General features: G+C 40.5%; 1 protein-coding gene across 8 annotated transcripts; it reads right to left on the bottom strand.

Moving 5' to 3' along the window:
• Positions 1–29,410: 29,410 nt before the first annotated feature.
• On the bottom strand, positions 29,411–143,434 carry EPB41L2 (erythrocyte membrane protein band 4.1 like 2). 8 transcript variants are annotated; one of them, XM_063124687.1, is made up of 24 exons: positions 118,579–118,637; positions 108,537–108,961; positions 106,846–107,049; positions 89,597–89,701; positions 81,138–81,180; positions 72,528–72,603; positions 70,319–70,537; positions 68,988–69,075; positions 65,162–65,314; positions 63,251–63,348; positions 56,875–57,047; positions 55,005–55,165; positions 52,753–53,394; positions 50,320–50,352; positions 50,060–50,122; positions 47,659–47,805; positions 43,813–43,980; positions 42,134–42,187; positions 41,391–41,933; positions 40,337–40,459; positions 37,294–37,386; positions 36,097–36,177; positions 33,470–33,575; positions 29,411–30,615 (listed from the first exon to the last, which is right to left on the bottom strand). In XM_063124687.1, exons 2-23 carry the CDS (start codon positions 108,945–108,947, stop codon positions 33,471–33,473), a joined length of 3,783 nt encoding a protein of 1,260 aa, XP_062980757.1. In that variant the 5' UTR covers positions 108,948–108,961; positions 118,579–118,637; the 3' UTR covers positions 29,411–30,615; position 33,470. The 8 variants fall into 8 exon arrangements, with proteins under 8 accessions (XP_062980757.1, XP_062980750.1, XP_062980753.1 ...); XM_063124680.1 differs by lacking the exons at positions 43,813–43,980; positions 50,320–50,352; positions 52,753–53,394; positions 118,579–118,637 and adding an exon at positions 143,417–143,434 and having other exon boundaries at positions 108,519–108,961; XM_063124683.1 differs by lacking the exons at positions 43,813–43,980; positions 50,320–50,352; positions 52,753–53,394 and having other exon boundaries at positions 41,454–41,933; positions 108,519–108,961; positions 118,579–118,625.
• Positions 143,435–144,179: the final 745 nt, after the last annotated feature.

The following is a 144,179-nucleotide window of genomic DNA, read 5'->3' as shown; positions in this document are numbered from 1 at the left end:
GACAGATGCATACAAACATACACAGTGAGAACTGTAGAGTGTTATCTTGGAAGACGGCCTGATCCTAACCATCGTTCCTCTATCTTTGCATGCTGGAAATAACATAAAAGAAGAGCAAGACAAGCTATAATTGCAGCTCCCTAGAAATAGATGGTATCAATTCCAGTCACAGCTTAGGTAAGAGAGATTCAACAAAGGCCATCTTAGATGGCCCCATACATTGTGTCAGCAGGGTCAGGCTGCAGGTCAGCAAGTGCTGGACTTGTGGATCTAGCTGGCCATGCAAGCAGGCCAGAAGTAGATGAGTGGTCCAAAATTGACCAGGTGTGAGTCCCAGCACTGCAAACCAGACCAGAGGTATGTCAAAGTCAGGCAGACATTCAGGCAAATGAAGATCAGAGGGTCCTCATCAAAGGCAGGCAGAAGTCAAGATCTAATTGGCCATCAGGAAAAGGGAACGGGCTAGGCAGAGTCCTTGCATTACGGATGAGTTGCTCAGTCTGAGAGCATGTTCTGAGGCCAGGGCTCTATGTGGCTTGGTGAATCAGGATTGGCTTTTAGGGTCAACCAAGAATGGTCAGGCTTCTGAGTGACCACACTATTAAAAGTCAGTTCGATAGGTGTTTACTCAGAAGTCTCTCTCTGTTCAATAGGGTTTATTCAAAGGTAAGCATGCATCAGATTTTAGTATGACTTGGATGTAAATGCAGTTGAAATCAATGGGAGTTAATCTTGAGTAAGAAACCAGCAGATCTCCATTTTATGAACTGGAGATATACAACTTTGCATTATCAAAGTAATGGAAAACAGATCCTTTACAAATGCAAACAGGTGGAATTCCGCATTGTTGGAGTATCAGGGAAATGGTTGAAGGGGAAGGAATTAAAAAATTCCTAAAAAAAAAAATCAAGGGATGAACCAATCTGATTCAAACTTGGCATGCCAAAATCTCTACTTAAGAGCTCTCACGGTCCCAAGTTTCATCTCTTTATCTTTAAGCATGAGGGAGCTGCAGGCAAGGAGGGTGGGGTTGGAGCCCTGAAAAGTCCATTCATTCCAACATTCCACATGGAGTGCTGGAGGAGAACCGCCCCACCCTCCCCTTTCGTCAGCAAGGCTCCATTCAAAGCACACTTCCCCAACAAAGGAAAAAGTGTGAAGACAGTGCTACAAGGGGGTTTAAATCTGTTTGGTAAAATAATATGCAAAACAGAGGAAAGGAGGCAAAATGGGTGCAGGACAGGGACGACATCATGTGAGTCCCGCTCTGCAATACCAGATACCAGGCATGGCGAGAGTGTGTTAAACCGCTGGTGTGATGCAGCTCTATGTCATCCCAAAACACTGGTGAAAGATCATATGTTTGAAAGCTCTGCCATAGGAAAATGTCCCTGCACACAGAAAAGTAGCACCACCTCCTCTCTAAACAGCTAACTTTTTATGAACATGGAATTGTCAGGGTTTTTAAAGGCCGTTTACCCATATGACATTAGCAAAATGTTGCATATGCTAAAGGGAAACATTAAACAAGGTCATTTGACAAGCAGGAAAGGGGATGTCTCATGATAAGTTAGCCCATGCTATGTCCCCTGTGTATTAGGAATCCTAGAAATAATACACTGATACTTTCACATTCTGGCACAACAAGGACCCTCATGAAACACAAGAGAATTGGATCAGGGCATGCATCACTCTTCCTGATAGGTAACTCTGGTGGTAGAATCATAGAATCATAGAATAGCAGAGTTGGAAGGGTCCTACAAGGCCATCTAGTCCAACCCCCTGCTCAACGCAGGAATCCACCCTAAAGCATCCCTGACAGATGGTTGTCCAGCTGCATCTTGAATGCCTCTAGGGTGGGAGAGCCCACAACCTCCCTAGGTAACTGATTCCACCGTCGCACTGCTCTAACAGTCAGGAAGTTTTTCCTGATGAAATGTAGGAAAATTTTTGCCAGCTGAAATGTAGCTGTACAAGGATCTTACACTTCAGCTGGCATTTCTTACATTTCAGCTGGAAAAAAAAGTTTTGCCAGCTGAAATGTAGCTGTACAAGGATCTTACACTCAGGGGAATCTTTTTAGTATTCCAAGGAGCTGAGAGAAATTAAGCAATTGGGATAACAACTAGAGTGCAAATGGTAAAATGTGGCCAAACACAAGACCCTATTTTAAGGTGTCCTCTGTCTTCCCATTGCATCTGCACAATGCTGACCAGCTGATGTGTTTTGAGTGGTGAGGTTCACACACACACACATCGATCCAGGTGGGCAATTGGTGTTACTCTCAGAGGCTTGCTGTGACCAGTTTCCATTATATTTTGCAGATAAAATTGCTTGCATCCGTGCCAACTTGGCTGAAATAGTTATTATAAAGTCCGAAATGGATGCAGCCAGGATACCGTCTGGCAGTGTTATTATGGATAGTTTTCAGCTTGTGTAGCTTGTGGATGAGCTGCTTGGAGCATTGAGGATTTCAACTGGAGGGAGGGGGAATGCACAAATCTATCCCAAATATAGTGTAGTGGAAATATTTAATCTTTAAAATCTAAATAAGTCATAAACCTTTGGCGCCCATCCTAGGACTGAATAATTTCAAGACCGCATTTTCAACAGAAAAAGAAATGAGAGAACACAGAGATGAGATGCAGAAGAACAAGCAACAGGAGGTCTGCCTTTGTTCCAGGATTAAATATTTTATCAAACTGGTCTCAGAGATTAAGACAAGAGAGAAAAAGAGAAAGAAGTGAGAGAAAGAGGAAGGAAGGAAGGAAAAGAAAAGGGAGAGTGAGATTATGGTAGAACTAAACCAATATTTATAGTTGTATTCTGGGCTCGTTTTAACCATATCATATTTTAATTGTTCCCATTCTGTTTCTGTAATGTCTCATTGTACCATCTCAAGATACAATTTGGGTAACACTTACACATTTCCTATGGAAGGTCAAGTACTATTTTTTGCTGCAGTAAACATAAAGTGTGAAAAGGAGATGCATCACCAAAGACGCAATGGATCCACGATGGCGGAGTAGCATCCAATCACAGCTTCTTGGCTGAAGTCCACACGTATCTGAGGCCACGCATCTCCTCTTCACATGCTTATACCCAAATCCACCTGTACATTTTTTCTCATGCAGCTGCTCTGAAATTCTTCCCAGTTGTTTCTCCACCACCTAGTTGAGGACCTGGGCCATACATATGTAACAGTTGCTTTCAGAAAACACACACAAAAAGATCAATGAAATAGCAAACGCAGAAGATTGACAGTAAGGAGCAAGAAATTCCCCTTAAGCTCTCATTAAGCCTCACCATATGTATCGCACTGGAAAGTACTGTGGCGCTTCTCAAAATAAAGAGTAGAACAGCAACTGAGAGGAAGTTTCAAAGCACTTCCCTTCCTCTCATTCAGCTCTTTAACCAACTGCTTTCGAAATACATTAAGGGTAACACCGCTGCACATTCACTTCACTTACAATTCCTAATTAACAGAGCAAATAAGAGATTAAAAATAGGCGCAAGCAATTGTAGAGAGGGTTATCGCAGGAAGAAAGGATTCTTTTTTCCTTGGGTTGAATTAGATGCTCTGTGCTGGCATGGCAACATTCTTGCGAACAGATTTCAGCAAGCTGAGTCCAAGAAACGCTCCTTGTTCCAGTTACAAACAGCAGAAGATTTCCCGTTAATATCAATGGGGCATGGAGTGCTCAGTGCTCTGATTCAAACTGCTTGTGGCTGTTAAAACCAATAGCTGTATTTAGGAACAACAACACCCATCAACAAATATGACTGTGCCCCCAAAAATATTCCCAGCCAGGCTGGATCTTATCCATACTGATTTGGAATGATAGGAACTGTAGTCCAAAACATCTGAAGGGCACCAAATTAGGGAAGGCTGATCTTCAGTATGTTTGCACATGAAACTAAACACAGGGAAGATCAAAGAGTGTCAACGTGGAATGAGCTCCCTAAGGAGGTTCGCTTGGCACCTACATTATATGCTTTTAGACGCCAGGTGAAGACCTTTTTATTCTCCCAACATTTTAACAATCTATAAATTTTAAATAACATGGTTTTAAATTTGTAATTTTGCATTGCTGCTGTTTTTATCTGGTTGAGCTTTTATATTGTATTTTATATTATGGTTTTATACTGTTGTTTTATACTTTGAATGGTTTTAATTTTTGTGAACCGCCCAGAGAGCTCCGGCTATTGGGCGGTATAGAAATGTAATAAATAAATAAATAAATAAATAAATAACGTCATATATGGAAATGTCCTGTGACCCAGTTGAATGGAAGAGAGACCATTTTCATATGGACATGATCTCAAGAATCAACCTGTTCATATGATATGTTCAGTGGCAGCCTCCCTCAGTCTGGTACCCTCCAGATGGGGTGGACTATAACTCCCATAATTTCCAGTGACCAAGCTGGCTAGGAATTATAGGAGCTTTAGTCCAACACATCTGGTGGACACCAGGATGGGGAAGATTGTTCTAATGGGTTAAGACCTCAAACCCTTCTTCCTGAAGTAACTTATGATTATAAGGAATTGGTGGGTTCTCATGATGCACCCAGAAGGCTATTGCAATTCTTGGATGGGTCATTAAACATTCAGGGGAGGTTTTGTAGACAACCTCTCATCTGGATTACTGCAATGTGTTATACATGGGGCTGCCTTTAAAAATGGTCCAGAAGCTTCAGCTACTCTAAAACAGGGCAGCAAGACTGTTAACAGGAAGTGGCCAACATGATCGTATTATGCTAGTACTTTTCCATCTGTACTTGGCTGCCAGTCCATTTCGAGGCCAAATTCAAAGTGCTGGTATTAACATTCAAAGTCCTAAATAGTTTGGGGACCAGGTGAACTGAAGGATCGTCTCTTCCCATATATATCTGCCTGATAACTGAATTTTACTGAAACAATAGGTAGGATTGAAACTGGTACCATCTGATTGGGGAATAACAGAACATTCTAAAGATTCCCATTGGTTAAAAGTTTATTCAGAGATGAGTTGACGGAATGTTGACTACCCCATAGCTGATTGGCTGGAGGGTTCTGAATATAAGTGAATATAAGAAGCTATGGAGAATCTGATTAGGGAGAGTCAGATAGAGGAGTCTGCCTGGAGAGTTGTGGTCATGAGAGCCTGAAGAAGACATCAGCCAGGGAAAATACCAGCTACTAGACCAGCAAGCTGAGCTGAGAGCACTGGAGGCAGAAGCTGAAGAAGATCTTCAAGAGGGGAGAGGAAGACTCCCAGAGCAGCCCTTGGAGGAAAGAACTGAAGCATGGGTGACAGCTGGTGGTGGGTGTCTGCAGCTTCTAGACCAGACTGAAGACTTTACCAGAAGCCTGGGGAGTCGAACCTGACCAGAAAGAAAACTGGTCAGGCATTCATATTAGGCCTGGGTGGAGCTTGATAGGGGAATTGGCTTAAGGTTGGTTAGGGCTAGGAACTGGGGTTCCTGGCACCTAATTGGTAGTAAGAGTACCTGTATAGAAATCGTTTTAAAAGTAGTGACAACATCCTTAAAATAATCACCTTCCTTGTTTCCTTTTAAATAAAAATACTGTATACTTCAATTACTTTTTTTAACAACTCTCACTTCTTTTGTCTCACACCCAATGGCCAATTACTTTAAGGGAAAAGGAGTGTGTTAAATAAAATTGTGGTTTAATGGTGGTAGCAGAAGGGAAGGGAGGGTTCACCCAGTGGTGAGGGGTGATCTTCCACTTTTGGGGATTGAGGAGTTTTGCCCTAATGCACAGGCCCCCTCCTCAAGACCCGGGTTCTTCACAGCTGCCTTTTCAGCCTTTCTTCCTTCCACCCTGCCTCTGTCACTTGAAGTATGCAGGCCACAAGCGGGCAGTCTAGAATTAAATTGTTTCAAGGCACACTTGGTTGCAGTCAGGGCAAGTGTATCAAAAAAGAACACCTGGAAATTTCTGGTATTTGCTTCAGAGCACTCAGGATCTTTGGAGCCTTTTAAATTTAGGGAAATGCTTACGATCTTCTTGCCTACAAGCAAGTCATCCGCATTACCACCCCATACTGGGAAATTATATGGATAGGATGGCTCTGAACCAAGTATGGTTTGAACTCGTTGTTAATGTCGGGATACGACTGGGATGGAGAAGGAAGAAAGCTGCGTGGCCTTTGGCAAAGCAAGCTTAGAGCATCTTGAACTCCTCGTTAGGAAGAACAAAAAGGAGAACACACCTCTCCAGGGTGTTGCAACTTAATTATCTCAGAAATGGCTATGCTGTGAGGCTTAATTTAGAAAGGTTCTTTGTAAAGCGTACAGAAACAGCGCACAAATACATTTTGCCGCTATTATATAGCACTTCGCTTTTGAAAGCACAACCAGAGCCATCAGAATGTTGCCCGATGCAGCTTTTCTTGTGTGATTGTAGCCTATTACCTGGGACCCCCTGAGTATAGCTTCCCTCTAATGATCCACTGACAGCATTGCCAATGCTGCTGAAAATCGCTGGGTAAAAGCCCCCAGCAAGCTGCAGTAACATATAATCCACTTAAAAAGGAATTCAAGAAAGAACGATGACAAACAAAAGGGAAGCTGTGTGAGGAAAGTCTGTAACAAACCACTAATAGCCCACTCCTGTGAATCCCTGCATCACTTACCAGTGGTTAGTTTATAAACAGAGGCTCAAGGTACAACCCTGACCAGAAGCCACACCCATAGACCTGGTTCGCACATAATGGCAGCAAATTGTGGGTTAACTCACCCATGATTTGCTGCAGTGTGTAAGCACAACAACAGAGAGGAGTCCGCACAATTAACAAGCACAAAACAGGAGGCCATTACACTGATAATATGAATATAGACTTGTGCAACTGGATAACTGAATTAGCTAAACATTTAATTTTTTATTGTCACAACACCTATAGTATATGTATGACCATAAATTGTTATAGAATTTTTTATACATGAAAAATTAAAGGTACTTATTTACTGTGAATATAATGCACAGATGACATATAATTGTCAAGCAACATGTTTGCTGTAAAAAAAACTGCACAAAGTGAGACATATTCTTGTAAAGCACACATTGCTGTTATAAAAACACTATACAGAGTGAAATGATTATTCCGGATTGTATTCAATCTAATTTCTTAGAGCCAAACTTCATCACATCTCTAAGAAATTTAAAAGTCCTAATGTAGGAAGGTACCATGTTTCAGAATACCTTATTTAAAGAGTTAAGCAAACCTTCAATAAGTTTTGCAGGAATGAGTAATTGTTCATTATCTATCACCTTAGTGCTTGTAGCTGTATCTGCAACGCTCAGCGAGAGGAAAGTGAGTAAGATTTGAAGCACCATACATGAACTAAACTTTCCTGCGCTTTGTGCAGTTTTTTACAGCAAACATGTTGCTTGACAATTATATATCATCTGTGCATTATATTCATAGTAAATAAGTACCTTTGATTTTTCATGTATAAAAAATTCTATAACAATTTATGGTCATACATGTACTATAAGTGTTGTGACAATAAAAAATTAAATGTTTAGCTAATTCAGTTATCCAGTTGCACAGTCTATATTCATATTTTCAATGTAATGGTCTCCTGTTTTGTGCTTGCTACAGTGTGTGCCAGGTGTATTCCTCAGACATTTTGAATATTCAGCCTCCAAAATGGGCCAATCAAGGGTTGTTGTGTGACACTGAAATCTATACACTATACGTTAAACATGGGTTAAAACAACTCACAGTTAACCTACAATTAGTACTTAGGTCAACAGTGGCTGAGTTCAGATGACACGGTAATCAACGGTTGTTTCCCATTCTGTTCCTATTACCCCCACCACCACAGTTGATTAGCGTGTCGTCCAAACTCAGTCTGTTTGTTGTCTAACCTACGATTAACCCATAGTGTCTGGGGCCGGATCTACACTAGTCTTATGACGTTCCTAGTGAACCTTTCTAACGTGGTTCTCTGAATCACGGGGCATACTAGCGTGACTTACGTTTAGCTGTAACGTTACTGCAGGGCACATTGTTAAATCCTTTCCGTTGTTCTGGGTTGCTCTGAACTGCTGGATTTGCTCCGCCCACTGCCTGCCTCATTCCTAGCCAGCAGTGCAGGGCAATAGTCATAAGCACACACAAACTCCCTCCCTCCCAAAACATCTTAACACAAGGCCTAGGGAGTTGCCTGAATGCATAGGAGCCAGCCACTTTGCTGAAGGGTTGGGTCTGGTCAGGGTTTGGGTGGGAGACCAAATTGAAAAGTTTTAGCAGCAGCCCTATTTAAGCCCCGCTGATAATGAGTTTTGGACTGGGAGCAAGAGACCCTTGTTAATTTTCCTGCACGGAGCTACAGCAATCCTTTGAGCGTTCCTCAGCTCTTTTGCAAAGAGGGGGGAAATGTTAAAAAAAAAAATCATAAAAAATCAACTGATGACCCAATTAGATTCAAATTTTAAGGCAGGATGCATGGGAGTACTTCACAATCAAAGCAGATTCTAAGGTGGAAAACTTCTGAGTCCTTTGCATGCAATTGTCAGTGATTGCACAGTATAAGGCTGGTTTGATTTATCTGCTGTAGCAGATAAGATAGCAAACGGGGCGAAGGAAGGAGAACAGGAAGTGGGCGGAGCAAACCCAGCAGCTCTGGGTTGGGAGAGGAAAATTACCGGTAGAACGAGGCACATGAATCTGTAGACGCGCTGGAACTAAGAAATAGAACCGGTAAGTAGAACTCATTTACAACGTTGGAGACCCAGGGTCACGTGACGCTGTGCATCACAGTAACCCATTCAAAACGTTAGAATAACACCAGTGTAGATTCCCACTGGGTGAGACATTATGCAGTACCCCCATTTGGCCCAATTGGTGACTGAATATTCCCAAAGGCTGTGGAACGTACTGGGAATGCGCCACTGCAAATCATGGGTTAATTAACCCACAATTTGCCAGTTACATGCAAACAGCTCCATTTTCTCATAAAGCCCTGCTCAAATCTATAGTACTCTGATTGGTTCCTTGGTGGAATATGCTCAGAGGCATTCCATTGCAATGTTGCATGTTCCAAGAAGGAATCCTAACTTGAAAAACAAATCCTACAACTACGGCATGATACAGATTAAGCTCTGTCATTAGCAAAGGCAATGGTTAAACATGGTAGGCCAGCCCTAATATTAGGCAGAATGAGACAGCTGATTTTCAGCATCACAAAAATGGCTGCAAATTTTTATTAATTCCAGCTATTATGACTGTATTGTTATTGCCGATATCAATGCAGTTGGAACTAGGTAGGAGAGATGGGGTAGCAGAGAGGAAGAATAACTCAGAGGGAAGGCTTGAGAGAACAGCTACCAAGGGGGTGTCTTTATGGTGCCGCTTTGGCCCTGCGTTCTCTTAAAACCCCGCAGCTTCAGGGTGGGGAAAGCTAATCCTCATAGCAAGAGGGAGTGTGGACTTTCCAGCAGACATTTACCTTCTCGGGCCCACCCACCCCTCCCTCTACCTGGCCTTCCTGCTCTTCCAGTGACCTATTAGTGGTTGTGATCCACCCCCGGAATGCCCCTGGCCCAAAGCCAGATCACCACCAACAGAGAGTGGGACGATGATGGTGACCTTGCGGCAAAGCAAAAAGGTGCGGGAAGTACCAGACTTTTTAAATCTGTAGCTTTGAGGAAAAGCCCTATGGTGGCTGTGAGTTGGCGGCTGCGTCATATAACCGACGCAACACCACAGAACGGCCATGATGGGGTAAATAGGGCATATAGACAGCCCCCTGTGAAGTGACTCAGCATTACAGATACAGAGCAGAAGGGTGTGAGAAGTTAGCAACATACTTGGTTAAATTAAGAACTTTATTTTACATAACTCCTGCCTGGTTCTTGAGTGGTTGCAAACACCACTTGAAACACTGCCAGGCTGGGAGAGAAATGCTTGTGGGATTTTTTTTGCATCAAATGCCAAAATAACATGGGTCATTTTGAGCATCTTCAGATGAGCCTTTTATAGCATGCTCATTAGTGGGCACGCACAGATTTTCACTGGTCCCTCTCACGACACCATCCACCTCCTGCACACCTCCTGATGGTTTCCTTTTCCTTCTGCGATATTTTTCATAATAAAATAGTCCAAACAAAATGCGACTCTTCTGAGTTATAACGAAATTGGTCGCTATTTCCTGCTGTGTACAGAGAAGTTTTGCTAGAAAGCACCCACTAGAGGGTGCTGTCCCACTACACTGAATGGGCCCTGTGGTTGCAGCTTGTTTCCCCTTTCTCTCCTGTGTGATTTTTCTCGGCGCTATGGGGGAAGAGCAGCAGGAAGCAAGAGTGATGGTAAGGAAACACGATTTCCCCCGTCTGATGATACCCTTGATGTATCCCCCCCTCACCTTTATTTATTTATTTATTACATGTTTATACCGCCCAATAGCTGAAGCTCTCTGGGCTGTTCACAAAAATTAAACCATGAAGAGCATAAAAACAATCAACAATCTAAAACACAAATACAAAATACAATATAAAAGCCCAACCAGGATAAAACCACACAGCAAAAATTGATATAGGTTAAAATATGCAATTAAGTTAAATTAGGGGTTAAATTACTGAGAAAATGAAAAGGTCTTCAGCTGTACCCCCCTTGATATATGTGTGTGTGTGTGTGTGATATTTCCTGTTCCACTTCAGGCAGCAAAATGTTTTGGGATGGCTCTAAAATTTGTACCTCTTCTGATAGACTGAAGCACTAGTACACTAGCAGGAAAAATGAGAAATAAACGAAGGATATGTACATTCATTGTCCCCTGCTGCCGTTGAAGCATTTACTCTCCATGAAATTCCTCAGATGATTTGCCTCTGTTAAGAAATCCCAAATGTATTTAACATGTCAGACATGTGGTTTATTGGCACCAATGGCAGCTTCTCTCCTAGCGGGAGTAGCAGCCATGGGAGAGAGACTAGCCAGGATGGGAGCTGTGATACGTGTGGGGGTTAAGCTGGTTTTTACATATAAAGCCTTACGTGGCTCAGGACCACAATACCAGACAGAACACCTCTGCTCACCTGAACATGCCCAGACATTACAAGCAACATCTGCCCCCCACTCCAAGTGCCAACTCCATGGGAGGCTCGGAGGGTAGTGACAAAGGAGAGGGCCTTTTCAGTGGAGCCCCGCAACTATGGAATGAGCTCCCCACTCAGGTCCACCTGGCACCAAAGCTGTCAACTTTTCAGTGACAGGTTAAGATCATCCAGTCATTTAATGGTATATGATGGGGGCATATATGCCAGCCATCTAAACAGATCTAGAATTCTATTGAAACTATTTTTAGCTGTCCAAATTGTTTTAAATTTTGAATATTTATATTTTTCTGCTGTATTTTATTATCTGAGGAATTGTTGTTAACCACCAGAGAGCTTTGGCAGTATAAAAATGAAATAAATAAATAAATAAATAAGCTCCCTCCCTATGTGCCATTGTCTCCATCCTGACCTTTCCCGACCCCACCTTTCTCCATTGTCTCCATCCTGACCTTTCCCCACCTCCATGGCTACCTTTTAAAAACAACATGCATATTCAGTGCAATCACACATGGCTACTAGGAGGAGGGCTTTCTCTGCTGTGGAATGAGCTCCCCAGAGAGGTCCGCCTGGGGCCTACACTGTACTCTTTTCGTCGCCAGCTGAAGATCGTTTTATTCTCTCAGTATTTTAACACTTAATTTCAACTTAAATTTAAATTTTACTGTTCTAACTCTGTATTTTAATCTTATATCAATTTTGCTGCGTGGTTTTATCCTGGTTGTGCTTTTTATACTGTATTTTGTATGTGTGTTTTTAACCTGTTGGTTGTTTTATTGTGGTTTTAATTTTTGTGAACCTCCCAGAGAGCTTCGGCTATTGGGCGGTATAAAAATGTAATAAATAAAATAAAATAATAAAATAATAATATATCATCTGGTTTGGTGCCTGCCTTCCCATGTCGAACATTCGTAAGGGCAATAAGTCTAAAGCAGTGGCAGCAGGAAGCGGCAGCTGTAATTCCAACCTGTTCCATTGTCAAATGAGTCATTTTCTGAACCTGTTTCTCACATTGCAGCTCAACTTTTCAATTTGACTGGACTTTTAACCCAATTAAGCTGGCAGGGCAGGGCAGAATCCCCATTTTCTTCAGCCGGCTTTGCACTTGGTCTCAGCTACTTTGCACTTGGTAAACAGCTCCATCAAGATATCCTTAACAAGTGCTAGAATTCTGAAACTCCAAAGCCCAGCACAAGCTGCATATGCTCGCACACAAAAACAAAGCAGGAAAGCAGGAACACTCCACTGAGATGAAAAGCTCCATCACACCTTGGAAGAAACACTGGCTAACACTAGCTACCACCGCTTCTCCATGGACACTCAGTTACTTCCTGTTTGAGAACAGGAAGTAAACAAGGTGCACGAGGGACATTCAGTCCCTCCTTGTGAAACGCTGCTTTTCCCACACACAGCAGGAGCAAATCTACACGTAGTACTGAAGGCGCTTGCGTGCGCCTCCAGTGCGCCATCAAAACGATGGTGTAGACGGCGAAAGAAGAGACGGAGGAAGAGACGGAGGAGGAGGAGGCTGGGGAACCGGCCGCGTCCTTGCCGCCGCTGCCGCTGCCGCAGCCTCCTCCCCGCCGGCCTCCTTCTTCCAGGGTAAGAGCCACCCGGGTCGGAGAGCTCGGCTTCCGCTTCCGCCGAGCTCTCCGTCCTGGGTGGCTCTTAGCCCGGCAGCAGGAGGCCGGCGGGGCAGGGACGAGGCGGAGGCGGCGGCAAGGACGCAGCCGGTTCCCCAGCCTCCTCCTCCTCCATCTCTTCCTCCGTCTCTTCTTTCGCCGTCTACACCATCGTTTTGATGGCGCACTGGAGGCGCACGCAAGCGTCTTCAGTACTACGTGTAGATTCCCTCCAGGAGAGAGCAGCAACTTTGGTTTTAAAAATATTTCGTAGTTTTTCTGGATTTTCTTGCAGCGCAAGGAAGACCAGAAGGGGCAGAAGAGGCGTAAGAGACAGACGACATCATGTGAGCTATCTCCGAGGAATCCATGAGTGCCCAGTAACAAGTGTGCAATAAAATGCTCGTCGGATGCAGCTTGAAGAGAACATTACTTCAGGCACCTAGGCAGAGAAGAGAGAAAGCAGTGCAGAAAAACATCTGAAGCAGCTAGGGAAAGACAGGGAGAAGCAAAAGACAACCTTTGTTCTGAAGAAAATGAGCAAGAATAAAAATCAAGTTTCTCCATCGTTTACCCACTGAAATACTGCAAGGCAATTTCAAACAGATTGATAGGCCAAGACCTGAAAACTAAACAGACACCTTATGGCTTAGGCAGACACCTCTGCTCTTGGCCAGATCTACACCAAGCAGGGTATAACACTTTGAAAACAGTTTGAAAACTGTATATAGAGTGTGTCCTGGGCCCCAACAGCTGTCACTATTGCTATAAACTGTTTTAAAGCAGTAGTGTAGCTCCTGCCCAAGTGTGTGTCAACAAAAGTCTATTAGTATCAGAACAAGTCAAAGGTGTCTCTTTTTTCGAATGAGAAGGGAATGAGTCATACAAAGTCAATCAACTTAGAAGAGCCTGAAGCTCCAGAGGCAGTAAGGGAAGAATAAAATGAGATGCCACAACTGACCTACACAGCAACACCAGACTAGCAGTTCCCATTTTGATCCCTTGTTGCATGATCTGTTGGCATTTGTACTTTCATTCAAAACCGGCGTCTGCATGGATATATTCCACTCCACCAGCCTTATTATAATGCATCTCGCTTTGAAGATGCTTGGTAGCGTGTCCAGTTTTAATTAAATTTTGATTACATTTGCCTGACTACTTAACAGTTTTCACACTGTGTGCACCACTTCGTGCTTAATTGACAGTCTTCTCTATCTCCCCACCACCACCACACCTTTTCTTGCTCTGGCAAGATAGATCAAAGGATGGGGGAGGAATCACATACAGGACACATTTGCAAACCACCACTGCACCAGTAGAGAAGTCCTATGGAGTTTTCACAGGGTGACATGAATAGCATCAACTTCATTATGAAACCTATGGGGTGTCTATGTGATGCCGCGTCGGTATCTGATTCCCTCAAACCCTGGTAGCATCGCTGCTGGGAGGCAGAAACAATAAAGTTAGATGGGAGGGGAGTGAGCAGGCTGTCTGGCCAGAAAAAAATGCAGTGACGAGGGCCACCCCCTGCCCTGCGTTCCTGCACTTATGCGATCTGCCCAGAGCTACACCCACTTGGAAAACCTGGACCAAGAAACACAGTCCCTGTTCAGAAGACATCTTAAACCATGGCTTTAACCATGGTTGTTAGGCCGGAAAGCCAGGCTGTGTTCAGAAGACACCTTAAACCACGGCTTTAACCATGGTGAATAAAGCAAAAGGCCTTATTCACCGTGGTGAAAGCCATGGTTTAAGGTGTCTTTTGAACAGGCCCACTCTGGTGACCTTGGAGCAAAGGAAAAAGTCAGGGTACATTGACACTTTAATAAGAGCAGTTTCAGGAGGGAAAGCCCATCAAGTTGGCAGCTGCATCATTTTATTTTATTTTATTTATTTGTTACACTTTTATACTGCCCATCAGCCGAAGCTCTCTGGGCAGTGTGCAATTAAAACGACGCAGCGCCACTGCGCAGCCACAACAGAGTAAATAGGGCATATAGACACACCACGCTAAACAAATTGGGCTGGTGCAGACAATACACCTGATTTGCTTGTTTTTACCTTGGAGGTACTTGCTGGTACGTTTACTTCTCATGAGCTATGCCCACAGAAGGTGTCATCCCCCCACCCCTGTGGAGCATGGTCTGATGCCTCATGAGTTGGAGGTCCCCAGGGAACAAGTCACTTCAGGGTATTCTGGGACTGGCCAGGAGAGCCTTGAGTACCAGGAGACATGGGGAACCTGGGCCCTCAGGGGAGAGGACTATTGGTTCATCCCACAAGAAGAGGGGAGTTCTGTTTCAGAGACAGAGGGAGAGTCTTCAAAAAAACACATTGAGAATCGTTGACAGCTTTTTTCCTGCTTTTTTCCTGAAATTGGCTTTGGTCCATCAGTGGCACACTAAGCTGAAAAAGCAGGCTATACCAAATGTCACATTGCACTCTAAAATCCTCCTTACTTGGAGAGGGCAGAGTCTTGCCAGTTCAAATGAACATCATCAGTGAGAGGCTTGGACTGTCTCTACATTAAGGGGTGGGGGAACACCCCCTTACCAAGCTTTCCTTTCTCAAGCCTTTCCATATTCATGATGGGCAACCTTGAGACATGACCATATGATTTGTAATTGAAAACGTCCCCTCTGGGCAATGTTCCACATAAAGCTCAATGAAACATCACCATCTAGTGGCAGAATTTATCCCATATTATTTTAGATATCAGATTATCTAAGTGGGAGAAGGGATTTCAGAGGAAAGGTGAGAACAACATCCTGGAGTTTGATGGTGTTATGCAATACACCTGCAAGCTGTGGAGAGGAGGAAGCGGGAAAATTTGCTTCTGCCAGCCACTGTTGAACTACATCTGGATCCAACCCCATGTTTAGGACAACTTTTGTACATCTGGGATTCAATATCCTTCTGGTAGAATTAAGAGTTTCTACTAGGGGTGTGCTCCGCTCCGCTCCACTTAGAATCGGAGAATCAGAAGCGAATTGGCCTGCTCCGCCTTGCCCAGAGGCGGAGTAGAAGCGGACCACGGACCCTTAGAAGCATGGCGAAGGGAAGCGGCCATAGGAGAAGCGCTTCTCTTTTCGCGGAGCGATCCCCCCGCCATTTTGGATAATTTCGCCCATAGGATTGCATTGCGGAAAAGATTAAGGCATAACTGTGTTGTTTTTAAAGCTATCTTTCTGAAATTTCTTGTGCTTAGAGAGTTGTGGCTGGGGGTAATTTTGAGCCTACTCTCAGCACTCTGCGTGGTGCGGTTCGCTTGCTATAATTTTTTTAAAAATCGGGTAAAAAAAGCGGGAGAGGTACCTTTTTGAATTGCTAAGAGGCAGATTCATGATCACATGATCCCAAAGTTGGAGGAGGGGATAGGCAAAACGGGATATTAGTAACTTGGGATACTGGGAAACTTCTCTTTCTTAGTCTGAACAGACTTTTCCCAGTGTTTTTTTAAACAGTAGCCCCACCAAATGCACAAACACAACCTGAAATCATATACTAAGCAAATAAATAACAGATAGGAAACATAGCACTGCTACCCACCCTAACCTTGGTGAACAACTGAATAGATGTGGTGCAAGGGGATAAGGTCCCCTAGGGCATGTGGACGTGCCTAGTGCACTTACACTGTCCTGCCCTTGGAGGGTCATCAGAGCCCTCCAAAGAGTAACCAGTGGAGACTAATGCCTATCATGAGTTGAAGTGACAGGTAGCTTCTTAAGACTGGTACTTACTTATGGCCAGTCAAAAATTGGCATATCCCCCTCCCCCTGGGCACGTCCACTTTCCTCTTACTGGTAAAAGACAGACATAGCCTTTAAAAAAAAAATCTTCTTGTTGTTTATTCAGCAACACTGCTGCTTTTAATTCCACCCCTCCTTTGTTTGTTTGTTTATTTATTTATTTATTTATTTATTTATTTATTCCATTTTATATTTACACCCTATAGCCCAAGCTCTCCTGGCTTTTCCTCTTCAGTGAAGTCAGACAGGCTTTCATTGTGGTTCAACTCCTTGTTGTTGTTGTTGTAGTTGTTTTTGCTATTAATATTAATTAGTACTGCTATTAACATTACTATTGTTGTTGTTGTTGTTTAATAATGCCTGTGATCACAATGCAGCCAATCAACTCTGAAGCAAGGATCACAAAGCTTTACTCTTATCCTCCTAGACTCCTAGTTATGGGATGCAAAAGAAAAGGCATCTCTCTGTGCTGCTCCCGCCTCACAGGGATGGTTTGCATTACTGGCTTTGAAACTATCCTTGGTTCACTTCCTTGTGCCCCCAGAAATGTCTGCTGCCTGCCTGCCTGCCCCCCGGGTGCTGCTGTGGTGGGGCATCTGCCGGGACTGACTCCCCCATACTAGATCTATGGCATATCTCTGCCTGGCTCTCTGCCCACCTGTCCTCCTCCTCTGTGACCGCCTCGCAGGGTTGGTTTGCAATGTGTTACTGCTGGCTTAGAAAGAAACAAGCCATCCTTGCCGCACTTCCTTGTGCCCCCAGAAATGTCTGCTGCCTGCCTGCCTTCCCTCCCTCCTCCCCTGCCCGCCTCGCAGGGATGGTTTGTGTGTGTCTTGCTTTGACTCAGGGGATAAGTCCTTCCTGCGCTCACTTAGACTTTTTGAAGTTCCAAAAAAAAATTTCAAGTGTGGAAGAAGATTCATATAGGTTTATCTACTCCCCAATTCATGGCATGTTGGGATTTCCTTTGAAATGGCCCCATTGAGCTGTCTGCAGCTTTAAATCCCTGAGATACTGGGGTGTCCGGTTTTCAAAAATTCCCCAAAAATCAGGGGAGGCTTGGATTGGCTTGAGTCTTGGCACGCATGTGTATACATGGATAAGCTATCATGGTGCCGAGTTTGAGGTTTCTAACATGAAAATTGAAGTAGTTCTAGCATGGGACTTGATTTGGGGTGAGTTAAAAGGTTAAAGCCCCACCAAAAATCAGGGGATGATGGGATTTGCTTGAAACTTGCCATGAATGTGGATCTATATGGCATCTGTGAGGGTGCCCACTTCAAAAAAATTTATCTGTCAAAATGTCAGAGCAAATCCCATGTTTGAAAATGGGGTGTCCAATTTTCAAAAATTCCCCAAAAATTAGGGGAGGCTTGGATTGGATTGAGTCTTGGCATGCATGTGTATACGTGGATTAGCTATCATGGTGCCAAGTTTGAGGTTTCTAACGTGAAAATTGATGGAGATATCGAAAGGGGTGTGAATTGGGGTTACAGGTGATGCGTTAGAGGTTAAAGCCCCGCCAAAAATCAGGGGATGATGGGATTTGCTTGAAACTTACCATAAATGTGGATCTATATGGCAGCTGTGAGGGTGCCTGCATCCAAGTTTTGATCTGTCAAAATGTCAGAGTAAATCCCATGTCTGAAAATGGGGTGTCCGATTTTCAAAAATTCCCCGAAAATCAGGGGATGCTTGGATTTGCTTTAGTCTTGGCATGCGTGTGTATACGTCCATGAGATGTCACGGTGCCAAACTTGAGGTTTCTAACTTTAACAGAAAAAAAGTTGTAGGGTTTTTTGGATTTCAATGCAAGCCTATGGGGGGAAGCGGAGCTCCGATCCGGATCCGGAGCTTCGCAGTGAATCGGAGCGAACTATAGGCAGAGCGGAGCGAAGCGGACCCAATCTGGAAGTTGCGGATCTGGAAGTGAAGCGGATCGGGGGGTCCGTGCACACCCCTAGTTTCTACTCAATGTAACACCACAAACCTGGACTGCATTCAGAGAGGAAATCCAGGCTATAATTTGGCATTCATTAATGCCAAGGTGACTGTGGAGAATTGTGGATGAAGTAGGATGAAGTTCAAAGTACAGCTTTGCTGTTAGGGTAAGAATTCCACTGAGCAGACAGATGGCTGAAGCTCATTAGGATGCAGAACTGTAGTACTAAGAGGTGAAGGAGTGGCAAATTAAATTAGCCTTCACAAAGAATGAATGGCAGCCATGACAAACACCAAGTGCCATTTTTATTTCATGTCACATTATACCCGCAATGGACAAGTGACAGAAAGAATTTGACTCACAGCAGCTAACAGGATGAGCCAAGTCCTGTCCACGCACAAACCACATTCTCATGTTGCTTTGCAGATATAGAAAGGAGTGGTGGTTACAGCATGAGCAGAGAAAAACACAGACCCCTGTGTGTTCATATCTACATTTGGAGAGCCTTATCCAGAGATTCCTCCCCAAGATTTTCTGCCTTGGGTTTTGGTACCCAAGGCAGAAAATCCAAATGCTATCCTTTTGTATGGTGATAAATCCAACAAAGTAAAGGAAATGTTACACCCCTTTGAAGGTACTCCAAAATTTGACACCTGAGATGGGCCACATCACAATTCACCCTGCCTAATGATAGGGCCAGCCCTGAACATAATCCTGTTTTCTTGAAGCACAGTAACTCACCATTTCTGAAGCATGACACAGAGTTATAAGTATCCGGTCAGTTCTCTCTGTGCACTCCGCTTCCTTCCTGGAACATAGGAGTGCAAACAACTCAGTGCAAGCCTGCCCTCAAATGACCCACCTAGCAAGCTGTGCTGGATGCTACGACTGCATGAAGAAACAGCCTCCCAGGCAGAGAATGGCTAGAAAGGCCCTGAGACAACCTTCGCCAGTACACCAAATCTCAGCAGACCACATGGCACATGCTCTAAGTCTAGACTGATTACCTGGTAATCTATATGGCACATGAGAAGGCCATATGGTTTACCAGGAATTTCAGGGTCAGCATGGGGAAGGTAGTCTACACAACTGGAGAATGTACATAGTACATAAGAGCACCAAGAGCCCTATTCCATAATATACTTGTCCTAAAAGTTAATCCAGCCCTGCTTTCTTAATGCCTTTCTGAAAGATGAAGGGCAGTAATTTATTTCAGCTACTACAAACTCTCATCAGATCAGGTTGGATAGAACTGACTAGTTACTGTCACTGGGTTACCTAACAAACCCCTCTTCCCTTAGGACTCCTTGCAATTTATGAAAGACAATAGCATTAATGAAAGACAATAGCATTCATTAATTCAAAAACATTTATAACCCACCTTTCCTCCACAGAGTTCAAGGCAGCTAATAACAAAAATGGAAGAACACAATTAATGTAACGATAACATCAAATGAAGAACTGCAGGATAAAAACATAAGCAGCTATTTAAAACAAATTCCATTATGACAGTTTCCCATTGGATTAAAAGCATTTGCAGGCCTTAACACATTTATGGCCAGTGTCATAGTGGGGAGGGGCTTGCAGGACATGGCACCAGCACTTTTTCAGTAGCAGGGACATTGATGTTATCTGCCAGCTCTCTCTAAATTCCGTTCCCTTTGAGCTTAGCTGCACTCCTCACAGTAGCTGGGAGGAAATGAATTCCCCCAGCAACAATATATTGTTCCCTGTCATAATATAGAGTATTTAGGGGTGGCTTGGCCTTGAATGGGCAATGAAGACCCATTAGATTTACTAAAGACTTACTTGTGGTGGAGGTGAAAAGTGCTAGAAGTGATTTGTTGATAAGGATCAACATAGCTGCTTGCATTTTTGGAATCTCCATGGGGTTATGGCTGTGGGGACTATCACATGAGCATGTGCACTTGAAAATTTACCACTGCTTATGGCTCAAAAATTAGCCTTGTGTGGCACAGAGCAGTAAAGCAACAGTTTCTGCAGCTGAAACTCTCCCCAGGGCCTGAGTTTGATCCCAGCAGAAGCTGGTTTCAGGCAGCCGGCTCAGGTCGACTCAGACTTCCATCCTCCCGAGGTCGGTAAAATGAGTACCCAGTTAGCTGGGAGTAAGGTAATAACGGCTGGGGAAGGCAACGGCAAACCACCCCGCTATAAGGCCTGCCAAGAAAACGTCAGCGAAAGCTGGCATCCCTCCAAGAGTCAGTAATGACTCAGTGCTTGTATGAGAGGTTCATTTCCTTTCCTATGGCTGAAAAACCTTCCTAAAAAGGAAAGGTTTCACTGCATGGCAAAAAGCTGTAACTTCGGGGCAAGCCAATTCTCCCTGGGAGAGAGTTCCAGAGCTAGGTCCTCTCCCCAGGCCTATCTAAACATATTTCCGGGGCTCTTGGGACACATAAAAGAGCATCAGTTGAAGATCTCTGTGGCTAGACAGGTTCATTCAGGAGAAGACTGTTCTTTAGATATTGTACCAGTACAATATTGTATTGCCCTCACTTCTGGGTCCCTGGTGCAGTGAAGCACTTTCAAGGAATCCTCCTTGAAAGGGAAGAAACTCCACGGTTCCTTTCTGTTGCCAAAATCATTTACATCAAGATGAGGTGTATTGAAATTGCAGGAGAACTCTTGACAGGTGGGTTAGTGCAAGGAGTCCTAAGGGAAATGCCTTGGTAATGTGGGGATGGGTCTGCGAGTTGCTGTCCCCCAACTTTCTTGAAAGGAGATACCCGGAGAGGCAGGATTTCAGCACTCTTCTGTCTTGCCTATATAACTCCCTAGATCACTTGTGTAAAATCAAAAGGGGTGCGGTTTTTTTAAAGAGAGAGAGCGAGACCACGAGAGAGACCACAAGAAAGCAGCAGTCCCAGTCTTCAGCTGATTTCTCAAGTGCCCAGCTCAGCCCCAGAAAATTCCATTGTGATCTCCACAGCACGGCTCACAATGGCATGTGCCATTACACAGCTCCCCTTTACTGACATAGAAAGATACATCACAAAGATGTATCACTGCTTTTCCTCCAGTGGGTGATCCTAATTTTCCTCCCACCCTCAAAATGAGGGTGACTGATACCAATGCCAAGTCTATCACCTGTCTAGCATTCTACCCCCACCTCCCAATGCTTTGGTGGGCTGTCTGGTCTTTAAAAAGTTCCATGTGTACAATTATACCATTTAATTTTGTGGGAAATGAACTGTCACCCAGAACCATTACTGAAATGTGGTTTCTGATGATGGTTTATAGATAATTAAATTAATCCCATCTAGTCATGTGTGGCTGGTGAATTTGTGTGAAGTTCCCATTCTGTGGAATTTGGACTATTACAAGGAACGATTCCCGAAATGTGGTTTCTGTGGATGTTTTGTGGCTTACTGCACCAGTCCCTTTTACTTATGTGTGACTGGTGAGTTTGGTTGATTTAACTCAGATGAAAGGTTGCTGTTCCAGGCCATTTTTCTTGAATACCCAGAACAGGTAACAGAATGTGGTTTCTGTGGATGTTTTGTAGCTAATTGTATCCCTGCCATGGAGTTTCATGCGACTGCTGAGTTTGGTTGATTCGGCTCGTTCGGAAGTGGCTGTTCTGGGCCATTCCAAAAAAAAAAAAAAAAAAAAAATTAAGGGGGCAGTTCATCCAGGTTCGCAAGCTCTTTAAAGACGAAGTTGTAAACTTTTAAAATTGATTGTAGAAAAAAGTAGGGGGGCAGAGGAAAATTTAGGGGAGCAGGCACACTATCTCACCTCTGGCTACAGCTCTAAGTAGAACCCCAGTATTTTGAGAGGAATTGTGTGGAGTTGGCCTTCAAACTTTGATTTAATGGGGGGGTGGAGAGAAAGAGGCCCTCTCTGCACATGCTTAGAGGCATTTTCTCCCTTCTAGACAGGTCAAAGAGGAGAAACACACTAGCCACGTTGCTGCATAGTTGGATGCCTTTATTAGGACAAAGCAACATTCCTAATCAATTCCTCATGGCTCACAAAATTCTCAGTTCCCAGAAGGCCAACTGGTGAGGCTAAAAGGAAAGGAACTTGCCCAACAACTTAAGTCTGGGGAAGAGGTGGGGTTTCTGAAATACAGGCAGGATCTACACTACTGCTTATAATGCTTTATAAGGGTTATGACAACTGTTCAGGCCCAGGACACATTACATATACAGTTTTCATACTGTTTTAAAAGTGTTATATCCTGCTTGGTGTAGATCGGCCCGCGGTTTCTGTGGGCCCTAATAGTGCCCCCAAATAGTTTTCACAATAATGTAGGAAAGAAGCCAGACTGTAAAGCACATGGTCTTTGATGTCTATATACTAATGCCCAGAGTATGGGAAACAAACAGAACAAACTTCATTTCTTAATACACAAAAGCAAAAACGACTTGCTAGGTATAACTGAAAATTGGTGGGATGACTCCCATGACTGGAATACAGCAATTGGAGGGAATAACTTGTTCAAGAAAAACACTTGTTCAAGAAGAACAGAAGAAATAGAAAGGGAGGCAGAGTTGCACTATACGTTAAAAAAATACCTATCCCTGCACAGAAATACAGGAGGATGAGCTTGGGAGCCCCATTGAGAGCATCTGGATTAAAATTAATGGTACAAGGAATAAAAGGAACATGATAGTTGGAGTTTGCTACCGACCACCCAATCAAGGAAAAGATGAGGATGAAACTTTTGAAAAGCAAATTGCCAGTGTTTCAAGGAAGTGAGATGTAGCAGTAATAGGGGACTTCACTTACCCTGATATTTGTTGGGAGACAAATTCTGCCAAAAGTGCCCCCTCCAAGAGATCTCTGACATGTGTGGCTGATAATTTTCTCCTACAGAAAGTGGAAGAAGGAACTAGAGAATTTGGCTATCCTTGACTTGATACTGACCAACAGGGATGACTTAGTGGATAAAGTGGTAGTTATGGGAACTCTGGGGGAAAGTGACCACATCATATTTGAATTCTTGATTTTAAAGGAAGCAAAAGCTGAGTGTAGCCATATGTGTACTCTGGATTTTAAGAAAGCCAATTTTAATAAATTCAGATCTTTGATACATTAGGGTCCCATGGCAAGTGACCCTAATGAGAAAAGGAGTCCAAGATGGGTGGCAGTTTTTTTTAAAAAAGGAATTTTTTAAAAGCACAATTACAAACATTTACCAAGGGATGGTAAAAGCAACAAAAAAGCTTTCTTCAGGTACATGCATAGTAAAAACAGAGGAAAGAAATGGTGGTTCAACTACTCAATGAGGATGGCAAATTGATAACAGACGACAAAGAAAAGGCCGAAGTGCTCAATTCCTATTTTGGCTCAGTCTTCTCCCAAAAGTGGGTCTATGACCTCCCCGGCAAAAGGGAAGTACAAGCTGAAGGGGCAGTATTGCAGCTTGAGATTGATAAACAAATGGTCACGGAACACCTAATTTCTTTGAAAGATTTCAAATCTCCAGGGCCCGATGGACTGCATCCTAGAATAATAAAGGAGTTGGGAGAAGAACTCTCAGAACCACTGTCTATTATCTTTGCAAAATCATGAAAGTCGGATGAAGTGCCGGATGACTGGAGCAGGGCTAATGTTGTCCCTATCTTCAAAAAGGGCATGTTTAGCATTGAGAAGGGAAGACTGGAGACATAAAACTTTTCAAATACTTGAAAGGTTGTCACACAGAGGAGGGCCAGGATCTCTTCTTGATTATCCCAGAGTGCAGGACACAGAATAATGGCCTCAAGCTACAAGAAGGCAGATTCAGGCTGGACATCAGGTAAATCTTCCTGTTAGAGCAGTACGGCAATGGAATCAATTACCTAGGGAGGTAGGGAGGTCTTACACACTAGAGACCACCAAGATGCAGCTGGACAGCCATCTGTCTGGGATTCTTTCAGATAGATTCCTGCTTTGAGCAGGGAGTTCGACTCGATGGCCTTATAGGCTCCTTCTAACTCTACGCTTCTATGATTTATTTATTTATTACATTTCTATACCGCCCAATAGCTGGAGCTCTCTGGGCGATTTACCTAGTTCTAAGGTGGTGTAAAAAAATGTGGTACTCATGATCATCAGTGCACCCCTATACAACTTTATTTTTGCCCACTATGGTACCCCCCACAATTAACACTATTTTACTTGCATCTGGGATCACTGTGAAATAGCTTTGTGTTGGTGCTGAAAACTGTGGGTTAAAAGGAGTTGCTTATTGTGTTGGGGCTCAGACCCCATCTCTGCCTTGTAAAGTCTTTTGTCCAAGTTACTTCTCCTTTGAAAACCTCCCAGGGCAGCCATTTTGTAGTGGTGTCCAGGACACTTTTTCAAATTGCCCAATATGCCCGCAGTTGCAAAACATTGCCTACCCTTGCCCTAGGGTGTTACTTGACATTGGTCGAGTACCGTAGCCAGACAGAACTGTCACACCTTCAAACACTGCAATCACCAGGAAGTATTGGTGTGACTGGATTTGGGTCCATCTTATATCTGTTCTATTGAATCCATTGTCTATGGTACTCAAAGCCATTTCTCCTTTTGATTGTTTTGTTTCAGTAGGACCCGGAATCTTTCCCTTTGTTCCTTATGGCCAAACCCTATAAATCCCGAGTTCCAGGCCCACACTCTTCCAATTATCCCCACCAGTCCCAGTTTGTTGATATCACTCACTGAACCCACTTGGTTCCTGACCTCACAGGACCTTTTTAAGGGGGGGGGGAGACACAGGGACCAATTGCCCCGGGGTCTCCATATATGGGGGGTGGGTGGCTCACACATGAGCAGAACTAGACTTTGAACTGATATTGTACATAATCATGAAGACATCGTGTCAATGGCAGAACAGAGGAATAGAAACCCCGAGAATTTCAGTGCTCAAAGTGTTTAGCTTCCAAGGTATACATTTGCACTTCAGAACATCATACGCTATAGTTCTGGTGCTAATCTCACCTCTTTTTTCAATAAATCTATCCATAGCTCAGCACCAAATTTGGGCCTTGCAACTACATAATTTCTTAGGGCTCTGAAACAGCAGACAGCCTATATATTACATCACATCTTTGAAAACCATGGGAGAGGCAGGCGGCAGAAATCCCCTTTTTTGTGTACATTCTGGCATCTTAGGACAGAAAGGTAGATTTCAGCCAATGTTGATTTAGCACAATTCATGTGTGAGAGAAGAGCACAAAAATGAACCAGGTGTTTCTTTTTTACATTAGCACCTTGATTATAATAGAAGACAGTCTGCAAACATTTCAAACAAATAACTGAATGGGGAAATGAAAGAATCTCCTTTTATTCACAGTAAACTACAGGCAAGACCACTTTGGGTAATTCCAACATGCCCTTTTAAACTTTGCAGCTGTGTAACTCTGTAACCCCTTGGCCTTTATTAGAAAACAGACATGTACAAACAAATCAAAGTCCAGAACGAAAAGAATTTAGTACAAGCTGAGCAAAGGCCATTAAGCAGGAGCAAGGAAGCTTAAAGGGAAACACCAGTACAAAGACACCACAGTCTTAGAAGCCTACACAAAGACTGTTTCTGACGTACTGGGACATGGGGTACATTCTGACGGTATTTGTGAGGGAGCTTCCTGGATGGTTTCTCTTCACTGGAATTTTCTTGCCAGTGACTTTGCTTCTGCTGCTACTCATTGCTTACTTCAGAATCAAACTGAAAGAGGGTGAGTCAACCACAATAGGAGGCACCGAAAGGTGGGCAGCTAGGCAGAACTAATAAAATAGAATGCTCTGAATTTAACCTATACAGTAATTAAGATGAGGGAAATAATTCAAGCTACCTCCAGTTCCTTTGAAACAACACTAAATCCCCCGCCTTGCTAGTAATTGAGATTATCCTAAATACATTTCCCCTGGCAGAGCCCAGTTAAATACGTTTAGCTTTCTTGTTGATAATGTATGCCATGTATTGCCAATTTAATAATATAAAAGGGTGGGATGCAGTGTTGCTTCTGGACTGGTTTTGTTAAATTTTGAAGACCAAAATAGAGATGTACAAATTTGATTTTCAGGCAGGAAAAAAAAAAGGAAGCAGCAAGAAGAGTTTTATTTTTATATCAGGCTATACATCCTAATTCTCCCAACCACATCAATTTGTTTGTCCAATTTGATCCCATGTTTTGGAATCAACTTTATGTAGCTGATTTTACTTTGGAAAGTTTCCTTCTTACATTAGCATAAAAACTCTTTCCAAATCTTACTCATGTACTTGATTATGACTGCTAATGGTTTAGCTGGCTTCAACCCTCAGCCCAAAGCAACTTCCTGGCCAGTGACAGGACCAAAAAGGTGCACAGGCAAACATGGCCTGGTTTCACAGGCTGTTGATTCAAGCTTGAAATAACCCAGATGTGAAAAATATACAATCCTCCAGTTGCTGTTGGACTACAACTCTTATCATCTCTGATTACTGGCTATGGTGGTTGAGGCTGGTGGGAGTCCACATCTGGAGGACCCGATGTTCCCCATTCCCAGAATAACCCCTTTTGTCCCTTCATAATTAGAAAAAAGTATATTCTCCATTTCGTCTTTCCCTTGCTCTCAGTTAGACCCAACTACAACCTGCGTTACTCAAGATGTTTAATGAGATGTAGTATTGTTCTGCCCATGTGCATAGTGGAGTTTTGTTTTTATTTTATATGGCTGCAACACAGTACAAATGGTCATATTTTTATTTACTGTTTAAGAAAATTAAACATCCAAGTGAGCAGATCACGTTATCAGGAAGCTTCTGTAGCTGATGTCATCTTGTTGGTATCCTTTCAGCTCTGCTGCAAATTAATTGCTTTTATCCTTTTCAGTGAACAAGGAGCTGTCCCTGGCCAGTAATCCCACAAATGCAGTTCTTTTGTACTATGCCAAATGCAACAAATTGAGGACCACCGAAAGGAAACCAAGATCAGTATGAAATTGGCAACTTTTTAAGGACATTTCACTTCAGGATACAAGTTCAAAACCAGCTATTACTGCACTAGTTTAAGAACAGCTTGTTGTTATAAAAAAAGCTGTGGGGGAGGGGTTGAATGATTTAGATTTGGTTAAAAGAGGTCTAAATAATTTAACTGTTATTTAAAAATGGAGTTTTTATTATTTTGCTTCCTCGTATGAAATAACAACTTTCCAGAACTCATTCAAACAATGGCTTCATGTGATACTTGACTACTTGAAAAAATCATACGACAAAAATATGGACTTTTCTTCTATTTTACTACCACTTTCTGAAATCACTGCAATCATGAGTGCTGGAAAAACAAGCAGTGAAATGAAATACTCTTATATAAAAGAATAAAACATGACAAATGGAAATATACCAGCTGCTGCTTACCTGCTTCTGACATCTATGTCTTCTTTAGGCCTAATGTATTTCTTAAGGTTTGTACAGACGTATGATGTGTGTGTGTGTGTGTGTGTGTGTGTGTGTGTGTGTGTGTGTGTGTGTGTAAAAGTAACAGATTTGTAACACTATAGTTGCAAAGGACTAGAGCTTGCATGACCTAGTACTCACAACAAACTGGAGGTTGTTCATGAAATGCATTTCTTCTCCTTGCAACTGAACTGTTGGATACTTCCTGTAATGCCATTAAAAATGTGATATTCCCTCCCAGACATCTGCTTGAACATGTTTTTAAAACAGTTAGCATGAAATTCTATACTGTGTGAATATCCACTTTCGCACGGAAAAAACATGGGGAACACAAGTGGCTACTCACACTATGGTAGCAATGCCCTCTACCTTTCCCATCACATCCCCCCTTAAGTATGTATGGCCCCCATTTCCTAAGAACATAAATCTTCTATCATTTGTTCATTTCTAAACTATTCCTTTTTCCTGGAAGCATCATCCAGCCCTTATGCCTGAACAGTCATTTCACTGCAACCAAAGGACTGGGATTAATATGAGGGCAGTGCTATGAGGGAAGCAGATGTCATTGCTACTAAAAAAAAAAGAATATTTGTAAGAGCTCTTAATGTAAACTAAGAACTACTGAAACTAAACCAAGTACAGACAATAGAAATGCTGTTTATTATGGAGCATAATAGTTTCAGCCAGAAGTGTCAGTGATATGGTCGAACAAAAAACATGGATGAGAGCAGACAAGGGATCTGTTTCAAAGACAGCAGGCTGGGTTCAGACTAAATTAATTGCACTTGAGATCCCATTGAAATCAATGTGAAAAGTTAGTCACAACTTAAGTCTATTGATTTTAAAATGGGAACTAAGTGCAAACAACTTAATTTAGACCAAATCTAATGTTCTTAAGAAACACATGGGTTCACACATCATGCTAACCCATGGTGGCTAGCAAGCTACGTTGCGTAAGTAGTTATGCAAACAACTTACTGTGCTCCCATCACATTATCAGGTGAACAAACTACACAGAATAGTTTATTTCAGCTTGCCTCTCCTCCTCTTGTATCTCAGCTTCCTTTGCAGTGGGAATAACGATTGTTTGAGAGAAGTAGCATGGTGGCAAAAAAAAAAAGCTATGTAGATCTCCATAATCCACAGTGCGCAACAGACCAACACCCTAATCCATCATAGGTAAAATAACCCTTACTGCAGACCATGGAGTTTCAGGGTGGTTTATTTGGGGGAAATAAATGACTGGGGGGACAACGACGTCAACATGCCACAAATTAACCCAGCATAAGTTGTTTTGGAATATAAACCGCCATGGGTTAGCATGTAGTGTGGACCCAATCATTGAGAATACAGCAGACACTTCCCTATCAGGCTGGATAAAGAATTAGAATTACAAACAAAGTAGTAGATTTTAATTCCCTTATAGCACTTTGCCTTTTAAATGAATGTGTGTATATTCCTTGCTAGAAAAAATGGTAGCCTCTTGCTATTCCATTAGGATAAAGACCAATGAATTTTGATAACATATATTTAATCAAAGCAGATACTTTTCTTAACAATGTGTTTAATTCCCACATGATGTGCTTACAAAATATCTTCCAACTATGTTGGTAAGCTCAAATTTTTTGTTTTAAATGACAAATTAAAAATTGGTGAAACATTTAGAGAATAAACGAACTTTATTTATAATAGTATTACAGAAAGCAAAATATCACTTAATACAACTTTAAGCTGCTATAAATTTAATATGGCATCATAACTATACATAAGGTGAACAGTAGAGGGGAAAACAGACGTAGTTAACAGCTATCATACAGACTTCCTCAGTGGTGGGCAGCCTCACGCTATAAAGTTGGTTCCCATACTACTTACAACAAGCCTTAGGCTGCATCCCTGGTTCCTCAATGTCTTTAAAACCTGTACATGCTATTAGGCAAACTACTTCGAAACAGGTAACTGCTCAACAAAAGTGTCAGTTATAACAGGGAGACCAAGGGTTGTTTTTGCAATGCAAGCATTCTGCACATAATCAAAGTGTTTAACATTTAACATGTTAAGAGAAAAGCACTAAGGTTTTAAGCTGCCTAGATTATCTTTGTTGGAAGAGAAGAGACCAAAGTCCTTCCAACATTGTCTGGAATGTTGCAGACCACAAAGTGTCTACGAAGGAATTGAACAATGGCAGTGAAGTGCAAAAAGGTTACTAGAACAGTGCTCAGTCAGTAGAAACAACATTATAACTCTCTCTCTTCTATATTATATCAGCACCAGTTCTCCTCAAAGTGGGAGACCCCCAGAACAGAGAAAGTTATAAGGAGTCTGTATAAAATCCATACAAATTTTAATTTATGTTTCCCACCAAGTTACAGGAAAGCTTTGTAATTCTTTTTAATAAAAACAATGTCTCTCTTATATTATTTAACATTTTATTTACCTGAATAATCTGAAAAAACTAAGGTATTCCAGTAAGAGGCTTTAATTGAAATATTTTGAAAAGGCTATATCTAAATTAGTCAAAGATTCTCTCCTTCCTGCATATTACAATTACTCAAGTGAACAGTGCATACTAAATATTTTTGTTCACTTTCATGCAATCAGGAATCAGTTATATAAAAATGGCAGGGAATTGTGCAAAAAATAATAAATCTCTAAACCTCATAAAAAAGCCAAGAATGTTAAGAAGTGGTTATAAAATTAAAAACATACATGGTAAAGGATGAGAGAAGATAAGGTTTGGTGTTGGTGATTCATTTTGGAAATGTCTGGTCGCTGGCGCCAGGCTCGGTGAATTCATCGAAATAGTGGTAGGGACACCAACTTGGAATGACTGAAGTTCTTCATAGTCACAAATCATTCTTCATAATTCTAAGGGAGGCAAGAAATTTAGTGTACATAGAGTTGACGGCTATTAAACATCCTCTCAATCAAATGGCACTTGCCATTTTCCTTCTCAAGAGCTTCTTTGCTTTGCTTTTTTTATGCTACATGCTACATTTCCATGACCTCAAGAGGCAGCAGACTTTCCCCAAATTTTCAAGGACACCCACCCACACCCACTTTTAAACAGAGAACAGGCAGAATCTGCCCACTCCACTCTGTAATTACAAATAGCACCTCCATGCCAGGGCCTATAGGGCCAGCCATGCTTGAAGACCTACTAGGATTATGGGAAACATTGTTCCTCTTTGTAGAGACATACTCCAAGCACTGAAGTAGGTTCTAGCCTAAAGAGTGGTAACTTGCTTCTTGCTTACACTCTTGCTACTTGTGATGGAATTGCTCCGTTTGACTTAGCAATTCCCCGGCCAGAGAAGGGGGGTCTGACTCAGCCAGCCCTGACACACACCCCTTCACTGCAGCCTTTTAACCCTTTACAGTCTAGGTTCTCAAGGAAACCACGCCACACTCCAGAAGTAGGGACCAAACACTTTGATTCTTGACACTACACACTTTCATAAGGGTCCACACATTAAGGTTAACATTTAAGAGGTTTGGGGGAAAAACACGGACAAAGGAATGACACCCTTCCCTTTCACACGCTCAAGCCTAACAGAATCCACACTCACTCCCCACTTAACCACCCCCACCAGCCGTAACTCCGGCAAGGTCCCTTGCCCAAATTGTACCCAAACCTATTCTAAAAAAAACCAAAACACTTAACTCTGCAACTCAACCTTTGTTGCTCACCCCGATTTGGCTTTATGCCACTCGAGCTAAACTCCTTCCCTCAGCGGCCGCATGGGGCCTCCGCCATCCAGCCGGTCCGGCCTGGATGCTCTCACTCACCACACACGCTGGCCTCCTAACACCCACAGGAAAGAGGCCGGACCCTTAGGTGCCTAAGCCTTTTATCCCTTTCTGGGATCCCCTTATCACCAGACCCACTCTGACCAACAGAAACCCCATAGCAACCCATACCTCTCCCAAAGGGAGGGGGGAATGCTCCCAGACATTGAACAGCTGCAACTTGTTACTCTCCCCCCCCACCCCCGGTACTAGCCCGGGGAGGGCGTTATCAGATGCCAGGCACTTCTCGCCCAGCACGGCCTTGGCATTACCCTTTCTACTCCCTTTCCAGACACAAAGAAACCCCTCTCCCTCTCCCTGGGATGAAGCAAAAGATGTTCTCTTAAAGGAACCATGGGCTCAGCCCATGACACTATTCAATTCTAGGAGGGGAGTAAATGGCAAAAAGGGGCCAATCCCCATTGTTCAACTCTATAACCTGCTCCAAAGTAGCCCCCCCTTTTTTTTGCATATGGGAACTATTATTTCTCAACGGGCTAGAAAGCAGGAATACCTAGTAGTGCCCTGGGCCTTGGAACAGGCTATAATCACTGATAAGGTTCGGTATCAGCTTCTCCCCACTGCTCCTTCTATATCCTGGATAACTTTGGAGTATCAGTATCATCAGGGAGGCTTCCATTGCTGCCATTTGGGTGACAGCCTGCTCTGAGGTCTGGGGGTCTCTCTGGAAATGGTCATTATCTTTCCCCAGTACTGCTCTGGGATTTAGACTTAGTTGTGACCTAGAGATACAAATTAGGACTTCCTTACTGCCCACACTGCTACTAGTCTTCATTCAAGCTAAAGAGGGGGCAAATGGGGAATGCCTGATCTCCACCCATCAGGCTTGACCCTTCTCAGGAGTTTAATATCCCTGGTATTCATGCTGGTGACATTGCTATGCACAATAATCTGGAAATTCATAAGCAGTTCTAGGCTCTTTATCAGCTTTATTTAGGAACCATGCAGACTCCAGTAAGTTCTGCAAGCTACAGTATCTTCAAAAAGTCTTCTCTTGCAGATCTTAATAACTATGCAGCATAAGGCCCCTTAGATAGTCATGCCTTAAACCTGAGTTGAGGAACATATGGCCCTCCAGATGTTGTTGGACTGCAACTCCCATCATCCCTCATCATTGACTATGCTGGCTAGAGCTGGTTGGAGTTGCAGTCCAACAATATCTGGAGAGCCACAAGTCCACCATCCCTGCTCTAAGCTATTATAGGACTCTAAAGATTAAAAACAACATGTTGAATTGAGTTCAGAAAACACTATATTGGTGTATGTTGTCTCTATACCATGCACTGGTTAACAGTCTAGCTCCTGTATTTTGAACCAAGTAAAGCTTCCAGACAATTTCCAAGGGTAGCTCTTTACAAAGCCTATTGTAATAATCTAAATGTGATGTAACCAAGGCACGGATAACTGTTGCCAGATTAGACCAATTCAGGAAAAGGCACAGCGTGTGCAATAAAAATAATTGTACAAACACATTTCTTGCCATCTTTGCCACATGAAAATTCAGTGACAGTATGAGATCTACAAACCCTGATCTTTCAGGAAAAGCATGATCCCTTCCAGAATACATTGAATCCTAATCCCCTGAGCTAAACTTTCTACTGACCAACAGCACCAGCTACAAACTGCCTCCCATGCACTCCTTGCAGTTTCTCTCTTTTGAACTATATTTTTCAATGTCTGCTTTTTCCTGTGCTTTTGTTTCTTTAACTTGCTTTTCTTAAATCAAGACTCCAAATTGGAAGAATCCAAAATTTAGAACATGGATCTGATTCCATGCAGATTCATGGAAGATAACTTTATCTGTGGTCGAGGATGCCATCATGGGGTTTCCTATGGTTAACATCAATAAACAGCATTTCCAAGTATGTAACATAGAAAGATGTGCTCTATATTGAGAGTTGGAGGCTCTTACCTTATTCTGCTGCTTCTTCAAGTTCTGTCTCCTTATGCACCACTACTCTTGTTACAGACATGTCAGGATGCTGCTCTTTGGCTTCTTTAATGGCTTGTGCCAATGCCTACATAAATATAAAAATGAACTAGCTGAACAACTACAGGTATTAAAATTAAGACTTAGTTGGGTGGGTAGTGGCTAGCAAGGCTACCAGCATTATACATCCTAGATCAATTTTGTTCAGAGAGAAAACTGGACAGATGCATAATATTGCTGTACAATAACTGAAACAGACAAATAAATAGTAGTACACTTTGTACAGTCTGAGCTGTGAACTAGGCTTTGAATATTTTCTTAATTTAAAACATTTATACCCTACTTTCCAGTCAAACCTCTTAAAGTGGTTTGAATTTAAAAATACTAAAATAAGCATCAGACACACACACACACACACTAAAACAGCAAAGATAAACAATAGAAACAAAATTTGGACCACCATGTTAGACACCATAACTACTGTATATTTACGTATTTGCTAAACAGGATCAAATGTGGATGTTTTATTCAAAGCATTGTAAGGAACACTTTTCATGAATGACTCGATGGCCTCATAGGCCCCTTCCAACTCAAGTATTCTATGATCCTATGATTGCTTTTCTGCATGTGTATATAAAAAGACTGACATCTGTGAGAATATTTTCAACTCATCTGAAGAGTCAAGTCTGCTACTTTGGAACATCCCTTCAGATGAAGGATCTGCAAAACATTTTCTATTCCAGAGACATTGGCACAAACATTTCTATGATGTTGCAAATTGCTCACCTTTCATCCATTATTATGATTGGATGCTCCATCTGAAGTAGCACAACATAAAAGCTGTAGGGAACGCTTTCAGTATAAGTGCATCATGAAACTCTGATACTTGTCCCTTTTTCAGGATGTTCTACCCCTATTTTCCCTAGACAACCTCCATAGGCATGTGCACGCGCGCGCGCGCACACACACACACACACACACAATGAATGCCTCTTTAGATTGTTCAACATGGTGAGCCAATGGGTTCATAATGGCATGCAGAGAGCTCCTGCCAATGCAAACTCATTAAATTTCAATGATGCAAAGACTGGAAGATATGTATGGCTAAGAAGCCATGTTTGTGAAGACCAGTCCTTTGCGATTCGTTTACTGAGTGTTAAATATATTTATTTAGTGAAGATAATGTGTGGACTGGGGTGGGTGGGCATGAAATCACAAGGGGGAATCAGCAGGCATGCAGAGGGTGCTTAATCCCTCTCTCTAGCACTGAATCTCCTGCCCAAATGCCCCCTACATCTGTCTAGAAATTAAAATGGATGGGAAATGTCCTGAGGGGAGAGGAAAGAATCAGTGGTCATGGGAAGAATTAAGCACCTCCCCTGCCTCCATCAATTGTCCTCTACAAATTGTCCCCCCTCCCTTTCATGTAGCCACAGTGATTGCAAGTCTGGGAATATGTGTTTGCCAAGGTAATAGGCAGTTCTGCCTCAAAGCAGCAGTCAGTAATCTTCCTGCTTCAGCTTTACTTGTTGATGCGGAAAGTGTAAGCAATGGCCAATTAGTAACTTTTCCCTAAAGAATTTCTGAAGACACAGCTTAGAGGTAAACAAAATGTGCAGTGATTTTGCTTTGACAGACCACACTGGAAATTCTCAATAGAACTTATACTAAAATAAATAGCAATCACTTCTTAGATATAATGCTAACATTCGTAGTTTTAAAAAACAAGAACACAGATTTTTCTTTGCCTAAGCTTTCCTTAGTAGTTGAGCACAGAAGATGAGAACAGAATAATTCTTCAAAATATAAGGAAATAAAAGAGAATAGAGAATGAGATTGCATAGACAAGAAAAAAATGGATTCAGGAAAGAATGGACTTCCACTTCAAACTGCTAGATCCTCAATGTATTGAAATAATGCTGGATTTACTACTTAATGAGCACTTATTTTTACATAAATAAAAAAACTCAAGGATTCACTAAGCTCAACAAGGGTCATATATTACAAAAAATACTCATAATTTAGGGTATCTTGATATTTATACCATCCTGAATGGAAGGTTCTGAGCTCTTGAGGTTATGGAGGGTTCTGAGCTCTTGAGGTATGACAAATTCCATTTTATTAAAGAAAAGATGTTGTGTGACCTTTTCAGATTCCCTTACTGCACATGTGCCAGGACAGACAACCCTCTTGCCTAATGCTAAACAGCTCTACCATTTAATTTCAGGCTTCAAGGAAAGATTGAACTTGTCAGAGGCACATCAAAAACTGAAATTAAATTTACACAGATGCCTTGGTACATTACAAATAAGAAATGAAAATTGAATCCCTGTTTCGTTGATTTATAAATCGACCATCAATTAAGCATCACTGCAGCACCACACAATAAAAGGACAGGCTATAATTAAATAATTTGGTGATTCTTAGCTGTTTGTCTTGATTTTTACCCACTCTAAGTTAATCTCTTTGTAAATGAAATGTTATGCAAATTAATCAAAAACATCACCAGTTTCTTAACATTGCTCACTTTCTTAGCAGTTATATTTTATTTTGACAGGGGAAATTGCTTTACTATTATAAAGAAGAATGGTGTGCATTCTGTCTCTCACCTGGTCATGGTCAAGGTCTGCATCTCCAGTGATAACAATCCGCTTTTCAATTCTGGTTTCTGACACACCACCTTTTACAGTCTATAGGGTTCACAAGGGGAAAAAAAGTGTTACTTAACCCTTCAAGAATTTGCTGAGGAAAGACTGCAGTGGTATAGATTGGCAAAGCAAGCAACAAAGAAGCAGAAGTGGCAGAAAGTTCAAAAATCCATCAGTGCAGGACTAAGCAGAGCTAGAATGCCCACCCTGTACGATGTCTGGTTTGGTGAAGGACACATTATATCCTTTTTCTCATTCCCAGAGTAATGCATCCAATGTCTGAATTTCCCCAGGCCCTATTTGAATGCACCTGTTGGAACTGCTTCTGCTACAAGTGCATCCCACCATTTATTGCACTCATTCACAGTTTCTTTTCAACAGTGTGGCACATCAGGGGGAAAAAGACAGCTAGAGCCCCAAGAAGCATAGATCAAGTGTGAGATACTTATTCAATGAAACGTGGAAGCCATAAGAAAAATGCCAGAAGCAGTATCCTCTTTACCACTAAACTAAATGCACAGCTGAAAGGAATTTTGAACAGTCTTGCTGTTCTGCCCCTTAGAATATTTGGAATGAGCATGCAGACAGATACAGTTCTTTAATGCCTTGCAAGTGTCAGGTGTGCTGAAATTAGCATGTCCAACATTTGGAATCTTCTCCGCCTACAAATGATCTGCTATGTGTAAAATACTACTTGTATCATTGGTAAAAAGGTGGAGATAGTTTTCTCATCCACCCTCTATCCTAGGAATTTGGTACTGCTGGTTGTTTGGTCTCTGGTTTCCTACCCCAGATTTTTAGTGACATTTGAGAGGAGAGATATTTTCCTCCTCTGCATGTTTTCTTTCACCACTGGCAGAAGGGGTTAGACAGTCTATGAAGAGGTCTCCTAATAGGTTACTGTCTTCTATTAAGTGTCTGAAAATTTACGTGTTTTTTTGCAGGTGGGGTGAGGAGGTTAACTTCAAAAAGCCCTGAAATAAGAAACATTTTAAAAAATCACTATCAAATCAATTCCCTTCTAGCATTTCAATAGTTGGCATAAAATTCTTCCAGCAACTTATAGCCAATTTAATATAACTTTTTATTGTCCATCTCAATTAGAGAAATCCATTTATGTCAGACAAGGAGAGAACTGCAAGACTGACTCTGTTTTACCTTAGTGATGTGTGTGGTTGTGGTTGTAGAAAGAGATTCTGAAGTGATCGTCTGTGCACTCAACAGCACACCCGCATCACCACTGCCATCAAACTGCATAATCAAGAATAAAGAACAGTCAATTCTGACTAACAGTGAAACCTAAGCATTGATCCTTAAGTTCTTATTTAAATAGAAGTTGCCTGCTTTAGAAATAAAGGCATTCACATTGTTTCTCATACTAGCTATGTTTGCTTGTTAATAGAACAGACAATTCTGAAATGCACTAAATAAAGCAGAGAGAGGCAGGTGAAGAAGGAGGTAGATATGGATGATTCTAGACACCTACTCTTGTTCCAGTTGGACTCTCCCCATTGCAAGGCCATCCCTATGGTTGGGTGTGTGTGTGTGTGCGTGTTTAATTGATGGTATTATTTCTTGTAATTTTATTATTTTATGTTACTTGTAAGCTGCCTTCGTAGTATTTATTTCCATGAAAGGCAGCCAATAAAAAATTGCAATAAATAAATAACCAATAAATAAATATTCAGTTATCATTAACTCCTTTCTCAGACAGCTGAGGTTAAAATGACAAAGATAAAAGTAAATCCCAAAGAGATAGGTAAAGACATAATTTTGTAGTATTGCTATAATAAATAGTGTAAGTATATGAACATACTCTAAACATTTTAATAAGCTTTAATAAGCAACCAGACAAAGGGGGGAGTCCCAGCTGACAAAGCATTTCAGCCCCACGGACAACATGCCAGGAGTGGTGTGAGAGAAGGTAAATACTATTTGAAATGCTATTTGAAAGTGCTGCTGATTCAGTCCTTACTTATGAGTAGAAAAGTTTCCCACCCTGCTAGGGGCAGCAAGAGACCCGCCCCCAACATTGGCGCCATGTGTTCTTGCACACAAATTTGCAGCCCCCGCCCCCAACAGACACTAGATGCAGCAACCAGGGCGGAAAATGTTCTGCACCCCTGAGCTACAGTGAAGATACAGACTTCATTTAGAAGTTCAGGTTTTAGTTTAGAGTGCAAGTCTAGAAAACTGCACACTGAGGCAGGCTTATCATGAGTAAAACTCTTGCATTCTTAGAGAGGCTCAAACTGCCCATACAATCATCTCCTCAATCCCCATTCTTAGTCCACTTTCCTGATGAACATTCTCGTTCCCAGGGGGGCTCAACTGACCTAAATCCCCCTTTATACATATAAGAACATAAGAGCCATGCTGGATCAGCAACACTGTTTATAAATGACACCTTCCTAATTTAATAAGAAACTGCAGCAGTTGTTGAAGAAAGCTAGTCAGGGGCAAGCACCATCCAGGTAAGAGAGGCTTGCTCTACAAACATGAAGGGAAGCCCCAGCTGACAAGGCGTCTCAGCCCCAGTGACAAACCACCAAGTTAAGTCAATAAGCAAGTTAAGCACCTGTGTGAATTTTCAATGAAGGGTGAAGAGGCCAGGGCAGCCAAACTTCCCTCTTATTTGATCCTGAGGATCTCGGAAGAGGGAAGCTCTTAGTAATGGGCAATGCGACCATTAGAAATAGAGATGGGTTTGTGACAGGCATATAGATTGCACGGTGACTTGGCTGTTTGATGCAAAGGTAGCAGATGCCATGCTTCATCTAGACTGGCTGGTATATAGTGCTGAAGAAGTTAGTGGTTGTGATGCACATCAGAACCAATAATGTGGGGAAATATAGTTGTGAGGTCCTGGAAGCAAAATTTAGGTTCCTAGGTAGGAGGTTGAAATCCAGGACTTCCAAGGTAGCTTTCTCTAAAATGCTACTTTTTCCAAGCACAGAGCCAGCTACACAGGCCGAGCTGAGGGATCTGCTTGTGAGGATGGGGCAGTGGTGTCAGAAGGAGGGGTTTGGATTTGTTAGGTACTGGGGACGTGTCGAGACAGGGCAGGCCTTGTAAAAGAGCTGAGATTCACTTGAATTGAAATGGAACCATACTGATGCTTAAATATAAAAAAGGGAAGAAGAGCAACATTTAAGTTGACTTCTGGGGGGGAAATGCAACTAGAACTGGAGAATAAATTGTCTCTAAAGGATATGGGTAAAATCATTTCTGATCATCTAAATGTGGACAGGGTAGAACTAGTTAATGGACTTGCAGTGGGGTATGATAGCAAAAGAGAGCCAGGGGGAAATGCATATGCCAGTGACATTTGGGGAGGGACAACATGTATAGAGGTTTATATGCTAATAACCTACAAGCCTTTGAGCAAGATTGGGGCGTGCTTGATTTTAAAGGAGAACACACACACAGTAAATATATAGTTCTGGACATCACATCTCAAAAAAGTATTGTAGATCTAGAAAAGAGAAACTCCCCTATGAAGAAAGGTTACAACTTTGGGGTCTTTTAGTTTACAAAAAGCTGAGGGATGGCACACACACAACAGAGGGGTATAAAATTATGCATGGTGTGGAGTGGAGAGAGAAACACCCCTTCATAAAACTAGAACTTCGGTCCATTCAATGAATCTGAACGGTGGGAGATTAAGGACACATAAAAGGAAGTACTTCTTCATACAAGAATGTAATAGAAATGGAATTTATACAATTCCATTTAAATGATGGAATTCATGACCACAAGATATGGTGATAGCCACCAAGTTGGATAGCTTTAAAGGGAGCTTAGATAAATTCATGGAGGATAGGGCTATCAATGGCTACCAATCATGATGGCCATATACTACTTTCAGGATCAGAGGTGGCATGCCTCTAAGAATCAGTCCCTGGCTACTGCGCTCATGTCCTGCAAGTTGGCTTCCAAAAGTATCTGATTGGACACTATGAGAAACAGGATGCTGGATCAAATACATTTTTGGTCTAATACATGTATATTTATGTATTATATTACATATTAAATATTTAGGAGAATTATGTGATTGCTGCTGACTTAATTCCCAAAAATCAATTTTAATACATCTGGATATTATTTTTCAAGTAGATATGGCAACATGACCTCTTATACGAAGTGTAGAGTATTGTTGATGTATCCTAAGAAGATATTGTACATTACGCAACATCTGTACCTGGGGAGATTCATATGTGATCGTTTTAGTCTCTGTCTGAACAATTGGTACTTCCTTGGTGGATATTTCAGTTCTCTGTGAAGCATCTGAAATGGTCACCATCTCAGTTTTAACCACTGGAGGCTAGTATTCAGAAAGACACAGAAGACTATGAATTCAAAAGTCATAAAAAGTAAAGCATTCGTCATGTAGCAGTCTATGAACAAGCTTCAAGGTATTGAATTTATTCTACAAATATTTCTTAATGGATTTTCTAAACCCAAACCTTAAAATGAAAATCATGACAGAAACTTCAGCATCCTGCTTATAAAATACAAAACATTTCCCATTATCATAATAGACTAGTCATTACGCTGTATGATCCTGGCTCAAATTAATTAGATTTACCATCTATTGCAATAAATTCATGCTTCTACAGGGCAACAGACAGCTAGCATAAAATAATGATAATGATTCCATCTGCAAACGCCTTTCACCAAAAGCAATAAATATGATAAAACTGACTCTATCCCATGATGCTTTATGAAGGACTATATTGACTGTACATTCTTAAAAACCATGGATATGTGTTTTCGTATCAAGATCTAGGCAACAATTTCATAAAATATCTAAGGGAAGACAGTAAAAGAGACTTCCGTGGGACTTAAGAAGAATATTACATATATGTATTTTGGCTGCTTTCTACCCAAGCACAGGACAGTTAAATAAATTCATTATTCCAATTAGAAGTTATTGTTGGGTCTTAAACGACTAACAAACTAGACAAGACAAGACTCAAACAAATTAACACATGCAAACAGAAAGCAGAACATAAAAAGTAAAAAAGATGGTATAATCCCAGGCAAGTTCGCTCTTCTGGGAAACCAAACTAGGTGGAGAAAAAATTCAGAAGCCATGAGTGAAGGCAGAATTTGACTAGCATATCAATTTCCCCACCCCTTCCAGATCTGAATTTGTGTGAAACCCTGATGAGGACAGAGAAGAAGAAAGGCAGAGATATCTAACCCTATGTTGAGGTCTCTAATCTAAGGTCCTTTCCTCTTCTACCATTTACCTCAGAGCAACAAATTATTTGTGGTGAGATATCAATGTCAATATGCGATGCCTCTCCATTTACTTTGAACTGCTCTTCCTCCCTCTCTTCTTTTGGGCCTTGTTTATCCAGTTTTGTCAGGTTTGTCTCTTCAGATGTCTTTGTGGATACTTCATTTGTCTTGAGTAAAGTTTCCCTCACTTGCACGTGCTCATCCGTCACTTGAACTGGGCTGACTTCTTGTGAAATTTCCAAACACACCACTGCCTGTACTTTGTGCTTCTCCTCCTCTTTGGTATCTTCATTTTCTTCTACTTCTTTTATGGCATCCTGAGTCATCTGTTGGTGTGGCTGATACTCTCCTACTTCATCTTCACTTTCACTACTGCTGCTATCTGATGACAATGATGAAGAGTCCTTTTTCGACAGATGCTCCATCTTCAGATTTTCCCCACCAGAGACGACTTGTATTTTGCCTCTGCTGGTATTGTCTGTGACTATTGCCTCTTCTATCCCAACCTCTGCCTGCTTCTTCTCCACTAGGTTCAGAGTCTCATGTGAACTCTGCACAAAACAAATGGATGAGGAAAAACAAAAAGTAAAACATATGAATAAATAAAACAATGAACATAAAACCAAGTGATGGGTGGTTTGGGTCATATGAAGAACAAAGATGACTGTAATGGTTAAAGGAAAAAACAAAGGAAAAAGAATGAAGATTCTGAAATGTCAAAGCTCAATGGTCTATGGCAAAAGAGTAGAACCTTAATAGTCCTGCTAGTTCCACTGGAAGGCTCTTCTGTTTGGGGATTAAATTTCTGTGAAACAAAAGCAACCAGAAGACACATATAAATACAAATTTCTACACTTGTTGACACAAACATCTGATTCTATCATTACACAAATAGCACAGAAGCACTCACAAATTTATGGCACGGTTTTGTTAATCAGCACATAAAGACGTGACAGAAATAAGCTTACTGAAAATATACCATGTCTTAGATTCAGACTTAAATCATAGTTAGAATATACCCATTTAAATCAATGGAACTTAAGTTAGTTATAATTAACTTCAATCCCACTGATTCCATTAGTTCTTTTGATTAAGTCTGATTTAACATTCCCTTCCAATATGTTTAAGTCCAGAGTGAGGGGTGACCAACAGAATAGCTTTTATCATTAAAAAAAGGCGGCATTTGGGAACAGGGATTAACTTTAAAGTTTTTAGCATTTAACCTCTTTAGTTTGATTATCTATCTAATCTTATCTATCTCCAGTTGAAATCTTCATTCCCTTACCATGGGGCAAGTTAAGCACTGAAGTACTTTACACCATTTTAAAGCAATTATTTGTTTAATAAAAAAACTGAATAAAATATTATCAATACAGGATAAACTGGCAAGAGCCTCAACAGATTAAACCAGCCATTCCACAGCAATTATGCCTTTGTAGTTGCAGTAGTTTTTCAATAAACTTACTGTATATAAGTAAATACTGGCATTTCTGAAGGAGCTGCTACAAGTTCTGCCAGATGTTCTTACTTTACTGATACTAAACTTTTGAAATGATATACCTTCTGTAGTTGTGGCATAAGTAATGTCTCACATACATTCGCTGGGCATTTCTGAGAAAATATGAAATTTGCCAGTACGAATGTAGTATCTCAAGTGGGCAATTGCAACTGTAAACCTTTAAGAAGCAGTACCATCATAGAGAAATCCCAAATGCAGATTTCCTGTACCGCCATACTAACTTAAAGAAACTGATACTAGATGTAACATTTCTTATGACCCATGACCAAGACATACTGATTGATGTAGGTTTTAAAAGCTAAGAAATGACACACACACGGAAAGTGGTAATATGAAAAAAAAAGGTAAAGAAAAAAAGTAACCATATCTTTAATTAAAACTAGCACAGCATCTGTGACATGGTGGGAAATTTTGGTTTCACCAATTAAAAGTGTAAATTCAATCCAGCTAGAATTTGTAGAATATCAGGTAGAAGAGAAATATAAAACCAATATATGCACACACAACAGAACAACTATTGTTTTGAGTCTGACTCTAAGAAGCGTTTAGAGTGAAGGTGAGATAGTGAAAAAACAGAAAGGTAAAAAACCCTAAAAATAATTTCACATCTAACTTTTCCACTAGCTAGCGAGATCAAGAAAAATGTGTTTAAATGGTGCAATAAAATATCAGTTTATAATCTAGCACCATTCCCATTGCTAGAATGGGGAAAAGCCATTCATGCAGTACCTTGGCATGTAACGCTCCCATAGGGCTTCTAGGCTCCGTATTTTTCTATGCCATAATTTCAGCTTATATTCTTTTAGTTATTTAACATAAGAAGCAAATTCTATCTGACATGTTAAAGCACCCCTCCTCCCTGTGCTCATATATATGGCTTTATGTTGGAAAAGGTAAATGTGGAAAAGCACCTCAGGCAGCTGAGAGAAAGGCGAGGCAGAAAGCTTTTCAGAAGGTATATTATCTTTCACAGCAGTGCCCTCTGCTGTCCACAAGGTAGCTGAAGTGAAGCCAGATTTCATGCTAGTGGAAAAACCCTCTTTACTAAATAAAATTGATGCTATCTCCTCTTCTAGGCTCTAGACAAGTTAGAAAATGGAAAGCAACGAATTAACAGCAGAAGACAAAACAGCAGTGACCTACAAAAGAAAGGAAACATCAGGCAAGAAAAGAAACAAAGGACATATAATGGGGAAAGCACAGAAAAGAATAGCACATTATACTTTTACAACAAAGAGACTTAAAAAAATTAACCACAATATTTAGGGCGGTGCTATGTGTCCTGTTCATATTACTTTTCATATTTTAAATTAAAACCTACATGAAACCACAACTGAAAATATATTCTGTATAACAGTTAAGAAAATTAGACTGGATTTTCAAACTTTTATTTTCAGACTTGCATATTGGCCATATTTAATATTCTGCTTTCCTCAGAATATTAATTATGAAAGGAAAGATAGCTTAAATAGCATATTTAAGCTGAATTATAATATGTGAGCTAACTGATTTGGTTCTGCTTATCTTTGGGGGATTATTTCAGGCAAACTACGCATTACATGCAAATACGTATATTAATGTCCACCCCAATGGCTTTTATGTCAATTGGGTTCAAAATGCATGGCTGTGAATTCAAGCTATCAATTTTCTTTTTAATTGCAGCATAAGTTCAAGGAACTAGCTAGCTGTCAATAGATTCAAAATTAGCTATGCCTCTACTAGAAGAGTTCTGTACAACTTATAAGCCATTGCTCCAATAAGCCATTGCAATCCTCTTTTCTGACTATTAAAAAGGTCCTGTGCACTTAAAAAAAAGAGTGAAAATATTTTATTTTTATTTTATTATTGCATTTATATCCCGCCTCTTTTCTTGCAAGGAACCCAAGGCAGCGTACATAATCCTCCTCTTCCTCCTCCATTTTATGCTCACAACAACAACCCTGTGTGGTGGGTTGGGCTGAGAGTCTGTGACTGGCGCAAAGTCACCCAGTGGGTTTCCATGGCCGAGTGGGGACTAAAACACAGATCTCCCGACTCCCAGTCCGACACTCTAGCCATTACTCCACACTGGTGTTATTGTAGTTATTGTTAATGTTTCTGCAGCTTAAAAACATGCCATATGTGTCCTACAACTCTGCTTTTAATAATGATACTCAGGAACAGAATTTATTAATGCTACAGCTATGTCACAATACTGAGTTATATTTGTATTGGCTGCCAATTACACTATGTGTATATGGGAGAGAAGTGAGTGGGAAAGAAGTAGGAGAGATGGGCACTTAACATAGCACAATTTTATATATGAACTAAATCAGTCAGGATATATGTTCTAACACTAAAAAAGTAAGCTCTAGCATACAGATATAACATAAAGAAAATAGTAAGTCCAGTCTACACTGTGTTAATACTCTTCAAAATGTTAAAAAGGCAATCAATATTCTATTGTAAATTTTAATGTACCCAATAGGCCACCACCACAACAGTCATATCCTTAAATGGACACAACTTCTATGATAACAGCACAATTGTTCTCACTAGTTGAAGGGGATTATCAATTCGTTGCGCAGTAATTCGGCATCGCTTTTATACTGAACATTGTAAATTTACTGTGACATACTACTTATCCTATATAGCTACTTATTATTGACAAGAGGTTCTTGGATGATGACACCCAGTGCATTTAATGAAAAGGAAATCCCAATTTTCAAAATGTATATACACAATATTTTGTAACTATTCTGTCACATATGCTGTGTTAGGCAACAGTAGATGAAAGCATTACTGAAGATAATTCCAAAGAAAGAGCTTGGGGGAAAGAACCAAGCAGCATTTTTCAACCAGCACCAAACTTGTCACTGCATTGGATATAAGCTGGATGCAACTTCAACTGCTTTATCTTATTTGCAATACAGGCAACGTATTGTGTATCAGCCAATGTTCTTTAAATCCTCATTTCTAAATTTGAGATTAAACAAGAGAACAAGAGGTTCTTGGCTCAATATTTCTGATTTGCAGAATGGTTGCAACTGATGTTAATATATATGTAGGGCAATGTCAAGCTTTGTGTACAGAAAGATCAGTTGAATCTTAGTTTATGATACTTCCCTATATTCCAAGACTTTAACTGTGACGTGTAAAATATGTTGGCTTTCACCTTTTAAATCAGAAACTGCCTAATTCATTTTGTACTTTACTTTGTATTTTACTTCTGTTAGCCATGCTGAGCATCATTTGATGGAAAATATAACATTTGCAATTCTTTTGTGTTACATTGGCAACTTGTGATCTTTGAAGTCCCCTTACTCCATAGAAGACTGATCCCTCTTTTTTGCGGGAATTTTTTAAATTTTCAAACCAAAAGAAGTGAACGGGCAAGAAGACAGGCAAATGTTTCACAAAAGCATGATGCTAACCACCCTGTGAGCAGAATATAGAACACCTCTGAGAAACACAGGCAAGAAGTGTGGACATATTGTACTGAAATCCCATGTTACCACCTCTACGCATGTACAATGTTAAGAGATTATGGTATCATGCAGTGCATATTATTCTAGGAAAACTGGACCAGTAAAATGCCTGCTTTACCTAACACACCCAAGGACATTTTAAAAATTTACGTAGCTTGTAAACTAGGGAAAATGTGTAAGCTACCATGCATTAAATGCTGAGTAGTTATTCTCTCAGAATACATAGAAAGGAAACTACTAATGGTTTGATTCTTCAGAACCAGACCTATCTATGTAGTGGACATTATTCAGGTTTTACAGATATTATAAACACACATTTCATTTCTAAAATGGCTGGTCAATAAGTACTGGAAACCATTAACTCTCCTAATGCATCAGCATTTTATAATGGAGAAGTCTTGGTCAACTCAACAGGATTACTCAGGAGTCAGTGATTTCAGGATTACTGCACTAATGCAGATTGAAATTGCATTTGAAAAATACTGTGGAAATAATGTGGTATAATGTTGTATTCTGGATAGCCATAGTTAATTTGTGAACTATTTCCACCAAAAAAATCTAAGAGGCAAATCTCTAAAGGCACTGCACAAAAAGTATATTTCATTTCCAAAAGCACTCTGTAAATTGGCACACACAAGCTCGTTGGTTTTTTGTTTTGTTTTTTGTTAACAGTTGATAACTTTAAACTAACAGAATAGTGGAGTTTAGAGATATTTGTATTAAGATCCCACAGACCCTCTTAATATATTATAAAGCTTGTCATATAATGGCTAAATTGTATTACTTTATCTTGATTTTGAGTTCACTTGAAATACATTAGGCATAATAACCATAAACTGGATTTCTTTCAGGAAAAACATACACTTTTTCTTCACCAGTTTTTTAAGTTCACCCCTTTTGAATAGGGAGGGTTGTACATGCTGCTGCACTCTCATTGTTTGTCCTGCTATATTACTTCCCCCACTTACTGTAAACTGCAATGAAGCCACTTAGGGACTACGAGAGAAAATATTTAAGATTGCACTGTTAATTGCTATTCTATATATTTTATACAAGATAAAAACTCTAAAATGGTATTCTTAGTAACATCTTCATTCTTGCGTCCTCAGTATTTGTAAAACAGAAAGCAACACATGCACACAATGTTAATGAGTATTAGCTGCAAATAAGTGTCATGTTAGCAATAAAAAAATAACCCGTATTTTCCTTAATATTGGAATACAATGTCTGTTTTAACTATTTTCTTAACTCTATGGCTATGCATGCTGACAAGGGTCTTCAGTGACATACCCCTTGTGTCTGTAGAGACAGAGGTGTGATACGCCGCTTTTCCCATTCATTGGGGCGTGGCTCAGGAGTAGATTCCATAAAATTGCGCTTGAGTTCACTAATGCTAGCCTGATGCTTCAGTAATTCATCCTGGGTCTTATCCAGGTCCTAGCAATGTGTAATGTAAAAAGAGTAGACAACTTATGACAAACACAAACCATTAAAAAACCATGAAAAGTGCCTGGCATTTGAAGATTGAAGTAAGAGTTTATTCATTAAAAGTATTAGAATGGACTTATTTCTCAGGAAATAAGTTTCATGTTAATGAAACTGATGCAAGACAAATTTTGTAATGTTTGCATGGCAGAACAAATTATTTATTTCGGCTGTAACTCACTTTTACCTACAAGCTGAAATTAAGTATTTGGTGTTCTCACATTAATACTCGTATTATGTATGCACATCTTTTTAAAAAGCTCTTACTTAGCTACAATGCAGAGGCTATAAAGTCTATGAAGAGCAAAGCAGTGTGTCAAACTCTGCCATATGTTAGGCCTCCTTCAGTGCCCTTGTATTATCTGCTATAGGAGAAATCAATTCAACTGACACAAGTTCACATAGGTTTTACTATCTAATCTACCAAGGAATCCTACTGTACAGCTTATGTTGAAGCTATAGAAACCTGAGACTTGCCCCATTGTAAGTGGATGCATTGCTGCATGATGGAGAAAATGATGCTGCATATACAAAGCCTTAAGGAAAATAGAAGCCAGGTATTAAAACTGTAAATGGCATTGTTTCTATGGGGGAAGAGTACAGCAAATGTGCACATGCTCTCTGCAGGACAGGGCAATGCAGCACACAGGAAATGCTGCAGGACCAGAGAGAGTCTAAGCAATTTGCTTTTATAATTAACTTTGGAAAACAGTGTAAACAGCGAGGATTATTTTAGCATTCACCTACCAAGTCTCCCACTGCAGTTTTCTCAATGTGTGAGGCCGAATTCTGCAGCTCCTTATAAGTGGCATATCATTCTTAATGACAGATGTCCATCTGTGTATGTGATGGGGGAAGAATGTACTCTGCAACTAATTAGCAGGCCACATCTGAAGGCACTTCAAGTCTGACTTGTAATGCCAAAATACTATGCTTTTATGCCTAATTTCTAGGGTAATTGAACCAAATTTAGAGCCAGATTTCAATTCTACACTTGTATTAAAGCTATGGCCAACAACAGCACATGTGTCAGGGAAGAGAGAAAGAGGGCTTTGGAAGAAAAGAAAATATTGGGAGGGTACGGTTATGCAACAGGGAGAAAGACAGGTGTAAGACAGCTTGGAGGGAGGCTGGTGTGTTGGCATTTAATTCCAGAAATGTATGGCAATTTAAGTTGTACATGTGTAAATGTTCAAGCAAACAACTTCAAGGGGAAAGTGTGTTTTTAGTAGCAATCTAAGTAATAGAAATTTAATTAACTGGCAGAGATTTATCACAACTTGAGTTAATACAGTATTTTCAAAAAGTAATTTTGGGATAAGACCAGGCACATTTCTTGGATTTGTTCAATGCAACATTATGCAGTACACTTTACAATGTTTTAGTAAAATTATGCCAAGTATATACTTGGTTATCAGAAGCTGCCAAAAAGCAACAGAACATATTAGTAGGTTACTATAAATCTGTAGGTGTTCACACTATATTGTTGCATGTTTCCAAATTTCTCTGAGATGATCTAAATCTAACAGTGAGAATAGCCCCATTTGGATGACAAAGCTTGTTCTCTTGGATCACAAACAAGTAGTGTTAGCTTGCTTATAGTTACATTGCAATAGGTAAACTATATTTATTGACAGATTAAGTTGGCAAAAGAATCTCGTATTTACAATTTCATTTCATAAGCAGTGATCAACAGTGTCTTCTGGTATCACAAAAATTACTCCAGAGTGAAACAATTATTTTAATATGGAATTAGTTTCTGCTCTTTAGCAAGGCAGATAGTGTTTAAAAAGCATTGCCCCAAAATTTGTTTTAGGAAGAAACTTCCTGGTTATAATGTCATTGCATCAATTTCTGAAGACTGCTTCTGCCTCCCATTTCCAGTCAGGTGTAGGAAATGAGTAAAGGCAATATGTGGCAGAATAGACTTCCATAAAGTTATAGGTAGATCTAAGAAGTTGTATTCCCTGGAAATATTAACATCTAAACAAGGCTATAAGTCCCACTTGCCACTGCAAAAAGTTTGATAGCTGCATACTTAAAATATATTCATTTACAGAGTGACTACGATTTTCAACATGCATGTCCAAGTTGAACATTCCCATGCATTTCATGCACCGTGCCTAAAACAGCCTGCAAGTGACCTCCCATTTCGTGCAGCTTGGCAGCCCATGAGAACAGAAAGTATTCCTCAGATTATACAAACCTCCAACATTAAATTGCTATGTCTGACATAAATATTTTCCCCATTTACTTTCAAGGAATAAGTCTGTGAAATTAAAGCACACACACAAAAAAAGAGAAAGAAAACCCATGATCATCAAAACAACCAAAAAGTGCTTAAAAGTTCAGTAAGTAGGGCTTTAAAATTAAACAAGGATGGCCACTATGCAAACATAAGCTACAGAAGCCTCAAGCACTGATAATCGCAGGCAACAACCAGATTTAATTAAAAATATCATCCACCTTCTTGTGAATTTCCTCTTCTTCCGTCTCCGCCTATGCAATGGAACCACCCAAAAGTCAGCAAAAGAAAACACTCATTAGCGGAAGCTACAGAAGCAGCACAGAGGCTTTGTTTGGAAATATTGCAAACAATGTGCTCTATTTACAAACCTTTATTGTTACGGCCTCAGATGCTGCTCAAGTTATTAAACCACTGCGGTCTTCCACCTTCAACACTGCAGAAATGACTGAAGTAATTTTTGGTATAGATGAAATGGAAAATGGAGTATTTGTCTGTCTCCCTACAACCTTAGTGTGCATTTATTTTACTATTTAATTTGAAAGAACTTTTAAAAACCAAAGGTGAGAATAGTCTCAATACTGAACATGCAAAATGAGCCATTGTGATACCAATGCAGTTAGAATAAAGTTTAATGCTACAAGCTTAATGCTACAAATTCCTTTTATGGGGGGGGGGAGATACATTTGTGTTGTTAAAGGCTTAGCAATAACATAAAGCATTCAAATAATTCTGTTGTTATGTTCCTGAAGAGTACTGCTAATAAATAAATAAATCTTACAAGATTGTTTACAATGTAACACCTACCCATGGTCTGGGGCTTTGTGATTGAGCCTTTGTGTTCTTGCACTCTCTCCTCACACTCCAGTTCAATTATTTAATTCTTTTTAGCACTAGCTATAGTCTGCTGTTACAGTTTGGAGCTGGCTGACAATCCTAATATGGTTTGCGCTTGTCCTCCATAGTTCAATGGTTTGGATGAAATGACAAGCTATGGTTTGCATCACAGAGGAAACCATAGGACTAGGAGTGCACAAGCACAAGGTGTTCTGTTTTAAATAGCCCTCTTCTCCTGTAAAGCCAGGAGGCGAGAACTGGACGCTCACAGTTCGTTCATACAACATGGGAGGGGGAGTGTGTGATCTGGGGAGAAGCGAGGTTTATTCACATCTTGCTAAACCATAGGTGGCACCTGAATGTAGGCAGTGTTTGTTCATTTTGCTTTAAAATTGCTCGACTATAAATGTTATCTTATTGTATGATTTTGTTCAGGAATTATTATACAGCCATTTATATCCAAGACATTGTTATAAATTATGGTTATAGTTATGAGCATTTCCTCACAGTTAAGATTTGACTGTTTAAGAAGCTAGTTTCCAGTTTTAATATTCCTATTAAAGTTCATAGCAGATCTTCTTTTATACTGCATTGTGTTTGCTGCCATGTGAAAAACAGACATAATCACAAGTCAATGCAGATAGTGAAAACCAAAAGACATAGAAAAATTAAAGGGTTAATATAGCAACTTTTGTTTTTTAAAGAAACCTATAGAATAATGTCTAAAAAGGTAACTTTTTTCCATGCTACTCAGATAAAGACAACTTGCCTTGAACAACACTAATTTAAGCAAAGAAGGGAGTTGGCTAAAATTCCATGCCTTCTTTTAAAAAATGAATTAACTTCCCCCTTTCCCTTAGCCATGCAAACCCTGCAAGTGTTTGCAATTTCACTTCATGAGTTAAACAGAATTTCAGAACACACATGTCCAGGTCCAAATGTAATGATAAACAATGGTTTATCATTTCATGAATGAGACCTGGGCATCTGTACTCCAAGTAAACAATGACCACATGGCCCATTTAGTGGGCGTTTTTATCCCATTGCTTCTCTTACACACAGCAGGAAATGGTGGAATGTTTTGCTACAGCCAAAAAAGTCGGATTTTCTGGGTCTTTTTTTTTTGCAATGAGAAACCAGCAGAAGGGGCGGGAGATGGACAGCATCTTCAAAAGGACCCATGAAAAAACATTAGTGGCCAGTAATGAGCATGTGATAAAACGCTAATTTATGATGCGCTGTGTTCTTCCAGGTTTGGATGCAACATTTAACTGCTGTCTGTTAAAAACTGAGTAAAAGCTTCAAATCTCCACCTTGCAGCTGTGCTGTAGGGAAAGGGTGAGTGCATAAGACTGAGGCATATTCATGTAATGGTAAACCATTAGTTTTGTCCAAAACAGTGGGGATATCCCTGTGCTGCTCTGCACGTAGCAAAACTGAGCCGATGGAGGAACAACAGAAATTCAGCTGCTTCTGGCTCAGCTTTGCCCACCTTGCTTTCTTTGCCTACTGGGAGGAAGCTTCGGAGGAGTGAAGGGGACTCAGCTGCCTGGATTTTGGCCCTAACATGGTTTGTATTCATGTGTTCTCAAACCTCTTTAAGTACAATATCAAATGAATAAAACAATGTACTGTTTAAAAGCACTGCGGAATTTATGAAGACAGAGATGTGAAAGTATCAATGGAAGGGATTTATTTTTAAAAAAAAAAACAGGAATCTATGGTCTCATGCTGGAATTATGTCAGGTGGACTGTATCTCCTAGTGCACCAAAGCAAGTCTACATGCAAATGGCATTTACGCAACAAAATTACACACCTCTTCCTCCTCAGCTTTGTCTTTTAGGGCAGTGTCATTAGAGGTGCTCAGAGAAGTTGCCTTAGGCTCCAGGTAGCAGAGGGACAGAGCAACAGGAAGGGACAATGTGAGTGAGAAAAGAATAGACTGGAAAGTGGAGAGAAGCAGCACAAAGGTGAGGAGGAAAGAGGGGATAAACGAGGGAGAAGTAATGGGGACATAGTGCTGAATGCCAGGTGGGAGGAAGGAAATGCAAACCTCTGGAAGGCTAGGAAAGCTAATGTAGCCATCCTCATCAAGCATAGAAGGGAAACTAAAAGGAAAGCATTTGCTCAAATTAAATGGAAAGCTAGTCACGGTATTTTTATAATCACTAATTTTATGAGCTCCTCTCTCTATTGTAAGAGGAAGACAATGGCCAGTTACCAAGAGATTCATATGTTCCAGGCTATTAGTTAGGGACTTTTCTTCATTTCTGCCATGGGCTGGTGTTTCTTTCGAAGGACTGAAGCTCATGCTGTCTGAGGGTGTATACGTAGGCTTACCAAAACCATCATGCTCTGAAATGTCTGAAAGCATGTCCATTTCAGGGATAGCAGGTAGGTTTGGGGGGCAGGATGAAGCAGAGTGAATGGGAAGTGAAAGATGAAGCATGTATGCAGGCTGGAAGGAGAGAGAAAAGAATTCCAACCACAGATGCAGATGAGACCATGATATAAATGTACATTTATCGGCAGAAGGAATGCACAAGAGAGGGGGAGGGGGAAAGAAACTTGTTAGTGAGAACATTTACTCAAAAGTAGGGACAGCACCACCATTGCGAATATGGAAGACATAAACATTCACAAACCCCATTTGTTTTCACATCAAGCAACATATAATCCGAATATCTGGATTATACCAACTCAAAAAGTGTTTCTTTGTAAAGCTGTGAAGAACTTTGTAGTTTGGGATTGTAGTAAAGCAGACACAATGAATGGAAGCAGACAGACATTCAAAGCTTTAGCAGAAGGTGGGCAGTAGAGACAGCAAACAATGACAGTGTTTTCAGTTACAGATTTCACTACTATTTCTCCCTTAGAAGCACTAAAGAACCCAAGAAATGCCCACTGTTTAAAATCAGGTTTGCAGGACAGTTAGACATTTAGAAATTCAACTGTCCAACCATTAAAATACAAATACCCAGTATACAGCAGATTATTCAGTTAGGATTACAACCTAAAAGGAAGATTATATCAGACTTCTAATGCTTCTTGTAAATGATTCCAGGTACATTATGTTCAGAAAATAATAAAATTAGTGTATTTTACAACTTGACATGTCAATATGGAAATGTTCATATTTCTAAGTTGATTCAGCTCAACATCCATTCTAAAATGAATTTCCTATTCTTGTGCTTAAAACAAATTAACTCTAAAAGCTAATATGAAACATGCGCCTCACACCTAGTTATGCTTTCCTTTGTAGAGAAGAATGTGGAAGCAGTTATCGAATATAAAACGTAGGTAGCAAGACTATGACTAAGTCATAACAATGAATAAAATATGCATATTATTTTATTCTCACACAATTGCATGGAACAAGATCCAGAAACTTCTAAAGCAAATTTGTATCAACTCTGTCCTACAGCAGATTACTAAGTAAATTGCCCTAGAGTGACATTGCATGGCAGCACAATCTCTTCTCTCAACTAGGAGAGGGTGTGCAATCTCTTTCCAGTGCCAGTTACACTCCAAGGGTGACATCCAACATTGCCTAGTGGATGGGAGTTCCACTTGATGGAAAAGGAGGGAATGCCCGCAACACAGAGTGGAGGCACCATTTGTGAGCAGGAGCTCTGCCAACAGAATATGCCTTTGCCTGATTTAGGGGAATCCCCCCTTCCCCCTCATAACAAAGTCCACCCAATTCAGGAGGGTCCTCCAACCCTCTGTGTACCACTTTTCAGACGACTCAGGCCTGCTGGGGGAAGGAAAGGGTAATTAGCTTCTTGGGATGCCTTCTCCCAGTGCAATGTTGGATGTTGCCCTAGATTATTTTCAAGTAATCTGCCCTCTTGCAAAGGTGAAGATTAGTGCATGATCTCTCCCTAATTTGCCCATCTGCATTGGTTCATTCTCAGCCCTGCCCCTATGTAAACATGTCATCCAGTGCATAAAACAGTCACAACACTTTAAGTCATAGTGCAGTTCTACTAGTTCATGTGGCACTCTGGTTAAATAAATGTCCAAAAGTATTATTTCCAGAAAACTGACACTCTTTAGCAATCATACCTTTCCATCTTCTAACTGTGGCATTTTAGCATCCACATCTCTACCTTCCCCATCTTTTAATTTGGACTGTCCAGCAGCTTCAAAGATCCTATCACCAGCAGATACCATTGCTGTAGCAGAGAAATCCTTAAGCAGGCTCTGGTCTGCGATACCTACTGGAGCTACAAAAATAGGTTTAATTAATTCAGCTGTGTGCAAGAGAAATTTTTCACAGTAGCTTAATTTTTATGAGGAAAAGGGGGTCCAATTTTTTAAAGACTCTTGTGTGTTCTCATTTCCTTTTTCTTACTTTCTTTTTCAAAATAATATTCAGTCAAGACAGCAACAGAAAGGTGACCAAGTACATAATATGTCAAAAATGTTAAGAGGAAAAACACATTAAGAAAAGCAAGATGATATTTTGGAACAAAATGTTTGAACGAAACATTTTTTTAATATTTTTTTTTGCTAACCTAGCCCAGTTTGCAAAGTGCTAAAGCTTGGTGGTGAATGCATTCTGGATTGTCACTGATATTACTGAATACATTTTGCATATTCATGGATGAGAAGATAAAGCACAAAACCTTATGCATAAAGTTATACTTACAACATTTATATAATGTTCACCAGGAGGAGGGGCTCTAAGCTAGACCAAGTAATTGAAATGTTTGAATAAGTGAGCTACAGTCTGATAATTCAGGCTTAAAATGTATTTCACACAGAACTCTTCTGATCCATTAAATACTGCCCTGCTACATACACTTAACAATTTTGTAACCACTGGAATTGTTCATCCTCAATGTCTGACTAATAATCACTATAAATTAATATCCTCTAATTATAATAATTAAAAACATGGTTTCTCTGAACATTCTTCTCTCTCTTAAAGAGCCTATGACAAATTATACTTGGTTTAAAAAACAATATATCAAACCATTTCAATGCATATTACTTCTTTTATTTTGGACAGGCGTGATTCAATTTTATATATACATGAAAGGCATAAACTAAACCCTATATTATGGATTTGGTTTACTTTGGCACATGTTCCTGGCAGGTAGGTCCCATAAGGGGCACTAAGGCAATGTCCTAAACATACTTATTTGGGAGTAAGCCCCATTGAATACTATGGGATTTATGTCTGTATAAACATGCAGAGGATTGTGTTGTAAGTGGCTGAGCATCTCAAGTTAGGATAGACTATCCCACACATTCCCTTGGGCTAACTAAAAACCTGTTTGCTTCAGGGATGGCCAAGGATAGATTCATTGCAAACTGCTACGTAGGGCTCTCACTGTTATGAAATTTCAGGCATTGCAAAAGATCTGCTGAACACCACTGTCCCTTTGTGAGGAGGCAGCTATGAGTTTGGAAGCAAGTCTGATAAAGCCACCATGAAGGGATCAGAAATTAAGGGATGTGGGTAAATTGGAAAAACCTGGAAAACCAAAAAGTATGAATTAACTTAAGAGGTTTCTGGCATATTCCCTGCCACTTGCTAAGTCAACATGCTTCTGGAAGTGCCTGGCATTTAATCATCCTAAAGAACTGCAGTCTCCAGAGACAAGAGGCCCAGTTCAGACACCACATTCTTACACTCCAATTACAAATTCCTCCATTTCTTGGATTCCTGAAACCCCATAGTTTGTCGTGCCATCTGAACTGAACTAACCTCCATATCAGACTACCAAAACCACGGTTTGAAAACCTAATACAGACCATAATTGCCTAATTCAAACATCACTGCAAACTATGGTTAAAAGTAACCAGGAAAACATAGAAAGAAATCCATATATGAGACCACTGCACTGCATACTTCTGATCTTCTAGTTATCTGAACCGAGAACTAGAGTTACTGAATGAGGATTATGAGTTTTTGCTAGACTCTTACCACCATCAAGGCTTCTGGAAACACGTTTGCTTGAGGTCCGTTCAAAGTATGGAGCAGGTCTGTCTATAAGATTGCTAGCTTGCCGTGTCTGTGCTTGAGTACGCCCACTGTAGCGGAACTTAGAACCCATTGTCAGGAATTTGGCCTTTGGAGGTTGTTCTGGTGATACAAGTCTACAACAACAAAGTCACCATACTCATAACAGTCAGCATATTCAGAGGTATATTCAAGGCTGTAAGAAGATACCCACCAACAGAAAGCATCCAACTTGTTTTTAGAACAGAAGAAAACATTCTACATTTTAGTTCCTTCTTGATTTGTACCTAGAAATGTTTGATAAAATACCAAACTGCCTTACGGAAATTGTAACTCATACTCCTGAAGTTCCTGAGTGTAACTTCTGTTCTAGCAGTTTCTTCAGTGGTGGCTTTCAAAAGGTTGTTCTCACAGCCATGCTCACATTTGAAGTATGACCTTTCGTATGGTCACCTCATATTTTAAACCCTACAGTATACATGCAATTTATCTCATAAAAGTTACTAGCTACCAAAAAAATAAAATGTACTAACCTTCCTAGGTACATGCACAGTAGGTTAGCGGGGGAGGGATCCTGCCAAAAATGTTCTCAGCTATAGAAAGTTCCTGAAGTGAGACTGCGTAGTCGCAAAGCCCGTATGTGTGATGCAAAGTGACCATGAAGAACCAGCCACCTCCTTCGACTTCATGGAATTCCATGAATTCACCTGCATGCAATTCCTTATTGCCTTTGGCTACCAAATTAGTGCTTAATTACAAGGCTGCCTTCCAGGCACTACACCTCATTAGTATAGGGAAAGTGGCCTACCATGATAGCTGATCCCAACATGGAAAAAAGAAATCAAAATTGGATGACAGTCCAATATTTTTTTCTTATTTAGGTTAGTCATGCATTATGACTTTTTCACGTTTTGCTCAGTATTGCATAATCACATGCCACTATTTTAATTTGATAACTGGATTGCCCATGGACTTTTCAGAATGGGTTTTACATGAGTGTTATAATTTTTTTAAAAAATTATACTGTTATAGTTTTTTTAAAATTATTGTTACAGTATTAATTCTGATTTTTACCTTGACCTGGCTGAGATAAACTTAAACCTTCTTAATGAGAGAAGAACAAATTATTTCTTTATTATGGAGATTTCGAAGCATGCTATAACGTAGTAACCTTTGTCATACAAGGAACTGAAAGTTATGGCAAAAAACTTTTAAAAGATTATCAAAATAGTCCAAAATACGAAGTATTTCAGCCTTTGGAAGGGTACAGTATGTTATGCTGGGGCAGGGGATGGGGAGAAGAGTGTCTCTGCTAGATGCTCTGCCCTGGCCTTCTTAGACAATTTGCCTACCTTTTCTAGGTAAAGGATGAAAACACAGGCGGCTGCTAATGGCATGGAGCAGCTCCAACCCCAGATTACCCAGCCTGAGAACTCTGAACCTCCATAGGGACAGGGGGCAGCTACTCAACTGTGAGAGCCTCCTGGGCTGAATAGCTTTCCTCAACGGCAATTGGAACTGCTACACTCTTTTGCCAGTCAACTCTAGCAAATTCTTTCAAATGTGATCTGTTTTTATTGAATTTGGTTTTATTATGCATGTTGTCCAGAAAGCTTTGGCTATAGGGTAGCATCACCATATTAGTACCGGAGCCAGCTATCAAGACAAGCAATGGGAGGGTGGGCATTTGGTGGTGATAGCACTATAGAACCTTCATTTATTTCAAAGGACTTGCATCGGATTCTTGCACAAACTCCACTAAAATGAATGGCAGTATTATTTTGTGTGTTGTTGTCCCCCACACCATGTGTTTGTGTACATAGCAAATCCTGCTTTTAAAAATTCAGTTAACTTAAACTCTAGAATTACATTTGCTATAACAGTTGGATTCCTGGTGTTTATCTTTGGCATCCAAGAACACATGCAGATCAGATTTATTATTTTTAAATCAGGATGAGTAGTTCTGCGGATTTTCTGCATGGTGACATCAGTGGGAATAGGATTTGTAGAATAGCAAGAACACTGTATTTTTGGGACTTGAAAAAACATTCTTCCTCCCTACCCAAAGAGCTATTTCAGATTGGAATGAAATCCACTTAATCATACTGCCTTTATACAAATCTATGCTGTGACCACACTTGGAATACTGTGTTCAGTTCTGGTCACTATACTTAAAAAGAAGATATTGTAGAACTGGGAAAAGTGAAGAAAAGGGCAGCTAAAATGATCAAGAGGCTAGAGCATCTACCCGTATGAGGGAAGGTTACAATAACTTGGATTGTTTAGTTTGGGGGAAAGGAGGGCAAGGGAAGACATGAAAGAGGTGTATTAAATTATGCTTGGTGTGGAGAACGTGGATGGAGAGACATTTCTCTCCCTCTCTCATAAAAGTAGAACCTGGGGTCATCCCATGAAGCTGATTGGTGGGAGATTCAGGACAAATAAAAGGAAGTACTTTTTCACACAGCACAGTTAAACCGTGAAATTCACTATCACAAGATGTAGTGATGGCCACCAATTTGGATGGGTTTAAAAGGGGATTGGATAAATTCTTGGAGGAGCAGGCTACTCCTGATAGCTATGTGCTCCCTCCAGTAGCAGAGGTACTAATCCTAGATACACCCGTCGCTGGGGGACATGGGTGGGAGGGTGCTGTTGCACTCGTGTCCTGCTTGTGGGTTCCTGGTCAACAGCTAGCTGGCACTGAGTGAACAGAATGCTGGACTAGGTGGACCCTCGGTCTGATCCAGTATGGCTCTTGAGTTAAATTGTATTCTATTAGTCTTTTGACTATAGAATCATAGAATAGTAGAGCTGGAAGGGGCCTATAAGGCCAATGAGTCCAACCCCCTGCTCAATATAGAAGATTTTTGCTATGAAGATGTTACAAAATAAATCTGTATCTTGAAAATTATTATTATTACTAGCCTATATAATGCATTCCCTTAACCATTTTGTGGTTAAGCAACATGGTTTAGCGTATTGTCTGAACCAGGCTCTAGTCACATTCAGGTTAGATTACTGTAATTCATAATATGACAGACTGCCTTTGAAAAGCATCTGGAAATGTCAGTCCAAAAACACTGCAGTGACATTATTGATTTGCTGCATAAACAGACAAGTGGTGAAAGAACTACATTGGTGTTCAATGTATTGCTGGGGCTGACCTCATACCACCTATAAAATCCTAAATAGACAATAACCAGAGTATCTGAAAGATGGCCTACTCCTGTATGAATGTGTTAGTCTATGGAGATCACAGCCCCTCCTCCAGGTGCCCCCTCTCCATTGGTGGTAAAGTAGATGGCTACCGATAAAGTTTAGTTGAGGCATCCTGATAGTGGAACACCGTCTTCAACGAAGTGTGTCTGGCACCTATGCCACTTTCCTTCAGGAACCAGACAAAACCAATTTTATTTTATGTGCCTTTTCTACTAGAGTTCAGTTCTACGGCTGTTATTTATTTTATTTATTTATTTATTTATTTAATTACATTTATATACCGCCCCACAGCCGAAGCTCTCTGGGCGGTTTACAACATTTAAAAATAGTAAACATTAAAAGTATACAATTTAAAAATACACACACACACATAAAAACAGTATAAAAACAACAGTATCCATTTCAAAACAACAATTGTGGGGTCCATTAAAAACAAACTTAACGTTGTTAAATACTGTTAAAATGCTGTTAAAAATGCCTGGGAGAAGAGAAAAGTCTTGACCTGGCGCCGAAAAGATAACAATGTTGGCGCCAGGCGAGCCTCATCGGGGAGATCATTCCACAGTCGGGGGGCCACCACTGAAAAGGCCCTCTCCCTTGTTGCCATCCTCCGAGCTTCCCTTGGAGTAGGCACTCGGAGGAGGACCTTAGATGTTGAGCGCAGTGTACGGGTAGGTTCATGTCGGGAGAGGCGTTCCATCAGGTATTGTGGTCCCAAGCCATGTAGGGCTTTATAGGTTAAGACCAGCACCTTGAATTGGGCTCGGAAACATATAGGCAGCCAATGCAAGCGGGCCAGAATCGGTGTTACATGCTCAAACCTCCCTGTTCCAGCTATCAATCTGGCCGCCGCATTTTGCACAAGCTGCAGCTTCTGGACCGTCTTCAAAGGCAGCCCCATGTAGAGGGCATTGCAGTAATCTAATTTGGAAGTTACCAGAGTATGGACAACTGAAGCTAGGTTATCCCTGTCCAGATAGGGGCGTAGCTGGGCCACCAACCGAAGTTGGTAGAAAGCACTCCGTGCCACCGAGGCCACCTGAGCCTCAAGTGACAAAGATGGTTCTAGGAGAACCCCCAAGCTACGAACCTGCTCCTTCAGGGGGAGTGCAACCCCATCCAGAACCGGTTGAACACCCCCCATCCGATCAGAGGAACCACCCACCAGCAGCATCTCAGTCTTGTCTGGATTGAGCTTCAGTTTATTAGCCCTCATCCAGTCCATTGTCGCAGCCAAGCACCGGTTCAGCACATCCACAGCCACAGCTGATGAGGATGAAAAGGAGCAGTAGAGCTGCGTGTCGTCAGCGTACTGATGACAGCGCACTCCAAAACTCCGGATGACCGCACCCAACGGTTTCATGTACATGTTAAACAGGATGGGGGACAAGACCGATCCCTGCGGAACTCCATACTGAAGAGTCCACGGGGCCGAGCAATGTCCCCCAAGCACCACCTTCTGGAGCCGTCCTGCTAAGTAGGAGCGGAACCACTGCAATGCAGTGCCCCCCACTCCCAACTCAGCCAGACGTTCCAGAAGGATACCATGGTCGATGGTATCGAAAGCCGCTGAGAGATCAAGGAGAATCAACAAAGTCACACTCCCCCTGTTCTTCTCCCGACATAGGTCATCATACAGGGCGACCAAGGCTGTTTCCGTGCCAAAGCCGGGCCTGAAACCCGACTGAAATGGATCCAGATAATCAGTCTCATCCAAGAGTGTCTGGAGCTGGCTGTTAACTTTGTTTCTGCTGTATAGGTTTTTTAAAATTGTGTTATGGCTTGCTGTTTTATGGATTTTTATTTTAATTAAATGGGAAATGGCGATTAATTGCCAGGTATCAGTAAAAGTTACCTTTACCATATAGGACTTGCTCCTGCCCCACTTAACTTCCCAAGCCTACGGTTTATGAAATAATTACTTATGGCTATTAATGAATGCACTTACACTGAATGTACTTACATTCATTACAGCTGCATCCAGACATATATCATTTGAATACTGACTCCTCAACAGAATAATTCTTGGCCATTTTTTGTTCAGACAACATACTACTTTCTCATAAGCCTCTAGCTCAGGGAAAACCCATTATTCCCGTTTGCAGCTGAAAAGGATGTGCACAGCACTGATTGGTTTGCCCCTTGTCACAATCATGGAGCCACCTCCCAACCCTCCACAAAGCTTTAAAAAAAAAGAATGGTTATTCTGCTTTTCTTGCTTCTTTAGAAGACAGTGAACCATTTTAAAAATGGATAAACTTGGAAACAGCTTGGGAAACAGAAAAGGCAGAAAGCCCTCCTGAAGCACAGAGAGGTGAGGTGGTGGTGAAAAAGAAAGAGGACATTGGTTTTCTGTTTGGAGGCATGTAGGTGTTTGAAAAAAAATGCAGGAGGAATCTAAGCTCCCCTAGCAAGTCAGGGGGGAAAAAAATCCCATTAGCTCCTAGCTATAGGTATGTCTGTATGTGTTCGAAGACTTCAAAGTTCAATTACCTCACTACTTTTATACTCAGTCTAACAAATGCAAAATAATTAATGAACACATGTTAATTTCTGAAATGTCACGTCTGTACGTATTCCCTCCATTCCACTACTGCCCACTCGTATAACTTCCCAGTTACACACATACATATGATCCTCTTCTCACTACCCCAGCCACCCAAACACACTATAGCACAACATTGCTCACGACAGAAGAAACCATGAAATCACTTAACATTTTACGGGGGAGGGAAAATATCCTAATACAAAACACAGAAATGTAATGTGTTTTATTTGCTTTGTAATACCGGCAGACTGAGATAATTTTAATAAGATAGGGGATTTTAACCTACAGAGGTGGTTAGAAATGTGATAGAACATGTGTTTCAGTATAGAGATATTATAAGGGTCAAATCAAAGAAAATGTGAGACATGCATCGCTGTCTCCTAAGGATTTTTTTTTTTAATGCTGGCATGAGGGGCTGCAAATTTTGCTGGAGCAGTAGCATGGGGGTGTTTAACACCGTTCTCTATGGGCCATTTCCAATCAAAACTGCCCTCCCAACTGTGCTTTTCTTTCCAGAAAGGAAAAGACATGGGGACTCATATCCAACGATTATGGAATATAAAATTTTACCTATAAAAAGTATGATGCTCGACACAAACTTTCCATAACCTCTTCGCAGCGCGATGGTTTGGCAGCTTAAAACCAATAGTACTCTCGAACTGTTCCAACTGAAAAAATTCCACACACCAAAATTAATACAATTTCTGAAAGCTCAGTGTTGGCTAGGTAAAAATCTAGGAGTGCAGTTATTTCAACTACAGCATTTCTCACTTCTTAAAATTTGAAATGCTGAAGAGCTGTCATATTTCTAACCTAACTGTACTACCTGAATTGCAGTGCATATGCCAATAACCACTCTTCTCTGGCAAAGAAAAATAAAGAGAAAGCATGCACACACATGAATGAGTAACGGTTTAGTATTATGGGAGCTTTTATGACTAGCCAGCAAATAACCATTTAAAGTTGTTCAAAGAAAAATGGAATTCTGCAGAAAAAGCTTTCAAACTAAGTTTCAAGATCTTTCAGGAGGCAGTCTAAATATTGTACAAAAAGGTTTTCACTTATTATAGCTAAGCTATTACAAATAAAATAAGATTACAGCTGCAATCTTACATATTTAGTAGGAAGTAAGTCCCACTGGACTCATACATAGGATTGCACTGTTAGGGAATCATATTATGTACTGCATTTGTAATAGGCTGACATACTTGTTTAATATATTGCATTTGTATTTTGTCTATTTTCTGAAGGCTCATGGGCAAGCTATGGAAAGTGAAATAGAATATTTTTAACCCATCCTAAGAATAAACTCTAGGGCAAGGTGGGCAACTTCCAGGATTCCAGGGGCCAATTCTCCCCCACCACCCTAGAAGCTGCCCCCTTGGTACCACACTGGCATGGCAGCAGCAAAAACAACTGGCCAATTGACGCATGCACATTTAGTTTTAAAGCTAAATTGGCTCTTTTTGACCACTGCCACTGAAATTTGGTGGCAATCCATCAAATGTTTTGCCACCGTGGCAGTCGGGACCCAACAAAAGGCCAGGAAGGGTGCATGTGGACCATGTGCTCATTCCTAGCCACTATCCAAAGATGATATAATGCACATACAGATGGCAGCCACATGAACAACAAGTGCTTTCTTTGAAGTTTTTTCTTCAATGTTCTGAAAGTCAAAGAGGCAAGCTATTTGTAAACTAAACTGTGGCTTGCTGTGACAGCAGAAGTTGGTGTCTGAAAAATTAAAAGTATCTTGGCTGTATCATAGGCCTTGCAACAGGTACATATAACATCTTTGGATCATGGCCTATTTTAAATGAATCTTCAAGAACATGTAAATGTTCTATTTGAAATACATGGCACTAGTACATAATTTGTTCAAAAACAAGAGTACGTGTATTAGATTACAGACTATCTAGTTAGTAGGATATCCATTTCCTTTAAGTATCATTCACAATCTCAATTTCATACACATTTTCAGTGGGGTTCAAACTGTTGTGCTGCTTTCAAAAAAGAAGATTTACTCATCTCTCACTATTCATTCTAAATGGATCTGATATTTACTTCTGAAATCTGAAGCAACAAGAAAGCAAAGTGCTTTTGACTTTCAGAAGCCGAAGCATTGTTTATGGAAAAACCTATTATGAACATGAATAAGAACCAGTCTCCACCATGCGTTTAAGTATTTTTTCAAAACAAACAAACTAGATCACTGCAGTGAGAGCCCAATGATATAAACATGGAGCTGCAGAACTGCTGCTTTAAGAATATGACAGCCTATCATTTAAAACAAAAGCTTTTCAGGACAGTGGTCTGCCCAGTTATTCAGGAAGAAAACTACCAGCATATAAGAACTAGTATCTGCCAAAAAACTACACTGTGCAGACATATCCCGACATTATTCACAATATGAACTGTTTAAAGATTGGACCATATCTTCATCCAACTCCTGAGATGTGAATTATAAAAAAAAATACTTACCTCAGTCGGTCTGACTTTAATATAGAAGTTACTGCGTTTATAAGAAATCTTCAAAATTTTGGGCCAAGCAAAACGGTTGATCCGGAGTCTGTCCTTGTAAATGAGTAACCCATTGGCACACACACCCAGCATGATGTCTACACCTTCAGAATCCTATCGAGACAATAGTGAAAACAATTTTAATTTGAATATTGTAGGAATGAGAAAAAAAGACACTAAAAAACAGCAGGAGAGTACACTAAGTTGAACAAAATGACAGGCATGGAAAATTAGCTGAGCACCAAGATCTTAGAACATAACAAAGAGCTTTAGAAGTAGAGACAAAACCAAAATGGAATACATGAAATGCTATCACAAATATTAGTGCATTATTATACGCAGTGAGAAAATTACATATTTTAGAAATAATAATTAAATGGCAGGATTCTATGAGACTTGATATAAGAGAGGAATCAAAACATGTTTAGCAAGGACAAGGGGAAAGAAAAAACTCAAGTTTTGAAAGAATCAGACTTTCACTGAGAAGCTTACTAGTGAAAAAATAGCAGAAAAGGCAGCAAAAATATTAGCAAGAGAGATCAGATACAAAACAGAAAATTAAGAGAGCATGAATATAAAAGCAATAAGAGACCAAAATAGTAGATAAGGCTATAATAAGTGAATAGGAGCAGCCCAGGACAGAGCCTTCAGGATCACTGCTTTGATAGAGCAAAAAACATGACTACCTTTTAAAGATGTAACAGGAAGAGTAGACTGAAACCAAGAAAAAACTGTGATGGAAAAATCCAAAAAACAAAGAAAGGCAAGTATAGAAAGATCAACAGTGTAAATATAGAAGAGAGCTTCGAGATGTAAAGTGGGTAGAGAGATAGTAATCACAGAGATATACAGTCGTGTGAAAAAGAAAGTACACCGTCTTGGAATTGTATGATTTTACATATCAGGACATAATAACAATCATCTGTTCCTAAGCAGATCTAAAAATTAGGTAAATACAACCTCAGATGAACAACAACACATGACATATTACACCGTGTCATGATTTATTTAACAGAAATAAAGCCAAAATGGAGAAGCCATGTGTGAAAAAGTAAGTACACCCTTACTGCTTCCATAGGAATTAAGATGCTAAGTAGCAGACAGGTGCTGCTAATCAAATGCCCATGCTAATCAAATGCTCATCAGCAAGTATGACCACCTCTATAAAAACCAAAGTTTTTTCAGTTTGCTGGTCTGGAGCATTCAGGTGTGTGTTAACACAATGCAGAGGAGGATCAGCAGTGATCTTAAAGAAGCAATTGCTGCTGCCCATCAATCTGGGAAGGGTTATGAGGCCATTTCTAAACAATTTAAAGTCCATCATTCTACAGTGAGAAAGATGATTCAAAAGTGAAAAACATTCAAGACTGTTGTCAATCTTCCCAGGAGAGGACGTCCCAGCAAAATCACCCCAAGGTCAGACCGTGCAATGCTCAGAGAAATTGCAAAAAACCCAAGAGTTACATCTCAGACTCTACAGGCCTCAGTGAGCATGTTAAATGTTAAAGTTCATGACAGTACAATTACAAAAAGACTGAACAAGTATGGTTTGTTTGGAAGGGTTGCCAGGAGAAAGCCTCTTCTCTCTAAAAAGAACATGGCAGCACGGCTTAGGTTTGCAAAGTTGCATCTGAACAAACCACAAGACTTCTGGAACAATGTCCTTTGAACAGACGAGACCCAAGTGGAGATGTTTGGCCATAATGCACAGCGCCACGTTTGGTGAAAACTAAACACAGCATATCAGCACAAACACCCCATACCAACTGTCAAGCACGGTGGTGGAGGGATGATGATTTGGGCTTGTTTTGCAGCCACAGGACCTGGGAACCTTGCAGTCATTGAGTCGACCATGAACTCCTCTGTATACCAAAGTATTCTAGAGTCAAATGTGAGGCCATCTGTCCGACAGCTAAAGCTTGGCCGAAATTGGGTCATGCAACAGGACAATGATCCCAAGCACACCAGCAAATCTACAACAGAATGGCTGAAAAAGAAAGAATCAAGGTGTTGCAATGGCCCAGTCAAAGTCCAGACCTCAACCCGATTGAAATGCTGTGGCGGGACCTTAAGAGAGCTGTGCATAAACAAATGCCCTCAAACCTCAATGAACTGAAGCAACGTTGTAAAGAAGAGTGGGCCAAAATTCCTCCACAACGATGTGAGAGACTGATAAAGTCATACAGAAAACGATTACTTCAAGTTATTGCTGCTAAATGTGGTTCTACAAGCTATTGAATCATAAGGTGTACTTACTTTTTCACACATGGCTTCTCCATTTTGGCTTTATTTCTGTTAAATAAATCATGACACGGTGTAATATGTCATGTGTTGTTGTTCATCTGAGGTTGTATTTACCTAATTTTTAGACCTGCTATGTCCTGATATGTAAAATCATAAAATTCCAAGAGGGTGTACTTTCTTTTTCACACGACTGTACATCGCAAGTCTATGGAGGTTTATGCAGAAGCAACTTCCAATGTGTTCAAAGGTATTACTCCCAAATATATGTGTACAGCTTTCACACAGGTACTCTTCAAATGCAGTCACAGCCACACAAGAGACCTGTTTTTCTGTGACCTGATCCAATGTGGCAGGGGGCTGCATGAGAATGAGGCAACCCTGTGGGTCTTTTCCTATTTTCCTTGAAGTCTGTAGGGGTGTCACACACAGGCAAAACAATACCAATGCTGGAAAAATTGTGGCCAAACCTAATCTGTTTTGTGATCATTTCCATTTGAGCTTAATTATTTTACTCAATAGCTGTCCAAATACTTGCATGGTGTTTCGTAGTCTTCTTCCTAGCGGTATCAGTATTGGAGAAAAGTTGCTAAAAGCTTGAGCAAGTTCATTTTCTCCCCTGCATTTTTCTTTCCCCCACCAACTGTCACCATCAAAACATTCTGTAACCCACAGGACTTTCACAAGCTATTCCAAGGTTTCTCCATACCTTGGTTTCTCCATACCTTTTGTTATGGTTTCTCCATACCTTGGAATCCCCAAGGTATGGAGAAACCACTACCTTATTTGGGGCAAAATTATTTTGCTTCTAAACTGGTATGCACAGGACTACCAAAGTGCAGTATTATATACAAAAAATAAAAAATAAGAAAAAGAAAGGCCCACCTGCTACCACCTAAATGCCCTGAAAGTTTCTTGTCTCCTACAATGTTAATTCCCCCCTCCCCCGGCAATGCTCTTCCAGATTTGCTATCCTTGTGTATGAAGAGACACCATTATATTCCTTTCTCTACTTCCGATACTTGTTGGAAGAGGATCACCGCTATTTCCCTCTATTACCTAGATAGAAGGACAGTTGTTGGATTGATGGTAGTAAGTCTGACTCACTCCTTCTCTCTTCCCACTCCCATGAAACTGGCTGGAGATGAAGGAACGTGGTGCCTTTTTCCAGTCCCACAACGGTTCATGGAGGAAGCAGTCATTTTGACAGGGGGAGGTGTTGAGAGGGGAAGAGTATAACTCCAGACATGAGAATCTCCATCCATATACTGCTGCCACTCAAAGCATTCTAAAACAGGCATTACCACTCAAAGGCCTAAGCTAGCATGAAATGATGAGAGTGGAAGGAGTGGAACACACACACTTTGGGTACTTTTCTAGCCCATTGTCCTCCAAAAGCCTCCTGTAAGCTTGAGTTGGAGCCAACAGCCCTGGCATTCCTCACAAACAACACAATCCTATGCATTGTGCAAAAAGATAGTTTTGGTACTTGAGCCTGTTATTTTCTAAATAAAGGTTTGTGTTCTATAGAAATGCTGGCCAATACCTTAGCATGGTGTAAATCCACTCCATACATGGAAAGTCTTTTGGCATTTTCTAAGAATTGGGAATCTGCCTGCGCCGGAGTCAAACCCCTGGAAGTATTTAGAAAGGGAAAAGTCAAAAGCAAAATTAGCATGTTCAACAACGTAAGCCTTGCACTATCAGACCAAGGTCTATCTAGAGCAGCATTTTGATTGTAGCAACCAGCCAGATGCCTTCTCAGAGTATAACAGTACCTGTCCCTCAATGGCATATTATCTTAGCTAAATGGAATCTTCATATTCAGCACTAACAACGATTCACCCTTGCGTCTCCAGAAAAGCTGATAGGACACTTGGCAACAGAGGCCTTAGCTAGACCTAAGGTTTATCCCAGGATCGTCCCAGGGTCATCCCTGTCCATGTAAATGACACACAGGGGATCCCGGGAGCAGGCAGGGACGACCCCGGGACAAACCTTAGGTCTAGCTAAGGCCAGAGTGGCCAAATTCTGTTAAACCCTGATACAACTCCAAGTTGTTCATAAACATTTCAGTTTGAAAAATGGGGAAAGCTCAAATAATGCAGGCCACAGCCCTGGCATTTTTGAGAAGTCAATTTTTAAGCCAAGGAAACAACAGAACCTAGATCTTAAGGGCTCTGAACTACATTATCTCACGTGTGGGAAAGCAGCAAAAGACTTCCGTGGAAGTGCTTATCTGGCATCCATCTCCTTTATTGATAAAGATGCAAAAATGAAAAACTATGTATTCTGAAATGTAAGAAGTTGCTTTGTTCAAGATTGTATCTACAACCTATTTTCAAAATGACTTAAACCCCATACATTTAAATCAATCTCGTTCTCCCCCAGTAATCATCATTATAAAAGTTTCTGGGACAAGTTAAGAACTTGTTTGTCCAAAATGCATCATCACACCACTCAAATTCACTAGGATATTACTTCCAGGATCAAATAACACCCACCCATCCTGCCTTATTTGGAAGAATCAAGCATGGGGCATCAGGCCGGTAGCCACAACTGCTGAAGTTCATTGTGAGGATAAATATCACTGAGTAGGTTTTCAATTTACAAGTGTAAGCTCTGTGAACCTTTCCATCAGAAATGTTTACTATTACTTTTGCTGGCTAAGTCAAATGACCCACCTTTGGCTGACTTTTCATGGACAGTCTAAGAACAAAAAACACATCAAGTTTGAGCTTTCCCAAATGTTACGAATTAACGGTATAAAGGAGTACAGAGACATTCTAGCTATTGGGATTCCATCCAGAATCCATTACTATGTCCTACTAGCAAAGAGAAAAGGAATGTAACTCAAGTATTTGGAAAGCAACACACCTGTGTGTTTTATGTAACTCTACTACTTTTTCTTCCATCTCTTTTGTCTGGTTAGGTGCAAACTGGAATTCCCCTATGTAGTCATTGTTGTGCTCCTCTGGATCATAGTCACCTAGTTCAGCTTGCAGAGTATATGAACCAAGGAGAGCATGAGTCACAAAGGAACATGGTAGACGCCCAGAAGCAATATCATGACGAAGCTGCAAGCACAGAAAATACCTGAAAGAAGAAAAATGGCATAGATATGACAAGCATTTCTTACTTATTTTGACATGTCAGGAAACGTAAAAAGAATATTTAGTTTTTATCGATTAAGGCAATCTGCACAACTTTGGGCCTGTCTTGACGAGGGGTTTGGCCCATGGTGGATCCGCAGTGGCAGCAGGTCATCTATTTGACGTAGCCACCATCACGGATCCCTCCTGAGGCATTCCACCGAAGCCCCACTTTAAAAAGGTCAGGCACTTACCCCAACTTTTTCAAGCCAGTGAGGGGCAGACCTGCATCTTCTGTCTATCCCCCGCCAGAGGCGTTTCCCCAGCCTCTGGCGAACCCTGATTGGGTCACCATCGGCAGAGACAGGGGGAGGGGGTGGTGCAGTGAGCCAAATGGCCACTGGGCCAGCTACATGCCTCCGTGGGCCCACGAAGCAGTGCAATTAAAGAGGGAAAAACAACCTCAAAGTGGAGCAAAGTGCAATGGGCCTGGACAGGTAGGAGGGGACAGCCAAGCAAGTCGACTGACGGCTCAGCTGCCTCCGCAACTCTGTGAAAAACCCTAAAAAATATATATGGATGGGGCGCTGGGGCGCCAAGACAAAGGGGAGGCAGCTCCTCTTCCCCCCCCGTTACAACCCCCTCACTCTCGCCTTCGGCCCCCAGGCCACCGCCTCGCATCCTCTGGGGAGAGCCAAGATCAGCTCCATCCTCCCGGGAGAGCAAGGAAAGGGGGGGGGGACCGAGGAGGGATGCGCCAAGTTGTAGCAGCACCCATCCAGTTGCGCAGCAGAGCAGTTCCTCCCTCCCCTCCTGTCACAACCCCCGCGTTCTCTCTTCATGTGGGGACAACGCGAAGGAGCGTAAACGCGGGGATTTGAGGGCCCGTGGCGCCAATGTGCTGCCATAAAAACGGGTGCTTTAAAGAATGGTCAATATATACTTTAGCTGCTAAGTACAAAAAAGTGCATATTAGGTATTATTCATTTTCATCTTCCATTTTACTTTTTGTAATATTTCAACTAGGTTGCAGAACAGCCTGTTATTGCATGCTAGTTTAAACTATGACTTTCACAGTAAGGAAAGAAAGCCTTCATGTTCTGAGTGGTTAGTTACATAGGTTATATGTTTGGCAAACAGTGAAGAAAGATGATCTGTTAATATGTACAAACTATGCACATAAAACTATAACTTGTATATTGTACATTGCAATGCTTCTCCAAAAGTCTTTATTATTAATTCAACTGCAAGTCCCCAAATTGTGTTTCCCATGAAAAACCAAGCCCCCACCCACAAAAGTAGGCATAACAATACTGGGAATCTAAACTCACTGAATTCTGGCAAACTTGGACACAAGTATAATAAACTGCTTGGGAAGGGTGTTGTTGGCAGATGAGACTGAGGAGTTTAACTGTAAGAATGCAAGCAGCTGGTTCAAAGTCAAAAGTTGGGAGTATTTCCCCGAACTAGGAGTGGATGTTATACTAGTTCCAGCTCAAGAGCTTTCAGATATCCATAACAGATTCATATCTGTTGAGGACAGAACATATCAAATCAAATATCCTTATTGAAGCATTCTTTCAATAGGAAAAAAGTTTTTGCCTTCACTTACCCTTCCTATGACCTAAGCTGTTTGAACATTTGCTATCGATTCAGCCCTTCTTCAACAATAAAAAGCATCAACAAGTTGCATTAGCTCCCTTTTTTCTGAAATTCATCTGAAGTATTTTTTTGCAAGATACATTTCCACTTGCTGCTCCTATTTTATCTTTCATACTATCCTAGACCCATGGGAAACACCTTGGAATCCAGACCAAGGTGATGGTAACACATGCCTCCAAATATTACAAAGAAATAGGTGAGGAACTATTTATGCTATTTTGTATCTTGACCATTTTCTTCTAGGCACTATGATACATAAAATTCTACAGATACTTCCATATCTATATTTTAAAACATGATTCAAAGCCTGAGAGTACATCTTAATAACATACCTGGTGATGTCTTCTGTTAACTGTGAAGGATCAGGTGGATAAAACTTCACATTAAAGTTGAATAGCCATGGCAAACCTACAATTAGTAAGTTCCAAAGAAAAAATATTGGGGTAAGGGGAGAGAATGACAGAAATGAAAAGACACACACCTAGGTCTACTATACATGGAAGATACTGAACGTGAACAAATGGCCAGTGACTCTGTCAAAGTACTTTTATACACTGAGCTTTTTTCACATAACTTGCAAACTTATTGTAGCAGTGGATTTTAAAGTTATTCTGTCATGCTACCTCAGATTTGCTAATGAAAAATATTTTTCAGGCTATTTTGGCATTATGCCCATACTGATTTAAGAACAGAAAATGCATATGACATGAGGCAAGTCCACATGACAAGATGACACTCCACATCTACTGATGAGGCAAGTAAAACTGGTGCAGATACTGAAAAGGTACCAATATGACTAATATCACAAATAACCCACTGTCCAACACCTTCATTATGTGTTTTATATTATGGCTTTCTGATAGCTAGTTAGCGCATGCCACCAAAGCACTGGTACAATCTACACTGATGTGACAAATCTCAGAATTGGCCTATTAACGCATTTGTAGGATGGTAACTGAGATTAATGGTGCAATCCCACTAGACAGTCGGCAGCCTCTAAACTTGCGAGACTGTGAAGTATCCTACACTAGCCAAGAGGCAATAATCACCTCTGCTCCAGCCAACCTGCATTTCTGCTAGACGGGAGATTTTGCCCATCTAGCAGTGTTACCTCAGAGGGAAAAGAGAAGGAGGCCATACAACATACCATATGTTGTATGCCCGCTGCCACGGTCTCCTCCCTCTTCCCTGCCCCTGGGAATGCTTCCTTGTCCCTGTCTCCACATTCCACTTTAGGGAGACAAAGAGGTAGCTGGCGCAGATCTCTCTGTGTTGGCTAAGAAGGGGCGAGGTAAAGTAGCATGGCTTCCTGCCTCCGAGGTTGGAGCCCTGTCTCTGATCTCGGAGTCAGAAAACCAAACTATCCTATGGTCTACCAGATGCTGTATGGAGGGCAGGGAATAAGATCGCTCTGCAAGCTGGTTTAAAATAACAAACATAATATGAATAATGCGTGTGTAGCATTGCAGCCTTTGAACATGTCTGTACTCAGCTAAGAATACTATGGGGGGATACAAAATAGTTCTAACTAGCACTCCCTTTCTTCCTTCTTTTCCCATCTCCATCCACCGTAGTATCCAACTCAAACAGAGTTGGAGCTGGCCAGACCATCTTCTTTTCCTCTCAATATCCTGGAACAATTTGCTGGCTTCTGGTGAATTGTGGCTAGTGTCAAATGCAGCTGCCAGAGCCTACTAACAGTATCAGGGAGGTGAGAGGGAGACCTGCCTCACCCCAAGTTTCATGATGCCTCCAATGGAAAATATATAACTATTTTTAAAAATCTGGCTGTAGGCCAGTTAAAACTGTGTAGCAGGCTGGATTCATGGATTCCCCACAGCAGGAACACGATTGATTCGGTCTACAGCGAAATCTACCATTACAATCAATTCTATGAAATTGTTAAACTTATATCTACTTTGGGGGGGGGGGTTACCTTCATTATTTAATTAAAACCATGTAAGGAATTTAGGATTTCAACCTTAAACATTTAAATTGTTGAAACATTTGTTGTCCTATGGCAATGCATACTGTAGTGAGAAAAATGCAGGTTGCTTACCTGTAACTGTAGTTCTTCGAGTGGTCATCTATGCATTCACACATATGGGCTCTGCGCCTGCGCAGAGACCAGACCGGAACCTACTATAGCTGAGTGGAACGTTTTTGGCGGGAACCCTTCCCCCCACGCTACCGCGCATGTCCATGGGGTTCCCGCCCTTACCTCAGTTTACAGGAGTCCGACATTGTGCCCCCATAAACATGAGTGTAAATAAAATAAAGTACATTCCACAATAAAACAGTGTCATTTATAAGTCTCACACCACCAAGTGGGGATGGTGGGTGGGTTGTGTGAATGCATAGATGACCACTCGAAGAACTACAGTTACAGGTAAGCAACCTGCATTTCTTCTTCGTGGTCTCTATGCATCACACATATGGGCGAGTAGCAAGCTGACATACCTTTGGAGGTGGGTTGGTGCATCATCTGAAGATCTCTGAAAGCACTGTCCTCCCAAATGAGCAGTCCTGCCTCGCACGGGTGTCCAAACTGTAGTGCTTGACAAACGTGGATGGAGTGGACCACGTTGCGGCTCTACAGACTTCTGCCAAGGGAACACCTCTGGTGAAGGCCACCGATGTTGAAACAGCTCTGGTGGAATGAGCCGTCACAGGTTTCACTAACTCTAATTTAGAAATAGAGTAGGCCAATTCTATTGTCTCCACTATCCAGCGTGACAACCGCTGGCAAGAAACAGGGAGTCCCTTAGAAGGCTCACCATAACAAATAAACAATTGCTTTGTTTTCCTTAAAGTCTCTGTTCTGTCTTTGTAAAAAGCAAGAGCCCTTCTTACATCGAGAGTGTGCAAGGAAGACTCAAGAGGTGTAGTTGGATTAGGGAAGAAAGCAGGTAAAGTAATATGTTGGGACAGATGAAAAGTAGACACTACCTTAGGTAGGAAGGCTGGATCTGTGCGTAGCACAACCTTATCCTTATGAAAGATAGTGTATGGGACATCTATCCTAAGAGCTCTAAGCTCACTTGCCCGTCTTGCCGATGTAATGGCTACTAGAAAGACAGTCTTTAAAGTAAGTAGCCTAAGGTCTGTCGAAGCCATAGGCTCGAAGGGTTTGCGTGTCAGTGCTTGCAGCACAACTGACAGGCTCCATGGTGGCACGATACTCTTCACAGTCGGTATCGTGTTCTTCAGACCTTTTAGAAATTTCTTCGTTGTTGGATGGGTAAAAGGTGTAAACCCATCTATACCTTGGTGAAAAGATGTAATCGCAGCAAGGTGAACCCTGATGGATGCGAGCTTAAGTCCCTGCTGGAAAAGTGTCAATAAATAATTGAGGATGAAAGATAAGTGGCAAGATTCTGGTGTTTGATCTTGTTCTGAAGCAAAGTTCCGAAATCTTTGCCACTTTGCTGTATAAGCCTTCCTTGTGGAAAGCTTTAATGCTGCTAGTATGATATGATCCACAGTCAAAGTTCTGGTACCGGAGGAGGAGTGGTTGCTATCCTCCATGCAGTCATCTTGAGGGTCGACAGATCTGCGTGTCGAACCTTGCCCTGGTGTCGAGACAGTAGCTTCGGTGTCGACGGGAGCCTGATGTAATCCCCTCTCGATAACCGAAGGGCGTGAGGAAACCACGTCTGTCGAGGCCACCACGGTGTGATGAGGATGCAATTGGAGTTGTCTATCTGAATCTTGGCTACCACCCTTGTCAACAGTGGGAAGGGAGGAAACATGTACAGGAGATTTCCTCTCCAAGTCCTGGTGAAAGCGTCTCCTAGAGAGCGCTTTCCTCTTCCTGCCCTGCTGCAATACTTGACGCAAATTGTATTGTCCTCGGTAGCGAAGACATCGACAGCAGGGCGGCCCCAATACTGAAAAAGGCTTTCTCGCACTTCGACGTCGAGCTCCCACTCGTGGTCGACACGGAACGACCTGCTGAGGGAGTCCGCAACGACGTTCTCCTTGCCGGCTACATGGACCACAGTCAGGTAAGTCCTTCTCTTTATGCACCAGTTCCATATTCTGAGTGCAGAGCGGTTCAGAGGGTGTGATCTTGTTCCACCCTGCCTGTTGATGTACGCCACCACCGTGGTATTGTCCGTCGCGATCAAGACATTCTTGCCTTCGATCATCTGTGCAAATGCTTTTACCGCATTTTCTACTGCCAGGAGTTCGAGATGGTTGATGTGATGCTCCCTCTGTGATCGAGGCCAACGACCCTGAGAGGTTAAAGAGCTGCAATGGGCTCCCCATCCTTCTAAAGATGCATCCGTCGTGATCGTTACCGAAGGCGCGTCCTGTTGGAATGGAACGCCTTCGAGAAGAGTCGACATCGAGAACCACCATCTCAGGGATGCCCTCACTTGCTTTGGTATCGAAAGGTAAGTTCGTCGAGCATTGTGTCTGAGGTCGAAAGTCCTCAAAAACCAGGCCTGCAAGATCCTCATTCTGAGTCTTGCAAATCTGATGACTGCCGTAGTAGCTGCCATCAATCCTAACAGTCTCTGAATTGTCCATGCCGAAACCTTTCGGCGGCTCTCGGTATCGATGGCTAACTGCTGTAAGGTGTTTGCCCTGGTTGACGGTAAGTATGCCCTCCCGTCTCGAGAGGATAGGGTTACCCCTATGAAGTCCAATCTCTGCTGTGGAGTCAAAATGGACTTTTCGTGGTTGACCCACAGCCCCAACGAGTCCAACAGGTTGAGGGTGGTTAATATGTCTAACTGGAGCGCCTCGCTGTTGTCCGCTACGAGGAGCCAATCGTCCAGGTATGGATAAACGTAAATGCCTTTCTGCCTTAGGTGGGCGCACACCACCGCCATGACCTTCGTGAAGACCCTCGGTGCCGTCGCCAATCCAAACGGAAGAACGGTGAACTGGTACTGGGATGCACCGATCGAAAACCGAAGGTAAGCTTGATGCGACCTCCTGATGGAAATGTGGAAGTACGCATCCTTCAGATCCACCACTGCGAACCAAACTCCTTTCTGTAGAAGCTGCAGAATTGAAGTAACCGTTGTCATACAGAACTTCCTCGGGGTGATGAACTTGTTCAGTTGTCTTAAGTCCATGATCGGTCGAAGACCTCCATCTTTCTTCGGGACCGTGAAGTAACGAGAGAAAAATCCCTGATTGAGTTCCTCTGCAGGTACGGAAGAGATGGCTCCCTTCGATAGTAAGGTCTGTACCTCGAGCAGCAGAGGAGGGGATGGAGTCGTTACCTTCACGCCGGAAAAAGGAGGAAGGGCATCGAGCTCGATGGCATAGCCCGACTTGATGATAGTGAGCACCCAGGAGTCTGTTGTAATTGACTCCCATTGATGGTACTGGGGTGCTAAGCGGTTCGCAAAAGGGAGTGGATCTGGGGCCGAAGAGTCAAACCCGCTGCTTCTTACTGAAGTCGGGCTGCCTCTTATCCTGCTGATATCTGCTCTGGTAGGGCCTCTTCCTCTGCAACTGTTGTTGTTGCTGGCGAGGCTGATGTTGGTACTGAGGCCGGTACTGCTGGTGTTGTTGCATTGGCGGCCTCACCCATCTCTTTGGCCTGTACTGCACTGGAGGAGCAGTGAAACCCATCTTTTTAGCCGTTGTTCTGGCTTTGTAGATGGAATCCAGTGTTTCATCGGTGTTAGTGTTAAAAAGTCCTTCGCCATCGAATGGCATACTTTCTATCCTCCACTTGGTTTCATGGCTTAAATTAGCCGATCTGAGCCACGCATGTCTCCTCAGAGATATTGCGCCCATCATCGACTTTGAATGGCAGTCCACTTGGTGTCGAGCCGTGGATAACTGCTGCCTGGCGATGGCTGAGGCCTCATTTTGAAATACCCTCGCCAGCTCCTTCTTGTCCTCCGGTAGGTGTTCACATAAGGAACCCATCTTTTCCCACAGGAAAAGTTGGTACCTCGCCATCGTCGCTTCGTATGCTGACGCCCTAATGCCTAAAGAAGAAGAAGAGTAAATCCTTCTACCAGTCTGGCCTAATTTTCTGCCTTCCCTATCTACTGGAGCCGAATGTGCCTTTTGTGATTGGCCTTGGGCTGACTCAACCACAATGGAGTTAGGCTTTGGATGTTGCACCAAAAACATGACGCCTTCCTCTTGAATTCGGTAAAGGGTCTCTAATCTTTTAGACGTAGCCTGAGTTACAGCAGGTGTCTTCCAGGATAGTTGGGCTGTTTGCTTCAACGCATGCGGGATGGGAATAGCCAGTCTCTGGTTAGTGGTAGATTGGAATACATCATAAATGGGATCCACAACTGATTCGTCTGTTTGCTGGATATCTAATCCTAGAGCCTGTGTCATTCTAAGCATATGGTCAGAAAATCTGACCATATCGTCCGAAGGAGAGGAAGGGTCGTCATCGTGGACCTCATCCTCCGGCGAAGGCATTGTTGGAGTTGCAGACACCCTCGACTCCGAATCTGAAGGGTAGTCTTGCTCAGGAGAAGACAATGTAACCACTTGCAGTTGAAGTTGCTCCGTCGGTACCGTGGGAGCTGCCCCGGTCGACGCCGATGGCTGCATACGTTGCCGAGGGGTAGACACCCTCGAAGCTTGATGGTCAGGTGGTGAAGGTAACCGGCACACTCTTGTCATAGGTGGCGGGTGCGCATAATACTCTTCCTGGGGACACTGTCGATCCGGGAAGTAGCGCTGAGGACGATATCGGTCCCATTCATAGTCTTCAAATCTTGGGTGAGGATCGGAGTATCTAGAAGCTCCGTCCCATTCACGGCGAGGTGTCAGTCTTGGAGATGGTTGTAGTGGGACCAATCCCTGCAATGTTTGAGGCCTTGTAGGCTGTTGGAAAGAAGCCGCTGACGCGGAATCTCTTAGTTCGCCCTCCGAAAGGCTGAGCGGGCGCGTCGGTACCGTGGCCATCGGCACCGACTGAGATCTCGATGCCGAGGGAGGCCTCGACATCGACGCGGTCGGAGCAATGGGAGGCGTGGAATGACTCCTAACTGACTCCGCCGCTCGAGGCGACGCTAGGGTGGATTTCTCAGCGTCCCTCTTTTTCTTCTTCTTCTTCTTCTTCTCCAGCTCCGAAGAAGGTTTAGGAGTTCTGGCTTTCTTTGAAATCTTCTTAGCCATAGAACTCGTCAAAGACCGGCCAGGCGTGAGGGGTATCTGTGCCCTATGAGCTCTGGCTTGCACTTCAGTGCTGCGGTCTGCTGATTTGTCGGTAACGGGCTTACGGATTGCCGTTTTTTCAGTAACGGGCTTACCAACTGCCGTTTTTTCCATAGTGGGAGCCTCCGTGGCCTTGAGAGCTTTTTCCCACAATATAGAACGAAGTCTGTCGGCTCTGTGCTTTCTAGTCTGTTTTGTGAACGACATACAGTGGTGGCAGGCCTCCACAACGTGTCCTTCTCCCAAGCAAACGAGACAAAGGGAGTGCCCGTCCGTCGGTGGAAGTTTCGCCCCGCACCTGACACACTTCCTAAACGGGGCTTTTGCTGCCATACAGGCCTCAAGCGACCGAAGTCGCTGAGGGAAAACTATCTACAATAAAACTTTTTTTATATATATATATATATATAGATAAAGAAAGAAGTAAGAAGAGTCTTAGGAAAAGATTGAAAAGATTTTAAAGAGAAGACTAAGTGAGTTAACAAGAAAAACGCTAGAGGTTCGGTTAAGCTGGTCTATGCACGATGGCGGACGACGAAGAACTGAGGTAAGGGCGGGAACCCCATGGACATGCGCGGTAGCGTGGGGGGAGGGGTTCCCGCCAAAAACGTTCCACTCAGCTATAGTAGGTTCCGGTCTGGTCTCTGCGCAGGCGCAGAGCCCATATGTGTGATGCATAGAGACCACGAAGAAGAACCAGTGAGATTCTTGCAGGACTGCAAAAATAATTTTAGATTAGGCTGTGATCTGGAATCTGACATTGTGGGCTGTGTAGCAATCTTTACATGTATTCTTCATTCATTTCATGAATATGTGTATGTATAGGCTGCCAGTCTGACCTTTTAAAATTGTTGATTCTATGCCAAATGAACCATTGTTTAGTGGTAAGTGCCAAACTCTGCAATGCTGCACTTCTTTTAGCCAACACTTCAAAGGAATTATTCAGCTATCATGATACATGAACCACCAACACATTAAGGAAGACTAATTTTCCAATGGCAATTTCTAGTGCCAACGATGGGGCTAGAAAAATTGTTGGCAAAATTTCTTGATTAAGATGGAAATCAGACATCACCTTTGGTAAAGATGCCACATCAGGACAAAGGATCATAGAATCATAGAATAGTAGAGTTGGAAGGGGCCTATAAGGCCATCGAGTCCAACCCGCTTGCAGGAATCCAGATGGTTGTCCAGCTGCCTCTTGAATGCCTCTAGTGTGGGAAAGCCCACGAACTCCCTATGTCATTGGTTCCATTGTCGTACTGTTCTAACAGTCAGGAAGTTTTTCCTGATGTCCAGCCGGAATCTGGCTTCCTGTAACTTGAGCCCATTATTCCATATCCTGCTGGTAATTCCAGTCCTCTACTGCTATGAAGTGGCCACTGGCTTCACCTAGCAACCTTCTTCATCAGCCACCTCTGCTGTAATGCATTAAACATGTAACTGTGCGTACAGATATGATATGCAAATCATATTGATCATATGGTTCCAAAACATTTTCTTCAGCTCATCATACACTTCTGATGTGGTGTGATATTGCAAGTTGCACCTCTTGACTAACGTTGTTTAAAAATTTGACACCTTTCATGTATTGACAGTAAGTGGCTTATGCCAGAGGTTTAATCCACTGCAGATAAACACACTGAACTAAGTTTCTGAACAGACAACTAGCTTTATGAGTCAACAGAAATGTACTACTCAGAAGTTAGTACGACCAGTTTTCTTCCATAGTCAATTGTCCACTTGAGGATTAATTGAAAGGCATATCCAGCGACAGAAGTACTTACTGCGAATTTGCCTCTTGATTTCCTTTGAAGGATCAAGCCAATTCTAGAAAAAGAAAAAGAAATTACATGAAGTGGGAGAGGGTGGGAGAAGAGTGAACATGCATTTTACAGTGCAACTATAGTTATTTGCTCTTTTTTCAAGGTCAACCTGTGAAGTTTTTGAGATCATGATATAAATCAGGCTGCATCAAACTATAAATTTCCTCCCTTTGCTTTGCATACATTTTTTCATTCACTGGAAAGATGCCCTATTTTCTTAAAATAGTCTTTGTAAAAACAGGTAAGGCGTTTAATCAATGCTTTCAAAGAAATTATCCCTGGCAAACCAGCATATAATTTCCACTCAGTCGGCTCAATTAAAATAAGGCACAGATCACCATGGCTGCTCTACATATTTTCCTACAAGATCCACAAGATACTTTTCTTTCATTTCATACAAATGAAAGATTACCTTTTGTTGTGATTCCAAGCCTTCCCACCAAGATGGGAGACAATAAAGAGGTCTGCCCTGCAATTCACAAAGCCTTATTCAGTAAATACACATCACTTCACACCTGAAGGGAGTGTGAAACCTAGCAGCTATCCTCTAAGCTTAATTAGCCTAACAAAGCAAGGCAGTTGCCTATCAACTAAATGGACAGTTTCCTGCGGTGCCCAACAGGCTTTTACTGAATTCCTTCTTCAGGGAGAATCTTCAAGTGATGGGGACTGCCTCTCACCTCCTCTCAACTCCACCCGCTTATTATTATTATTTATTTATTTATTTATTTATTTATTTATATAGCACCATCTATGTACATGGTGCTGTACAGCGTAAAACAGTAAATAGCAAGACCCTGCCGCATAGGCTTACATTCTATTAAAATCATAGTAGAGTGATAAGGAGGGGAAGAGAATGCAAACAGGCACAGGGTAGGGTAAAACTAACAGTATAACAGTATAAAGTCCAAACAGCATCAAGTTATAAAAGCTTTAGGAAAAAGAAAAGTTTTTAGCTGAGCTTTAAAAGCTGCGATTGAACTTGTGGATCTCAGATGTTCTGGAAGAGCGTTCCAGGCGTAAGGGGCAGCAGAAGAAAATGGGCGAAGCCGAGCAAGGGAAGTAGAGACCCTTGGGCAGGCGAGAAGCATGGCATCAGAGGAGCGAAGAGCACGAGCGGGGCAATAGTGTGAGGTGAGAGAGGAGAGATAGGAAGGAGCTAGACCGTGAAAAGCCTTGAAGGTCAACAGGAGAAGTTTATATTGGATTCTGAAGTGAATTGGAAGCCAATGAAGAGATTTCAGAAGTGGAGTAACATGGTCAGAGCGGCGAGCCAAGAAGATGATCTTAGCGGCAGCAGACTCTGGGATCTGTCAACTCCTATGTTTTATCCCCATCCAACAAAAACTGAGTTCCAAGGGGCGGAGAGGATGATCTCTGAGCCTCAGTGTCCTGTCCAATAAGCTTCTGAGAAGATTCTTCCTTGATTCCTGGGGAGTCTTGGAGAATTTCCTCCCCCACTTCAGTCTCCAAGTCCAATCCAGGCTTGGAAACCCAGTCCACCACATTAGGGAGAACAGGCCTGATCCTGATGCCTCTTTGTTGTACAACAAAAGTAAAGTGTTACCAAAGCCAATAAAATAGAATCTAATCAGAAAGCTTATTGTGGACTTTCCCCTCACTGTTAATTTGTTTATAAAATGCCATGTTAGAAGTATAGTTATAGGCAATAACTTCACATTGTCCTGCTAAGTCAAGGTTCAAATGCTGGGTGCTGCTTATTCACTACAAACTGAAATTGGGAGTGGGGGATTTGCAGGGAAGAAGCAGAATGTATGCATGCAGGCTGCTTTTTTAATTATTATTATTATTATTATTATTATTATTATTAATTATTATTATTATTTATTTATTTATTTATATAGCACCATCAATGTACATGGTGCTGTACAGAGTAAAACAGTAAATCGCAAGACCCTGCCGCATAGGCTTACAATCTAATAAAATCATAGTAAAGCAATGAGGAGGGGAAGAGAAGGCAAACAAGCACTGGGTAGGGTACACAGGCACAGGGTAGGGTAGAACTAACAGCATAAAGTCCAAGCAACATCAAGTTTTAAAGGCTTTAGGAAAAAGCAAAGTTTTTAGCTGAGCTTTAAAAGCTGCGATTGAACTTGTGGATCTCAGATGTTCTGGAAGAGCGTTCCAGGCGTAAGGGGCAGCAGAGGAAAATGGACGAAGCCGAGCAAGGGAAGTAGAGACCCTTGGGCAGGCGAGAAACATGGCATCAGAGGAGCAAAGAGCACGAGCGGGGCAATAGTGTGAGATGAGAGAGGAGAGATAGGAAGGAGCTAGACCGTGAAAAGCTTTGAAGGTCGACAGGAGAAGTTTATATTGGATTCTGAAGTGAATTGGAAGCCAATGAAGAGATTTCAGAAGTGGAGTAACATGGTCAGAGCGGCGAGCCAGGAAGATGATCTTAGCGGCAGAGTGGTGGACAGAAACCAATGGACTGATGTGAGAAGAAGGAAGGCCAGAGAGAAGAAGGTTGCAGTAGTCCAACCGAGAAATAACCAGTGCATGAACAAGCGTCTTGGCAGAAGAGACAGAGATGGTCGAATCCTGGCAATATTATACAGGAAGAAACGACAGGATTTAGCTACTGCCTCAATATGAGGAATAAAGGAGAGCGATGAGTCAAATATGAAGCCAAGACTACGAGCTTCCTTGACTGGAGTAAGCATAACATCATTGACAGTGAGAGAGAATGAAAGATGAGGAGAAGGTTTAGGCGGAAAAACAAGCAATTCAGTCTTTGCCATATTTAGTTTCAGACGACGATGAAGCAGCCAGGCTGAGATATCTGAGAGACATGCCGAGATACGATCGTGAACATCAGGAGAAAGTTCCGGAGATGAAAGATATAATTGTGTATCATCGGCTTTATCCTTTCTTGGTCTGCAGCCTTCCCCAAAGCTGAGGATCTAGACCCATATTTGTGACCAAAACAATGGCTGGGAATATTGGCTGGGGGGCGGGGAACAAGGCTCATGATGGCCTCCCAAGTCCAAGGTAGCTGCAGGGGAACATAAGAACCTAAGAGGCATGTTGAATCAGACCAAAGGCCTATCTACTTGTTCATGCAGTGACCAATACCGTACCTGTAGGAAGCCCAGAAGTAGGACAAAAATGCAACAGCACCCTCCTGCTCATGCTCCCCAGCAATTGGTATACATAAGCATACTGCCTCTTGATACAGGAGGTAATACATAGCTATCACGACCAGTAGACTTTAATAACTTACCCTCCAACAATTTGGTAAAATCCCCCTTTAAAGCTGTACAAGTTGGTGACTATCCCTACATTGTGAATCTCCCTCATTCAGCTCCATGGGATAATGCCTAGTATTACGAGGAAGAAAAAACTCCCTGTACAATTTCTCCACACTGTGCATAATTTTATACACTCAAGTCATTATAACCTTTCCTCATAAGGAAGCGGCTCCAGCCCCTTTATTATTTCCATTGCTCTTTTCTGTATCTTTTGCTATTCTAAAGTATTATTATTGAGGTGCTGTGACCAGAACGGTAAACAGTATTTGAAGGGTGCTTACACTATCAATTTCTTTACATGTAGCATGTTATTGGCAGTTTTATTTTCAGTTCCTCTTCTAATTCTGCACAACATGGAATTCACTTATTTTCCAAGCAGCCACACAGCCCATTTTAAGAACATATGAAGAGCCATGCTGGATCAGACAAAGGGCCCATTTAGACCAGCAGTCTGTGTACACAGTGGCCAACCAGCTGTTGACAAGGAGCCCACAAGCAGGACAAGAGTGTAACAGCATCTTCCTATCCATGTTCCCCAGCAACTGGTGTACATAGGATTACTGCCTCTGATACTGGAGGTAGCATAGCTTTCAGGACTAGTAGCCACTGATAGTCTTCTCCTCCAGGAATTTATCGAACCCCCTTTTAAAGCCATACAAATTGGTGGCCATCACTACATCTTGTGGTAGTGAATTCCATAGTTTAACTATGTACTGTGTGAAGAAGTACTTCCTTTTATCTGTCCTTATCTCAGCTGTTGTAACATTCCCTCATAGAGTATATGCTCCAGCCCCCTGATCATTTTAGTTGCACTTTTCCAACTCTACAATATCTTTTTTTAAGTATGGTGACCACAACTAATAGTATTCCAAGTGTGGTCACACCATAGATTTGTATAAAGACAGTATGATATTTGCAATTTTATTCTCAATTCCTTTTAATTATCCCTAACATGGACTTTGCTTTTTTACAGCAGCCACATACCGGAATGAGATTTTCATCGAGCTGTCCACCACAACTCAAAGATCTCTTTCTTAGTTGGTCACCAGTAGCTCAGATACTATCAGGTAATACTTAAAGTTGGGATTTTTTCATCAAGCAAATACAGGCAAGGAACATTTAAACATTTCTTTCCCCTGTAAATTTCCCCTCATGAAGCAGAGAAGGGGCACAAGAAAGGTATAAGAAAGGAAAATTGTAAAACTCTAGAAAATATTTTCTAACATGCAGTTCTGGTGGCCATCATAGAGAACACATTCTCTCATCCTTCATGTGTATAACGTCAGGACTTCCCCGATTTTTATAAACTCTAAAAGTTTTTTTCTAGAAATATTGCTCTGTGCATGCAAAGAACCAATGGAAAGGGCAGTTTTAGCCTTAGCAGTAAATACGTTGTGTTTTGCTGTTCTGAACACTTGTGGCTCCAATTAAAATGAGTAGGATAAAAAAGGACAATTTGTGCTTTTAACACAATCTATTTCTAAGCTATTTTAGGAAACCTAGATGTTCATGTTTAAGGTATTATTTATTCTGAATAAGAGGAAACTTCAAAATATCATCTTTCCTATGCATCGTACATAATTACAATCTATTCACCTTACTTGATTACATTCTGTAAGTATATCTCAATTTTCATACTACACAGTGCTGCATTTTTTTCTGAAACAATTGTGTGGAACACAATCGATACAGCTGGGGATGTTCTCTTAGAGACAAATTGTCAAAAGTATACAACAAGTCATACTTGCCAGTATCTCCAGATGATAGTTTTATGTTTAGAATGCTTATGCATTTGCACCATTACAAGATAGTAAAGCAACACTATTCACTTGATCTTTATCAAAGGTAGCATGAAAATCAAGGTGTGGAAAACCTAGCAGAAGCCTTTTCCCCTAAGAAGGCCCAACCGCAAAATATATCTTGCACTGGGACAGGCAAAGCCAATTACAAGGAAGAAATACTGAGCTTTTATATTGTATTTTATATTATGGTTTTATACTGTTGTTTTATACTTTGGATGTTTTTAATTTTTGTGAACCGCCCAGAGAGCATCAGCTATTGGGCAGTATAGAAATGTAATAAATAAATAAATAAAATAAATAAAATAAATAAATAAATACTTATTATGAGTGCTTTTTAGGCAGCTCATGAATAGGGAACAACTCTTCATCTAAATTGAAGTGATTAACAGACATTTAACTAAAATCAATTAGCTGTGAGGGAGTGCGTAAAAAGATAATTATGCCATTTCTAAATCCATCACAGGCAAACTATACAAGTTTGGTAGATAACAGATGTCTTACTGAACACTGCAATTCAAATTATAATATGAACACACCTCTTTCCAAGATTTTCTCATCTCAGAAGGAGTTTAGTGCACATGAACAGGCCATTTTGTTTTCAGTCATAAGTGACATTATTCAGTAGGCTGCCATTAAATTAGTAAAAAACGAAGTTATAATACACATGTCCACAGGACATGTTAGGTGCTTTGCTCGCAAATATCTAGATGTTATACTATAGGAATCCAGAAAATAATTGCTTGCCATAATTTGGAATGAAATAAATATAGATACACGCTTTAGTGGAACATTCATGACACATTAAACATCAAAACTTTCAACAAATAACTTTGTGCTGTCTGTAAACACTAATTCAAAAGTATATTTGTTTTTACTCAAATATAAGAAGGGAGTTTAAAAATATAAGAAGGGAGTTTAAGTTACAATCTACCACCCAGCTTCTCTACATGGAAAGGCCAATTAGCTCTCCTTCCCATAGCATCCTGGTGTTGCATTAGGGAGCAGTTGTAATTCTCCACTGAGAAGAGAGAGAGCATGGCATTCAGTTTCTACGCCCTGCAGCTGCAGTCTAGCACAACAGCTGGCTCATAAATGGGCGGCTGTGATGAGTGTACAAGAATGAGAAAACACACATCATTCAGCATTTAGCACTTACTGGGCTTTGGTCAGAGCTTTGTGGCATTTTAATCTGAGGAGGCAATGGACGCAGCAGGAAAAAATGAATCAGGCTGTGTGGGTGCCAAGATGAGAAAACACAATTCCATCTTAAGCTTTTTAAAGAATGGGAGGGGATAAAGGAGGTAATACTAACAAAACTTAGTCCATAAAATCTGTGAAGTTATAAGGTACTGTTTTTTAACAGGCAGTAAGATATGTTCTTCAGCATAAGGCTCAAAAAGCAAGACAAACATTGGCATCAGGAAGAAGAAATGTGACAAGATTCAAGGGTTTGTTTCCTAAAACCCAAGTGTATTCAGAAGATCTGAAATTGACACACAATACACATTTAGTGAGCCACATAAACTTTAAAGTTGATACTTTTTGAAACCTATGGTAAAAGGTAGCTTGCTATAGAATGTATGTATCCACAGGTGTCACTACAGAACGGTGCCATTTGATATAAGAATCACTGCCACTGATGCAAATCACTAAGTTTTCAATGTTGACAGATGTCATTTAAAAAAAAAAGTTAAGAAAATAACAGCTGTTTAAAGCAGTGGTGGGTGGGTGTCTCTTAGTTGTAATTTAATTGCAAAGAACAATTGGATCTGAGAGGCACCTAAATACACTGGCCATGACGCAGTCTCCTATGTATGTGCAGGCATTGGCTATATGCACACAGATAGGCTTATTGCATCTATTTCAGCAAACTCCTTTCCCAAAACTTCAAAGTTAGCTTTGTGGTACTCTTAACAGCTATATTGACTCAACTGAGACATAATGACAAAACTTGGTTAAGAAAGCTCAGCAATGGTTTAGTGTGACGTCTGAATTCATTTTTAATTGAAGCTCTTACCTTAAAACCTAACTGCTGTCAAACTACTGCATAGAGTATGCATATATGCACATGTGTTTACACACACACACACAGCCTTAACATTTGGTCGTTACAGTACCTGCCCCCAATAATAAAATTCTTGCCCTGCTTCTACACATCTATTCAAGGTTTTGGGACTAGCCTAGAACCCAATCTCTGCACAGGACAACCTCACACTGCAAACTAAGGACTAAGAATGAGCAACACATGCTAATTAGCTAAGTTGTTCCTAACTGTGAAGATGTAATTTCAACAGCTGCTATTAAAATGTGATTAAAAAGGCCAATGAAAACTAGAGTGCAAACTGCTTTTCAGTCAGCATTTTCCCCTTCAGCTGTTCACTCCTGTGCATGAGCCAAGACACAGGCAAATGGAAAGAAGCAGCTGAGATGCATACAGGGAGGCTTTACCAAAGTTTCTGTTCCTTTCTGTAACAGAAGGTTAAAGAGTACTTTGCCTGAATTTTGGCAAACAGGGTGCAACAGCCGCACTGAATAAGACGTCACCATGGATGAAGGTCTCCGTGGAGCTTCTTGGTCCATTTTGAGAATTTGAGGTGCAGCAGGGTCACACCATAGCTTGAAATTATATGCCAATTCTGAGAGGGCAGGGTGCAGGGGTAGTTAACAAGCCATCCACAACCGTAAATCAGGCCATGGGTTCTGAACGGCTTGTTAACCACCCCAACAACCTACCCTTGCCAGGTTCTTATTCAAAGACAAACTACAGCACACCCCCACCACAGTTTGAATATTCAAGATGGCAGCTGCCACAACAACAAGCCCTGCAGGGAAATTCAGCCACGTGGCTTCTTGTCACATGGAAACCAGGTCAATCATCCAAGCCATGGTTTGGCAGAACAGCAAAGAGCAGCAGCAACCCACAGGTGCAAATGCTCTCCCATCCTCTTCTCCCTTCCTTTAAATGCAAGCTGGAAGGGTTATGGTTTGTTGCAAACTAGAAGCTTCTAATCTTCTCCCTACACTTGTGGAGATAAAGGCAAAAGAGTAGGAAGAACCACACAATCCTAAGGCTCACCACTGGATCAGCTTTATGTTGCTAGATAGTGAAGCCAATGTCACTGGCCCTTGCTCTGTTCAAAATATGACACCGATTAAAACTGCATTACTAACTAGCATAGTCAATCTTTATAGTCACAAAACTTCTTTTTTTGTACAGGAGTTTGGGGCTCTGAAGTCAAACAGAAAATGAATATAAGATTTAATACAAGAAACAAGCGCAATTCCATTTGATTACAAAGGTTACCAACCATTCTTTTAAAGATATCAACACAAAAAGTAGATTTACCTTCTGGTCTGAGTGGTCTTGAAACAGCAAACCAAAATAGTCCTTTTCCAGTAAATTAAGATGTCCACACACCTTGTCAAATAGCACCTGGCCTTTAGCCTTTTTCTAGAATATTTAAAAAACAAAACCAGATAGATTACTAAAAAAAACTTATTTCAAGAAATATGATAAAATATTTTTAGAAAGTTCTGTGAATTAAACATGACAATACAAAGAAAATTTGCTAAATGTTTCTTATTTTCCATTTGCTACCACTTTGTCATCTGGATGCCTCAAAATGTAAAACTAGGACATAGGAAAGCACTGATAAGGAATTGTGATTTTGTTTTGTTTTGATGTTTTCAGATAATACAAATGTGCTCCTAAACAGGATAAATGAAAAACTAGAGACAATTCCTTCAAATGTGCAGTAGTGTTGTATATTTAGTATTTGCTTCACAGATAGTTTGTTATTTGGATAAGATTAAGAACTGGTGAATATTACAACTTTAGGAAGCAATGTGATCTAATATAATGCAATCCAATACCGTGGTCTGGCTGAAGCACCAGTGTATTATTTTATGAATGGGAAGAAAAGTAAAAGAAAGACTACTTGGCAACTGTCAGACCATATAATTGATATTTATTTGATAAACAGCTACATTTATGGCATAGAATACTGTCTTTTGAGCAGTATTCTATGCCATAATGAACCCTTCAAAACAAAAGTAGAAAAACTGTTACACTCATCTTGGCAATAAGTAATTAAGCATAATTTATTTGATTTCTATCCCACATTTCCACCTCCCCACCAAAAATGGTGCTAACTATAATAAGAAACAAAAATTAAAATAAATCTAGTTATAATAAAAACAAATATATTAAAAGTACAATTAAAAACACTACAATAAAACAATAAAAGATATAACGGGGCTGTTTGTATTTAATGATAACCCATTGATTTAAAAATCGATGGGTTGTCGGGCTCAAGGAGATGTGTACTTGTTAAGCCAGTCCTATGTACAAAACTAAATTTAAAAATTGTGCAAAATATTTAAGACTATATGAGATATCCATGAAAAAGCTGTATTGTATTAGATATGTTGCTGACTTTTACGTTTCATAGCTTAAAAATATGAATCTCGGCAACTCATAACACTTCCTTCAAATACAAAGTGAACACTACAGATCCAAATGTTCTTCAGCTTGTAATTTAAGAATACTGTTTATTAAATTAAAAGCACTTTTTGACAACCTTTCCACAAAACATAATTTTAAAGTGGTATATGTTTTTAGCTCAAGTCATGAACACCAATTAGCACTTACACACAACAGTAAAACATCTGGAGGACACGATGTTGTCTGCCTCTACTTAAGTGTGACATGTAGAAGGTGAAATAAGCACAAGCGGGTCTCAAGCTTGCACACTCACTTCCTACTGTGTAGCCAGGAGGATTTTGGCAGCATACACATTTGTTTTCACTTAATCTGTGAAAAAGATACCATGTGAATACATTATCATGGTTTACAAAAAAACAACAACCACTAGATAGTTGAGCGAACCAGCTTTGTAAACCAACCTTTGAAGTTGGCCTATTTAAAAGTAAATGCTACCAAAATCCTCCTCTTGGCCTTTTAGGAAGCAAGAAGGATATCATGTGAGTACGAGGCTCACTTGGACGTATTCCATCTCATGCAAGTTACACCAAACCATGGCTTAGCATGATGCATGAACCAGGTCTATATGTACTCCAAATGCTCAACATTGATGCTTTAAAAAATTAGTTAATTTTAAGATTGTGGCCAAACCTAAGGGCCTCTAATTACAGCACTGAGCCACCACCCCAAGTGAAGAACCATGATATTTATGATCATCTTGTTTCCAAACACAAAAACCTAATGCAGGTGCTTTCTTGCAAAACCAGTAATGGACTAACACAAGTCTTCCCACCCCCAAATGTCCCCCGTGCACCTGTCTGCTCTTAGAGATCTTTGCACATTTTACTCAACTGAACATTAAATGAAGGCATACTGACCAAACAATTCAATATTTATCTTTGAAATAAATAAAATAAAATAGAAGAACCTGATGGAGTGGGAAACCAAATCTGCATAGAAGTGTATTTTTCACATATTGTGATTTATTTTAAATTCCTTTATTCTATACCACTGTGGAAAGATTCAAACAGGGAGATGGCACTGGCTTGTGTAAGAAACAATTCTTGTACAGAAATAGTAAGCGTAAAAAGGCACAAATAAAAGAATGAGAAGTGATGAATAGAGGCATTGAAACAGACATCTCCCAGAGTGAGGAATACAATAAGGAGAAACAAGCACACCAACTGGATTGCAGACAGGAGGCCTTTGAAGGTAAGAGGAGGAAATCTGAACTGGCTCTAGTGGCTATTATTCTCAAGTCATACAAAATTTCTAGAAAATAATACTTCTATCTTAGATTTTGAAGTCTCTTATCTAATTGACAAATTACTCCAGTTCAAAGTGTTGCATTTAGGGTAGCCACAAGATTCATCAATCTCAGTAATACACACAGTTGAACTGCTACAGGGACAGCACTTATCTCCAGCTCTCATTCATCGCTGACACTGTCCTCTCAAGTTAGAAGCTTGAATACAATGAATTAGAAGTATACATAAACACAGCATTAACTTCGATCTAAGCTCCTATAAGTACTAATACAAAAGGCTACATTTTGTGAGGCAACTTCAGGACCATGAGACTTGGCCCCCAACTGCCATCTCTAATTTAAGGTTTTTCACCTTGTTTTTAATCTTGAACATTACTGTGAGGATTTGCATTTTATTCTTATCTATTCTTCTCCCACTGTCCTATGACCTAAATGTCCTTCCAGTTTTGGATGAGTTGGAAACCACTCATGTGACACTCCGAGACAAGAACCAAAAGGGTTTGATAATCTTGTTTCTGAGCATAAAGACAAAAGATTGTCTTCTAATGCAAAAAAAGAGAAGTGTATCCCATGACCTGGAACTACCAAGAGATGGAGTTCACAGCACTAACTTAAGTACCTAACTTATTCCTGTTGGACTTTGGTTAACATTCGTTGCCCTATTTCATTTCTGTGGGCCAGGTTGTATGGTACTTATTCTACAAGCACTGAGTGACCTGAAGGAATCCTAATTATTAGAACAGAGCAATATAGGTTTCTTCATTAACCTTCTACATATACATTTAATGTTTATTTATTATACAGGTAAGGGACAAAACTGAACTTTGCCTCCGAGGCATTGCCCTAAGAATAAAAGATCATTAACAGGACTACTTGAACACAGGCAGACACTTCATCAACATAATTGCTTTCAGTTGTGGATTCCATAGGCTGAGTTTGGGTTTAAACATAGAAGAACCTGGTTCTGTCTTTTAAAATATGTTTTGAATTATAAGTTTCAACAAAACAAAACAAACAAAAATCACAAGTGTAATATACTATAAAGGCTTCAGTTTTAAATACTACCACAATCTAAGGGGGGGAGGGGAAAAGAAGTAAGTTACACATAAACTTCAGTAAAGGCAGACCAAATATCCAAATATAAGTGCATTTGCAAACGGCACCTATATGTCACTCTTACAAATGTTGCTAGAATTGTTAAGTCTTGAATCCATTGCATTATAGACGGTAAGCTTTTATCTTTCCAGTATTGTAGTATCAGTCTTTTAGCGGACAAGAGGGCGGGAATATCCATTTTTGTTGACCATGTGTTACATTCCAAGAAGCAGTTAAATAATTTAAGAGAACATGTACATTACTAAATATTAACAAGCTTTCCAATACAAAGTTTATCCGTATAATAACTTCCTCCTAAAAGGAGGCAACTACTGGGCATTTCAAAGCATATGAATAAAAGAACTCTTAATTGTATGACACCTCTAACAATTAGCCAAGTTAGATAAAGCTTTATTAAAGAGATGCTGTGGCATCCAATAAACCCCCCAAAAAGGCTTTTGCTGGAAAAGATATAACTTAGCACAGTAGGTATAATCCTAGCAGGCTTAAGATTCAGAGTTATATAAGCGTCATTTAATAATGATGAAAGGGAGCTCAATTTAGAAATATTAAAGAGACAGTACAGATTTTGAGCTAAAAGGCTGAAGAATTGTATACCACTCAATTGGGAATCCATCAATACTGGGTGATTTCCCAGTACTGATATTTGTGATTGCACTCATAAATTCCTTCAAATGCAAAGGAAAAACAAAAAAAGCTGCTATTGTCAAGAATCTAAACGTGGAAGATTGATATAAGAAAAAAAGCTTCTATTATCTTGCTCTGACATCTCACTACCATTGCTTTAAAGATCAGAATGTGAGTTTATATTTATAGGAGAAATATATGCTTTATCACACTCATCTTTAATAGCTGGGATAACATTTCGGTGTTAAGACAGTACGCAAGAATCTTACTACGACGTTCACCATTTTCCCAATATAGCTGTCATAAACAAGTCAGAGCAAATTCCTCCTGTTGTGAAAGACTATTATTAAACTCATGCTTAGCATTCTGCAACTCTTGACAAAGTTGTACAGTAGGAGAAATGGCAAAGTGAGATTTCAACTTCTTATCTAAGGACATCTGTTGAGTTTTTAATTTAATTCGCCCCCCTTATAAAAGCTTTACTGGCCTTCCACTCAATGGCATACGAACCAACCATACTGTTACAAGGTAGCTTCTGTGAGCAGTACTGACTCCATTTTGAAACAACCCAAAACCCCACCTACAGACTGAGAGCATTCACAAAAGGCCTGGGTCAAGTAACCAGTTCCTGATAGAGGTCTTCAAATGCATTCCCCAGAGACAAAGGTAGGGGTAAAACTAAGCAGAATATGAATGCTGGATGGCAAGAGTCATATCTGGTCATACACATGCTAATGCAGCCCTGTTGCTGAACTCCAGGCTGCATCAAGTACAGCCATCATCCCAAATCACCCTCTTTTGTTCCCATAGCAAGTAGATCTTTATATAAGATCATACAAAACCCCTCAAGTTTGGGGGAAGAGGGAGGCTATCTCTCCCTCTCTTTTGAACCAGAAACAAAGAGCATACTACATATTCCAGAGTGCAAGCTGCCATGGGTGAGTGCTTTGCCTCGCTGTATTCTTTTCCTCTTCACCTAAGACCAAGAGCTGCAACGCTCCCCTGTTCTGCTCTACAGGAAAGGGCTGCAGCCCAAGGAAAGGTATATTGCCTTTAAAGATTCCCTCTACTCTTTCCCCTGCTGTCTCTGTGTGTATGCTCTTAAGTCTCAAAAAGTCTATTTTTCAGTCTTGAAACTGCTTCTAAGCTTCTACTTGCTCGGCTATTTCCCCAAAACTAGCTTGTGCCTTTGTATTTGTTTCAACCTCAATAAATGTGCCATTGTGGCATTATCCCCTTCAGTACTGTAAGTTTCTTGAGTAAGAATCGCCTTACTTAGCCACAGACACTCTATTGCCAATGTCAAAAGATTCCTTATAAGCGGGTGTAAGTCTCATTAGAACGTGTGCAAGTTTGTACACAGGTCTAATGAGAGCACATCACCTAACAATACCCTCATTTGTTTTAAAATACTCTGTCAGTTCAGCTAGCATCTGGATTAGATGGGTTAACATCTAATAACCTTCTGATCCAAAACACTGAAACGATGGGCAGGTTCATATCACAGGGTTGTTGTGAATATAAAGAAGTTGGAAACTGTATGGTATTAGACATAAAACGCTATTTGCCATATGGTGTTAAGGATATTCACTCAAAAGATCTGACTCATCCATGCAGTTTTGTTCTGTACCATTCTATATCTTAAATTGTATTTAGATTGAATTTTTGTCTACAGAAAGATTTTGTACTAATCGGCTTATATTAAAGTTCATTCTTTTCCTTGTTTCCTTTAGTTTTGTAAAATTTCATTTGAGCTCACCGGAAACCTTTTTTAAAAAAACCTACAATGAGTTTTCTAGTTCTTCCCTCATTTGTGTGTTCCTAGAGGTCTTACATCCATGAAAGGAGGACAATAATTACAAGAATCATTAGAAGAGCATGTTTAGTTTAATAAAGAATATGGAAACAACCAGGGCAATAATACCCTCAATACCTTTCGACAAACAATTAAAATAAAACAGCTTCACACTTTCAATGTTTTGAAGGTAACAGGTAAGACTGATGGGAGCAATCTAGTGGCAATATCTGTTTTGTTATTTCCAGAGTCAAGACATGCAATCTGTGAGCATATTGATTTTAACATGTTTTGTGGCAACAAAAATTATACAGGAGGCAAGCAACTAACATTTTAGTAGTTTTGTTCTTTCTTCTGCAACCAGACTGGCAGCTTCCTATAACTTTACTGTCAGTAATTTAAAGCATTCGGATGTTCAACTTACGGCACTGGGGGGCAGCAGACAGAGACAAAACATGGACATTCAGAACAGTTTACTTTTAGCATATAAGAAGACAGGGTACCATTTCTAAATTTTGAAAATTCTTTTGAAAAATTGGAATACTCTCAACAATTGTTGCAACTAAAGAGAAGCAGTATGCCTTGTACTTTTAAAAAAGTCCTACGTCTCTGTCTGTTATTGTCACAATTCAAGATCAGCAGCGTGCTGCCTTACACTTTCAAGCAAGTTCTACATCCCTATTCTGCTATTTATGGCATTTAGCAAAGCAGCCATAACGTGACATTTTTGAAACCTGGCAGCTGAAAGGCATTTTTGCAGTTGCTTATCCTGCAGATTTCAGTAGACGCCACTGCAATTCCAAAGAAACCCCATCAACTGCCTATGTGTAGGCTCTTGCGACACTAAAGTTATTGTGCCTAGCAGCCAGAGATAGAAAGCTCACAACTGAACAAGCCTGCTATGCTCTGTGAGCTATGTACTACACAGTAGTTGTGAGCTACACTGTACAAATACAAAGGACAAGAGGGAAAAAAGGTATGCAATGTAACTACCACACACAATAAATGCATTGTTTATTTTTTCCAAAAGGAATCAAAGCACATTCATACAGGACTGAACTGCTCAATTTATATTCCAGCATTTACAGTTTTAATTAGATCTTTCAGTGTTATACTTCATCAGCTGAAACACAAGGAATAATGTATTTAACACATACTCACAAAAACAGCAGAAAATCAGCAAAATTAATTCCAGCAATTATATTCAGGTGCAACAATACAAAAAAACCCCATTCGTTCTTGATTTGTGATAAATATGATTGAGAGATTTCACTGAGTACTTTTCCCTGCAGAGGTAAATGATAACTTCCCATTTAAATTGGAATTTAAACAAATTCCAACTATAGCCTATTTAAAAATAAAATCTGAATTAAATACAATTGTCTATACTTACAATCTCTTAAATAAATTATGTTCATCTATCAAACAGATTTAAGTTGAAGGATGGGTTTTATGTAAAAACAGACGGAAAATATCTGTATTTTGAGGTTAGGCATTTTAAATTTTTCTTTTGTTATTGGGAGTTTTGACTGGACTCAAGGATTACACATTCTCACAGGAGCAATATTTCATATGAGGTCATTCTTTAACCATAAGGTATTCAACCATGGAGCCCATACTGGAAAATCTTGTACCTCTACTTTATGTCCTTCAACTACCTGAGCTGTGCTACATCAGCATTCTCAAATAATTAATAGTTAAGACTCTACTAATCAAACAACTTTACACCTCACCGAGAAATCAGTTTCTTGTTTCTAAGCAATAATTCTCTAGTGCACACAGGCATCATGACCATTGTGCAATGTTGAATAAAGGCTCTATTTACTTACCAACTGATATAATTTGTTATAGCCACCCAATATCATGCACACCTGCTTAGGAAAGTTTGATAAATTTAAATCATAATTTATAATCAAATACTTAAATAAGAGCAATCCTGCTGGATCAGCCCATCTAATGAGCATCCTGGACTAGACATGCAGGGGAGCGATTTTAGCAGAGAAATTGCAGGATCGAAAAAGGATTTACCAGCCTTTCCAGTATGTGCCAGTCTTCTACTCAGACTGAAATTCTGCAATTGCAATTTGTACAAATGATAGATGGGAAAATCTTCCAGCAATTGAGTGTCAAGTGTAGCTTGGCCCTTTGTTATGAGGTCAGACAGGGAAGCAAAACTATTATAATCAGTTTTGCTTTAAAATATAAGCATTAGATGCTTGATTTTCTAATCAAATATTAATATAAAAATCCAAATTGCTTAAATGGTTTCAAACTAAGGATTAATCGTGTTATGAATAGAACTTAGACACTGTTTTTAACAAATATAAATACAATACATAAACACTGTGATCATGTCCTAGCATTTTGTTAAAACTGATTAAGATTAGGTAAACATTGTTCATCGTCCAAAACACACTTTCCTACATTTTAAGGTCAGGAATGTATAGTAAACAATAGGTCATATGGTTTGAATGCTGAATGTTTAATTCTCCTAGATTAGGAACTGCACTCATCTACTTCATCTAAGCAAACTGTATGAAATCATTAAAACACTTATGTCAACTTCAATACACTTCAGCTGTTCAGACGTGCATAAAATATAGCCATGCAGTCATCTTTTAAATGCCTTTTGTCATAAAAGTTTAATTAGAACAGTGCTGTGTGTAGAAAGGCTCCACTGTAATTCCCATTTGCTTTAGACACAGAGCTTGTGTCTAAATCAGCTCTTTAGATCATATGGCATTTTTTAGTCTGGCTAAGTATTCACACAATTGATTCAAGCCCTGAAAATGATTTACAATAATGCTTCCCTCTCTCTCTCTCTCTCTTTTTTTTTTTACACCAGAACTGTATCATTTCAAACATATACTTAAACATCTTAATTCAATTAGGAGAATTTGTAGTTTTTCAAGGTGTAGTTCAGGGTGTAGCTCAGGACAGTATTCTATTCATTTATAGAGATTATTCCTTGTATTGAACGTAAATGCAAATGGCTCTAAGAATATTTGACAGTAAAATGTATTAACTTCCTTAACATTATCATTTGCTTGTCTTCTACCAGATTCTAACTAGTACTGTTCAGAGGCAGGAATACCTACTGCTTAACGCCTAAGTGGTGGGAAGATTTGAGTAAATCTATGCTAGTCTTTTAGCATTGGTCAAGCGTTGTCATATGTTGTTGATCAAACAGACAGGCAACTGGTGTAAGTACAAATATAATGACAAATGCGTGTCTATGGGGGCTTTGACCAAAATACAATAAACAGAAGACTAACTTGCTTTACACCGTTTTCTCATTCTTGATTTGCGCAAATGATTTGAATAAATACATTTACAGTATTTCTCAGGAAGAAGTGAATACAGAAAAGACTGCAATACAGTCACTAAGGCTGCATGTTTACCTCAAATGAGGCTTCAGTCCAAAGTGACTATCCCTGCCTTGGGGAGATCTGGACTGCCTCAAAATTGGAAGCACTCGAAGATGAAGCAGGCTGGCTACAACACTTCAGAACTACCTCTGAAGCCTGATACCAACCCAGATGGTCCAGTCAGTAAAGGAGTCAAAGACCTGGCAGCCTACAAGGAGTGAATACACATGCCCCAAGAAGTTGAAGGATTGCCTGAGCGCAAAGGTGTGACAGCTTGCTGCTCCATTATGAAGCTGCTTGATGGAGCAGTGTGGACCAGAACACTGAAAGGCGACCCTTGACACTTCTTGGGAGTGCCTCGCCCACAGAAGAGCATGAAGCTATAAGGCTCTGTTCCTTCTGGCTTGTCTGGTGAAGGTGAGACAATGTTGATAGCGCTTGACCAGGTGACTCTCTCCCAATTTCCCTAGGCAGTGATTTGCTGCTGAAGAACCCTTGTGTAGAAAGAACAGTCTACCAACAGAAAAAGTCCGAAAGCAGTAATAAAAATGTAAACAGTGTAGAACTGCTGAGAAAGTAGAAAGAAATAATAAAAGAAAGAAATATGAAACAACCGAACTGATTTGTTGTGACTTTTTTCTCTAGCTACCGCCATGGTGGTCAAAAGTGAATTGAACAGGAAGGTGGGAGTTTAACCAGAGGCTCCAGCCAAAAACTTAGCTATGGACATTTCCTAAATGTACCTCTGTACAGCTGCAGAAACTACACAGAGACTGCAAAGAATGTATATTACAAGATGGGTAGTCTGAACAAAACAAAATGTGAATCATTTCTTCCCTTTTAGCTATGGGATTATATTAAGACAAAGATCTGAGTTGGTAAATTTATGTTCAGTGACCATAAATTGCCACTCCTAAACCACAGTACCTTTTCCTGAGTTCTTATTTTCAAATGTTTTAAAGTGGCTTATGGAAAAGCAACATGCCTATATTAATAGATCTAGGAAATACACTCTACATGATAGCTTGAAACATGTCACCATTTGAAGTACAACTTCCTGCATGTAAAAACAACACATGTACAAAAGTTTTTTAAATGACCTATTTCATTTGAAGTTTACTTAGAAGCAACATCCTTAAAAAAACAACTTAGACCTATATCTGAGGGACATACATCAAGTGAGACTAAAACACAAACCTTTAAAATGCTGTTACAACAATTAGATGCATGACTATTATGTTCAAAAATGTATCATCGATGGCAAGTGAAAATGCTTCTCTTGATAGTTCTATTTGGTTATTGTTGTTTTTTTACTGTAATTTTAAACTTCAATATTGTATTCTATAGCCTTGAATTTTATGGTTGTAATTGTTGTGATACACCCAGAGGGCTTCAGCTATTGGGTGGTATAGAAATATGGTAAATTAATAAATGAATAAATAAATGTATGACCATTTGGGAAAGCCAAGGAAAGGATTTAGGAAGCCAACTTACAGAAGCACATCAGTATTTTAACTAAAGTATTTAGTGAATTCCAAAATAAGATCATGTGCATAATACAAGCAAGCTACATTAACACAGTCAAAACTGTCTAATTAATAAAATTATTGGAGTTAACTAGTTTCCACCACTGCTATTTCTCCAGTTAATTTTCATGAGAAAGGAATGGCATTTTTTTCCAAGCAAAGTCTTTCCATATTGTACAAGGGATTGAATTAAGTTCTCATTGCAGCCGCTTTATATAAATGCAGCCTCTGACTAATTCAAGGGAAGTCTGTTTAGGACCTGGAAAGCAGCTGCCAGTGAGTGTCAACAATACTGGGCTAGATGGACCAATGGTCAGATTCAGTATAGGGCAGCTTCCTATGCTCCTAAGTATAATTTAAAGGAATTTAAACGAAGTAGCACAACAGAGCCTGTTTAGTACAGCAGATAGAATTTAAGAGACTTGTGTTCTTCCTTAACTGTGAAACTTACTGAACTTTAAATCTAGCTGAAAAAAATATATCCAAAAAATAAGCATTTTCAAGATTAGTAACACCCTCATTTATCTGCTGTTTTTTAAAAAAAATCTAATATACCACTGTCATTTTCAGTAGCAGGTATACAGGAATCTAAAGGCTTGAATCTAAAGGCAACTTCTCTCTTACCATCAAGTGTAAATAGAATTTAACTAATGGATCCCTGAACCCATGAAATTCCTTCAGCCAACATGTATACATTGTTTGGAGCAATGAAAGACAGGCAACTAGAGTGAACTGATTTGCTCCTGTCCCCTATATGCAGCTTTATTTCAGCTCCAAATTTATCTTCAAGGTTTACAAAGTGTACATTTTAGCACCCAACATTCTTCCTGTATCACTTAGGTGAAAAGCTAATTTAGAGAAGTATACTATGATTAAGATAGCATACATTATAATAACAGGACTATCAATTAACCCGCAGCACTGTACAGAAAAAAGTATTCCTGTGTAGTGCACAATATTCTTATTTTTCTTTCATCAATTCCTAAACCCACATCCTCAGGCCTTTCTCATACAGAATCCACCAACCATTCACTGATGAGCACTGGCTGAAGCTGGGAACATTAAAAGCTTTTCTAACTACAAAAGGGTTATAGATCGACAATAATGTTCCTGCGCATTTAACATCTAGCTTAGAAGATGACAATGCTGGTCAAGCTAATATTCAATAAGCACAAACTCCAATTTTAGCCACACTTTGACCACATTTTACAACTTGAGTCTTAGTCAGTAATAACTGAATAGATCCCACTCTATATAAAATAAATAAAACCGTATTAGAATTATTATTTTTAGAAAGGGGGAGGCGGTTTACAAATGCACCATTCCAGAGTGCACCACTCCTAATCTCTTAACCATAGTTAAGCGAGTGGGAGCATATCAGAGCTACACAATCCCTCCCCAAGCCTATCACCCATGTGAATCTCCCCCCACCATCCTCCCACTGGCATTTGCCATGATCTAAGGGCTACATTAGCAGCACTGTTAACTATAGTTAGTGCTAACTAGGATTTGCTCTTAACCATAATTTTTTAACTGCTCTAAGCCAGTTTAACACTTAACAATGAAGCATGGTAAAGTGTTAACTAGCTGGCCCATTAGTGGAATTTTTGCCAGTATTAATCGTTACATTTCTGCTATGACAGACTGATTTTTTTCTTCTTCAAGAACAATGGTCTTAGGAGGATTTCTAAGAGGAACAGCTGCAAAGGGACAATTTGCAGTTTGCTTCATATTATTAAGGCTGCTCTCCTGTCAGTTTTGCAGGCATCTGATAATCTCTCTTGCTTTAGTAGGTACAGTACAGGCAATCTACATGATCAACAATGTAATTAGCAAAAATGGAAGATTTAAATGAAAAGAGTAGCTGTAAAACCGTCATTTTGTAAGAGATAAGAGGAACCACATGAGCTGCATGGACAAGAGTTTTGAAAAGGGTTCCATAATCTCATTAGCCCTCCTCATCATGGTGAGGAGGGAGCCAGATTCTGGTAAATAAGAGCCCAAGAGTTCATCAGAACCTGGAGCTAAAGAGGAGAGGAGATGAACCATGTTCCCTCCTCAGCCACAAAATTTGGCTGAACCCTGGGATTTATTTGGCTCTGGGCTTGTAAGGCGCAAGGGCAGAGCCATAACAAGTCTCCTCGTCCTAACTTGAATTGGTAGCTGAAGGGCGGAGGCAGAGGCATGTGGGTTTGCCTCTGCACCTGATGATCAGACAAACGCTGCGTCACACAGAGGCATCACAAAGTTGTAAGTTCCCAACTCTCCCTTCCAGATCTGAGCAGGAGACAGAAGGTAGAGGCTTGCTATGGCTCTGTGCTCTGGGAAACAGAGATTTATTTTACACCCCTTCTCCAAATGTAGAGCTTGGTGCTGGAGAAAGGGCAGGAGAATTCCCCCCCAACTGTGTGCTGCATTTCGGAGACATAACATGAGAGGGAAGGAGGTTCTGGTACCAAAGTTATGATTGACCTTAAAAAATTGTTGACCACTGGTTTAGAATTATGCCATTAGATTACGTAAATTTTCTGTTTCGTTATGTTCCCATTGTTAGAGCAACCAGCTAGAATGCATGCTTTCTTCAGAGATATACGCATCTCAAAATGCAAAATTTTACAATTCAATAATTTAAATCAGCCATTATTTATAATCCCCATTATTTAAAGCAATACCCACAGTATTTCAAACACCAGCTAAAACAAATCATACCAGCAGATCAACTTGGCCCTTTCATGGTACACGAAAGCAGAAGCCCAGCTGATAGCCACCACAATGCGAGGAAGTTTACAAAGTTTACAAGGAACTTTTGCCCATTTATCTTTGATTTTCCTGGTCCTCAGTTATTTCCTGAATGCGTAGCATTTTTACATCAGTAGGAATCAAAGCAGTTGAACAACTGTAGGTAGGTTTACTATGAATTTCACCCATGCAGGGGCAAGCTAAAGTCAAAAACTACAGACCTTTAAGGTGATGCTATGAAAATGTTATCATATGTTGACTTTTATATTTATTTTTAGGCAGTCATGTCAGGTGGAAATTTATCCATTTTTTAGAAATCCATTGTTTCATATTATTAAATTATTAAATCAGTCTCCACATGGTTTTCAGGGATCCCTCTTTCCCCTCAACCCACCATGCACCCCCTTCCACAGGGTCACTGGACCCTCAGAGAAGCCTTTTTTGGGGGAAGAAAGGCTGAGAAAGTAAACTTCTGTCAGCCCCCTTCCACAGGTTCTTCTCCAAACCTAAATGAATCAATACAATGTAAGTCAATTGAAGTTGTAATAAACTTTTTTTCAAGTGACTTCAACATTTAACCACATGAAAGAGGGTTTGATATTTTTTCAGTAACAACTTTTGGCAACTGGAAAAGCTATGGCATATTTAGGAAACAAAACTAAAATAAGTATAAACAAAACTAACATGCTAAATCAGATTTCAATAGATTTAGGATAGCAGAATTTTTTCCAATTAAAATTTTTCAAGAAAACCCACATCATTAAATTTAGCTAATAAAGTATTTAAAAGTGTACAAAGTCAAACAAGGTCTGAAAGCTTCTAGATGCTTAGATTTTTTAAGTTTATGGAGGCCCTGTGCATGATAGGAACATACATGACTTTATAGGTGGACAACAAATCCAATGAAAGCTTAATAAGGAAGACACATCTCTCACCTGTGTGAACATGGAGTACTGCAAGATCAGAAAGTAGGGACTTGTTACAACCAAAATAAGGTCACTGACCTTAATCTACATAGAAGAGATCACAACTGCAGCTACGTGCCTAATCTGTTGCTGGCATATGGCCGAATTCTTTATGTCAGAAAGATTTAAGCTCTGCAGCTTGACTATGAGGATGAGTGAATTGGGGGTGGGGGTGGGTTTGGCACTCAGCCTCATGGTCAAGATGCAGAGCTTAAATCTTTCACATAATGAGGCGATAGTATACCCAAGTCCTACCTATACCTCACTATACGTTCTGTCATCGGTTCCTGCATCCCAGACAGGCTAGTAAAGGCATAGTAGGATGTAGTGGAATTTTATCCTTTTGCATTATTCATACCTACAAAGTGCACGACTGTTCACCTCTTCTCCTGACTAGGGAAGAGATAGAAGGCAATGTCCTAGAGGACACCATCTTATAGAAAAGTTACAGGCTGCTCTAAGTAGGGATAGACTTATTACTTCTAGTCTATGTCACTTTTCACATGTGTTCACTCACAAATCCATTCCATCCAGTTTCTCCATTAATCTGTGACTATAAAAAAAATACTACTAGAAATGTCACATTTAAATATGCATTTCTAAACACATTTTGATATTTCTGAGCCAAGAGCTACATCAGAATATTTGGGAAGTGTGAAAGCTGATGGATAACTAACTTCTGATCCACAAGTTAGTCCAGGAGGGTTCATATCAGAATTCCCTAAGATTAAATTATTCAAGAATCCTTAGCTCTAAGACACACATAGCATCTTGGCACATGCAACTAATAGTGACCTGTGCACTGGTGGCTAATTGAGAGGGAAGAGAAGGAGGAGGAAGGTCATGTCAAATAAATGCCAGAGAGAGAGGACTTAAGGCTGGCCAAACAGCAGTAGCAAAGGGGGAAGAAAGATTTTTAAAATGGATTGGGAGAGCAGGAACTGAGAAAGAGACAGGATTTATCTTTCACCTCTGACATCTACTAAGCTCAGGCAGCCCTTGGATTTAAGAGTCAAAGTCACAGTATGAATGACCTAAGAGTACAGCCAAATATAAATGAGCATTTCTGACACTCCCATCTAAGCAAATCACTCAGATTCACTCCTATAAAATTCTTCATCTGAAGACAGAGTCAGTGACCTTATTGATGTTTTTTGACATCTCAGTTTCTTTGTTACCATTGACTATGATATCATTGTAGATTGCCTCGCTAGATATTGCTTTATGGTGGTTCCTTTCATACCTACTGGATATGATCTAGAAGGTAGTGGTAGGAAACTGCTACTCCTTCCAGTAAGAATTGTACTGTGGGATGCTACCTAATATCTACTTTGTCATCAGCATGCCAAACATCCAGCTCCAGTATTTATTTACTTATTAAAATTTAGACCCCTCCTTTCTGACAAAAAAAATGGTACTGAAGGCAGCTATCTTTCCTACTGACTCAAATGAAGTAGTGGCTGTCCTGAATAGATCCCGGGCATCTGTGGTGGGATGGATAGAGAAAAATAAGCTGAAATCCAATTCAGAAGGGAAGATTGCTATAGTTGGGGGGAAAGGTCTGACTGACTTGGAAGATTAATATCCTGTGGTTAATAGCATTATATTTCTCTGGTGAATAAGATTTGCCATAAGGGGGTAATTCTGGACCTGGCTCTGTAACTTGATGATCAGATGACATCAATGACCAGAAGTGCTTCTGCCAACTATGGTTCATTCACCAGCTCTCCTGTCTATTGCAATGATGTTCTGGCCATTGATATATAGTGCCATAGTAACTTCTAGAAAGGACTGCTGTAATACACTGTGTAGGACTACCATTGAACAGAATTTCGGAACTTGAGCCACTCCAATATGCTGCTACTGACAGGTTCTAAGCTCAATTAATTTAAGCTGGTACTTGTCTCTAAAGCCCTGGGTCACTGAGGAACAGCCTTCTCCCATAAGAACTGCCCTAATGCCTAGAGCTCATCAGGGAACCGTGTTCCAGTCATCTGGTTCTCCAGTTGTAAAGTCTGAGGAGTAAAGGTGGTGGCACTACTGCTGTGAAACTTCCTCCATAGAGAGATTTATTGGGCAAGCTTCTTTGTGAGTTGCAGAAGGCCTTCCTTTATAGAAAGGAATTTCAGAGGTAATACTGCAACTGTGTTTGTGTTTTCTGGCTTAATTTAGTTTTGGAGGGGGAGTTAATATTCAAATTGTAATTTTGAATTGTTTCCATTTTTAAAATTGTTGCAAGCTGCCCTGAGGAACATCGTGGTCATTCCATGGGAATAAAATTAACTAAAAAATTAATTTTATGACTGTAGAACCTGTTCCTTGTTCTTGACTTGGGTCTGCACAGCTGTTACTGAGACAGACTATATCAGGATTAAAGTAAAGGGTTTATTGTGCTAATTAACTTCAATAGTGAGCTTTATGATCCGTAAAGCAAATGGTTAAAATAGGAGATAACATATTTGCACTAGACGGTTGCACTTGCAGTTATGGTATCTATACTACAATTCACAGTACGTTTTAGAACCAAGTGGTAATATGCTCAAGACATGGCTTTAAAATGGAGCCCTTTACTAGCCATTAACTAGTGTTGTAAATACCATAATGGTATGAAAACATAAGATTAATCAAATATGCATTTCTAGCTCCCATTTGAATAAAAACATAGCATGCTTGCAGATTTCTTCCTATAGAAAAGGCTCACTAACTTACCTCAAGGTCACAGTCGTATTCTGTGCCATCTAAGAGCACCACTTTACACTGGACAGTTCTCATCCTCTTAGGTGTTCTTTGAACAGCTTTCTCCATTTGGACTTCACCTGTCTGTACTTCTTTGGTCTCCCTTTTGCTTTCCTCTGCATCTTGATTAGTTTCCTTCACTTCCGAAACAATTTCGTTACTGTCTTCTTTCACAGGCTGCACAAGAAAGTGGATATAAGAAGGCTGTACCTAAAGAATGGTACACTCAATGAAATGCAACATGATATATTTCAGTAAAGAATTATTCATCATCACTTCACTTACAAATTTAGAAGAGAAAGCCAATATTCTCTTATGAATCAATTGTTACGATCATTTGTTACTGTAATTTTGGCATTTCAAGTTCTAGCTTAAATTTGGGAATCAATTTTTATTAATATTTCTATACAAATAAAAGGATACTTTGTTGATAGATTGGCATCTAATCACAGACCTAAACTGCTTTCCCCCTTTTATGTACATTAGTTGCACAGAGCGATAAGCAGGTTGCTTGTATGAATCCTTTTAAGTCATGCCCTCTGGTAAACAGCAGAACTAAACTACAGCCTCCAATTTTCAAAAGCCTCTAGCATTACAGCCTTAAACAAACTTACTAAGAGCAAGTCAGGTTAACTTACAGAACACTTTCCAAACCAGAAGCCTCCTGCTTTATTTTAGTTAAACTTTTCCATTTGTTTATTGTTCACGCCTAACTGGAAACAAGAGTGGATCTGCTCTTATCTCCTTTTTATTTAATCTCTTCTGCTTGCCTTGAGGTTACATCAATCACTGTGAAAGCCATAAGGTAATTACCATTGTAAACAAATAATCTGCTGGGGAGAGGAAACTGGAATTTTGTATAGAGTTGGTCTAGGTCTTTGAAGTGCTTGCTAGACTTGGGAGGGTGGGGGCTGTTTATTTTATTTTATTTTTTTATTTTATTTTATTTGTTTACAATACTTATAGTTCGCAGAGTTTGGGAAACATGCTAAATGCAATGCTCTGCCACCTGTTATTTAAAGTTCTTGGGTAAGCCAGTGGTAGGCAACTTTGAGAAGTGGGGGGGGGGGCATTTTTAAATCCCTCTTACCCTACCAATGGGCTGCAGTTTCTCCCAGGTGAAAAAAACAGGGTGATGGGGGGAATTAAAAAAATTATCTAACAAAATGGTATTCAGAACTACTACAAAGTACCCAAAGGGGACTCTGTACCTGCTACCATACCAGTTGAGATATAATTTGTGGGAAAAAACCAAAAAACAATATATTTGAGATGCCTAATAAACCCAGAAGACAAACACAAAATTATAGCCTTTAGAATAATTCCACAAAAATTAATCCTGTAAGAACGTTTCCCCACGTTCCCTCCTCATTTTAAACTCTTATTTAGTTCAAGGCCCTCATTTAAAAGGGGCAACACTATGATTTGCAACATGTGAAAGTAGCAGGATCAGAGCTTCAAGTTCATTTTAACACACCTGATGCTCAATGCAAGAATAAGAATACGCCTCACAACCAATGACAGGTTGTTGTTGATGTGCAAACGAAATATGCAAACTAGCAGTAGTTGTCCACCAACAACTACTGAGGCCACAAAAATGCTGCGACTTAAGTCTTCGTTCATTTGCTTTTATTTCCAGAATATACCTGCATTTTAGCACTCACAGCAAGTTTTTCTTCTTTGTCATCCACAGCTTCTTGCAGATTCTCAGTAACATCCTCCCGTTTTCCCTTGGACTGAGCTGCCTCTTCTGGAAGAGAGCATTCACTGTCTTCTGCTACTGTCTCTTCCTCTGACACTGGAGGCTGTTTTTTCATTTCATCTTTGGGTTCTGCCAAGCTGTATGATTTTTGTTTCTTAAGCCATGGGGGGATGAAGCGAGAAATACCCTTTCCTCCTGAGCTACTAGGGCTACTTTGGCTAGCTGGAGTTTTGGGGGCAGGAGAGCCTTCTTCTATTTCAGTTGCCTGTTCTTTTTTACTCTCTGGTGCATCCCCAGCATTTTCCTTTGCTGTGTTTGTTCCCAGCTTGTCCGATTCCTTTACTTCCGTTTCTGAACTAACTTCAGTCGTCATGGTCACAGGATGCCCTAGAAATACAATATACATTTTCTTGATTTTAGAACATTATTTAGACTTGTTGGCTCTTTTAGATCCTAGCCAAACTACCTAACATCTCTCCTCCCCAAACAAGGACCATTTTATGCTATATCAGCCACTAAAGTTTGAAACAGTTCAACCTACTGAACGTTTTAGTAACGATGTAGAATAAATCCTTATACAAAGCATGAACGTCACATGATCTGGGAGAATCCTATATTGAACTTACAAATTCAAGCAGCCAACCCCACACAAACAGAATATATTTAACTCTTCTAATACCTGTGTGATCAAGAGCCTCAAATTTCTCCAGCCCATCCAGATATATTTAGAAAGAGTTACTTCATTTTAAGCATTTCCAAAATATCGGTGCTCAAGCAAAAGTCCTCCATGCCTGCATTTGAACCATACCAGATTGGTTTTTCATTCTCATCACTACATGACTTCTCTTAGGGTGCAATTTAATACCCAGTTATCTAGGGTAAGCCCCACAGAACTCAGTGGGGCATACTTCTGAGCAGATACCGTATTTCTTCGATTCTAAGACGCACTTTTCCCCCTAAATAAACAGCTCTAAAAATGGACTGCGCCTTAGAATCGATGGCGTCTTAGAATCGAAGCAATACGGTAAGAGGAAAAGAGGAAGCTCCTGCAGCAGCCTCGAGCCATGCGAGCGAGGAGGAGCTGGTTGGGTAAGCTTTTTGTTAGGCAAATTTATTCGTAAGTCCCATCGATTTCCATGGGACTTACTCGTGTGTCGTTGTCCCCTGGTGCACAGACAAGTAAAGAGCGGGTCTGGAGAGTTAAGTTTACTCTTTGTTTCAATGCCCCCCCCTTCTTCCCGCGCAAACGGCAGTTTCTTCTCTCACAGAGGGAAAAAAGAAAAGGACATAACCATTAGAAGAAAGCACGGAGGGGGGGAGGAGGTTGGCTGGGCGGTGAGGGAAGTATTTTTTTGATTCTAAGATGCCCTTTTTTCCCAAATAAACATCTCTAAAAATGGGGTGCGTCTTAGAATCGAAGAAATACGGTATGTATAGGATTGCACTGTCAGTGAAGTCCAGAAGATAAACACTTATTGTGTTGATCATCTTGTGTCAAAGACTTTGGTAGAGTAATTTAAAGATCAGACTTTTAAGAAAGTCTATCATTCTTGGAATTGAAAGTAACATTCCACAAACTAAAAGAATTTCCCCCTAAAAAATTTATAAGGTAAAAGTGACAGATGTTTTGAATGTATCTATTCCAAGACTGTTTCTCACAATTATGTAGTCTTGCAGTAACCCTATTCAGACATTCAGTTTATCTTACAGTCAAGCATGTGATCTGAGAACACGGCTGTGCTGGGTAGCCCTACCCCCAACATCACATGTCCAATGAAGCCCCACACCTGGACATTTGCATAAAGAGGGTCTTGACACATATAGGTAGATGTACACGTGGTGGCCTTCACATGAGCCGGAACACTCTGCTATCGGGGGTTCCAGCTGACAAGCAGGCCTGTGAAGTGGAACCTCTGTACACAAGGCAACCCCCTCTATGCAGATGTTTGCACTATAACATATACTGAACTCCCAAATATGGCTAGTATTGTTGAAACTGCAAGCAATAAAAGCACAGCTTAGTTGGCCAGACAGCTTAGAGTGGCATAGGAGGTTCCCAGACAGCCTCCCATCCAGCTACTAGCCAACTGATGAAATTTAAATTCATTGAATACTTCCGACCATCCTTAAAGACTGGCTGCAGAGGCCACCATGAGGGAGGAAGCAGCAGCCAGGCATTTCTCCACCGTGCCTGGGCCCAGCTCCAGCTGAGAGCCCCCTCCCTCCTGCTACCAACTGTCGCTGCAGAGGCCACCATGAGGGAGGAAGCAGCAGCCAGGCATTTCTCCACCGTGCCTGGGTCCAGCTCCAGCTGAGAGCCCCCTCCCTCCTGCTACCAACTGTCACTGCAGAGGCCACCATGAGGGAGGAAGCAGCAGCCAGGCATTTCTCCACCGTGCCTGGGTCCAGCTCCAGCTGAGAGCCCCCTCCCTGCTGATACCAACTGTCGCTGCAGAGGCCACCAGTGAGGGAGGAAGCAGCAGCCAGACACCTCTCCACCGTGCCTGGGTCCAGCTCCAGCTGAGAGCCCCCTCCCTCCTGCTGTCCCCTGTAACTGCTGAATTTTCCAACTAAGATTGTAGTGCCTGAATTTGCTTTCCTTTTCCCCCTCCTCCTCCTCCCTCCCAATCCCCTTTCCTTTTGTGTCATGTCTTTTAGATTGTAAGCCTGTGGGCAGGGACTGTCAAGAAATACTTTTGTAAGCCGCCATGAGAGCCTTTTTTGGCTGAATGGCGGCATAAAAATACTTAAATAAATAAATAAATAAATAAATAAAGACTGAGTTTTGCATGTATATTTTATGCACTAGTTTAAAATATACAGCATCATTACTCAACTAGTTATTAAGACAGCTGTCAATGGCTTCCATTACTGATAGTTAGCTAACCCAAGTAGATGTTTAGACAGCCCTTTGTGTATCACAGTAAGTAATATGACAATACCAATGTGCTATTAGTATTTTAACTTTGAGAAATCTTAATATTTATGAATATATTCTAAGTATTTTACAAGTGAAAATTACATAAGACTTTACTAAGTGCAAATCTTGAAACCCAACAGGACTCAAGGCTGTACATTTTCTTAATCCATATACAGCTTATAAAACAGTTCTCTTCACGTCTGCAAACCTTGCTAATGCTAACTGAATGAAACTGCCTTCTAATGGACACATTTCTTGGTCACTGATTCAGGCTGCCGATATTACAGCTTTAATAAAGCCATCCTGGCTGGTTGCTTTTCTGCAAAGGAGATGGCACAAAGAGTCACATTTACTGATTTGTCACTGCTGGCACAACAGTGATAAAACCTTTTGAAAAACTGGTCAGAACATAAGGCTCAAACTCACTCCTTCTGGGTCACTATAATTTCCTCCTCGTTCTACTGGAAGTTTGAAAAAGTAACAGTGAGTTAGCATAATTACATCCATTTAATTTGGCTTCAGTCTAAAGCAGAAGACTGGCATAGAAGAGAGAGTCTTAACCACTCCTTAAGAAAGCTCTCTCTAAATCTGGAAGATCTGAGCAATTACGCAGATCCCAAGGTCCTTAAGGGGGTGGTTGCACACTAGGATGAGACTGATTTTTCTGGATCTATTTCAGTTTTAGTACTGAGACTTCTCTGGCTGCCCTGTATGTTAACCTGTATTGCGAGATATACAGGGGATATGTTCTTGTTGATACTCTTTGATCTCTTGTCAGCGTTGAATACAATCAACTATGGTATCCTTCTAGAGCTACTATCCAAGTTGGGGACACTGCTTTGCAGTGGTTCTGTTCCTACCTGGTCTCTTACTGTTCTAGCATTAAAGTGAAATGAAATGTAAAAAGAGTGCAAGTCAATGTGTTGAATACACTAAGTTCTCATTTACCTAGTGACTCCTTTTACTATGCCCCTTTTCCTCCCAATATATTTATAGATAATATTCTTCCTTTTTAAAAAAAATCTTGTTCAGTGAAAGTCTGCCAGCTGAGACTAGAACTAGATGTTACTGCAGATTTGGGGCTGCCTCTGAAAATAGTAGACTTGCAACTTAAATCTGCCCTTCCTCCCTGCCAAAACATGAGTTGTCAGAATATTACATTCTGTGTTTTCTTGCATGCATTCTGCTTGGCTAACACCATACTAGTGATATCGGTCTTCCAGAAAATTTTGAATTTGAAAATTAGATTAATCTACATCGGAAAATACTCTGTTTATATCAGAATTTTTTCTGATGCTCTAGAGCAGCCTTTCCCAGCTAAATTATGTTATCCTTGAAGATTAGCTACGTTTTACTTCCAATGCTAGAATGTTGGGGTCCCTGTCTCTGTGACTCTCAGAAAAGTCAATCAATTTCCTAGGTTGGGTTGCTTCAAGAACCTGGGAAGGAGAAGCCGATTTCTCTTAAATGTGTGTGTGCTGGCCTGCCAGCTCCGAGGCATTTAGCATATAAGCTGATGAAATCTAGCCCTTAGGTTTTTGTCCCTTGGTCTTGCTCCAAGGGGCAATACGTGCACTACCAGTTGGGTACCACTACAGGTCCCAGCATTTCTGACTATTGGTCATGCTGGCTGGGGCTGACAGGAGTTGGAGGTCCAAAACATCTGGATGATGCCCTAGGAAGTGATCTTTTTAGCATGCATATTTTACTAGTATTTAATAAAACAAAGCAAAAAAAAAAATAGTATCCAACATCCATTTTTGTCCCAATACAACACGAGAATTTGAACTGAAATATTTGAAGGAAAAAATTAAAGCACACTTAATGTGATTTAAATGTTACGTATTGTAGATATTTTTATTAGAATAGTTGTAAAAAATTAAAGATAATAGCAAGTATTTCCCTTACATTGTTTAAATTTATATTAAAAAGGGTACTGAAAACTGTTGACACACAAATACATTTTAGCAACCAAAAGTACTGTGCATGATATGCTGACAACTACTCATCTACAACTTTGAAACTACCAAGCTTACCTAATACAGTTTTTGCAATTGGCATCCATTCATTGTTACGAATGTACTTATAAAATAGAAAATTTCCAAAGAAAATAAAGCACTAGAAAAAATTCTACACACCATCTGCACCACAATGATACATAACACATTTTGTATTACTAGATTTACAGCAGAGAGAGAAGGAAATTATACAGGGCTGCTGGTTTGGGTGACACCCACATATCTCCAGTAAGCAGGTAAGATCAGCCATGCTGGATCATGTCAAAGATCCATCAAGTCCAGCATTCAGTTCCCCACAGTGGGCAGCCAGCTACTTTCAGGTAGCCCCCAAGCAGGATAAGGAGTAAACAGACCTGAATGAGGTCTAAATGTAGCCCTTTTGCTATTTTGTTGCCCTACGTTTTGGTGAGATTCTTTTGGATAACATAGTTCTGACCACAATGCTGATACATGAAGACACAATGTTGCTTTATTTTGAATATCTAATTAATAAAATCAGAAAATCTGCAAAATGCAAAAAATACACTTGGTTCCATAAAAATATCTCAAAGTCCCAAACCTCGTTAATACCACAACAGTAACTTTTAAAACAGATTTCCTTTTTGCTAGCAGAAGTTGAATCTTCAGAGGCCACACTAATCTCCAAAATTATCATACACATTGACAAGGAGGTTGCTGTGGCTTGTGGTGTTGTCCAAACACAGACAGCAGAAGTTATTTGAGGTTAAACAACCCCCACATAACCCAGGGTCTGTTTTACAGTTATGTGAAGGTTCTTTAACCCACAAATAACTCCAGCTGCCCAGGTTCAGATGACATAACAAGCCACGGCAATCCCCAGCCAGGGCTTGCATATTCATAATGGCTGGCAGGATGCACCAGAGCGCCTTGTGGGTAAATTAACCTAGGATGATCTGTCATGTCATGCCAACTAACCCCATAGGTTTGGCAATGTTTTTTTAACCCTCGCATAAACCACATTCATGGAGTTCATACGATGCAACATACAAGTAGGAGTTCAAAATGGGCACTGGTTATGCAAAATGGCTCCTGCAGGGACCAGCACATGCAACAGCTCATCATGGCTTAAATAAGCCATAGTGTGCTGAGCTTATCATGTGAACCAGGTCAACATAGTTGATAAAATTATGTGCAGGCTTCCAGAACAAATGTAAGATTCTTACTGAGTCCAGAATAACGTTTTAGCATGGCATATCACAATATTTTTCTCATTTGTTAGGATAGACTTCAAGAACACATCAAATTCCATAAGCCACTAAAAAACTGCTTGCTTAATCTTCAAATAATTGGATGGTTTAAAGCAGGGATTTAATTATTAAAATGTGCTATGTCAGCATTTAGTTCCGATTACTCACATTACATATTATTAATAACTCCTATTTTAAAATAGTTACTCTTTCCTGAGTGCCAAATTTATCATTACTTTTTTTTCAGAAACATGTAGAGGTAGCGCTAATAGAACTGGTGGTGCTAATAGAAATTCCTTTAATTTTTTCTCAAATTAAAGTAATTCTAGAGTAAAATGCATTGCTCTAGAATTTTCTTTGATGTGGACTCTGCAGTTAAATTCTTCTCTCAACGAGACAATCTCTTTAGTTCAAAAACAGAGGGTTGCCACTTCAAGAATAGGAGCTGCTGCAAAGAAAGCTTGAATGGAAGGTCCAACTAGGCATACAGTGCCCTTATTTTCACATAAGTTACTTCTATGTATCATGCCAAGTGTAGATGAAAGAATTAGAACTGGGAGTCTAGGTGCCATCTACCAAAAAACAAACAAAAAAGGAAAAGTCAATAGTACCTCAGTGTCTGGAAGCTATCAAATTTATATTGTAATCCAAGGATTCAGCTGAATTTATTTACAAGTGCATACCTCAGAATCAGAGACTAGGGATGCACAATTACAAAGGGATAAATAAGTCATGGTGGCTTATTTCCCCTGCCATGCTTACTGGTTGTATACCAGGAGAATTTGTAAGGTTCTGGGGTGGTTTGTTAACCATGACAATAACGCATTCTTGCCAGGTTCATAAAACATGACAAGACAAGCCAGCAAGGATAATGATGCAAATTCCCCCAGCATGTACGGCAGAAGAAATAAGCCATCATTGCTAATTTCCTCCTCCATGATCCTGTGAACAGGCCCATTGTCTTGTATAGTTAAGAACTTGAGTATGAAGATTACATTTATCCTCCAGATTTGCTACTATGAAGTCCACATTCAAAAGTCTTTGGGTACTATTGTCTTTGACTGTGCAGGCTACCCAGGAGTCCAATGTTCCCTAGAAACAGCATTCTGAGAGTTTTGCCCTGATGTAAGACATATAACATTGCTATTCCAAGCTAACAAACACACACACAAATGGATTTTTAATGTATTATGTAAAGGTTTGGGCAGAATCCAATGTAATGACAGTTCTAGCGGAAATGAATGCTAGCACAATGAGGTAGCACTTGCTAGCACAACCGGAAACTAGCCCAAATTAGTACTTCCAGACTGGGGCAAGTTAGTGGGACTTCACTGACTCCTCCTGTTCTAGAAACACTAATCTGAGCTAGTTTTCAGGGTTGTACTAGCACGTGTTAGCTTACCATTGTGCTAGCATTCATTTCTGCTTGCACAACTTGTTTAGTGGTAGCAGACTGCCTCAAAAATAAGTTTGTACTGCTTTAAAGAGGGGAACAGCCATACAGGTTAACTTTAATTATGCATTCTGCTACCAGAAGGGAATCAGACTAGATTTTTGAAAAGGTAGTGATCCCATATCTATTCTATACAAAATAACCATATTATTACCACTGGGTAACTAAAACCTTAACAGCTAAATATTTTGGGTTTATCTTGACATTCTCAGACTCTGACTAATGTCATAAATTATGCTAAAAGGATATTTTGGGCAGTATCCAACTCTGCTACTTCACTTACACTACTGATGTAGCACTAGCGTAAGTTACCTATAGTGCAATGGCATAAGCAGAGGGCAGCATTGGATACTGCCTATAATGTTTGATTCAGCAATTAACTCTGTAATATTGACAGTCAGTATTTCCCTTTCACCAATACAAAATATTCAGGACAAATATACAGGCAACTTAGTCATGATAGATTACAGATCAGATGAAGAGTCTCATTAAATCATGACACTATTCAAAAGCAGAAATATTGTATTAACTGGTATTTTTTAAAGGAAAATATTTTACAGCTCAATTCAATGTTGAGTTAGATGCATCAAAACCCACTGAAATCAATGGAATAGTAACTAATTTCTGCCTTAGTTTGGGGAAAGCCACAAACAACGCCAGGCAACCCAGTCTTATAAGGTTGGTTATCTCCTATAATAAGATGGTAATTTGATGGAATAGATGCATTAATAATCTGGATGCTTTCAGATAAAGTATTTTGCCAACCACCAAATTCCTTTTGTATACTATTAGTATCTCTAACAACAAATTATTTTCCATTTTTATATAAACATTTTCCACTGCCCGCCACAGGCAAATATATTCGTAATTAACACATTGCTACCCTGCAGAATATTTGCATCGGAAATTTTCCCATTTCTACTCGAAATTGTTCAAAGACAAATTAGCTTACTTTTGCATGGGGTCATTTGTACAGGAGAATTTTCCATTTGAATTGGAAAATGTTCTGATGCCGCAAAACAGGTGTGGTGCTCCAGATGCTTTCGCCTACAACTCCCACCATTCCTAACCATTGACCATGCTGATTATAACTGATGGGACATAGGCCAAAACATCTGGAGGGCCACACATTGCCCACCTATGCCCTAGAGAAATCTAATTTAGCATTTTTATTTTAGTTGTATTTAAGTAAAAATAAGCTAAAAAAAACATACCCCATGTTAATTTTTGCCACACTACACCAAAAGTTTTGAACTGAACTATCTGAGGGGGGAATTAAAGCATACTTAATGTGATTTAAACCATTATGTTATGAAGAAATTTGTATTAGAATACTTTTAAAAATGAGAAGACAATAGCATGTACTTCCCTTAAATTGTTTAAAGTTAAGAAAACATTGAAGGTACTGAAAACTGTTGACACACTAATAAGTTATAGAACTCTGAATAATATCCTGACAACTGCTCATCTATTTCAAAACAGTTCAATTCTCTTCCACTGAAGTTTTTGAGGCATCTCCAGCTTCGTTGTCACGATTTAATAGTTCCATTTCACTCTAAGACACATATGTATTTCAATGAAATATATGTATGCTAAAGATAATCACCTGAAAAATATTAACTGTAAGTTTGAAACTGCCAACTTAGTCTAATATTGTATTTGCAATTGGCATACATTCATTTTTACGAAGGAATTTATGAAATGGAAAATAAAGCACTAGATCCTTTCTGTACGGTATTTTTTTGGGGAAATTTTCCACCCCACATCACTGCAAGAAAGTGTTTTTAAAAGTCAGAGTTCCTTAAAAGTATTAAAAACCAATACAAGGAAATGTTAATGTACCCTGTTTAAGCATTTGTGGTTACCTACACTTGCTAACAGTGTTATACCACCTATTACATGTACAGATTTGCAGCTAGCAAAGCCAGCTAGGTCTAAACAGAATTAAGTTAAACATTTCTATTTTATTTTACAAGTATATCATCTGTTATAGATTTATTACATATTACTGAAGTTGAGTATAGCCAGTCTCAGATTCCAATTAAAAAAAATTTTTTTTGCAACATTGAACTATAAAACATCCAGTTTCAGAGTTGAAAGCCATTACTTTCATTAAGCCACAATTTCTGATCTACTCGATTCAATATTCACTCACAACACAGCTATCTCAGCATTTAGTGTTTGCTGCCATCCTTGTAATATTGACAAGTGATCAAAGTACCCATATCTATATCTACACACACAGACATATTTCTATTTTATAAGAAGGCTGAAATAAACGCACCATTTCCCATGCATCTAAAGCAACTCGAGCCTCATTTACTTTTGCACGTTAATCTTTGCATATCGAGATAAGCAATATAAAGTCTATAACAGCAATTAAAGAAATCACTCCAAATACATACGTTATTTTTGCTCTGCATATCAAACCAGTGTTGTGTAACTTCTTGTCATTAAAAGCAATGCAGCCAGCTGATGAAAAATCAGTCTCTTTGTACAGTTTAACAAGAAAGACCAGCCCCACCCAAGCTCTGACTTTGCTGAGAAAGGCATGCCCAGTGGAAAAGAATTTAGTTCCAATTCACTTAATTCTGGCAATCAGAAAATGCACATGGGTCACTCTGTTTTCCTGTTATCTCTCCTAAAAAGCAAGAGCATTATATGCATGTGGGGGGGAAAGCTAGTAAAAGGAGAATTCTGCCCCTGTTTGGGGTAGGTCCTATATTTAACCTCTTATGATAAGGTACAATAATTTGTTCAGAGAAACTCAAAGCAAGTAATTATTTAACTAGTGCTAATATTGTATGTGTATTCTAGCTTACATCTAGGAAAATATTTCACTTCCTATATTCTCTTTAAATAATTAATGTCAATCTAACAGTTATGAGTCCAGAAAGGTTATTTTTCAACATTAACAATATTACAGATAATGCTCCTTTTAGAAGCTACAGCTTTAAAAAAAACAGTTTCACTATAAAAAATGAAAAAGATCAATACAGCTGCAAAAATATACAGAGGAAAACGGCAAAAGAAAACAAAAATCGGAAAAGACCATTGCATCCCTGACATAATTCACGTCTCTCAAGAGAAATTGTCTTTAGAAACAAGCAAGGCAGTAGCTGGGTTCACACAGCAGCATGCTAGTCCATGGTGGCAGATAAGCTACACAGAGTAGGGTGTTTTTTGTGTGTGTGTGTTTTGCAAACAACCTGCTGTGTTCCCATCAAATGATCAGGCAAACGAGCAATGCAGTGAGGTTTATTAGGCGTGGGGGGGGCACTCACCCTGTCTCCTCCTCCAGTCCTCCTAGCCAGCTGGCCGGGTATCCCAGCTTCCTTTGCGGTGGCAATCATATCCCGCCATCCCCACGCTACCACTATGTCAGCAGCCTGACTCTGATTTGTCTGTTTCACCCCAGGGGCGTCTTCTTCTGCCTCTACTGGTCCCCACCCCTATTCTCAACACCATGTTGATTCTTAACCGCTGCATCATTTGTTTCCCTTCCCACACTCACCCCCTGCCGCCTTCTCACTGGCCCAATTTCGAAGCCTTTAATGGCTACCCCTTCACCAGCAGCAAACCAACAGCACAAAATAAAAAGAAACAAAAAGCAAGTTTTTGTCAATACACAAAGCAGCTTATTTGTCTTTGGTTTGCTTAATACTGGGCTTGCTTAATACTGCCTTGAATCTACCCATGGGAACTTTTTGCCCAAAACGTGAGGAAGGCTGCAACTCCTTGAAAGTTTACAGGAATGGGCCAAAATTTAATATGTAGGTTCCCCTTATGGGGTGGCAGAAGATGCAATACTGGATAATTGCACAACTTTCTTTTCCATGGAAAAGTGAGGATTAACTGCGGCAGCACAATCTGTCCCTAGGCAGAGCTCAGGAATAGAGATCACCCAAGACGAGCAGAGCGGTGGCAGCATTTTTGGCCATTCTTGCTAAGCACCTCTGTAGTCGCATGACAGACAACATGCTAATCTACCATAGCTATGAACAACATCTACTGCAGACCATGGGTTCTCACAGTGGGTTGTTTGGGGGGAAGCAAACAACCGTGGGGGCGGGGGGGATCCAACAGACAACACACTAACCCAACATGGGTTATTCCAGAATATAAACCATCATCCATAAGCATATTGTGCAAACCCAGTCAATTAATCTGCTCAGTCTCTCAATACTCAAGGTCTTAAGCATTTCTAAAACAACGCAAAAAACAAAACAAAAACAGCCTGGCTACTCCTCCAAGGAGCTCTGCTGCCTGCTGTGGGCCAGTAAGGCAACAGTGCCCACAGGAACCCTCCTGGTGGGGTGGGGGTGGGGGGAGATGCACAATCCACTGTCTGGGCAGGGGATTCAGCCTGTCTCTTTCCGGCCACTATTCAAATGAAGTCCCACTTGATATTTTCAACTCATGATTTGGAAGATATGAGTCCTGAAGTGAGGTGGTTATTACTATGATTATTCATTGGGTAGAGCATGGGTGGGCAAGTTGTGATCTTCCAGATGTTTTGGCCTACAACTCCAATCATCCCTCACCATTGGTTATGCTGGTTAGAGCTGAGTTATAGCCCAAAACAACTGGAGGGCCACAAGTTACCCACCCCTAAGGTAGAGGGATAAGGTCATGTCCAAACCATGCACAGGTACAGAAAAATGCACAGATCTGTTAAAGTGGTATATGCTATGTGTGCAAGTAAAGGGTATGTGGACACAGTGTACCCTCATCGCAGCTGAACCAATTCCAAAATTCACCAGCTGCTTCAGCCCTGAAAATAAGGCAAATGTGAATAAAACTCACTTTAAAAATAGTGTCTGATAACAATAGTGAAAACATTGAGCAAACTGAAGAGAGAGTTCAAGGTCAGAAAGAAGTGGGAAATGACTAATAGAATCCATTTGGTTTTTGGTATTTCCCTCATTCTAGATTCCACAAGTTCCTTTCATAAGGTAATGTCAATCTTCCAAAAATGTTTCTTTCCAGTTGTTCATGAAAGTCAAATGTCTCAGAAAACATGTCTAGTTATGGTTCCCAAAATTTACTACATTTGTTAGTAAATGTACCCCTGTTCTTTTCACTACACAAAGAATATATCTGAATCTCAAGTTTCCATGGTTATTTGAATGCAACACAAGATGATTCCTAAGCCTGGATATTAAAATATTGATGGGTGTTTTAACACAAAGGATTATGGAAAGAACCCACATTTTCAACACTAGTAGAAAGCAGTAAAGTCTGAAAAGCCTTATTCTGTTGCAATTGGTTCTGGGAGTGGTCCTCCTCCCCATTCCCCAACCTCCAATATGGGCAGCTTTTGTAGCTCGACTGGGGGTGAAGGTGGGTGAAGCACTCTCTTTATCCAGCTTCAGCGTGAAAGAAAAAAAAACACTTCCACATGCGGGACAGAAGTTCACTGTGCTCTTTTAAAGCTTAATAATTAATACTAACTTAAGGTTTAAAGAAGGAGAATAAGTACACCATGCACAGTTCTATCCCTTTAAGCAAGGCTGGACTTTCCTGGCTGCCTGTAACCAACTTCTACTTATCACAGTTGGTCAGCCAAGAAGTTGATTATAAGTGTTATGGGGTGCTTTATTAGGGTGACCATATGAAAAGGAGGACAGGGCTCCTGTATCTTTAACAGTTGCATAGAAAAGGGAATTTCAGCAGGTGTATGCACGCAGCACCTGGTGAAATTCCCTTTTCATCACAACAGTTAAAGGTGCAGGAGCTATACTAGAGTGACCAGATTTAAAAGAGGGCAGGGCACCTGCAGCTTTAACAGTTGTGATGAAGAGGAAATTTCACCAGGTTCTCCATATATACAAATGACACCTGCTGAAATTCCCTTTTCAATACAACTGTTAAAGATACAGGAGCCCTGTCCTCCTTTTCATATGGTCACCCTAACTTTATTGCTTTCAAAATAACTTCTTTAAATGTTGCCTTACCATATTATTGTTTTACTCTGTACAGCACCATGTACATTGATGGTGCTATATAAATAAATAATAATAATAATTTTATATCATATTCATATGGTCACCCTAGCTTTATGCAAAGGGAGTTTCCCTGGAGAAGGGGGTGAGTCTAAAAGCAACTAGAATTTCAACGTGGGAGGGAGGGGAAGGGAAGAAGAATGATTAAGAGGTTTACGTTTTCTTTCCTCCCAGTATTTTCTTTAAAAGATTATCATGTTAAAAATGTAAAGACTGCCACAAAGTTTTTAAACCCTGAATATTACATCTTCAGAACTACTAGGAAGTTTCTATAGCAACAAGTAGACTGTAACATTGCTTACAACTGCAGCATCAATTTAATTTTGGACTATTTGTAATGAACACAAACAAGAGGGAGTATTATGACAAGCTACAAGGGTTTGCTGGTTGAAATGAGATGCCACACTCTTTCCCTCCCGCTCTCCAACACAAATTTAAGCCTAATTCATAAATTACCAGATGAGTACTGTGATCACTTCCCCAGCAGCAACCCATGCAAAAGTCTCCCAACATTTGAACAGAACTGTGTGCAACACAAATACCTTCCGTGAAATTCTCTCACCTTGAACATGCACCTTTCTGGAAATCGCTTTTGTTGTTTGACCATTACAAAAACAGCACAGGGTAGTTTTCCACATTATATGCCTGCCTCATATTTCAATTACTGATATGTTACTAGACCAATATAGCATGCAGCCATGTGAAGCCATGCCATTCTGGAAGTTTACTAATCGGTCCTTAATCTTGCATCACCTTGTTCTGGAGATTATTTTTTCTGACAATAAAGTCATTTATTTTATGTAGTAAATGGAGTTAGACGTTGGTACTAAAAATGTGTATTATGGCCTACATTTTTATTGGCAGGCCTGTACTAGGGTAGCAAATTATGACAAGGATGGGCACTAAAAATTACAATCTTCTATGGGCTTTTTTTTAATCTTGGTCTTAGAATCAGTATTGCTTTTAATCATAGCAAGCATATTTTAATCTCTATTTGGGGCTACTCAATCAAGTTTTAAATGAGCTAGAGTCATGTTAGATCCTGCCAATTCACTGAGATGATTTTAGAAATTTTACAAAATAAGACCCCAGTTTATTGAATGTCAAATAAAACAAACCCACTGAATCTTGGCTGGGAGCATTCGCATGTGAAACAACCCACAGTATGCCCCCCCTTCCCCCTTGGTTCTGCAGCTGGGATCCCAGTGACCTTTGCAGCAGAACCCTTTTGTCTCCCCCTTCCCACTCCAATTGCTAACCCATTTCATTTACCGGTGGTTTAAATAAGTTTTCAAAGCCTCAAAAATGCACAATTGGGGTGGTATTATTATCATATAATTGCAATTTGCTAAGACACAATAAAACGGTGTGATATTATTATTAGTAGTAGTAGTAGTAGTCTTTAGCAAGGGTGCTTTTACACTTGTTCAACATACACAGTCTTGTCTGGTCAATTTTCTTGTATGTTTCAGCTGTCAACCAGAGCCCCAAGGAGGAGTAGGCAATATACAAGTAAACTGACAAGACAAGACTGCTTGTAGGCTAATTAGCACACAGTTGCCAGGGTCCAGTGGCTGAGTTATCAATTGAAAAGCACAGAAAAAGAGGGGAAAGTAGCAACATATTTACAGTAAGTCATAAACAATAACCCTATGCTGTAGAAATGTTCCCTCCCATATTCCCTCTTCCTTACAGCACTTAGATGCCTAGAAATGCCCATCTGATAAATTCCCTCTCCTAAACAGATGCACAAAACTGTTTCAGGATGTTTTTTCCTTTAAATTGATCTTGTTTGTTTAAGAACTTAGCAACTCATCAGATAAGTATCAAATCATTCGTGCCTAAAGCTGTATTCATTTCTAGACAGCTGGTATGCCACTGTGTCAAAACCTCGGCTTATGTCCAGGCGTATTAGTTCAGGAACTCACTTGTGAACAAAAGGACAGTGATTTCATATGCAAGCTAAACATTTTACTCTTGGAAAACCTTTAGATGCTAGAGTCAAATGTTTCCAATGATCACCATATATTGATTGAGGGGATTAATAATTCTATGTTGAAAATTGCAGACTCTTATTTAACTATTTAACATGCACTAAAACAACCTTCCCCAACCTGAGACCCTTCAGATGTGTTGAACTACAACTCCAATCATCATAACCAGCATGCACTATAACCACTTACTACAGAGCTATTTCAGATTTATTTATTACAAGTATTTATATCCCATCTTTCAGGATAGAAATCCTTCCAACGTAGCATAAAAACAAGATAAAGGTTAAAAACATTAGAAGTTAAAAAAAAAACTAGAAACAATAAAAAACACCTCATAAGGATCCATCCCATGGGGAACAGTCCATCCTAAAAAACTTTGTTCTATATATGACCCTATTTTTTGAGAGAAACAATACTGCTGAGAGAACAATATTGCCACAAAATTCAGAACACACATATTAAGACTTGTGGGTTCAATGGAACTTACTCTCTAGTAAGTATGTTTAGTACTGCAGCTTTAACAATAAAAACAACAATAAAAACGTCATTAGAATTTTTAACACAGACTTAACACAAAGCAAAGATGACAGATAGGAATAACTGCTTTTTATACTGTATTTTGTAATTGTGCTTTTAACGTGTTGGTTGTTTTATTGTGGTTTTAATTTTTGTGAACCGCCCAGAGAGCTTCGGCTATTGGGCGGTATAAAAATGTAATAAATAAATAAATCCATTCTGGCTGGCCAAAGAAATTGCGAGCAACAGGACCCTGCTCTTTCCTCAGGAGGCTGAGTCTTTTCCCCAACCTCCAACATTCAGTGTGTAGTAAAGGACATCACCTTCTTCCCTAGGGAGGGGAGGGGATTGCTTCTACAATTGTGCTGCTCTTCTGAGGTGCTTCAAGAGGTTTAGAAATGTGACACAAAAGAAAAGCAGAAGAGGAGGAAGAATACTTTTTCTTGCTTTTGGGATTGAAAGACCTTCAAGCTTACATGTGGATCTTGGTCATGACAACACAACCTAGATAGTCAATTCTCTTGTGCTACATGCAATATTAATGCAATATGAATTGCATCACATTATTAACAGAATATGAATTGTAGGATGGCATTTACTTTTGGTTGCATTGTTAAACCCTATGGCTACAGACCTAAGAAGAAACAGCACTGTAGCTTGATGGAATCTGGATAAACCATTCTGAAAACAAAGAACAAATATTGGAGCAGCAGTAGTTCATTCTTCTCAGAAGCAAAGCAAGAACAATGGTCATTAAAATATTTTAAAATATGAATTAAAAGGTTTATAACTCAAATTGAGTATGAACGGGTTGCTGCCAAACACATCCACGCTTAAGTCAGTGGGAGGGTTTGCATGTTATGGTGACTCAAAAATATTTTCTTTAAATTCTGGATTCATCTTTATGTTTATGGTTTACATTAAAGTTGAACCAAACCGATGTGTGATGTGATGTCTTAAGAACTCTTTGGAGTTATGTTTTTCTGCCTATCTTTCTGTAAAATTTTAAGAGGGCCATTTTATTTTGCAACAAGAACACTGTGCTTTGCAATGTCCAATTTAATCATTGTTATTCCTAACAGTCAATTGTCAAAATGTAATTTTCTCATTTAATTTAATATGAGTGCGCTCAAGCATGCTCAATTTACAAGCACGGACACATACCACGATCATGAGAAATTCACTACAAAATTGCTAGAAGTTTTTGTTCATCATAAACAAATTGCTTCTCTCAAGATTCTCTGCCAGAAAAATCAAGTGCTGCAGCGTAGAATATTTACTCCAACGAAGATTTGCACAACTAAAGTATTGCTTGCATGTCCTCCCATAAGCTCCTTCTATTTGGGGAAGGGGCTTCTGATTATGAAGATGTTACAGCACCAATTCTCTGGGGCAAAAATCCCCAGTGGTACACCAAAAAAATTTAAATAAAATAAAATAATGAACTCCATGAATGCAGCAACCTGATTTGGAGTAAATCAGCAGAGGCTAAGCATCTCAAAAGGTGCTTGGAACACTAAGAGATTATTGGATCGGGCAAAATAGTTACTCATAGGAAGACACATTGGGCAGGCAATCAGCATGATAGATGCATTTTCTGCATAAGAGAAAGTCATTGATTTGTAAAAATCAAGACAGTTAAAATAGTTTAAATCACCCTTCCCCAATCTGTCACCCTGATTTAGACTATAACTCAGCATTCCTGATAATTGGTTGTGTTGGCCAGGGCTCATGGAAGATGAAGTCCAAAACAACTGGAGGGAGCCAGTTTGAGATAGGCTAGTATAAATCAAACAAGGATGGTATTAGGTTCATTACAGACTCTGGGGATGTTCAAACGATCACAGGGGGAAAAGAAGACATCGTGGCTTCATCCATCACCTCTGCCTGTGCCGCATCTGCGCTGGTTGTTCACATAATTACCCATGCTGCAGGACAGGTTGGCATGCTGTGCGAACCCAGTGCATGATGGGGATGGCTTCATACAGGCCCTACTGCACATCATGGGATGTAGAGTGGGTATGAAGCCAACCCTAGCACACTGCATTGACATGACACACTAACCCACACTCCAGCACGGGTCATTATGTAAACAACTGGCACACACCACGGGTGCAGGGAGAGAAGCAATAATGGCTTCTTTTCCCCATGATAATCCGAAATCAGTCCCTGTCTAAACAGAATGGTAACGTTACTGATTTACAATACTTAAATCTGTACAGAATACTTAAGCCAAAAAACAGGGAGAAAATTTAGGACAAGTGATTGCAGGAGCAATCTATAAAAAGGGCCAGAAAAATAGAAAAAGGCAAAATGCAATATTTGAGAGCAGCTAAGGGTGATCTGTCAGTTTTTCTGATCCAACCCCAGCAGGTATTTGTTTGTTTTTTAAATCAAGTTACAATAAAATACTCTGATGGCCCAGTCCTATGCATCTTTGCTAACACATTATATTTGAAGAGGAAAATAGTTGGTCTCAAGAATGGGGGGCTTAAGCCTTTCTATACTCACCAATGTCCTGGTGAATATTTCCCCACCCTGCTACTTTTAGCTCATTTCCCCCCAGCTGAGATTAAAAGCAATCCAAGTTTATGGGGAAATTATCTTAGGAGTTTGCGGGGAGAAATATTATTTATTATTTAAGAAATTTATTTACCTGCGTTTCATTATGAATTAATCCCAAACAGGATACTAGCAACAAAACATAGTAAAATACAACCATGACAAAAAACATTATCAAACAAAGAACAGTGACACATAAATAAACACAATGTAGCAAAGAGGAAAATGTAATCAAAAGCCTGGGTAAACAAATGGGAATATAGGATGCTGCCTTATACCAAGTCAGACTATTGTTCCATCTTGCCCAATATTGTCAACACTGACTAGCATTCCTATCTGGAGATGTCAAGGATTGAACCTGAGACCGTCTGCATGCAAAATGTAAAGTCTACCACTGAGCTACAGCCCCTCCCAAGTTTAATTGATGCTCAAAGCTTGTAAGACGTGGAGCCACATGTGTATGAGAGAAGGAAGTTCCTCAGTCGGCTTGCCTGTACCAGGAACACCCTCCTGGATTTCCATGTATCAAACTATACTAGAATAGTCCAGTGTAGGAAGAGTTAAGGTTCTCCTCTTCCTGCCTGATTCTTCCTTTCAAGTGCTTCTCCTCCCCTATATTTGTGCTATCTTCACAAATGTGGGGATAAAACACCCATTTGTGGTAGGTGGAACACCCATTTGTCAGAGTAACATGTAGTTCTTCTCTGTATATTTACAACAACTTTGCATGCCCATATTACCTATCTATAAAACTCAAGCCACGATCAGTTAATCACAGTTCATACGGAAACATAAGCAAAAGCCAGACAAGTTCTGGACAGCTCACCACTGCTCAGACAAAAAAGCTTTAGTATAGTAGAACATTCAAGAACAGGGAAAGAAAATATGAAAATTGGGCCTTGCATTGTATCGAATCAAGTGCATAAAATGTCATGTTCAGGTTACTTCAAAGACCTGTCTATTTTACCCTTCATGTCCCCCACCACCACCAACCACACACTTCCAGCTATATGAGGCCAAATTTCTGAGTTCACTATGTTTTTGCTATCCACAATCTGTATGACCCCCCTTTAGCCCCACAAATGCCTTACCAGTTTTTCTACAGCATGCTACTGGCTGTGCTCAGACATCACGATAGCCCAGGATAGATTAATAAGCTACTCACAGAAGCTCATTTTAAAATAGCCCATGATCCCCCACCACATGAGCGGGCTAATAAGCTACTAGGAGCTATTTTGTTTAATTTGACACACCTCCCACCCCATATCCTACTGCAGTCCTCTCTCTCAAGCAGTGGCACAGTTTCACCTCTGAAGCGCTGGAAGCTTGCAGGATCAAGATAAAACTTTATACACAACCTCCCACAGTCAAGAGGCAACCAATCCACCTCAACCCTTGCGCAATAACTCACCAAGGAGGGAAAGTTCCAAGTGTATCAAAAAGGAAGTGGCTAGAAAATCTTGGGGCTTTGCAAGATCAGGACCAAACTCAGCATACAGCTTCTCCTAACCATCAGCTCCACCATCAAACTCCTGCACATTTACTCCAGAGGAACAAAATTCCCAGGTGCACCAAAAAGGGGAAGATGCCTATAATATCTTGGGGGGTTGCAGGATCAGGACTAAACCTCATACCTTGCCTCTTCTACACTGCTGGCTTGCTCACTTTAACCTGTCCTAAGCAATAAGCCAGCGAAGAACAGAACGGTAGCTGTTTTGACTGCTCTTGCTGCACAGTTCTGTAATCAGCCAAAATAACCCCTGGTGACCACAACACAACATGATAACACACAATGGATTAAATAACCCATTCTGCAGATCTTGGTTATCAGAGTGGGTTATTTTGGATTATTATTATTATTATTATTATTATTATTATTATTATTTCTATACCGCCCCAAAGATGAAGCTCTCTGGGCAGTTTACAAAAGATAAGCCATCATGGGTTTAAAAAGTCCCTCCAGGTGACACAATAACCCATGATGGGTTAAGCCATTGTGGCTTAATTAACCCATCATGGGTTAACATGACTTCCGAACCCAGTCATTATTTCTGATCCTTGTTATCTCCACATGTGATATATGAATAATCTTACTTTGTGTCTATACCTTCAAAGCAAGATAAAAGTACTGCTACTGTACTAGTACAGTCCCAAACTCATCAAGCTCTTGACACAAACACATTGTCATCCTTCTGTTCCAGAACAACAGTAAACTGAACAACTCAACAGCCCACAGTTAAACAAACCATGGGTTTTTCAGAAGCGAGCAAACTTGCTGGCTCCTGACCACTCACCTGCTCCCGCTGGGTTAAACAACTTCCCTGGATTGTTTAGTGAGACATGCAAACCAGAACTGGGGTCCAAGCCTGGGTTGTCCCTTCCCCAGCAACCTATAATTCTGAGTTCGCACGTCACATTAAACAATCCAGTGAAGGAGCATCCCCAGGTTATTTAGCACAGCAGGAGTGGGTAAGTAGTCAGGAGCCAGTACACTTTCTCACTCCTACTCTTTCACAACCCAGAGCTTGCTTAAACGGTGGGTTGTTGTGCTACATGAACCATGTAACAAATATGAGCGAGGGACTGCTATGTTCTTTCCTTTGATACAACCAGAGCAACTGTCCACCTGTAAAATGAGCATACATGTGTCCCCTGTCTCATCACTGACCGGGACACACTTTGTCAGCAAGAACTTTTAACAGTTACCATTCCATTGCTTGCACGGTCATTTATCCAGAAATGAAGCAGAAAGAATGAAAATGATCACACAGAGGCATTTGCCACACTGTTTCATCTGTCAGTTAATCTCTTAAGAGTCCACTTAACTAGAAACTAGAGTAAATTAAGCTATTATCTCAAGTGCATAGATAACAGGGTACATAAACATGGCATCACAAGAACTATTGGTTCAACAATTTCACAATGCAACCCTATGTATATTTACTCAGAAGTAAGTCCAACTGAGTTCAATAGAGCTTAGTCCCAGGTAAATGTGTATAGAATTGCAGTCTAAACATAGATTACCCAGAGTTTACAATACACAAAAAACAACTGCATGGGTTCATTAATCTCCTCTCCTAGACAAAGTGATATGGATAAGGCAAAATTGTGCAGGCTGCTATACCATGTACTTAATAGGGATCCTACAAGGTTAGCCTAGAATTTATTTATATATAAGGCTATGGAATAGATTTTCTGCAGTGTACGCAAGCAAGACAACTAGCCATCTAATGATGAAAAAGTTCTCACCCGACAGCTGACTTCAGAAAAAGATCTCATGACTAATGAAGAATCAAAGCAACTTACACCCTTGTTCTTCAATTTTAAGTTTAGAAACTGCTGACATTCTTTCAAGGCATGACAAAATAATAGTCACATGAGGAACAGATAGAAATTACCCGTAAATAGTTAAGATGCTTAAGATTACCTTGATCTTAAAAGCTTTCCTTTCAAGATATTGAGGAAGGACAGGCAGATTTTCTAGATAACCACTGATTGACAATAATGCTTTGCTTCTGTGTGAAGGAAGCAGAATTCATGTTAGAGCACTAACAGTTTTGCAATCAGGAGCATAGTTAATGTATGAAAGAACAGCATTTTATCTGCCTCTTAAAGTTATGAAGGCACGGGACTTGATATTTCATCTAATCTTCCATGTTTGCTAGCCTTCTCAGTTCAAATAGCATCTTTTAAAAGACACATATACAATCCTCTCATAGAGGCACTTTAGCAAGAGTATAGCAACTGCTTTTCTCAATTTGACTGAAAATCTCTCCAGAAGGCAATAGCTTTAATGCATTTTAGACCAGTCTTTTGTAACAGACCAGGCTTCCCCAATTTGGTGCCCTCCAGATGTTCTGGGGCTTCAATTTCGAGTATTTCTGCAGTTGATGGTGCTGGTTGAGGCTGGAGGGTTCCAGGTTGGGGAAAGCTCCATTAGACCTTGTTAAAGCATTGCAAGGATAAAAATTCATCTTGAAACCTGAAGAATAACTTTGAGCAACAACAGCAAAAATGGCTGGCAGGCTAAGTATTAAGCATTCCCTCTCCACCTATCATTCATTTTCATTTTTTTTAAAAAAAATTGTTTTGATTGCACAGATGTATATCATGCACTTAGCTCCTTAGAAAAACTTGTTAGATTCTCACCCATCTAGATTTCCCAAAGAAGCAAAATATTAATTCCAATATACCTGGGGAACCAAACAAAAATATAACAACTATAAAATACAACAGCCTAGAAAATGAAAAATCTTCATCTGGAAAAAGATGACAGTAAGTAATGGGTAGAAGGTAGTTGAACAAATTAAAGAACCATATTAACCATGATGGGATGGATCTGTGTATTTAACCCTAGATTAAATACAATCAAGTTGGAGGGTCAATTTAAAGACAAAGTGATCTGCAGCTCACAGGCACGAAGCCTGTCCTAAGCCTAGGGCTTCCCTGCAGCTCCTCCTCTCAAGCACTCTTCCCCCACCTAGGCTCATGTGTTTTGGAACCCAGGTGAGGGACAGTGGGGTAATAGGACAGACTGCATGGAGGAAAGTTAAGGGTGTTCTGCTCTTAGTGCATGCTCCTTTTATCCATAAATCAGATTTTCCCACTCCCAACTTTCTATGCTATTGTGGCATATCAGGAGTTGAAACCCAGATCTGCAGCTGTCATGTCGAGGTTGGTCCAACTTTAGCAACAAACTGCCATAGTCTGTATAGCAGGATGTTTCTTTCAAAATCCAGGAATTTTAAGGTAAAGAAGGACAAAAAAAATTGCAAGAAATTCTGCAGTTTATATTTTTTACTATAGATCATTACTGATATACAAATGCTGTTTATGATTATCAGACATTTAATGTGCTTCTGCCATATTGAAATTCCACAGGCTATTCTGAGAAGAACTTCTTCTAACCTTGCTTTACAGTACCCAGCAGCCAACACTTTCCAACACCTTCCTAAGTACCAAGGCAGGCAGCGCATATGAAAAGCAGAAGAACTACGTGTGGGAACCTGGGTGAGATTGTACACACTAACATGAAACATGGGAGAGCCTCAATTTAAAGCAAAAAACATTTACTCTAGCTGTGCTGCAACTCCTGACAGGGGAAAGGAAAGGTAAAACAGAAGACTTAGAAGGAGCAATTGCACATTTTATATTAATTTAAAACATGGGATACAGTTATGAATGATTAAATACCACAGAATTTAAGTACGTATACTGTAGACTAGGGTGCAGTTACAATCATCCATAAACGTTATATAGGCTACCTTTAGTACAATCCTCTTTTAATGACAGTATTATGCTTGTTTCATTTTTAATGGTATCTCTCTAACCTATTACTACTATCACCAAAAATACATCAAATTAAGTTGGACTTTAAAGGCAAACAAAGCTGTTTCTCAAACTTAATGCTAAAAGAATAGCTTTAATATTATTATTATCTATTTATATAGCACCATCGATGTACATGGTCTAAAGCCTAGGAGACAGAATCCAAGTGGGAACTAACATGCAGAACTTGTCCCATACATGAGAATTCTTCAAGTAGACTTTATTGCCATAATGCATCTACTTTGCTCGGGCAAGGTGATGACTCAACTAAACTTTAAATTGAACTTCTACAAAACACCTGTTATGGGATTCCATGAAGAAGTGAAGATACACAAATATATGAGAGAAAGGGAGAGTTTAAGTATCTTTTGTATGCACGGTTAGCTTCCTTCCGCATACAAAATCCAAATCATGATGAAGTGTTAAGTCAGAAGTTTAAACAATGAAGTGCTGTTTCAACTGTAGTGACAAATGATCTTAAGTATGCTTCATATCATCAGAAGTTGCATTTTTTATTGGGTGATACCACAGTCATTTGAATTTTGACCCTCTGAACTGTAAACTAGCATAAACTACATGGGATAGTTTTTATGTCCATATTCTTATACAAAGTTTTTCCAGAACATGGTAAATATATTTTCAGCTTGATGTTTAAGCCCTAAAATATTGCGGTATTGAGGTTCCATGTCTTTAAGAGCTCTCTACTTGACACATACCCAAGAAAAGAGAATATGATCAGGTAGCAATTTTATTAATGAAACAAAACCTGTTATAATCAATATTGAAAGGTGTGAATGTTTTAATGAAAAACATTTAATTTGTTGTCTTGTTTTTCCTCAAGCATTTCTCCTTAGTGGAGCAAGAGGAATGCACAGTACTGAGCTCCCTCAAAATGGAAACATGTTACTGCAATTACTATACGCTGTCATATATAATAAAATATCCAGCTATTTTCAAGACATTTCAATATACTTTATAATTACATATTTGAAACATTGTGAAAAGCCTCTGTTTTTGGTATGTAGTTGTGCCCATAACTGAAGTGGCATTCATCTATAGAGCAAGCATTTTTTTTCTCTGAAACAAATTTATTTCAGGTCTATGAGAAAAATGTATCATTTCTGTGATCCAAAATTTTGCAATCCATACTGGGATGAATCCAGGGTAGGTCTGTTAATTACAAGCCCATCCTCAAAACCTCTGTGAAGGTTTTATGCTAGTTTTATTCTGTTTTGGGCCACAAAGGCCAAGGGCTTCACCACACCAGGCTTTTTATCCTGCAATTTACTGGGGCTTCTGCTTCCGGATTCTTTGTGGGCTCCTTTTCACAGACAGACATGTGCTATGAATCAAAGACTTTCTCGGTAAATTCTATATGTTTCATTAAACAGCCACTAGATGGCACTGTCAATATATTGCATTAGTGTCCCTTATCGCTTTATCTTCAATCTTTTTGAAAGTGAGATAAAGGAAGGGAAACACGGGAGATGTCCTGGAGGTTGATTACACCTCTTAGTGTGTATCCAGTCATAGTTCCTGGTTAATACCCAAAAAACCCAACTCTGAAACCCAAAGTTGGACATCTCCTTTAAAACCTAAGCTATAGTTCATGTGTTAATTCTGTGCCACAAAACAGGAGTTGCATTCTTGACCATTAGGAATTCTCTCTGGATTGGATCCAATGTCGTCCTTGTGCAGGCAGCCCAAACCTGCTAACAGCAGCACATGCACAGCCCCCACTGCTGGTGGCTGCGATGTAATGCTTCCACGGGCAAACATTGAAATGAGCAGAAACGCATGTTTCCAGAAGGGGCAGGCCACACCCATTCCAGAAATGAGCATTTCTGTTTATTTCGGTGCTTGTCCCCGGAAGCACTACATTGTGGCTTCCAGTGGTATGGGCCACGCAAGGGCAACACTGGATCCAACACTGTCAAATTGGCACATTCTGAAACAGGTTCCTGTAAATAAATCCTTGATTATAACGCATTTAGTAGCTGTCACTAGATCTGAAATAATTGCCCCATGCATATGTATTTGGATAGATGTATCTATGCATATTTATATTAACAACTTCTTGAAGCATTAGTTTGGGCTCTAATAGTAATTCATAACCTCTTAGCAACTCTGTGTCTTTTAATTTGAATCCAAACTGTTCCCATATCGGTGCAAGGCCACCACCACATATGTAAATACAGTTGCCACTAAAACACATTTCCAAAAATAATTTCATGTCATTCAAAAAGGGCGACATCTCAGGCTACCTCTATGGGAGTTTGCACATACATAAGGGAATCAATTGCCCTCTTTGGCCCTGCACAACTACATAGGACTGTCAGGTAGTTTGGGCAGTTACATGACACTGCTGAAAGCAGAGAAAAGTATCCAAAATCACAAGACAACAGAGTGCCATGTAGAAGTGATAGGCATAATCTTGATATAAAAAGGTGTAAGATCAGTTAGGAATCCTTAGAACATCCACTTATTAGGTCTTATCAGCAATATGCATGTCTCCAAATATGAATCACATGTTTGCAGATGCTTATTTGCACTGCAGCCCTTGGAGGCTTTCTTTGCAGCCTGCTGCAGGTGCCCAAGCTGTTGCCAACAACCTTCACTTCTAAATTTCTCTCCCATACCACCAATGCTGTGATTCAGCTGAGGAAGATGGCACATGAGTAGGGACATCTCTACATGTTCCCCAGAACAAATGCACCCTCAACAGTCCACCAAGCAGCTGCTTATCAGGTGGTCAGGAGTGTCATTTAAATGCTTCTCTATTCCTTGTGTTGACTTGGGGGATGACTGTATGCATGAGTGTGAGTATGACCCCTGACACACCGCTCTCACTACCTGCAACTCTTGGAAGTAAAATGCCTGTTCTAATGGGAAACTTACTTAGTGAATAAGTGATAATGTAGATATGCCCTTTAGAATAGCTTTAGATCCAATGAGCACAGGCAGGGAACCTATGGCAATAGTGAGAGCTCACAAAATAGTACAAAACTAACACAGGTTTCAAGGGGTACCAGATTTTGGGCTTCAGAGTTGGGTTTCAGGAGTGTTACCTAGGAAACCCAAGTGGATATGCCATTAAACATTAAGAGGTGGTAGAGGAAGGTTTGTGGCACAAAATTTGGGCATAGGTTTTGGGAGGTTATGAAAATGTTGCTGTTTGTGATGTTAACTAAGAATCAGACTGGGTATGTCAGCACATGCTTGCAGATGGCACTGCAAAACTCAGTTTGTGACGGAAAACAGAACAAAATGTTGGCATAGGTTCTGAGACAATACCAAATTTCAGGGCTTGTAGTTAACAGAGCTAATATACCTTCCTTGAATGGAAAGGCTCCTTCGGTTCACAGAAAGTCTCCTACTAGAAGTGAGATAATTTTAGCTGATTCCCCGATTCCCCCTGCAGGACCACTTCCTATACTGCTCTGCCTTCAGCCCTTTAGTGCAGTTTTTTAACGGGCATAGAAGGGTGCAGGGAAAATGAATAATCAATAAAAATTACCTCCCAGCTCTGTCCTCAGCTGGAGCATCTCATGAGCAAAGCTACACTCATGGAAACTCTGGATCAAAGCTCCTCTTTTTATTTAATAAAAAGACAAGTAGCAAGAAATTTATTTAAATGCAACTCATATCCACAACAACTCATATCCATACTGTCCACAAACATGCATTGCCATCACTTTCAACACTTGCTGAGCAGGAAAGAAAAATCACAACGTATTAGCAACATTTCACAAGTGTTGGGGTAGGGGGGAAAACCTACTTACACAATAAAAGGAAACAAAACTGTTGACAGGAAACAAGAGAATAGCTTACTGATCATACAGCACTATGCTGACAACTGTAATGCTACAGTTTGGATAGCAGGAGTCAAAGGGTAAATTGCAAACCCACTGCTTTGCTTCCTGAAATGACATGTTTAAGCCTCACATTCAGGATCTAATGGATTCAAAACCATGAAAATACCCAAAATTACATCCATACATCTTTAACAGTAGAGTGGGGAAAAGTAACACTGAAACATGCGGCAGGGTCCTGCTATTTACTGTTTTACTCTGTACAGCACCATGTACATTGATGGTGCTATATAAATAAATAATAATAATAATAATATAGCATTGGACTTGGACTCAGAAAATCTAGGCTCAAATTGCTTACTCAAGCATAAAGCAGCTAATTTAAATAAAGTCAAACAATGTGTTCGATCCTTTCCTCAGAAGTAACTATCAAATCAGCTATCTGGGGGAAGTGCATGGTAGGAGCAGCCCTGCCCCCATCATGCTTATCTGCTCTGCTCCCAGATCTCTTCTGGGTAACAGGTGCTTCACAGAAATGCTGCTCTTTGCTGAGGCCAAGACAGCCTGAACTCTCAAGGGAGGAGGGCAACTCCATCAAGCCCCTTCGTATGAGGATTCGAAATGCTATCAAGCCACCTGTCTGAGGGAAGAACTTGTATGCCAGGAGCAAACGTACCATCCTGGCCTGGTCATTAGCTGATTCACTCCCAAATATGGTCTTGTGGGTGGGAAGATTGCTCTCTAAGAGCTCCATTAGATGGGTGTTTTATTGCACACTCCTTACTGGGCACTCACGGATTTTCATGGGTCCCTCTCACGACACCGTCTGCCTCCCACATGCCTCCCACCCCTTCTAGCCTTCAAGTGACAAAAAAACTTTTGTCACTTGTAAGTCCAGCATATTTTTAAAGATGACAGTTGCTGCTATCTCCTGCTGTGTGCAGAAGCAGCAGGATCAAAATGCACCACGTGTAAGTTGTTTACTTCCTCTGTCAAAAGAGGAAGTAATGAGGGACAAATGCACAGAAGCCACAGCAAGCAAATGCAATTGTCCTTTGTGTGATAACGCTCTTTGACAGACAGCCTCTGCAACCATCAGTCCAGGCGGAAGACAAAGGAGTCTTTTCCTTTCTTGAGAGTGGACGATCTGCATGTGAAAGCCCACCCTGCTGAGACTGTAAAGAACTTTACTTAAACATATTAGAAAGCCACCTTTTTGCTATATACAGTGCTTTCAGGACTTTTTGCTGAGAAGTGGTATATAAATATTCTAAATAAAGAATGAATAACTCCCTTTCAGTTCAATTGAACTTCCTCCTAAGTAAGCTTGTACACACCTGCAGTCTTAAGTGATATCAAGCATGCTTATGGCACAGAACACTCTATATACTCAAGAGAACACAGGCTGAATCTAGTTATTTCCTATTAAGATAAATTTTTACTAAACCAATAAATTCTGAGGTAATTCAAATGCACTCTAATAGCAATACAAATGCTGTAGAAATTTTAATAAATTTCATCAAGTTTACCTTGCTAGAAAGCCACTCCAAGCAAGCAAAGAATCTGAATACTGATATTTTAACTGCTTTCTTTTAGAAAGGTATGTAGGGCTTAATGCTTCTGGAATGTGACCAACTGAGCCACTAGGTCGAGCCACTAGGTCACATTCAGTGGTCACATTTCAGAAGCACTACACTGCCATGTATACCACATGTCCTATATTTAACTTAACCCTTATTGTAAACAGGGACAGCAGCTGTGGAATTTTATGGTAAATTAGCCTCTTCATGGTACATGTTGCCTAGGGAATGTACTTGAATTTAGAGATTGTAAAAAGATTCCTTTTACTAAGCATGGAAACATGTATATCTGAGGGTCAGAGAGATGCTTTTGTTTTAAAGCAGTTTAAAACAAAATCAGCAACCTGTGGTCCTATAACCCTGATGTATCCAGAAACTGACAGATCTATTCGCCATTAGAGTGAGGTTTGGCCTGGAACATGCTGATTTTAAATTATTAGTTTCTGCTCATGGTTTTGCTAACAGAAGAATAGCATTAACAGAACTGGTCAAGATGTTTAAAACAAGCCAGTGAGAAAATTATAAATTTCTAGATGTTCCCATTCTGCATACCTATTATGTAACAGAACTATAGACAGCAAAGATAGGCGTCCCAGACAAACAGCTCCTACTACTTATAACTTTTCTCTTTCTCATTGAACAGCTATTCCATCTCTTCCTCCTGAACAGATCTTCTGCAGTAAGAAAAAAAGATGGAACCAACAGTGGGGAATCACCGGAGTGTTACAAGTGAGACAAAATAAGGTTTGGGACCTCCTGTGAAGTTCTGTGAATGAGACAAAAGCAATTATGCAATAAGAGCCTTTTCTGGAAGCACCCAGAAATTGCTCAGAATTGTACTGCAGTTAAATATGAAAAATATATTACCAAGTGATGTAACTTACTTCTCTCATGTCTGACAAAGATACTATTGAAAAACAATAGTCAGAGTTACAAGCTATGTAGGCAGTTTCCATCAGGATGGGAATAACCAAACCTTCCTCAGATTGCAAGATAAAAAAGGTGTTTCAGTAGAAATAGAGTGCTTTTTTTAAAGCAACAACAACATATTGTTCCCTACATTTCAGAAATTCAACTCAAGGGGAAAAAAACCTTGCCCCCCTAGGCATATAATATTTATCATTCCCTTTCACCTCCCCTGCCAGACAGGGAAGGGGAAAAGGAAATTACCTCCATGAAAATAAACATTGCATGTATGCATGCCACCTGCATGTACACACTAACATTTCCTAACACCTGCTGAACTTTTCAAGGCACATTACATTCTTCATGGATGCACAGCAGTCCACAACTTTTGGGTGGCCTTGACTGATTTATTTATGGTTATTTATCAAACAACTCAATGGCAGGAGGGGATCTGTTTCTCCCACCTGGCACACTCCCTCTCCACTTTGAGTTCTGTTCTGTGCAGTAAAAACTTGGAGTGGCAAAGTCTCACTCTGCACTGAGCATCCAGGAGCAGTCACCAGAAATATTTACAGCAATTCCTTTGTGACCTAGCAAATCCATTTTTAGACTCTTGTGAAAATACCACTTGGGTAACATTTTTACGTTGGACATCTTGAAAGAAACTCTAACACCAGAAAAATCTAGTTTGAAGTCAGTTCTAGAAACTGTCTTCTCTTCTTACAATATATATTAACACACTATATATCAAAAGTGGATGCACGCGCACACACTTGCACTCAAACAGAAAATAATTTCAAAGATTTGGTGGAAGCACTGTTGCAAAGCTGTCACTGTCTGAAGTACATGTCATTTTTTCTGTTCCATTATGATTTCTGGTTACACTGGTTTTGCAAAGATCTTCAATGCACCAAGCAATACCTGAAAAAAACCAAATCCCAGCAAAATAAACAGCACTGCTACAAAATATATATTGAATAGTGACCATGACAAGTAACACATTTTCCTAGTCTCCACCCCAAGCAATTTTGCAAGCATTTATATTAAGATTTCTAGTGAGTTCCAAGTTCATTCCAGAAGCCATTGATCAACAACCTTGATCAAATTTCAAAACTGCAAAAGTTAACACACATAATGATGAACAAGATCAAGTAAAGGGCAGAGAGATGACTTGCATAGTACTTTGAAAAAAATTGTCAACAATGAGGTCATGGACACAAAATATTAACTGTTACCTAGAAATGCATGTCAGTCGTAAGTGTTTTTAGCTTATTTTACATTGCTGAATGTTAAAGGTTGTATTTTATCATGCTGTGAACCATCCAGAGGGCTTTAGGTGTTGGGTGGTATAGAAATGTAATAAATGAATAAAATATCATCAAGCATAGCTAGACTGTATGTTGCAACAGCAAGAACATGGTAATACTAATGTCACCAAGTGACTAGAGAATCATGGCTAATTTTCTACCTCACCTTGGTTGTCTTGTGAATTCAGTTCTAATGATTTTGTAACAGAACTTAATGGGCTGTGTGCATGTGTGTATAAATTATTTTCAAGTTCAGAAAATAAACACACACTTCACTTATGATTTTTTTGGCATGTAATCAATAAATATCTACCTTTAAACATAAATCTAGAGATATACATCCATTCAACAATTATTCTACTAGACATGCACAACAGGAGCACCAAACTCTTATAAGTCCAAGTGGCTAGTCTAATGAGAATGAACCAGGAGACTAATGAGGGGTGAAACATTGTGATGGGAAGGCAGGTCGAGAACTAGCTCTGCCCATGATTCTCAGAAGCCCTATTCCTTGAGATGAAAGGCCATACATCCCTGTATAAAAAGACCCACATCTTAACAGAAGGGCACTTTACCCACATAAATCCTTGCAAATTCCTTGCTAGTTCCCTCTCACAGGCCAGGCCAGCCCAATCTCTGCCAAAGTAACAGAAATATACCACTCATCTTTCCATCACCCTCCCTCATGTTAGTAGCACTAGCTTCTCTACAACTATCTCCCAGTTTCATTGCCAAGCCAAGCCCAAACAAACCCCACGGCTCACAAATCACATCACCAAAACAAACTAAGCCATTGCCTCCATAAACTCCTGTCCCTTACAACCTCTCATACCATGAGGCATCCTAACATCCCTCGTCACTGAAACATATTAGAAACAGATGTACATTTACTTAGCTTGTAATAGCTAAGATTCAAAAAGGAGAAGGAATGGATGTGGGGGAATAAAGCTAATCATTCCCCTCATTTCTAATATATAGGCCGGCATCCTCCCCATCCTACCTGTGCTATGTTTTACACCAGCAACAGCCAGAATAGGAACACTTTACCTAGATACTGTAGAGAACCAGACAAACACTTCAGAGTAGAATTGTACAGGATCCCTTTCTATAATTACTAACATATAATCCCAGAGGATGGAAACAATACTCAGGTTATGACAAGCTTAAATTAAAGTATTTTCTTCACTGTCTTTCATCATTTCCCAAATACCACCATTTGGGAAAGATGAGTAGTTTTGTATTGCCCCATTCCTCAAATGTGCAGAAGGCTTCAAGACACCCCCTACCTCCACACACTAACATCAGATTTCCATTGCAAGGATGGGCTTCCTGTAGCCCTCCAGATATTTTGGCCTATAACTCCCATCAGCCCTAACCAGGAGAACCAATGGTTAGGGCAGATGGGGGTTATAGGCCAAAACATCTTGAGGGTCACAGGAAGCCCATCCCTGCAAAAGAAACCTGATGTTATAGCTAAGAATCTAAATCTTACAATATTTATATTCACATAAAAAACTACTGCTACAGTTTGTAAATATTACTTCTGGAGTTGTTTTGAGGCTTGAGGATTTGTCTAATAAATCAATATGGCTACGTACAGGGAGGAAGATTAACTTGAACCACCTGAAGATGGGATTCAGCTTTGGGGGATCACGTGCCCTCCAATTCCATTATATTTGGCTTCAGTCGACTCTTTTCCCAGTGCACCACCCAAAGTTTACTTAATATAAGGAGTATAAGCCTAAATCTGTGTGTTCAACTGAAGGCAGATTTGAGTAACTGATAGCTTAAAAAAAAAACATGTCAAAGGGCAACAGGCATTGTTGTTTTTAATCCAGTAGCTTTGATACAATCTGTTTGGCACCTACTACATTCTAATCTAGTTAAGTTTGCATAATATCGCCTTCCCTCCATCTTAAGCTTTTTCATCATAACCGTCTCAGCCCCCTCCCCTCCCCTTTTCTGTTCCTTCGCTTAATATCCAGCCTGAAGAAAAGTTCTGAAGAAGTCTAAAGTTGTCTCACTACTTTGTGACGTTAGCTGACCCTAATCCATTGCTCTACGGTGGCATTTGGATTTCAATAGGTATTTTTTCGAACCACCACCACGACTACGTCCCATTAGAGCAAACCCGGCCGAGGCTACTGAATCACATCTCATGTTGCAGTTCATAGCCTCTGTCAACCTGCGAAGGGGCTTCTCACAGTAACGAGTCATCTTGAGACAGGCTGTGGATCAACCTCCGGAGGCTGCGGCCGCTCATTCCCCCACTGGTCCCCCCGGCGCGCATTCGGTGCTGTGCGCGCGTGGGAAGGCGTAAACGAGGGAAATTTGAACAAAAGGTGGAGTGGCTGACATGAGCCTAGAGAAGGGGCTTGTCAACAGCAGAGGCGATTTTCCGCGGGTGGAGTGGGGGGATTCAATGCGAAGGGGAAACCCGTCCTAGCCATCATGCACACCCAAACCCCATTCCCACACTGGATGGGATGCCACACGCCAAGAGCACGAGCTTGGCCAGGGCAGGAGGCGGGCGGCTGCGTCGTCTCCCTCCCTCGGCCACGGTCCCTTTCCACTCACACTACACGAGAGCAGCGAATTTCCCGAGGCCAGCAGCAGCCCGAGCGGACGTGCATCTTCCTCAGAAAACTGCTGCTGCTGCCCACGCCTCTCCTCCCTATCCTGGCTGTGGACGATGGCTTGACACTCTCCCCCACCCCTTTCCGCCTTGCGAGGCGGTGGCGGCGACGCATCCAGCACGAACTACATCACAAGTCAGGCCCGGAGGGGGCGAGCGAGTGTGCGGGAAGGGGGAGGCTGAGTGCCGAGAAGGAATCTGTCTTCGCCTCTCCTCCTTTCTCCCCCGGGATTGAGAAACAAACAGGAGCCAGCGGTCGGGAGGAGACATTCGCCGTCACCCGGGAGGACAGAGCAACCAGACACCCACCGGCTTCGGGCGCCTGAGGGGCGGAAAGGGGAAATCCAGCACCGCTCCGCAATATGGAGGAGCCTGCCCTGCGCCTCGAGTCGCCGTCCCGTGTCCCCCCCCCCCCGACCTCCGCCCCTCCTCCCATTCCCTCTGTGTCCCCGTCCCCCCACTTCTTCCCACACAGGGGAGGGGAGGAGACTCCACTCCCAACGCACCCCGCAGCCACCGCCTCTCTCATTTCCCTCAAGACAGCGAAGCCCGCCAAAACACAAGTACTACGCTTAACTTCGCCTGCAGGGCTCCCTACCGTGTGGGCGGCTTTTTTCCTCCTCCTCCTCCTCCCGCTCTTCTTCTTCTTCTTCTCCCCCTTCCTACCACCTCCCCGTCTCGTCGTCGTCGTCGCCGCGGCGGCAGCGTCTCCCTCAATCTCATTCGAAATTGAAATTCCCTGGTCGAAGCAGTCAGCGCAACAGCAGCCCGAAGCTGCCTCCGGCTGGAAGCCCGCCCCACTCTTGACCTAGCCACTCCTCTTAGCCAATCATGGGCTGCCGACAGCTCTTAACCCCACCTATTCCCTCTTGGGTTTTGCTCTCCACCCATCAATCACAACCTCCATCGCTCGCCGGGATCCCTCCCGCCCTTTCTAGCCACGGCCTCTTAAGCTTCAGGTTGGTGTTTTGAACTACCGCGCCATTGCGCTCAGGTGCTCCCACTTACCTCGGGATACGGCCTTCTTCCGTGTTAATAAGGCACACTGGGGAAACAGAGACAACAACAAGTAATTAATTGGATTAAGTGTGTGCTGGTTTGGACAAGGAATTATTTATTTATATAAAATAATAAAGGTTATAACGATTTGTGGTGGCTTCTTAGCAGTAATACTCTTTTCCTCTAAAATCAAGAGTTGGGCAATACCTGTAATTTCAGGACCATCTGAAATTCCACAAAAACGTGCAAGCTTCTGAGTTCTCCAGAATTCTTCATTAGATCTGAGTTATAGATGGCCTTTTGCGTTTTTAGAAATGGAGATCAGCCATTGCTTCTCTATCCAGAATTCATAGTTGGGTATA

The sequence above is a fragment of the Elgaria multicarinata genome, chromosome 4 (genome assembly GCF_023053635.1).
Source record: "Elgaria multicarinata webbii isolate HBS135686 ecotype San Diego chromosome 4, rElgMul1.1.pri, whole genome shotgun sequence".
Lineage (NCBI taxonomy): Eukaryota > Metazoa > Chordata > Lepidosauria > Squamata > Anguidae > Elgaria > Elgaria multicarinata.
The sequence above is the reverse complement of the archived record's forward strand: the minus strand, read 5'-3'. Positions and strand labels throughout refer to the sequence as shown.

Excerpts from the sequence above, each read along its gene's own strand:
- EPB41L2 (XM_063124687.1), bottom strand. The coding sequence starts at position 108,947 with ATGACGACTGAAGTTAGTTCAGAAACGGAAGTAAAGGAATCGGACAAG. Across the intron at positions 72,604-81,137 it reads AATCAAGAGGCAAATTCGCA|GTTTGCCATGGCTATTCAAC; the intron begins GTAAGTACTTCT and ends TACTAATTGTAG. Across the intron at positions 63,349-65,161 it reads TTAAAGTCAGACCGACTGAG|TTGGAACAGTTCGAGAGTAC; the intron begins GTAAGTATTTTT and ends GAATTTTTTCAG.